The sequence below is a fragment of the Eurosta solidaginis genome, chromosome 2 (genome assembly GCF_040869045.1).
Source record: "Eurosta solidaginis isolate ZX-2024a chromosome 2, ASM4086904v1, whole genome shotgun sequence".
NCBI lineage: Eukaryota > Metazoa > Arthropoda > Insecta > Diptera > Tephritidae > Eurosta > Eurosta solidaginis.
In genome coordinates, this window is record NC_090320.1 from 215,633,968 (window position 1) to 215,764,240 (window position 130,273).

General features: G+C 38.2%; 1 protein-coding gene and 1 long non-coding RNA gene across 3 annotated transcripts; one reads left to right on the top strand and one right to left on the bottom strand.

Annotated features, from left to right (window-relative positions):
- The first annotated feature begins 3,047 nt into the window (after window positions 1-3,047).
- bsf (bicoid stability factor) lies at window positions 3,048-83,086 on the top strand. 2 transcript variants are annotated; one of them, XM_067767063.1, is made up of 6 exons: window positions 3,048-3,232; window positions 3,473-3,998; window positions 4,073-5,426; window positions 77,136-77,659; window positions 79,917-81,045; window positions 82,461-83,086. In XM_067767063.1, exons 1-6 carry the CDS (start codon window positions 3,090-3,092, stop codon window positions 82,988-82,990), a joined length of 4,206 nt encoding a protein of 1,401 aa, XP_067623164.1. In that variant the 5' UTR covers window positions 3,048-3,089; the 3' UTR covers window positions 82,991-83,086. The 2 variants fall into 2 exon arrangements, with proteins under 2 accessions (XP_067623164.1, XP_067623165.1); XM_067767064.1 differs by having other exon boundaries at window positions 3,476-3,998.
- Window positions 83,087-83,177: 91 nt separating this feature from the next.
- LOC137240591 (uncharacterized) lies at window positions 83,178-90,279 on the bottom strand. Its single transcript, XR_010949767.1, has 3 exons — window positions 90,079-90,279; window positions 84,262-84,648; window positions 83,178-84,200 (listed from the first exon to the last, which is right to left on the bottom strand). It is a non-coding gene; the product is annotated as an uncharacterized lncRNA (long non-coding RNA).
- Window positions 90,280-130,273: the final 39,994 nt, after the last annotated feature.

Genomic DNA, 130,273 nt, shown 5'->3' on the forward strand with positions numbered 1-130,273 from the left:
ATGTCACGCAGAACAAAAATTGGAAATCGAGTTAGGTTTTCAAGCAGCAAATTCAATTTGGGTTGCTCTCATACAAGTTGTATGTGCATGAGACATTTTCGACAGAAAATGACTTGCGTGCGTTTATATTATGTTGGCTCGTTAGAGATTACATTCTAGAGGTGGAACTTTTTCTATTCAAAAAAAGACCGCAACGCCAAAATTTGTTCATAATTACCGATTATCGAGGAGAAAAATTTCGTATTTTAAGTTAATATGCCCTTTAAAACTGGAGTCATTGGTGCCGTTTGTCGTATCGCTGTAGTCGTATCCCTAACGTAATCAGCTGTTTATCGTTACGACGGTAAACCAAAACCCAATTAGTTGGCTACGATACGGTTACGACCTTAGCGGCACAAATAATCGATTGCATTGATTCTCATAAGGTTGGTCGAATCAGCTGTTAAAAGGTTACCGATACGGTTACCGATAAAGCACCAATGTCTCCAGCTTAAGGCTTGAGTATGTTGTCAAAAATGTTGCAGCGTAAAAGTAAATATGTGGAAGCTAAAACGGCGGTGAAGTTCACTGTAACGTAATATAGCGGCAGGGCATAAAATATTACGGCCGTCATGACGGTAGAAACACGTTCATCACGGTTTTTGCCACCACTTTTGTCAAAGTGGTGAACATTTTGTCAAATAATTGAAATTCCTACCTACACCACCGCCTTCGAGGAAACCAAGTCTTGAGTGTACCAGTCGCTCTTTTGCGGTCGTAACATAGCAGCATCGCTTTTGAAGCAAACCACTCCTTTAGCGATAAGATGTTAGAAAATGTAAATATTACGTTTTGATAAAGAGGATAGAGATAATAAGAGTCGTCAGTTTGATATTTATTTGTAATTTATTAGATAATTACCTTCTTTACCTTTGAAGAAGTTTTATGTTGTGATTGTTAGAAAGAGGATGAACTGTTTAATTAATACAATCCCTTAAAACAAATGCATATATGTAGAATGATCGGGGAGAAAGCTGCCCTTCAAAAAACGCGAGTACTCTATAAATAATGTAAGGAATACTCCTTTGGGAGTATAGGAGTATTCCAAAACTAATCTGTATTGATACAAAAAATGTGCTCCAATTAACATTGCGATGTCCTAGGAGAGGAGTAGGTGATCCCACTCTCGCTTTGTTTGTGAGTATTCCATAAAGTACATACGTGAGAGTACTTTCCAAAGTACTTTCACTGTAGTACTCCATGGAGCACCCACAGAGGATCATATGCCAAAGTACTAAAGAGGAATTGTGTCGAAAAGAATTATCAGAGTGAATTTAATTTAAAATGAAGGTAAATGAAGAGGGGCAATACAACTTTTATATTTTTTACTAAGAATATTCTTATGTTATTTAGCATTTGCGTGAATAAAGAAACTAATATTTCTCTATACTCTAGTATGTATACATAAAACCAGTGCGCAGTTGCATTTTATCAGAGTTGCCATAGTAAAATTTTATTATCAGTTATTTGTATGCAATATTTTACTTTTGGCAACTCTGTTCGATCATCATCGTGTCGTGATCACGGTCGTTAAAAAACGAGCAATGATCGGCTGATGGTGGTCCGCAAACGCTTTGCAACTCCTTTGCAGAGTACTCCAACCTGAAGAAAATGGAACACGTAGTCCAACAATTTTTGCAGGGTGTTTATTTTAGAAACTAATTCATGAATTTAAGGGCCAGGTCCTGTTGCTATAATCGTGCAGTCGTCTGCATAGGAAATGATTGCAGAACCTTCTGGTGGGGGAGGGCGTTTTGATATGCAGAAATTAAACAGAAACTGGGATAGGACACCACCCTGTGGTACCCCCTGTTTAATTTTCCTATGTTTTGAGATTTCGTTCCTAAATTGAACCGACGCCTGCCGACCATTCAGATAATTTTCGGTCTATCTTTTTTAGACAAGGGGGAAGGTGTGATCCTTCTATGGAGTAACGTGCAGTTGTTGACTGTGTCAAAAGCATTTGACAGGTCAAGTGCCTCGAGCACCGTCCTTTGATGGGGTTTTTCCTGATTTACACTGTAATTAATCTGGGTGTTTGTGGCATTTAGCTTGGTGGTACTGCTGTGAATTTTGTTGGTGCGTGGCTAGGTGAAGAATAACCGTGAAATAAGGGAGCAAAATGGTTTCCAATATCCGCGCTACTGGCGAAAGGAGTGATATCGGTCGATATTACTGTTGTTGTTGTTGTTGTAGAGATAAGGACACTCCCCTAACCGGCGGAGGGTGGTCGATATTACTCGCCTTCGTTAGCTGATTTGCCAGGCTTTAGTAGTGGAATTATCCTTGCCATTGTACATTGTTCACCATAATTTACCAACACCCGCAGAGAGGTTGCAGTTCTTCAGATGTTCCTCCCATTTGGTACGTTTGTGTTAATTTACCAGCGTCACGTTCTCTTTCTAAGTTTGCGGCTTTGCTTTCAGGTATTCTACTGGCCGGAATAAAACGTGCCGAAGCTGAAGCGATATTATTGCCACCACACGCCTGTCTTAAGGGCTAATTAAACTTCCTTAAAGGCGAATTAATGGTGATTTATCCATAACCAGAAGAAACAGCTGATCGAACCAACCTTATGGAAATCAATGTAATCGATTAATGGTGCCATACCATAACGCTAACGCCATAACCATACCATAGCCAACCAATTGGTTTTTGGTTTCTCGAAATATCCATAACCTAAAAATATTTGAGTTGGTGAATTTATTAACTTTTTGTAGATTTTATTCATTGTTTTGGATACGTGTTGACTAATTGGAATATGTTTGCAATTTTTTGCGTTTACTTCATTTTATGAAATTTTTACGATTTTTGGGTTAAGGCACCATTAATAGATCACATTATAGATGGTTATGGATATGGGTATGGTTACGACTATGGCGTTAGGGTTAAAAAAGTTTAAATGGCCCTTTACGTTTGGTTCGCCGTAACCGCAGCACTCACGATAGTGAAATAGAATATTATCGATATAAATTCTTTGTTTTCGATAGTTCTGAAGCATTGCGATTTTTCATTCCTTGTCAAATACATACTTCCAAAAGTCCAAAAAAATGGCATCAATTTTGCGCACAGGAAAGTTTATACGTTATTTTGCTGGATTTACAAGGAATTTCGTTGTAGATTCTGTACGTCATAGTGAAAATGGGAATAACTTGCTGCAAAGTACATCCAGTATTGGTATACAATTCCAGCAGTAAGTATAGGAAGTCTTACCGGTGTGCCTTTTGTCATTACGCAATGCAATAGTGGGACATGAAAGTTTTTACTCTTCACTGCATTATCTCTGTGATTTTACTTTAATCAATTGTTATCACATGTAATTAAGCAAGTTGTTTTATTTTATTTCATAAAAATAATTTGGATGGCTATTGATTTGATATGATTGTGTACATAACCTAAAACAATGTTTTAACTCGATTGTAAACTTTTTCAGTAGGTTTGCCAATAACCCAGCACCGAAATCAGATCTCAACCTAGAAAGACAACTGCGTAGATTGGATCAGGATGTACGTCGTAGTGGACGTATTTCGCGTCGGGATATTGAAGAGGTACTCGAAGAGATACGCACCCAACGTTCAGCTACTAGTTCGCAGTCATTGCTTGTTATACGTTGCTGTGGTAATTTGGTGCCGGAAGAAATGCCTGAAGTTCGTACTGCACTGGTCCAAGAGATTTGGAAGACTCTGAATGCCTTGAATATACCAATGGATATTTCTCATTACAATGCATTGCTGCGTGTTTATTTGGAAAATGAGCATCAGTTCTCACCAACTGATTTTCTTACCGAAATTGAATCTAAAAATATTGAACCAAATCGTGTAACATATCAAAGATTGATTGCACGTTATTGCCAACAAGGGGATATCGATGGAGCTACACGAATTTTAGAATATATGCGATCAAAAAATCTACCAGTTAACGAAAATGTATTTAATTCGCTCATATTGGGCCACTCGCAGGTAAATTCCCAACACTGTACCCTCATACTACATTTGCAAAGTTTAATAAAAAATGTTTATTCATTAAAATATAGGCAAATGACTTGGAATCGGCTAAAGGCATTTTGTCGGTAATGAAGCAAGCCAATTTAGAGCCTAGCGCTGATACATACACAACGCTTATGTGTTGTTATGCACGACATGGTGATATTGATGCAATACTAAGTACTTTGAATGAATGTGAAAAGGGAGAGATATTCTTGTTAGATAAAGATCTTTTGGACATCGTATATGCATTAAGTATCAATGGTCATGCAGATAAAGTAGACCTCATATTGGCGAAGTTACGTATTTCAACTGGTTTCAACCAGGATGCCGTAAATGTTATACTGCGTTTGGTCAATAAAGGGTATGAGGATGTGGGTTTAAAAATATTACGTTTAATGCCACGTGCTACACGACCTGATGGCACACAAATAGATGTCGGTATTTTCTTCATAAAACAATTGGCAAAAGTTCAACGTCCCGTTGAGAAAATCTTAAACATATGTACAATACTGCAAGATGAAGGACTAAACCCCAAAGCACTTTTGGTTGCCACCGAAGCCGCCCTTATTTATGGTGGTGTTTCTATTGCGATGCCGCTTTTGCGCGAACTGAAAAATTCAGGTTTTCCTATTCGTCAACACTATTTTTGGCCTTTGATTTGCTCTGCTAAACCAACTCAAATTACTAACATATTGCGAAATATGCAAGACGAATTTGGCTTGAGCCCAAATTCTGAAACTTTACGTGATTACGTTATTCCAAATTTAAAAGAAAGGAATTGGGATAAAATCATAAATTTCCTCCGAGATGCTGGTATATCGAATGGTAATGCAGCGGCATCTGCAGCATACGTTGCATTGTCAAACAATGATTTGAAAGCTACCTCTGATATTATGAATACATATAGAGCATATTATGCGCCATCATTATTTAGACCTATTTTATTAACTGCGCTTTCAGCTACAAATGACTATGATTCATTCATAGATGTACTCAGACAGCTACACGAAAGTGTACAAAATCGTTCATTTATCATCAGTGGTGGCACGCAACGTGCCGATGATGATGAAAGCGCAGCGGTTGAAACAAGTGAAGAAGCTGTGAGTGAAGTTGATGAACAAAATCAAAGTTTTGATGTTGTTGGTGCTGTTTTGAATGACGTTTGCACATATTTTCGGATAAAACCTCTCGATACATTGAACAAAATTCTTCCCGCACTGGTAAAGGAAGGACTTTCAATTAGCAACAAAAATGCTGCTCGTTTATCAGAACGATTGGCCTCTGAAATGACAACTGAAGTCGCAGAAATTTTGGCTAAACTGAGCTCTGGTGAATTGGTACCAGTACCGCTGAAAAATACGGAACCAAGGAAGCGAAGTTTGGATACATTAACAGTTGAAGGTAAATGTTAATTTAGGAAACTCTTAAGGTTCGCGGAAATTATTTAAAAAAAAGTGTTTATTTGTGTTGCTTAAGTCCCAGTTTCGACGTAGTAATATGTTAGTATTGCAATACATTGTCATATTTTTTCAGTTTGATTTTCCCATTTCATTAAAGACGAACTTTTGTCGTGGTCGTGAACTGATTATTATTGTATTATTAATAAAGAATCGTTACTGCGTTACGTTAATTCTAATAGGTTATGGGTGATTTAAAGAATCACGGTATACCGTAGTTTTCGGGAATCGGTTTCGATGACTAGCAGTTTAGAGTGAAAATGCATTTCGATGCGCGCAGGTTGGCGGAAGTTTTAAAGGGCGACCTTCCAACTGATGATGCAGCAAAGGATGAATTTCTTAAAAAAGATAAAAAGCTTGGTTAGGTTTGTTCACGGCCACCGTGGTGTGATGGTAGCGTGCTCCGCCTACAACACCGAATGCCCTGGGTTCACACCCCGGACAAAGCAACATCAAAATTTTAGAAATAAAGTTTTTCATTTACAAGAAATGATTTCTAAGCGGGATCGCCCTCATCTGCCTCGCAGATGCCGTTCGAGGTGGGCATAAAACATGTAGGTCCCGTCCGGCCATTTTGTAGGGAAAATCAAGAGGAGCACGACGCAAATTGGAAGAGAAGCTCGGCCTTAGATCTCTTCGGAGGTTATCGCGCCTTACATTTATTTTTTGTTTTTTTTATTGTTCACAATTATTGCTTGGCTTATATCAGGGATAAGAACACGGTTAGAGAGATGTTGGAAAATCTTCAGATGGGATTTGCAAGAAAATCGATTGTGAGTCAGCATTTAAATAAATTCGAAAATTTAGTGAGGCAAATAAAGATAGCGTGTGCTACAATGAATGAGGATGATCTATTGGCACAATTATTTTTAACCTTGTCAGAGAAGTTCGATCCTCTTGTGACAGCATTACAAAATATCAGTGATGCGAAGTTAAATATCAATCCAGTGAAAGAAAGATTGTTAGCTGATGAAATTAAGATATGTGATAGTCAACAAATGCATTGTATTCAAAATGCGGCGTTTTCTAGTAAAAAGACTTTCAAGAAATTTTCGAAATTTCCGGGAAAGTGCTTAAAAAGTGGAAAGGTGGGCCATAAGGCTAAAGACTGTCGTAATGTTAACGCTCGAAGCGCAGTTGAGAACAATAAATCTACATGTATATGTATTGTTGCTGACCGTGGAAGTAAACATAAAGAGATACAAAATTCAAAATTGAAATTTAAACTAGACTCAGGAGCTAGTGACCATTTAGCAAATGAGAAATGGTATTTTGTAAAGCTTTTGAAACTAGATAACCCCGTTTTCATTGACGTTGCCAAGGATAGTCAAACTCTTACTGCTAACTATGCAGGACAAATAAGTGGTTTTAGTAATAAAGGAGTGCAGTTTGTATTGAATGACGTTTTGTTTGTATCAGAAGTGCGTGATAATTTGTTATCTGTTCGTAAACTTACTAAAGCTGGTGTGGATGTTATATTTTGTAAAAATAAAGCTAATATCATCAAAAATGGAGAGGTGTTGGCAACAGCATACCTATGTGATGGTTTATATGAAATTGAAATTAATGTTATGCGACCATCAGCATTGATATGTAATCAAGAGAACTTGAAACTATGGCACAAGCGTTTGGGGGATATTGGTCAACAGTCATTCGATGAATTGATCAATAAGGAGCTTGTAACAGGGTTACAAATAAAGAGTGAGAAACTAGAATTTTTTTGATGTGTGTTTGGAGGCAAAGCATTGTCGAGAACCATTCAATGGGCATCGTGACCGTAGGCCACTTCAGCGGATTCATTCCGATGTGTGCGGACCAATTGATCCTGTTGCTTGGAATGGATCAAAATATTTCGTATCTTTCATTGATGATTACATGCATTTTGCATTGGTTTACAATATAAAACATAAGTCGGATGTATTTGAAGTTATGAAAGAGTATGAAGCTGTTGTGACTGCGAAGTTTGGTACTTCAATATCAAAGTTCACGTGTGATCAAGGACGAGAATATGTATATGTTTATTAAGTCTATGATCGATAAGAATCTTGCAGACTAGATACAAATGAATAGAAAGATATAAAAACTATATAGTCAAACTTATACATATATGTAATTACCGTGTAAATAATAAAAAAGAAAAAAGATAACAATGAGATGAATAAATAATAAAAATAAATTACAGCCACAAATCCAGAGAAGACTTGAACGTACTTCTCGACAAAGAGAAATCAAGAAGTAAACTTCCTGAGAGTCTATTAAATTCGGTAAGTGCGCGGAAAATCGGGTCAAACATGCAATAGTTAGCTCTACCGACACGCAAGTAAAAGGGCAAGAAAGTACGAAGACACCTATTAGGTACATTAAAATTAACTTTAGCTAGAAGAGCTGAACAATCCAAAGAGCCCGTGATGAGATCATAAACAAACATTAGTAGATGCGCAGCTCTCCGGATTTCAAGAGACTGGAGATTGATAAGTATGCATCGCGAGTAATAGGATGGGGTTTGATCGTCAAAGTTAATAGAAGTTAATCAAAATCTAATGCATTTTCTTTGAACCCTCTATTCTGGCAGAGTGGCCACTATAGATAGTATTCCAGACAACTGAGGCGTATTCTAATTTTGAGCGAACTAAAGAGATAAAAAGTGCCTTCCTGGTATAGGGATCCTTAAAGTCTTTTGCATATCTGCGAAGGAAGGAAAGGTTTCTGTAAGCTTTCGGAAGGACATAACAGATATGACTAACGAAGGAGAAAGAGGTGTCGAAGACAACACCTAGATCAATAACTTCTTTGACAGAAGCTAGTGGAACACCTGAAATACCAAAGGGCGTGGTATGCAGGGTAGACGACTTAGAAAAAGACATTTGAAAGCATTTTTTGACATTTAAGTAGAGACTATTGGCATTACACCAAGCAACAAGATTATTTAGATCAGTTTGCGCTGCATCTGACGGGCCATTAATTCTATTAAAAATCTTAAGATCGTCTGCATATAAAAGGAAATCAGACGAATTAAAGCAGGAACCAATGTCATTAATAAAGAGCACAAATAAAAGAGGACCAAGAATGGTACCCTGAGGTACCCCGGATGTTGCCAAGAAAGGCTGGGACTTACAGTCTTCAATTTCGACGCACAAGGACCTATTCGACAAATAAGATTTTAACCATGATAGGAAAACAGAGTGAAATCCAATGCATTCCAGTTTAAATAATAAGATTTTATGAGATACTTTATCGAAACCCTTCGTGAAATCGGAGTATACAGTATCTACCTGGCAACCGTCAAAGGCACAAGAAAATTGGTACAGGCAGAAAGCAATTCAAATTGAAGTAACAGTGACTTATTCACCGCAATAAAATGACGTTTCCGAACGCTTTAACAGGACATTGGTGGAAATAGTGAGATGTATGTTAATCGAATCAAATGGGTCAAAAAGAGTGTGCGAAGCTGTATATACTGCTGTTTATGTAGTAAATCGAATTCCAACAAAGTCGTTGGGTAGTTCTAAAACTCCTGCTGAAATGTGGTATGGAGTGAAGCCAGATGTAAGCAAACTTAGAGTATTTGGTTGCATAGCGTATGCATGCAGATAATAAGGAAATACGAATAAGGCGAAGCCACGAGCAAGAAGGGGAAAATGAAAATGACGTACTTGTGCCAGAAGAGGTGTGCAATAGTAGCATTAAAAACGAATTTCCCGATGAAGAAGAAGCTATTGAAGAAAATGATGAAGCTAAAGATATCTTTGAAGATGCGGTAAACGAAGCTGATGATTTGTTAAACGATACTGAAGAGACAGCGGATAGTTCTACAGAAAATATTAGTTCTGAAGTTGTTATTCGGGGCAGTGAACGGGAGCGCCGACCTTCAAGTAAGTTACTCGATTTCTTTACTGGATATAGAGCCACTCCTGCCGCTTATAATCACTCAGATTATCCTGAAACTTATTCAAAAATTGCTGGGAGAAGTGATGCACATAATTGGCTGAATGCAATTGAAGACAAACTTAAATCTATGAATAAAAACAACGTTTGGGATATTGTATCTCCTCCAAAAGGTACAACGTTGATAAAATCCAAATGGTTTTTTCGGATTAAGGAAGATGAAAATGGACTTCCAACACGCTACAAAGCTCGCCTTGGTGCAAAAAGATTTTTACACAAAGAGGGCGTAGATTATAATGAAACGTATGCTCCAGTTGTAAAATTAACCACAATTAGAGTTGTTCTTGCTGTTGGAGTTCATGAGCGTCTATTATTCCTCCAGCTTGATGTAAAAATGGCATTTTTACATAGTGAACTGCAGGATCATTGTACATGGCCGTACCTGAAGGTGTTGAAATAGAAGAAGGTAAAGCTTGCAAGCTACGAAAATCGCTGTTCGGCTTAAAACAATCACCGAATCAAAAGTTTATTCAATATCTGCTGGAAATTGGATTAAGTAGATCAAATCCTGACTACTGTTTGTATACGAAATTTAATCATGAAGATTTTGTAATTGTTATTATGTATGTCGACGACTTACTAATTGCTGGAAAACACATTTCGTCCATTAATTGGTTGAAAACAACTTTTAGTAAAAAATTTTAAATGTCCGACTGTGGTATATTGAAGTATTTTCTTCGTATAAAGATTGAAACTTTTGGAGATTATATATCATTGTCGCAAGAATCAAGTATTGATAAAGTGCTAAGTAAATTCGGTATGGAAGAGTGTAATTACGTACGCAGTCCCATGGAGAAAGGACTGCAACTGCTACAAAATAAGAAACCAATTATACTTAATAAGCCTTACAAAGAATTGTTGAAAGTTTAATGTACATAATGCTCTGTGTAAGACCTGATATTTGTTATTCGATTGGTTACATGTGAAGATATTGTAACGAATTTACTGCAATTCCGCTTATTTGAAATCTTCTATTAAGGTTCGAATCACTAAACTGTTGAATAAATAACTCCAATATTTAATAATGCAAAATGGCCTTTATTAAAGTACTTCACAATAAATAGCTCTACTATTGCTCGACAGATAACGTGCTTAATTAAAACTGACTTTTGCGCCGCCACTGTTGTCGCCATTTATACTGTCTGGTTTCCTCGTTGCATACTTCTAGGCTTTTCCATTCCAGAACTTACTAGTTAGTGATCAGCTACAAAATCACCAGCCACAACTACGTTTATAGCTTCTCATATGCGCGTGAGTAATACTTGCACAAATTATTGCCCTCTATTGTGAGCACCTCAGATAAGATATATGCATGTGTTTGTGCGTTGCTTCTCCGCTGCGTGTACGTACATATGTGCAGACATACAGATCAATTCTAAATATTCTCGCGGAATTTTGTTCTCGCGGATTTTTTTATTCCCGCGGAAAAATTCCTCCAATTCTGTTCTCCTAGGGAGAACAATAATTGGGGAATAGGAATTTCGAATTTTCGAAGTCAGCTGTTTTGTCAATTGAAATTTCGTTGCACATTTCTTATTTTGTTTAAAAAATTGAGAAGTTTAATTATTGTTGCAAATTTGTTGGAAATTAGGAAATAAAATATAAACATTGCACAGTATTTATTGCATTTCATGTGGTATTCACTGAAATGAGTAATGAATTGGTGCCACAGCAACATCAACAGCGGAACATAAGAAGAAGACGGCCGCATAACACAAATCTGCCGGAGTTGCCTGCTTTCATTCAGCAAAGCAATTTTCTGGCGGCCAAGTTGAGTTGAATTCGTCCTTCATCATATGCCAAAATCTATTTAAGCCTTATTAAAAAATCCTTGCGCAATTTCTGGATGGCTGCATCAAATTTGTATACCAAGAGCTCTACCGTTGCTTATGATATACTTTTAAACTTAAAATAAAGAATATTGTGGTTGTAGTTGTTGTTGTATTAGAAGTGAGAATATTGTGGTAGAATATAAATACATCTTTTAGCACAAATTTGTACAAATAAGTGTTCTTTCTTAAAATAACCAATTTCTTTTAACTATTTTGATGCATTCCCTTTAATTTAATCAGCCCAATTCTAAACGAAAATTCCGTGCGAGTTTTCTCCCTTCTCCCATTCCTCATATTCTAAATAAAAATTCCTTGTGAGTTTTTTCACTTCTCCCTTTCCTCCTATTCTGAACAATGTTCGAAAAAGCGGAAACCGGTTATGGGAGAAAAGTAGGTATTATGAATGTGAGGGAGAGGGAGATTTCTCTGCCATTTCATAGGAGTTTTTTCACTTGTTAAATTAAAGGGAATGCATCAAAATAGTTAAAGGAAATTGGTTATTTTAAGAAAGAACACTTATTTGTACAAATTTGTGCTAAAAGATGTATTTATATTCTACCACAATATTCGCACTGTTAATACAACAACAACTACAACCACAATATTCTTTATTTTAAGCCGAAAAATATATCATCAGCAACGGAAGAGCTCTTTATATAAGTTACTTTCGCTCTTCAATTTAAATGAAAACGAAAGAGGGTTTTTTATGTTTACTTTATTTTTGATCACCGAATACAATCTCGATTAGAGCCTGGCAAAAGACTAAACGTAAATAACAGAATCAAACTATTTTATCCAAAGCGGTGGCGAAGGCAGCAGCGGTCGCAGTTGATATTCATTTCAAAGCATTGTTGTTGTTTACTACTTTACTTCAATATTGTCACGCGCACCTTCACAGACATAGCGTCAGCGTTTTTGGTGTGAACGGATGTACACATTAAATGCATTAGTAGGTTTCATATCCGGCAATTCATATGGGAAGATATTGTTTCCCATAAATTTGCTTAGCAGGTGTTAACTACCTTCACAGACATAGCGTCAGCGTTTTTGGTGTGAACGGATGTTCACATTAAATGCATTAGTAGGTTTTCATATTCGGCAATTCATATGGGAAGATATTGTTTCCCATAAATCTGCTTAGCAGGTGTTAACTACTCCCCCCGTAAAAACGGAGCTGTCCTCAGCTTCTTTTATAACTCTTTTTACTGCTGCTGCACTTTTGCGTTGCTGATAAGATTTCCAAATTGTAACTATTGCGATAAAAGTTACAGCGATGATTATTAGGAGGAATAATGACATTGAAAATTGTTTTGAGTGTGTGTATGTAATTTCCCGCAGGGATGCAATCTGGTCTAGATTTTCCAAGTTTCCACGATGAAGGTAAGGTAAGGATAACAGGGGAACAAGCTCGGTCATATTCAGTATTTCAGCTGGTGCAGCTCTCGGATAGGAGCGAACAGTTCTCTTCCAATTTGTGTAGCTGACGTTGTTAATGCTGGCGTTATTTTTGAAGGATACAAGGAAGGTACCTTTAATTTTTACTTGAGGGAAACTGTCTTCGCGTACTTCAACCGTTTGATCGTTGATGACCACCAATCCATCGTCAATTTCTTCCAGAGGAGCCATATGGTCAGCTGGTATCGACTTGCATGCAGCTGGTTGACGGCTCAACATATTCAGTAAGCAAGTGTTCCTTGTGTTTGTAATTCAACAGATAGTTTTTGATGTTGTTTCTTTACAGTTATTAAGTTGATGATACTCGCTACTACACTCCGCCACTATGCTTGCTTCTAACATTATTGCTTTCCTATTATGAATAACTGGCCTGATTACAAGTTTGGTGCATATTTGACTTATAATAGGATACCTGATTATAAAATACATATTTTCTTCATTTTGCAAAATTTTGAGGGCTGAAGCCGTTAACAGATCGCTTACAGTAATGTTATTAGAATGCTCTTTGGCAATAAGCTTATTAGTTTCTTTATTATTTAACAAAATAGGATTTATCATTTGTAGTTTACCTAAAGCCACTGAATAAATAATTGTCTCAAGCTCATCTATGATGTGTCTATTTCTGGATGACGCGACTTCAAAAAGGTGTTCAGTATTAATATCGTGTTTCTTTGTAGCATTAAGTAACCTGTTAACGGTGTCGGTCAATTGATTTATCCTTAGCTGTGTTTCGGTATTAATGAAGATCTGTCTGTTATTCGATTCGATTAAGGCTTCCTCCCGAGTAGATACCTGGTTGAAATCGTCAAAGTCCGGGGTACCTGCAATATATTTCAATGCAGTTCCCAGGAAGTTGATGCTTCTGGCATGGCGATGATGAATTCTTAGTGAATCCAGCAATCGCATAATTTGGTCTGCGGCGTCTAGTTGTAATAATTTCTTTATGTGTGACTGTGGAAAGTAATTTAGTAAGTTTTGTGTGTCTTTTGAAACAGCTTCGTAATAAGTCAAATTTTGATGATGAATGAGGTAATCATACTTAGAAAATATTGCAACTTCTCCAGTCACAACCTCAATGTACGCAGCGCTCGTGTAGTTTAATATTTTACCTTCTGTACCAATGACCGCCACAATCAGACAGATCACCAACGGGCGCTGAAAAAAAAGGAGAAAAAGGTCATCTAAGATTTGCTTTGTGAACCCTTCTGCCGTCGACCAGAACTGTTGTGCCTAAATCTTTAGTAACTGTTACTTCCAAGTACAGCTTAGTAAACTTATTGCCTATCCTCTTGTTGGTTTTCACAAACACTTTGTCACCTGGATGGTAAGACTTAGTAAGGCAATTCTGGTTCCTATTCTTTAGATCGTTATGCTGTTTCTTAACTAACCTATCTCTTATATCGGCAAGAAATGCCTGCACATTGTGATGAATGATGTCAATTGGTCTTTGTTTTGTTACTGAATGAATAGTTCTATTGTACTTGTAAGCGGAGAGGAGAATAAGGTCATTTGTGTCGTTTAAGCCCTGGGTCAACTTAATGCAGCTGCCTATTTCTGTAAGCGTGCTGTGAAATCTTTCCACCTGGCCATTTGTAGTACTGTGGTGAGGTGGAATTGTGTAAATGGAAACATTGAAGTGGTCTTGCAGTAGGGCTCTTATCGTACTTGAGTTCAAAGATTTTTCGTTGTCACAGATAAGATATTTTGTGTCCTTGAAGAAGTTCATAATTTTGATTATGGGTTCCTTTAAATCTACTATCGATCTTGTCGGAATTGACTGGACCACAGCGAATTTAGAAAATTTATCAATGCAAGTTAAAAAAAATTTTTTGTCGGTTGAATAAATATCCATGTGCAAAATTTCGCCGGGCCTACCTGCAATGGGAGTTTCGCCTATTCCAGGGTTAGGTGGGTGGCGTTGATATTTAGCTTCTTTGCATGTTTTGCATGAAGAAATGATATCCCTCAAGGTTTTTGAAATATTGGGAAAGTAGTAGTCTCTAAGAACCTGATTAATGTTTTCCTTCAGTGAGCGGTGAGCTCTGTTATGCTCAGACTGCAAAATCTCTAGCTGGTCGTCCTTGTTAAATATGTCGGTTACTTGAAGATTCGTGTAGACGAACTTGACCGCTGGAAAGCGCAAAAGTATTTGGTTCTGAATTTTCCCCAGCACAGGAAGTTCACACAGCAATGCGTTGACTCTATTAGGGTTTAGGCAATTCTTTATTAGGGTGGGTATTCTTTCGAGCTTATTGAAAATAATGCGATGCCTGATTTGAGTTTTGAACAGAATTTTCGTAGTTACGGATTCATTGTCCCCATTTTCAAGAATTATTTGGTTCCCGAAACAATTGATAGGATTCTTAGCTGTTTTAATCGTCATTGTTGAGGATTCCTCACTATGAACAGTTTCATCAGATCGGTCAGTGCTAAGAGCATTAATATGCTGTCTTGACAACGCGTCAGCGACAACATTTTCCTTTCCGGGTTTATAGTGAAACTTAGGGGAGAACTCCTCCACAAAAGATCTCCATCGCTTTAGTTTTGAGTTCGGATTCTTAACCGAAATTGAGAAGGTCAAAGGTTGGTGATCTGTAAATATGTTAAGGTTTTTGACACCATAAAGGTAATTTCTGAGCTTTTGTAATGCCCAAACAATGGCGAGTAATTCTCGCTCGTTAGTAGCATAATTCTCCTCAGTTTTGGTCAGTGTACGTGAAATCATAGTAATAGGCCGACCTCCTTGAGAAAGAACTGCTCCCAAAGCATGAGAGGATGCGTCCGTAGTTAAGTCGAAGGGTTTTTGAAAATCGGGGTAAAGGAGAAGCACATCCTCGGATGATAGCATATCTTTAATTTTCCTAAAGGCATTGTGGGCTTCTTCGTCGAATTCAACATTAGTTTTCTTTGAAGCGGTGCTGCTTACTGTTCCGTTTTCGCCACGTAAGTACTTGGTGAGGGGTTTAGCTATTGACGCATAGTCTTTTATGAAACGTCGATAGTAACCTGATAGCCCGAGGAAAGAGCGCAATGCTCGAAGTGTTCTCGGGACTTCATAATTAACAATATCCTGAACTTTGTCCTTTGACGTTTTGATACCACTTTGTGAGACCACAAATCCGAGAAATTCGACCTCTGTTTGGAAAAATTGGGTCTTTTCTAAAGAAACTCTCATATTAGCCAAATATAACTTCCGAAGGACACGGCTGACATCGCTGAAGTGACTCTCGTAATCCTTGGAAAACACGATTATATCATCGATGTAGACGTGGCATATTTTTCCTATCTCCTCCCTCAGCACGTCGTCGATGGCACGTTGGAAAATACTCGGGGCATTTTTCAGCCCAAACGGCAGTCTACAGAACTCGTATTTTCCATTGTTTACGGAAAATGCGGTTTTCTCTCTATCCCGCTCAGCCAGTATTATCTGGTGGAAACCCGATTTAAGGTCTATCGTTGTGAAAATTGAGGATTTACCTAGATTCGCTAGTATTATGGAGGTGTCAGGTATAGGGTATCTATCATTGATGGTCCTTTCATTGAGCTTCTTGAAGTCCACCACCATTCGCATTTTCTTTTCACCAGATTCGGTCAATCCTTTCTTAGGAACTACCCATATAGGACTATTATAAGGGGACCTGGAAGGTCTGATTATTCCATCGCGTAAGAGGTTGTGGATTTCGCTATTTACAAATTCTGATGCCGCCATTGGATAAGGATATGATTTTGAATAAACTGCCTCGTTGTCTGTGGTTCTAATTGTTGCCACAATATTCGTATTGTAAGGAAGGAACTCCCCTGGGTTAGAAAAGGCCGCAGAATGCTTAACTTTAAGTTCTTCAATTAATGGGGTCAGTACAATATTGTTAACGTCTTTACAGTGGAGATGTTGCAAATTTTCTGAACCAGTTTTGTATGAAAGAATTAATTTATTGAGGTCAAGCTTAGCATTGATTTTACGCAAAAGGTCGTAACCTATTATACCGTCGAATGTTTCAAGAGTTGGTAAAAGAAAAAATTCAGAATTCGTGTCAAAAATGTTGATAGTGCATTTTTGCGTAACGCGATTGGTACCATGAATGGATTTCACCAGGAATGTTGACTCTACTGCTTTTACACCTTGCCATCCACAGTCCTTTACATAGTTTTTAGAAGCGCCGGTGTCGATCAGAAATTTTACTGGTTTACCTTTGAACTTCCTGCTAACAAACGGTAGCAGGGACGCTACTCTAAAAAATTTATTTCGTCGCTTGGTACTTCTGCTATTGCCTTGCCATTATTATCAATTTCCCCATCTTTCTCATCGTAGGCGTCGGAATCTGCGTAGGCTTCCTCGTCATATTGGTTAAGGGCATTGATTCGTTGCATTTTATTATAATTAAATTGGTCACTACCATGTGGTCTTTTTGCATTCGCGGCAGTGCAACCGGTTGAAACTGGATTTCCAAATGGAGTCCTGCCTGAAGGGTAATTTGGGCGATTACGAGAAGAGGAAGGCGTCTGTTGAGAAGGATACCTCAATTTAGAAAGACTGGGATCAACCTCCATTGGGGTGACATTTTGTTGAACTTGATTACTTGATACTCTTTTGAAATGAGGGCTATTGGCAATGGGAAAGGACCTAACATTAGTTGGTTTTGCCAAACGATTTTCTGAGGTTCTGCCATCGGCAAACCTTGAGGCGAAGAATGATCTAGCTTGGTTAGATTCCAATTCCTGCGCAAGAGCAAGAGCCGATGGCATGTCTTTCGGTCTAGATGAAAACAAGATGTCACATAATGGCCTATTAAGTCCGGATATGAAAACCCTAAGAGCGTCTTGGCGATATTTGGTCATAAGTGATTCAATAACCTGTCGCTCGCTTCCGTAGGTCATAAGAGTTTTATTAGTTATGGCCGTCAGTTTCCTTTCGACCTTGTCATAAAAGTCATTAATTGTCAGGCCTCCCTGGCGGAGGGTGGACATTTCCTGTTCTACAACATGGATAGGTTTCTTATCAGCATAGGAAAAATCAAGTCTTGCTATAATTGCTTTAGAATTAAGGACGGTGTTGAACGAGGAGAGCACAGAATCTGCGCGTCCTGTAACCTTGTTACGAATAATCGCCACGGCTTGGTAGTGTTTACAACTACCAGCAAATGATTCGAAAATTTTGTAGGCGGCATGAGCCGCCTGCCGCCATGACACATAACGTGTCTGGTCACCAGAAAACTCTGGCAAAGATTTCACCACGTCCAGTGATAAGTTACACTCAATATCATGGCTAAATGTTATTTCCTGATATTCTTCTACTGTAGTGGGTGTTTCCATCCTAGCGAGTCTTTGAGTCATTTCGTCTATAGTTTTCTGAAAGTCACGTTTTGTTTGGTCAGTAGCTACTCTTATAGCGGCTCTAATGACTGAACGAAGTTGCATTTCATCCATTTTCTTTTATATTAATTTAAAATTTAATTCACAAACTTTTTAGATTCGCTGGCTTACAGCTTTTTGCTATCTTGATTTTCAACACGTAATTATCTTGAGCCTACTAAGCTTATTATTTTTTTATTAAATTCACTGGCTTACAGCTCACTTTTTTATAAATTTCCAAAACACAATTTAATCAATCAACTTATTATGCTTTAACGTAATTTTTCTTTTTTTTTGTTTTTTTTTTATTTAATTCACTTTCTTAAATCTACTTCCTTACTATCATTTTTGTTGTAGCTGGACTCCTCTTGCTGCTGCTTTGGATCTTCTCTGGTTCAATTCTTCCTTGGTGAGTCCGAAATCACGACCACGCTGTTCGTCCAATAAATAGGATTTAGTTAAAACACGCGCGGCCCCACACTTGGGCGCCAGTTACTTTCGCTCTTCAATTTAAATGAAAACGAAAGAGGGTTTTTTATGTTTACTTTATTTTTGATCACCGAATACAATCTCGATTAGAGCCTGGCAAAAGACTAAACGTAAATAACAGAATCAAACTATTTTATCCAAAGCGGTGGCGAAGGCAGCAGCGGTCGCAGTTGATATTCATTTCAAAGCATTGTTGTTGTTTACTACTTTACTTCAATATTGTCACGCGCACCTTCACAGACATAGCGTCAGCGTTTTTGGTGTGAACGGATGTTCACATTAAATGCATTAGTAGGTTTCATATTCGGCAATTCATATGGGAAGATATTGTTTCCCATAAATTTGCTTAGCAGGTGTTAACTACCTTCACAGACATAGCGTCAGCGTTTTTGGTGTGAACGGATGTTCACATTAAATGCATTAGTAGGTTTTCATATTCGGCAATTCATATGGGAAGATATTGTTTCCCATAAATCTGCTTAGCAGGTTTTAACTTATATTGATGTAGCCATCCAGAAATTGCGCAAGGATTTTTTAAGAAGGCTTAAATAGATTTTGGCATATGGCGAAAGGCGAACTCAACTCGACTTGGCCGCCAGAAAATTGCTTTGCAGAATGAATGCAGGCAACTCCGGCGGATTTGTGTTATCCCGCCGGTCTTCTTATGTTCCGCTGTTGATGTTGCTGTGGCACCAATTCATTACTCATTTCAGTGAATACCACATGAAATGCAATAAATACTGTGCAATGTTTATATTTTATTTCTTAATTTCCAACAAATTTGCAACAATAATTAAACTTTTAAATTTTTTAAACAAAATAAGAAATGTGCAACGAAATTTCAATTAACAAAACAGCTGACTTCGAAAATTCGAAATTCCTATTCCCCAATTATTGTTCTCCCTAGGAGAACAGAATTGGAGGAATTTTTCCGCGGGAATAAAAAAATCCGCGAGAACATAATTCCGCGAGAATATTTAGAATTGGTCTGAATAAGTGAAAAAACTCCTATGAAATGGCAGAGAAATCTCCCTCTCCCTCACATTCATAATACCTACTTTTCTCCCATAACCGGTTTCCGTTTTTTCGAACATTGTTCAGAATAGGAGGAAAGGGAGAAGTGAAAAAACTCACAAGGAATTTTTATTTAGAATACGAGGAATGGGAGAAGGGAGAAAACTCGCACGGAATTTTCGTTTAGAATTGGGCTGATAATGATTGATTCGTTTATGTAGATACATAATGATTGATTTATGGATGTGCATACAAGTCACTTTTAGCATCGCTTAGAGATGACAGTACCCCTTAGTGTTGCTAATATTCGTAACACTGCCCTCCACTTACGTCGGATCGTCCCGATCGGACAAATTTCCTGATCTAAATGCCGCTAGCATCTCCAAATGTACCACTCTTCTACTTCGTGGTTTCCCAAAGGTTTGTATGCGGTAGATGGTGTCACTGATCTTATTCACCCATATTTGGATGGAACACCTTTCCGCCGGTGAGGGTTGTACAACAGTACCAAATCTCCCGCCAAGAAACCTTTCGAATTATTGTTCTCATCGTACCTGTGTTTCATCGTACTACTCATTAACCTGGTTCGTTCCTTCGCACTCTGTTGTTTGGCCAATGAACTACTTCGTAGAGCTTGCGCTGGACGGATTTGCTTTGCATAATCAGTATCGTTCCGACGCTTCACAACAGTACTGTGCCCTGGCTTGAAACCACCCTGCATTCTTTCTGCGAAATTATTTCCTTCGTTTTAGTGCGTCCGTTAGGGCTTTTCAATGCCAGTGTTTCTCTCACAGGTACCTTCGGTTTTGATTTGTTTGGCCCATTTGTTCCATCAACCTGTGCTCGATCTACTTTCCTTGACTTTCGTGGTCTCTGTCGAATCTCCTCCACCAGCACTCGCTTACTGCTGAACCCTTTTTCCAAACTGAAGTTAAGTGGCACATCCTGGTTCTCATAACGCATCGCCCTTCTCTGCATATCGATCTTGATGTCATGGTCAACCAAGAAGTTCACTCCCAATATGACTTCATCAACGATCTCCGCCACAACGAATTTGTGTAGAACCATGACCTTCCCAATTAAGACTTCACAGATCACTTCTCCCAGGACTTGGTTATACTCGCCAGTGACCGCACGCAACCTTGCTCCAGGTAGTGGCTTTGCTCTCCTGTTGACCAAATCAGATCGAATCAAGGAATGAGATGCGCCCGTATCTACAGTCAGTACACGCTCCTTGCCATCGACATTCCCTCTGACGGTAAGACTGCTTGATTTCCTTCCAATTTGCGAACAGATATCACAGGACATTCAATAGCTGGAGATAGCTCTCGATCTCTACATCTTACTCGCTCTTGCTCATCCCCTCCAGCTTTGTTATTAAAACCACTTATGCTGTTGCAACCACTAGGATCAAGATCGCAATGACGTGCAATGTGACCGGGCTTCCCACATTTGAAGCATTTGATAACTCTCTCACTCCGCTTTCGCGATCCTTTCAGCGACTCCAATATTGCGTCTACCCACTGTGGCCTTCCTACTTCCACACGGCGTGCTTTGAAAACTGGCTTACACAGAAGCGACGCTGTTTCCTGAATCAGAGCTTATAAAACCGTTTCTGCGAATGTTGGCTTTGGGTTTGCGTATGTAGCGCGCTTTGTTTCGACGTCCCGTATGTCATTTATAAAGTTCTGAATCTTTACCCTTTCAGTGTATTCCACGGGTGCATCCGCATTCGCTAAATGTGCCAGCCTTTCAACATACTACCCATACTCTTGCAATGTTTCACAAGGCCTCTGGAAGGGGTTCAGTAACTACATTTGGTATATCTGTTTTCTATGCTCGCTTCCATAACGTCTCTCGACAGCGGCCATCAATGCTTCATAGTTGTTCCGCTCTCCTTCGGGAATCGTCTGTAGGATTTCGGCTGCTAACCCCTTCAATGCTACGAATAGAGCTGCAACTTTATCTTCAGCGTTCCATTTGTTCACTGTTGCGATCTTCTCAAACTGTAGCTTAAAGACCTGGAAAGGAACAGAACCGTCAAAGGATGGTGTTTTTACCTTTGGATTATTCGTTGAAACTGCTGGGCGATTTAGTTGCATCTGCTCGATACCGCCTCTCAAAGCATCCACCTCGGCCTCGATTTTTTCCTCAAACTGTAAAATGTTTGTATCCTGGGCCTCCAGCTTCGATGTTACCCTTATCTCCTGTGCTTCCAGCTGCGAGGATATGCGGGCCTCTTGTGCTTTCAACTGCTCAGCCAACTGAGATATCATATGTGTCTTTTGCTCTTCCAGTTGGGATGCCATATATGTTTTCTGTCCTTCCAGTTGAGTTTCCATCTTGGATGTAATCTGTGTCGACATTTCTAACATACGCGTTTCTTGTGTTTCAATCTTCGATGTCGTCATTTCTGACATACGCATTTCTTGTGCTTCAATCTTCGATGTTATTTCTGACGACATTTCTGACATTTGCGACAACATTGATGTTACTGTCGATGTTTGTGCAGATATTGCAGCCAAAATCATGTTCAAGTCTGTGCTCGTAACTGTGCGATGTTTTGTGTTTCTCTTCAATTTTTGTTGTTGTCTCGTCCCCATCAGGATAAAAGACATACTCGTCCACATCAATTTCTTGCGACTCCATTACCTCTCGTAGCCGTGCTTGAAGTTCGATCTTATTGCCCGTTGTATTCAATCCACGGTTCTCCAACTCATTTTTCAGTTGCTGGATCTTCAATTCACTCAACTTTGCCATGTCCAAGTTGTATTCCCAATCTTCGGAATTTATTCAACAATTCCTCTTCTGACACCAATTGTAACGAATTTACTGCAATTCCGCTTATTTCAAATCTTCTACTAAGGTTCGAGTCACTAAAATGTTGAATAAATAACTCCAATATTTAATAATGCAAAATGGCCTTTATTAAAGTACTTCACAATAAATAACTCTACTATTGCTCGACAGATAGCGTGCTTAATCAAAACTGATTTTTGCGCCTCTACTGTTGTCACCTTTTATACTGTCTGGTTTCCTCGTTGCATACTTCTAGGCTTTTCCATTCTTACTAGTTATCAGCTACAAAATCACCAGCCACAACTACGTTTATAGCTTCTCATATGCGCGTGAGTAATACTTGCACAAATTATTGCCCTCTCTTGTGAGCACTTCAGATAAGATATATGCATGTGTTTGTGCGTTGCTTCTCCGCTGCATGTACGTACATATGTGTAGACATAACGATTGATTCGTTTATGTAGATACATAATGATTGATTTATGGATGTGCATACAAGTCACTATTAGCATCGCTTAGAGAAGACATTACCCCTTAGTGTTGCTAATATTCGTAACAATATCAACAAAATCCTGGTAATAATCATTGACAATGTTCAAAAAGGATATTAAGATATCTGAAGGGTTCTAAGCAAAAGAAGTTGGTGTTTAAAGAAACATCAAACAAAGCTCTTGTTGGATTTGCTGATGCAGATTGGGCAGTTGTCATATTTTTTCAGTTTGATTTTCCTATTCCATTAAATACGTATTGCACTTTTGTCGTGGTCGTGAACTGATTATTATTCTATTATTAATAAAGAATCGTTACTGCGTTACGTTCTAATAGTTAGTAATTAACTTAAGTTTAAAACTAACTATTGCAAATCTCTTGAAGCAATAACTAATCAAATCGCAATTGGAAAAGCTCATTTTTTTATAATTTCGTAGTTTTTTGTATACCTTTCATGAACATGAAATGGTATATTAACTTTGATCTGATGTTTGTAACGTAGATAGACTCACCATTAACTATACGGAATTGATCAGGGCGACGAACTGAGTTGATATAGCCATGTCCATCTGTCCGTCCGTCTGTCTGTTTGAACGCAAACTAGTCCCTCAAATTTTGAGATATCTCAATGAAATTTGGCACAAGGATGTATTTTTGTATTATATTAGACATTTGTCGGATCCGGTAGGATCGGACCACTATAACATATATCTCCCATACAACCGATGAAAGTTGCGACTTCGATGTGCAAACATTAAATCTCTGTTTATTCAATAAATTCTTTGTCTTATATAGTAATTTACTTAACCTATACATTCATAAATATCTTAATACTGATAACTAAAAATATGTACATTGAAAATGGGGTATGAGTACATGTATGTTTGTATACAGTCTTTGTATACATGTAGTTTAGTATGTTTGACTCTATACATGTAGTTTTGTATATGTTATTTAGCAACGTAGACAGATCAATGTGAGTACTTTGGTTAAGGCTATACACGTAAGTTTGTAAGTTTGTACGCCTGTTGGCATATCGATGCGAGTACTTTTTAGTTGGTTCCCATAATGGTTTGTATGTACTAAGCAATTTATTGGCTGTTAACGGATAAGGGTTTCATATTCGGCATTCCACTGAAGTTAGTTAACCGTCTGGGTTAGTTCAATAATTTATGTTGGAAAATATTGTAATATGATTATTACTAAAATATATTTGGAGTTCATGATGCGTATTATTGCAAGTGTGTTACAGTGGGTATGAAGCATAATGCTACATTACAGTGGGTATGCCGTATAATGCTACACCATCCGCCTTAGAAAAAAGAGTGTTATATAATTGTTTTGTGAACAATTGTATAAGACTCTTTGTCATATTTTTAATGATTTTGATATTTTATTGTTATTGTAGTGAAAGAGGTTGTTTGCTTTGCTTTTGATCTGCTGACTTTGATGTTTTTATTGTTTATATTTTAATGCATATCCCCTTTTTTTCAGAAATGTTTACATTTTATTTATATTTTTCTTTTGTTTTTGTATACGTTCTTTTTCAAGATTTTAAATTTTTATACTCAGTTGAGCAGAGCTCACAGAGTATATTAAGTTTGATTGGATAACGGTTGGTTGTACATATATAAAGGAATCGAGATAGATATAGACTTCCATATATCAAAATAATCAGGATCGAAAAAAATTTGATTGAGCCATGTCCGTCCGTCCGTCCGTCCGTTAACACGATAACTTGAGTAAATTTTGAGGTATCTTGATGAAATTTGGTATGTAGGTTCCTGAGCACTCATCTCAGATCGCTATTTAAAATGAACGATATCGGACTATAACCACGCCCACTTTTTCGATATCGAAAATTTCGAAAAACCGAAAAAGTGCGATAATTCATTACAAAAGACCGATAAAGCGACGAAACTTGGTAGATGAGTTGAACTTATGACGCAAAATAGAAAATTAGTAAAATCTTGGACAATGGGCGTGGCACCGCCCACTTTTAAAAGAAGGTAATTTAAAACTTTTGCAAGCTGTAATTTGGCAGTCGTTGAAGATATCATGATGAAATTTGGCAGGAACGTTACTCTTATTACTATATGTACGCTTAATAAAAATTAGCAAAATCGGAGAAGGACCACGCCCACTTTTAAAAAAAAATTTTTTTTAAAGTAAAATTTTAACAAAAAATTTAATATCTTTACAGTATATAAGTAAATTATGTCAAGATTCAACTCCAGTAATGATATGGTGCAACAAAATACAAAAATAAAAGAAAATTTAAAAATGGGCGTGGCTCCGCCCTTTTTCATTTAATTTGTCTAGGATACTTTTAACGCCATAAGTCGAACAAAAATTAACCAATCCTTTTGAAATTTGGTAGAGGCATAGATTTTATGGCGTTTACTGTTTTCTGTGAAAATGGGCGAAATCGGTTGATGTCACGCCCAGTTTTTATACACAGTCGTCCGTCTGTCCTTCCGCATGGCCGTTAACACGATAACTTGAGCAAAAATCGATATATCTTTACTAAACTCAGTTCACGTACTTATCTGAACTCACTTTATCTTGGCATGGAAAATGAACGAAATCCGACTATGACCACGCCCACTTTTTCGATATCGAAAATTACGAAAAATGAGAAAATGCCATAATTCTATACCAAATACGAAAAAAGGGATGAAATATGATAAGGTAATTGGATTGCTTTATTGACGCGAAATATAACTTTAGAAAAAACTTTATAAAATGGTTGTGACACCTACCATATTAAGTAGAAGAAAATGAAAAAGTTCTGCAGTGCGAAATAAAAACCCTTAAAATCTTGGCAGGTATTACATATATAAATAAATTAGCGGTATGCAACAGATGATGTTCTGGGTCACCCTGGTCTGGAAAACGCCTTCACATATACAACTACCACCACTCCCTTTTAAAACTCTCATTAATACCTTTAATTGTATACCCATATCGTACAAACAAAGTCTAGAGTCACCCCTGGTCCAGAAAGGCCCACTCCCTCTTAAAATACTCATTAACTCCTTTCGTTTGATACCCATATTGCACAAATGAATTCTAGAGTCACCCCTGGCCCACCTTTATGGCGATATCTCGAAACGGCGTCCACCTATGGAACTAAGGATTACTCCCTTTTAAAATACTTATTAACACCTTTCATTTGATACCCATATCGTACAAACGCATTCTAGAGTCACACCTGGTCCATCTTTATGGCGATACCTCGAAAAGGCGTCCACCTATAGAACTAAGGCCCACTCCCTCTTAAAATACTCATTAACTCCTTTCGTTTGATACCCATATTGCACAAACGAATTCTAGTGTCACCCCTGGTCCACCTTTATGGCGATATCTCGAAAAGGGGTCCACCTATAGAACTAAGCCCCACGCCCTTTTAAAATAATCATTAACACCTTTCATTTGATACCCATATCATACAAACAAATTCTAAAGTCACCCCTGGTCCACCTTTATGGCGATATCTCGAAAAGGCGAACACCTATAAAACGAAGGCCCACTCCCTTTTAAAAATACTCATTAACACCTTTCATTTGATACCCATATCGTACAAACAAAGTCTAGAGTCACCCCTGGTCCATCTTTACGGCGATATCTCGAAAAGGCCTCCATCTATAGAACTTAGGTCCACGCCATTTTAAAAAACTCATTAATACCTTTCATTTGATACCCATATCGTACAAACGCATTCTAGAGTCAACCCTGATCCACCTTTATGGCTATATCCCTAAATGGCGTCCACCTATAGAACTATGGCCCACTCCTTCATAAAATACTCTTTAATGCCTTTCATTTGATACACATTCCAGGGTTTCCCTCGGTTCATTTTCCTACATGGTTATTTCGCCACCGTGGTGTGATGGTAGCGTGCTCCGCCTATCACTCCGTATGCCCTGGGTTCAACTCCCGGGCAAAGCAACATCAAAATTTTAGAAATAAGATTTTTCAATTAGAATAAAATTTTTCTAAGCGGGGTCGCCCCTCGGCAGTGTGGCAAGCGCTCCGATTGTATTTCTGCCATGAAAAGCTCTCAGTGAAAACTCATCTGCCTTGCAGATGCCGTTCGGAGTCGGCATAAAACATGTAGGTCCCGTCCGGCCAATTTGTAGGGGATCTCTTCGGAGGTTATCGCGCCTTACATTTATTTGTTTTTTTTTTTTCCCTTATGTTGTCACCATAGCTCTCAACTGAGTATGTAATGTTCGGTTACACCCGAACTTAACCTTCCTTACTTGTTAGATATAGAAAAAATTTATATATATTTTTTTTTTTAATTTAACTTTTTTTATTTATCTTGTTTATTTTATTATTTTATTGCCGGATTTTAAATGTGTCGACCCATCTAAAATCCGCTTGTTTTCAGGAATTATTTTTAATTAATCGGGTAAATTGGAATGATTATTTGTTAAATTACCAAAAGATATTTTAAATGGGTTTAAGTCTATTTTTATGGATTATTAATTCCTTATCCCTATTGTTCTTATTACTAGACTCCTCTCTATGTGGTATTAAAGTAAAATTGTTATTTTCGTCAATTTTCTTTACTTTATACCGTCCTTTATATCTATAGTCTAGCTTAATGCTATCTTCTTCTCTTACTAAAACTAAATCTCCTAATTTTATTTCCTTACTGGTGCTACTTTTATCATAATTAACTTTTTGTTTTTCCTTAGCTTCTTTTACCAATTTTCTAGCTCTTTGTTGTGCTATTTGAAGTCTATATTTAATTTCCTTATCATATGCCTCGTGATTATATACTGGGCTTATTTTATTTTCATTTAAGAATTCGTACATCGGGGGATTTTTCGCAAATATAAGCTCATAAGGGCAATAGTTGTGTACGGTCGATGGGGTCGTGTTGTAGCAGTACGCGAAATATTTTAGGTATTCATCCCAATCATCTTTGTCACTGGATATGTATGAACGTACATATTCATTAAACGTTCTATGACTACGCTCTACAGTGCCCAAAGTTTGATGATGGTATGGTGTTGAGTTTTTGTGCTCAACTTTTAATAATTTGCACAGCTCTTCGAATAAATTATTTTTGTATTCGGATCCCATATCTGTTAGGATTGTTTTCATGGGACCATAAATCAAAATGAATTGCTCGAATATTGCTTTAGCAACTATTAGCGCATGTTTGCTCGGGACTGGGATTGCTAGCAAGTATTTTTTGAGATCGCATATAATGGTAACTGCGTATTCGTTTCCATTTATTGACCTTGGCAATGGTCCGACCGTATCGATCTGTACTATATCGAATGCTCTCGGAGGTGTCTCCGTTATTGTCATTGGCTCTTTTATATGCTTATTTGTTTTATTCTTCTTGCAGTGGATGCAGTTATTTACGTATTTCTTTATGTCACCTCGCATATTTTTCCAGCAATAGCTTTGTTTGATTTTCTTTATCATGCGATTTATTCCTGGGTGGCCACCACTAATAGGATCGTCATGATATTTCTGCAGAATTTCTCTAATTTTCCCGGGACTAGTCACGTACACAACCTCTGGGGTTAGTGCAATTGTTAATTTTTTGAGAACCCTATTTCCTAATTCAATAAATTTGCCTACTCGAGTATAATTACTTTTAAACAGTTTGTTCCCTTAGGACAACTTTATCTTTTCAAGTCCTAAATTGGCGGCTTCTTTTTCGAGCCTGATAAAGAATTGTCCTAAGTCAATTTTATCATCTACAATTAGATTGCTTGTATTTATAGTGCTACAAATTGTCTTTCCCTTTTTGAAATATAATTTCGGGGGATTGAAAACGAGCTTGACATGTCTTTTTACTTCTTTTTACTTTATTTAGCGCTTCATATATCTTGGGGTTCTCAGTGTGACTTTCTTGAATTTTAGCATTATTTGGTATATTTTTAGCTGTTGATCTAGTTGTGACTTTCATTATTTTGCATGCTTCCACTGACATTTCTTTTAAATTTGTTATGTTAATGCGAGACAATGCGTCTGCGATGTGATTTTCTTTCAGGTGAAAGGTTTGAAGTTGATTGATTATTATAAATATTCCAACTTTAACATATTCTTTATAAAAATTTAAGATAATTTTTTGAATTTAAGAAATTTTAATTTTTCTGCTACTTCTTTTCCATAAAGAAATTTACTTTAAATTTTAGTGGGGTAGATTATATATTTTTTTTTTAATTTTTTTTTTTTAATTTGTTCAACGTTTAATACAACTGTGTTTCTAAAAAACTAATTTTCTTTCATATCCTACTTAAAGAGTACAAAAAAATCCTAAGCAAAAACTTTCGTTTTTGCTCATTGTTTAGCGTCCATAAAGGCCGCCCAATTTATTTCTACAATTTTATATACTTAACATACGTAAAAATCGTTGCCAATCTTGTTGCTAATCGTACTGCTCATCTGGTCCTGCTGGTTTGCTATAGTTGATCTCCGGTCGTCAGTCAGATATTATATTTATGCCACCCTTTTTTTATGCCTGGTAATTGCGGTTTGCTGTTTGCCATGAAGTATGCCTTTTTGTTCTAGATTATTGTCTTCTTTTGCCTTTGTTCGTTTTTTAAAATTCAAATCGGTTGCCTGACGTGGAGCCTTGGTCTTACATATCGCTCTGTTATGCTTTCAAAATTGTTTGGTGACTCAAATTTTGTGGTAGGATCTTTGAGATTTTCTTCGATATATTTTGCTTCAGACTGTTGGGATTTATGCTAATGAAATCCTTTTGGCATTGCTTGATCAGCAACTTTTGCCTTAAATGTTGAACTGGCAGGATTTTACAGCCGAATCCTGCTCTATTTATTTATTATCGCGACTTAAACTTGAAAACTAACAGGCTCTTCTGGCCAGCTAGATCTTTTAGCAGTTGTGCTAGTTATTGACCTAGACTGGCAGGATCGCCATGAAAAGTTTGGAAATTAAAAGAAGTTGCGACTTCGATGTGCAAACATTAAATCTCTGTTTATTCAATAAATTCTTTGTCTTATATAGTAATTTGCTTAACCTATACATTCATAAATATCTTAATACTAATAACTAAAAATATGTACATTGAAAATGGGGTATGAGTACATAAATTGCAGTCTTTGTATACATGTAGTTTAGTATGTTTGACTCTATACATGTAGTTTTGTATATGTTATTTATCCACGTCGGCAGATCAATGTGAGTACTTTGGTTAAGGTTATGCATACACGTAAGTTTGTAAGTTTGTACGCCTGTTGGCATATCGATGCGAGTACTTTTTAGTTGGTTCCCATAATGGTTTGTATGTACTAAGAATTTATTGGCTGTTAACGGATAAGGGTTTCATATTCTGCATTCCACTGAAGTTAGTTAACCGTCTGGGTTAGTTCAATAATTTATGTTGGAAAATATTGTAATATGATTATTACTAAAATATATTTGGAGTTCATGATGCGTATTATTGCAAGTGTGTTACAGTGGGTATGAAGCATAATGCTACATTACAGTGGGTATGCCGTATAATGCTACACCATCCGCCTTAGAAAAAAGAGGGTTATATAATTGTTTTGTGAACAATTGTATAAGACTCTTTGTCATATTTTTAATGATTTTGATATTTTATTGTTATTGTAGTGAAAGAGGTTGTTTGCTTTGCTTTTGATCTGCTGACTTTGATGTTTTTATTGTTTATATTTTAATGCATATCCCCTTTTTTTCAGAAATGTTTACATTTTATTTATATTTTTCTTTTGTTTTTGTTTACGTTCTTTTTCAAGATTTTAAATTTTTATACTCAGTTGAGCAGAGCTCACAGAGTATATTAAGTTTGATTGGATAACGGTTGGTTGTACATATATAAAGGAATCGAGATAGATATAGACTTCCATATATCAAAATAATCAGGATCGAAAAAAAATTTGATTGAGCCATGTCCGTCCGTCCGTCCGTCCGTTAACACGATAACTTGAGTAAATTTTTAGGTATCTTGATGAAATTTGGTATGTAGGTTCCTGAGCACTCATCTCAGATCGCTATTTAAAATGAACGATATCGGACTATAACCACGCCCACTTTTTCGATATCGAAAATTTCGAAAAACCGAAAAAGTGCGATAATTCATTACAAAAGACCGATAAAGCGACGAAACTTGGTAGATGAGTTGAACTTATGACGCAAAATAGAAAATTAGTAAAATCTTGGACAATGGGCGTGGCACCGCCCACTTTTAAAAGAAGGTAATTTAAAACTTTTGCAAGCTGTAATTTGGCAGTCGTTGAAGATATCATGATGAAATTTGGCAGGAACGTTACTCTTATTACTATATGTACACTTAATAAAAATTAGCAAAATCGGAGAAGGACCACGCCCACTTTTAAAAAAAAATTTTTTTTAAAGTAAAATTTTAACAAAAAATTTAATATCTTTACAGTATATAAGTAAATTATGTCAAGATTCAACTCCAGTAATGATATGGTGCAACAAAATACAAAAATAAAAGAAAATTTAAAAATGGGCGTGGCTCCGCCCTTTTTCATTTAATTTGTCTAGGATACTTTTAACGCCATAAGTCGAACAAAAATTAACCAATCCTTTTGAAATTTGGTAGAGGCATAGATTTTATGGCGTTAACTGTTTTCTGTGAAAATGGGCGAAATCGGTTGATGTCACGCCCAGTTTTTATACACAGTCGTCCGTCTGTCCTTCCGCATGGCCGTTAACACGATAACTTGAGCAAAAATCGATATATCTTTACTAAACTCAGTTCACGTACTTATCTGAACTCACTTTATCTTGGCATGGAAAATGAACGAAATCCGACTATGACCACGCCCACTTTTTCGATATCGAAAATTACGAAAAATGAAAATAATGCCATAATTCTATACCAAATACGAAAAAAGGGATGAAATATGGTAAGGTAATTGGATTGCTTTATTGACGCGAAATATAACTTTAGAAAAAACTTTATAAAATGGTTGTGACACCTACCATATTAAGTAGAAGAAAATGAAAAAGTTCTGCAGGGCGAAATAAAAACCCTTAAAATCTTGGCAGGTATTACATATATAAATAAATTAGCGGTATGCAACAGATGATGTTCTGGGTCACCCTGGTCCACATTTTGGTCGATATCTGGAAAACGCCTTCACATATACAACTACCACCACTCCCTTTTAAAACTCTCATTAATACCTTTAATTTGATACCCATATCGTACAAACTCATTCTAGAGTCACCCCTGGTCCACCTTTATGGCGATATTTGGAAAAGTCGAACACCTATAGAACGAAGGCCCACTCCCTTTTAAAAATACTCATTAACACCTTTCATTTGATACCCATATCGTACAAACAAAGTCTAGAGTCACCCCTGGTCCAGAATGGCCACTCCCTCTTAAAATACTCATTAACTCCTTTCGTTTGATACCCATATTGCACAAATGAATTCTAGAGTCACCCCTGGTCCACCTTTATTGCGATACCTCGAAAATGCGTCCACCTATAGAACTAAGGCCCACTCCCTCTTAAAATACTCATTAACTCCTTTCGTTTGATACCCATATTGCACAAACGAATTCTAGTCACCCCTGGTCCACCTTTATGGCGATATCTCGAAAAGGGGTGCACCTATAGAACTAAGCCCCACGCCCTTTTAAAATAATCATTAACACCTTTCATTTGATACCCATATCATACAAACAAATTCTAAAGTCACCCCTGGTCCACCTTTATGGCGATATCTCGAAAAGGCGAACACCTATAAAACGAAGGCCCACTCCCTTTTAAAATGCTCATTAACACCTTTCATTTTATACCCATATCGTACAAACGCATTCTAGAGTCACCCCTGGTCCATCTTTACGGCGATATCTCGAAAAGGCGTCCATCTATAGAACTTAAGTCCACGCCATTTTAAAATACTCATTAATACCTTTCATTTGATACCCATATCGTACAAACGCATTCTAGAGTCAACCCTGATCCACCTTTATGGCTATATCCCTAAATGGCGTCCACCTATAGAACTATGGCCACTCCTTCATAAAATACTCTTTAATGCCTTTCATTTGATACACATTCCAGGGTTTCCCTCGGTTCATTTTCCTACATGGTTATTTCGCCACCGTGGTGTGATGGTAGCGTGCTCCGCCTATCACACCGTATGCCCTGGGTTCAACTCCCGGGCAAAGCAACATCAAAATTTTAGAAATAAGATTTTTCAATTAGAAGAAAATTTTTCTAAGCGGGGTCGCCCCTCGGCAGTGTGGCAAGCGCTCCGATTGTATTTCTGCCATGAAAAGCTCTCAGTGAAAACTCATCTGCCTTGCAGATGCCGTTCGGAGTCGGCATAAAACATGTAGGTCCCGTCCGGCCAATTTGTTGGGAAAAATCAAGAGGAGCACGACGCAAATTGGAAGAGAAGCTCGGCCTTAGATCTCTTCGGAGGTTATCGCGCCTTACATTTATTATTTTTTTTTTTTTTTCCCTTATGTTGTCACCATAGCTCTCAACTGAGTATGTAATGTTCGGTTACACCCGAACTTAACCTTCCTTACTTGTTAGATATAGAAAAAATTTATATATATTTTTTTTTTTTTTAATTTTACTTATTTTATTTATCTTGTTTATTTTATTATTTTATTGCCGGATTTTAAATGTGTCGACCCATCTAAAATCCGCTTGTTTTCAGGAATTATTTTTAATTAATCGGGTAAATTGGAATGATTATTTGTTAAATTACCAAAAGATATTTTAAATGGGTTTAAGTCTATTTTTATGGATTATTAATTCCTTATCCCTATTGTTCTTATTACTAGACTCCTCTCTATGTGGTATTAAAGTAAAATTGTTATTTTCGTCAATTTTCTTTACTTTATACCGTCCTTTATATCTATAGTCTAGCTTAATGCTATCTTCTTCTCTTACTAAAACTAAATCTCCTAATTTTATTTCCTTACTGGTGCTACTTTTATCATAATTAACTTTTTGTTTTTCCTTAGCTTCTTTTACCAATTTTCTAGCTCTTTGTTGTGCTATTTGAAGTCTATATTTAATTTCCTTATCATATGCCTCGTGATTATATACTGGGCTTATTTTATTTTCATTTAAGAATTCGTACATCGGGGGATTTTTCGCAAATATAAGCTCATAAGGGCAATAGTTGTGTACGGTCGATGGGGTCGTGTTGTAGCAGTACGCGAAATATTTTAGGTATTCATCCCAATCATCTTTGTCACTGGATATGTATGAACGTACATATTCATTAAACGTTCTATGACTACGCTCTACAGTGCCCAAAGTTTGATGATGGTATGGTGTTGAGTTTTTGTGCTCAACTTTTAGTAATTTGTACAGCTCTTCGAATAAATTATTTTTGTATTCGGATCCCATATCTGTTAGGATTGTTTTCATGGGACCATAAATCAAAATGAATTGCTCGAATATTGCTTTAGCAACTATTAGCGCATGTTTGCTCGGGACTGGGATTGCTAGCAAGTATTTTTTGAGATCGCATATAATGGTAACTGCGTATTCGTTTCCATTTATTGACCTTGGCAATGGTCCGACCGTATCGATCTGTACTATATCGAATGCTCTCGGAGGTGTCTCCGTTATTGTCATTGGCTCTTTTATATGCTTATTTGTTTTATTATTCTTGCAGTGGATGCAGTTATTTACGTATTTCTTTATGTCACCTCGCATATTTTTCCAGCAATAGCTTTGTTTGATTTTCTTTATCATGCGATTTATTCCTGGGTGGCCACCACTAATAGGATCGTCATGATATTTCTGCAGAATTTCTCTAATTTTCCCGGGACTAGTCACGTACACAACCTCTGGGGTTAGTGCAATTGTTAATTTTTTGAGAACCCTATTTCCTAATTCAATAAATTTGCCTACTCGAGTATAATTACTTTTAAACAGTTTGTTCCCTAAGGACAACTGTATCTTTTCAAGTCCTAAATTGGCGGCTTCTTTTTCGAGCCTGATAAAGAATTGTCCTAAGTCAATTTTATCATCTACAATTAGGTTCTAGTATTTATAGTGCTACAAATTGTCTTTCCCTTTTTGAAATATAATTTCGGGGGATTGAAAACGAGCTTGACATGTCTTTTTACTTCTTTTTACTTTATTTAGCGCTTCATATATCTTGGGGTTCTCAGTGTGACTTTCTTGAATTTTAGAATTATTTGGTATATTTTTAGCTGTTGATCTAGTTGTGACTTTCATTATTTTGCATGCTTCCACTGACATTTCTTTTAAATTTGTTATGTTAATGCGAGACAATGCGTCTGCGATGTGATTTTCTTTCAGGTGAAAGGTGAAAGGTTTGAAGTTGATTGATTATTATAAATATTCCAACTTTAACATATTCTTTATAAAAATTTAAGATAATTTTTTGAATTTAAGAAATTTTAATTTTTCTGCTACTTCTTTTCCATAAAGAAATTTACTTTAAATTTTAGTGGGGTAGATTATATATTTTTTTTTTAATTTTTTTTTTTTTAATTTGTTCAACGTTTAATACAACTGTGTTTCTAAAAAACTAATTTTCTTTCATATCCTACTTAAAGAGTACAAAAAAATCCTAAGCAAAAACTTTCGTTTTTGCTCATTGTTTAGCGTCCATAAAGGCCGCCGAATTTATTTCTACAATTTTATATACTTAACATACGTAAAAATCGTTGCCAATCTTGTTGCCAATCGTACTGCTCATCTGGTCCTGCTGGTTTGCTATAGCTGATCTCCGGTCGTCAGTCAGATATTATATTTATGCCACCCTTTTTTTATTTTTTAATTGCGGTTTGCTGTTTGCCATGAAGTATGCCTTTTTGTTCTAGATTATTGTCTTCTTTTGCCTTTGTTCGTTTTTTAAAATTCAAATTGGTTGCCTGACGTGGAGCCTTGGTCTTACATATCGCTCTGTTATGCTTTCAAAATTGTTTGGTGACTCAAATTTTGTGGTAGGATCTTTGAGATTTTCTTCGATATATTTTGTTTCAGACTGTTGGGATTTATGCTAATGAAATCCTTTTGGCATTGCTTGATCAGCAACTTTTGCCTTAAATATTGAACTGGCAGGATTTTACAGGCGAATCCTGCTTTATTTATTTATTATCGCGACTTAAACTTGAAAACTAACAGGCTCTTCTGGCCAGCTAGATCTTTTAGCAGTTGTGCTAGTTATTGACCTAGACTGGCAGGATCGCCATGAAAAGTTTGGAAATTAAAAGAAGTTGCGACTTCGATGTGCAAACATTAAATCTCTGTTTATTCAATAAATTCTTTGTCTTATATAGTAATTTGCTTAACCTATACATTCATAAATATCTTAATACTAATAACTAAAAATATGTACATTGAAAATGGGGTATGAGTACATAAATTGCAGTCTTTGTATACATGTAGTTTAGTATGTTTGACTCTATACATGTAGTTTTGTATATGTTATTTAGCCACGTCGGCAGATCAATGTGAGTACTTTGGTTAAGGCTATGCATACACGTAAGTTTGTAAGTTTGTACGCCTGTTGGCATATCGATGCGAGTACTTTTTAGTTGGTTCCCATAATGGTTTGTATGTACTAAGCAATTTATTGGCTGTTAACGGATAAGGGTTTCATATTCCGCATTCCATTGAAGTTAGTTAACCGTCTGGGTTAGTTCAATAATTTATGTTGGAAAATATTGTAATATGATTATTACTAAAATATATTTGGAGTTCATGATGCGTATTATTGCAAGTGTGTTACAGTGGGTATGAAGCATAATGCTACATTACAGTGGGTATGCCGTATAATGCTACACCGATCGTTCAGATAAAACGATTTTGGTCATTCCTGCCGCAATTTAGAAAGTATATACGTGAAACGCGGTGATATATATTCTAATATATCATAGAAGATATCCCCAAAAAATCACTTTGATCGGAGCTATATATAGTATATATCCCATACAACCGATCGTTCAGATAGAAAGATTTTTTGGCAATTTCTCCCTTAATTTCCAATATGAAAATGTTAAGCTTGGTGACATTTATTCTATCATAGAAGATTTCCTGAAAAAATCACTTTGATCGGAGCTATATGTATATATCTTTATCTATCCCATACAAACCGATCGTTCAGATAGAAAGATTTTTGGCCATTTCTCCCTTAGTTTCCAATATAAAGACGTGAAACTTGGTGATACATATTCTAATATATCATAGGAGATTTCCTGTGAAAATCATTTTGAACGGAGCTATATATAATATATATCCCATACAACCGATCGTTCAGATAAGGGGGTTTTTTTGCCATTTTTTATATTTATCTTAAAATCGTTGAGGTATGTACATCTGTTCACCTTATATTTCTTATCTTATACAGCGCATTATTTGGAGATTACGAATGGGATAAGATTATTGTTCAGCCCCATTCATGAAAGGTATGAAGTCTTCGGCACAGCCGAAGACAGTCCCGTCCTTACTTGCTTTTTTTTTTTTTTTGATATTGTTATCTTCTATCGCCAAGAATTAACTAATTCGATACGTTTTGTAGTTAATAGCGAAATAAATTTATTTCACAAACAAAAAATACTTTAACGGATTTTTTTCTTCCAAGCATATATTAAAACCAGAGCTGTAAAATGATTGAATCAATACAGTTATAAATCAAGATTGATTTATTTTACAAATATGACTGTTTTATTTCAAATATATAAGCCAAGTTTGAATGCGATTTAATTTTTTTCTTTCAAAACTTCCGTTAGTGATTGCATGACTGTAAAAAAAGCATTCAGCGTGATTGGCAATGCATCGAGAGCACTCCCACTCACGAGTGATTGCAAAATTTGTTGACTGCAATCACTTTTTCATCCACTTACATTGAAATATCCGCTTTCAGGGTTGATACTTTCGTACTTTGGATGGCTAACATACCTGTGATTTGTTTGAAGGTGTCAAAATAGTTATAAATAACCGGGCTGCCATATTGCATTTAAAACATTTTGTTTGATTCAAAAAAGTTTTATTCGGGGAATTTTGCCCCAAATCAATGAAATTAAATTTTAAATGCTTCAGTTCTGATTGAAATAAATAAGAAACACGAATAAATGAGTTGATACATTCATAAAACGTAATTGGAATAAAATATTGTAACGAATTTACTTGCAAATCCTCTTATTTGCAATCCTCTGCTAAGTTCGAATCACTAAACTGTTGAATAAATAACTCCAATATTGAATGATGGAAAAAATGGCCTTTATTAAGTACTTCACAATAACACTCAAACTGTGCAACGAATAGCTTAATAACCAAACTGATATCTTAAAGGAAACTGACTTTCAAAATAATAGTGCTATTGCTCGCTAGATATCGTCTTACTCGTAACTGCTTGACAATTCAAATCAAACTGAATTACTTCGTACTCGCCTGCACCGCTTTTATAGTTTATGCTGCATACTTCTAGGCTCTTCGATTTCCAGAAGTTACTAGTTGTTTCGGCTACAAAATCGCCAGCCACAACTACGTGCACAAATTATTGCCCTCTCTTGTGACCACTGAGATAAGATATATGCATGTGTTTGTGCATTGCCACTCCGCTGCTCGTATACGTACATATGTGTAGACGCAATTATTTATTCGTTTATGTAAACACATACAGATTGAATTATTGATGTGAATGTTTGTAGTTTACAGTCTCTCGCGCGCACATAGCCGTATAAGTAAATGCATCTGTGTGTGACATCTCTCTGGGCTGCCTTATATATGTGTATACTTGATTTGATTATTAACGTAAATACTGCTTGGCATGGCCTTAGCATCGCCTTAGTGATGGGATAACTTAGGGGTGGTAATATCCGTGACACTGCCCTCCACCTAAGTCTGATCGTCCCGATCAGACAAATCTCTCGATCTAAACGTTGCCAGCCTTTCCAAATGGACCACTTTCATTTTGGTTCATGGTTTACCGATGGTTTGTATGCGGTACACTACATCGTTGATCCGTTTTACAACTTTGTATGGGCCTTCCCAATTACTGCAATTTCGGAGACAAACCTTTTTTACGTTGTGGGTTGTATAACAGCACCAAATCTCCTTCCTGAAAACCTTCTGAATTAATTGCTTTATCGTATCTGGCTTTCATCTTGTCACTCATAATCTTTGTTCGTTGCCTTATCAGATCATGTATTTCTCTTAGCTCTTCTTCCAAATCACTAGTGGATTTCCTGACATTTCTCTCCGCATTGGCATCTATCCCAAACTTCAAATCAGCTGGCAGTCTAAGGTCATTGCCAAAAATTACTTTTGCAGGGGTTTGGCCCGTTGTCTCATGCACTGCTGATCGGTAAGCCATCAAGAATAATGGTATGCGGGTATCCCATTCTTTATGGTACTTGTCTACTACTTTCCTTAAGTGCTCCTCCAATGTTCTATTGAATCGTTCTACCATACCATCGGATTGAGGATGCAATGCAGTTGTCCGTGTTTTTCGAATGCCCAATGACTTACACATTTCCTGGAACACAGCTGATTCGAAATTCCTGCCTTGGTCAGAATGCAACTCCATTGGTACACCATACCTTGCAACCCATTCGTTTTTAACCACTTCTGCTACTGTTTCTGCTTCTTGGTTTGGGATTGGGTATACCTCTGGCCATTTACTGAAATAATCCATAACCACCACTACGTATTTGTTTCCGCGGTTACTAGTAGGAAATGGACCTGCAACATCCATTGCGATCCTTTCAAATGGCGCACCTGAGTTATATTGCTTCATCTGGCCATGACTTCGTGTTCTGGGCCCTTTCGCTCTGCTGCAAACCTCGCAGTTCGCAATCCACTCAGTGACCGACTGACGGCAACCAACCCAATAGAATCTCTGTTTAATCTTCTCGAGCGTCTTCGTGATTCCAAGATGACCTCCGCTTGGACCATTATGCAGCTCGCTGAGCACGTCAGGAATCCTCTTTCTGGGAACAACTATCAGTTTATTCTTGTATTTACCATCCTCACTCTCCCATACTCGATGAAGGCAACCGGATATCAATTCTAAACTGTTCCACTGTGCCCAATATGACTTCGCAATGGGACTCTCTGCTGACATCTCTTCTCTGTTTGGTCTTTCATTTCGTTCGAGCCCTTGCATAACACGCGACAGATCTGCATCTTCTAGCTGGCACTTTCTTAGCTGTTCCTTGTCCCATTCATCTGTACATGTTATATTCATTAGCCGGACATCTATAATGTCTTCTTTAGCCTCGGCTTTTGAACAGTGCTTGCATTCCAAACTACATGGTCTTCGCGACATTGCATCAGCATTTCCATGGGTACTACCTTTTCGATGCTCAATGGAAAAGTCGTAGCTTTGTAGTCGCTCGATCCACCGTGCCAATTGTCCTTCCGGATTACGGAACTGCAGAAGCCATTTCAACGCTGCGTGATCTGTCCTGACACGGAATCGCTGGCCGTAGAGGTATTTGTGAAAATGTTTAATGCAGTCTACCAATGCCAACAGCTCTCTCCGCGTAACACAGTAGTTCCTCTCTGGTTTTCCAATCGAACGGCTGTAATATGCAACTACCTTCTCCTGTCCATCGACCAGTTGTGATAAAACGCCTCCTATAGCATATCCACTCGCATCTGTATCCAGAATAAATGTTGCTCCTGGAATCGGATATGCTAACATTGGGGCAGTGCACAAACGCTCCTTCAATGTTTGGAAAGCCACTTCTTGCTCCTTCTTCCATTCAAAAGCTTTGTTTTTTCTTGTAAGCTCATGGAGGCTATGGGCTACGCTGGAAAAATGTGGTACAAATCGGCGGTAATATATGCACAGCCCAAGAAAACTTCTCAATTCATGTAGGTTCTGTGGTCTTGGCCAATCCTTTACAGCCTCTATTTTTTCGTTCGCAGTGCAGATGCCCTCTGTCGTTACCTTGTGACCCAAATAATTGACTTCCTTTTTAAACAGCGCACACTTTTTGGGACTTAACTTCAGACCAGCGCCAGCTATTCTCTGGAAAACTTCCTCCAAGTTCTTAAGATGTTCATCAAAACTCTTGCCCAATACGATGATGTCGTCCAGGTACACCAAGCATGTTTTCCAATGTAGTCCTTTCAGTACCTGGTCCATGAGTCTCAAAAGTAGCTGGTGCATTACAAAGTCCAAAAGGCATCACTGTAAATTGCCAAAGACCATCACCGACACTGAAGGCTGTTTTCTCTTTATCTTCCTCCTTCACCTCAACTTGCCAGTAACCGCTTTTCAAGTCCAGTGTGGAAAACCATTTCGTACCAGATAGCGAGTCCAGAGTGTCGTCAATTCTTGGCAACGGGTAGCTATCCTTTTTCGTAACGTCATTCAACTTCCGGTAGTCCACGCAAAACCTCATTTTTCCATCCTTCTTCTTCACAAGTACTACCGGTGAGCTCCATGGACTAGCTGATGGTTCGATGACGCCGCTGTCACTCATTTCTTGTATGATTTGACTCACAACTTCCCGCTTCGCTAGTGGAACACTACGTGGAGCTTGACGGATCGGCCTCGCATCTCCAGTGTCAATTTGATGTTTCACAACATTGGTGCGGCCTGGTTTGGAACCATCCTGGTCAAATATGTTCGCGTATTTTATGAGCAGTTGTTTTGCCTTACTCTGATAGGCTTCCTCTAGCCCATGCGTCCATGCCGTGATATCATTTGAAAGATCAGTATTACTAGATGAAACGTGTTCCTGGAGCTGTTCACAGTTGATAACTACTTCGGCCTCTTGGCATCTTCCCAAAATAGCTCCTTTGGTCAAATTGAATGGTGACTTGAACTCATTTAGTACTCTTACCGGAATACGTCCATCTTGTATTGTCATAGCCAGGGTTTTTCCTACAAGTATGTTCAGTGCTGATTTATTTGCTGCTTCGACAACCCACAATTTGTTTGTCTCACAATCTCCATCAACCTTTGCCCAGATGACTGCTTCTGATTTTGGTGGTATTTGCTGACTCTCTTCCACCAGCACTCGTTTACTACTGTAGCCTCTCTCGTAGCCGAAATTAAGTGGCACATCCATGTTCTTATATCGCATCGTCTTGCTTTGCATATCGATTTTGATGCCTTGGTTGATTAAGAAGTCTACTCCAATTATGATTTCATCAACAATATCTGCCACTATAAAATTGTGTAGTACCGTGACGTTCCCAATTGCTACTTCAGATTCTACTTCTCCAATTACCTGGGTGTTTCCCCAGTGGCTGTACGCAATATTGCTCCATGCAATGGTCTTATCTTCTTGTTGACTAAATCCGCTCGAATGATGGAATGAGATGCACCCGTATCTACAGTCAGTAAACGTTCCTTTCCATCCACATTTCCTCCGACAGTAAGATTGCTCGACCTTCTTCCAATTTGTGAGATAGAGATTATGGGGCATTCAATTGAGGGAGTCAGCTGTCGCCCCTTGCTGCTGACTCGCTTTAGTTTAACGATTGATTTGTCTTGGAGATTTGCTCATCTCCTTCTGCTCTGCGTTTACGACCACCCACATTGTTGGAACTGTTAGGGTTGGTGTTGCAATAACGCGCAATATGCCCTGGCTTTCCACACTTAAAGCATTTGACTGCATCATTATTCTTCTGCTGCGTACCCTTCAATGCTTCCAAAATTGCGTCTACCCAGTCTGGCTTTTCCACTTCCACGCGATGAGCTTTGTACGCTGGCTTACTCAAAAGTGAGGCTGTTTCCTGAGTCAGTGCATGCGATACCGTTTCAGCAAACGTTAGTTTTGGATTCGCATATGTAGCCCGCTTCGTTTCCACATCTCGTATGCCATTTATGAAACTCTGGATTTTTACCCTTTCAGTGTATTCCACGGGTGCGTCTGCATTTGCAAGATGAGCCAATCTTTCAATATCTGAAGCAAACTCCTGCAATGTCTCATTTGCTTTTTGGTAGCGGTTTTGCAACTCAATTTGGAATATCTGTTTCCTATGCTCGCTTCCGTAACGTCTCTCTAAAGCGCTCATCAATGTTTCGTAGTGGTTCCGCTCGTACTCTGGGATGGTCTGTAAGATTTCCGCGGCAGGCCCTTTCAGTGCCACGAACAGAGCTGCAACTTTATCTTCAGCATTCCATTGGTTCACTGCTGCGGTCTTCTCAAACTGTAGCTTAAAGACCTGAAAAGGAACAGAACCGTCAAAGGATGGTGTCTTTACCTTTGGATTACTCGCTGAAACAGCTGGGCGGTTTAGTTGTAACTGCTCCATACGACCTTTTAACGCTTCTATTTCGGCATCAATTTTGTCCTCGAGTTGTAAAATTTTTGCATCCTGTTCTTCCAGTTTCACAAAGAGCTGCGATGATACCTGTTCCGAAATTTGTGCCGACATTGCAGATATACGTGCCTCTTGCGCTTCCAGTTGAGACGCCAAATGTGTCTTCTGTTCTTCCAATTGTGATGTTATACGGGTTTCCTGCGATTCCAGTTGGGATACCATATACGTCTTCTGTTCGTCAAGTTGTGAAGAAATTTGTGTTTCCTGTGCTTCAATCTTCGATGTTATTCGTGTCTCTTGGGATTCCATCTGTGATGACATATACGTTTTCTGTTCTTCTAGTTGAGATGACATATACGTTTTCTGTTCTTCTAGTTGAGATGACATATACGTTTTCTGTTCTTCCATCTTGGATGTTAAACGTGTCTCCTGCGATTCCAGCTGAGATGCCACTGTCGATGTTTGAGCAGTTATTGCAGCCAATATCATGTTCAAGTCTGTGCTCGTAACTGTCTGCGATGTTTCGTTTTTCTCTTCAATTTTTGTTGTTGTTTCGTCCCCATCAGGGTAAAAGACAAACTCGTCCACATCAATTCCTTGCGATTCCATTACCTCTCGTAGCCGTGCTTGAAGTTCGATCTTATTCCCAGTTGTATTTAATCCCCGGTTTTCCAACTCTTTTTTCAGTTGCTGGATCTTCAATTCACTGAACTTTGCCATGTCCAAGTTGTATTCCCAATCTTCGGAATTTATTCAACAATTCCTCTTCTGACACCAATTGTAACGAATTTACTTGCAAATCCTCTTATTTGCAATCCTCTGCTAAGTTCGAATCACTAAACTGTTGAATAAATAACTCCAATATTGAATGATGGAAAAAATGGCCTTTATTAAGTACTTCACAATAACACTCAAACTGTGCAACGAATAGCTTAATAACCAAACTGATATCTTAAAGGAAACTGACTTTCAAAATAATAGTGCTATTGCTCGCTAGATATCGTCTTACTCGTAACTGCTTGACAATTCAAATCAAACTGAATTACTTCGTACTCGCCTGCACCGCTTTTATAGTTTATGCTGCATACTTCTAGGCTCTTCGATTTCCAGAAGTTACTAGTTGTTTCGGCTACAAAATCGCCAGCCACAACTACGTGCACAAATTATTGCCCTCTCTTGTGACCACTGAGATAAGATATATGCATGTGTTTGTGCATTGCCACTCCGCTGCTCGTATACGTACATATGTGTAGACGCAATTATTTATTCGTTTATGTAAACACATACAGATTGAATTATTGATGTGAATGTTTGTAGTTTACAGTCTCTCGCGCGCACATAGCCGTATAAGTAAATGCATCTGTGTGTGACATCTCTCTGGGCTGCCTTATATATGTGTATACTTGATTTGATTATTAACGTAAATACTGCTTGGCATGGCCTTAGCATCGCCTTAGTGATGGGATAACTTAGGGGTGGTAATATCCGTGACAATATTATTTCCAAAAAAATAATTTCCAATCATAAATCCAAGATGTGGTTCTCGCATTCAATAGCGACGGTAACTCTGACTCACTGTTTTGACATTTTATATTGTAAAACTGTATTTTGGTATTTTGTCATATATGTAATACTTCTATATTGCTACAAAAAGCTAAGTACATTCCCCAACATCAGAGTGCCGATATATTGCTGTTTACATGTTTTTGTTTTTGTATTCAATAATAGAATGTACCAAAATTTAAGTTTTTCCTTGTCACACTTATGCTGCTACAATCACAAACATTTTATAGGCTGTCTTGCTTTGATTTCGCATCCAAAACACATTGCGAGCATTTTCTATTAGCAATATAGGAGTATTACATATATGTATTTTGTACAAAAATAAGCATAGTTTTTTAAAAGTAGAAATCAATTGCCACATAAATAAGGAATATAATGAAGTGCTTCTTGTAGATTATAGTTCAGTGAAGGTGGAGAAAAATGCGTTTAAAAACCTGAAACGGTAGACGTCAAATAGTTGTGTACAGTGTTCCTCTTTATATCAAAAACACATAAAATGTGATTGTATTATTCAAAAGCCCGGCATTTCTTGATCTGGTTAACTATGCTAATCAGTGATTTAATATTTTGTAATTTTGGACCTCTGTCTATTTCACCATGCACAAGTAACTTGAATTCGTTTATTAGAGCATGTTAATGATATCTTTATGAAGTAAAAGTCACATCTGGGGCAGTCTTGAATACTGTTACTAGCAAGCAAATACCTATGTATCGAAATTCAACAACATCTGTAAAGCATGTTTCAATGTATATAAGTATAAGTCAAAAGTAAAAGTCATTATCAAAAAAAAAAAAAAAAAAACAACAAGCTACTCTGAATTTTAAAGAACCATTTTTCCGATTTACAAAGTCTTCGGCATTGTGTGCATAACTTAAAACAAACCAAGATTTCATAGTTTCTTTCCACTAGATCTAGGGGTGTGATGTCTCTGTGCATTGACTAAGCTTCCCGTTGCGTTTGGTACAAATGGCCTAAAGGCATCAGGGCAGCGGTCGTCGCCGCATAAGCGCTTTCGCCAAATTGTTTTTGTAAAACGCTTAGGCAAGCGCATTGCATAGGAATGTATTCTGCTGTGCCCATTAGGAACTCAACTGCGATAATTTCGTGTAAAATGACTTTTGAAGTTATAATTTTGGGTCACCTGTACGAAAACAATGAAGCTTTGCTTGATTTATTTAATTGAAGGCATGTAGAAGTATTTTTAAATGCATTCAAGAAAACAATACGATACGTCCAGTCCGACTGGGTTTGTTTACATGCCAGCGTCATTTCTGCACGCTGATTGGTTGTCGCTATTTTTTTAGAAAACAAAATGAAGAATATATATCCACTGACAAAAATTTATTTCGTCTCACTTGAACTTAAAAATTGAATATGGAATATACATTTTAGTGAAAAGTTTGAAGTAAGAAAATAATTTAAGATTATCACTCATTTATCTAATAGAATATAGTAAATAATAGCCGTTATTTTTAAAGGGGTTTATTTAGCTTAACTCTGTGTAGCGAACAGAATTTTGTAATCGAAATTTAAGCAACTGCCCGATTAGCTACAAGCTTGAAAATTGGAATATGGTTCAGAGCTCGATGAAAATGCAATAATAAGACAAAAATTTCAGATAGGTGGCGCATCGATCGACATACTTAAAAAAATCGTATTTGTACTCCGATTAGGCTCATATTTGGAACACATATTAAATAAAGGAATAGAAATCGCCTTGCGGAAAAAAACTCCCGCTAGGTGGCGCAAGGATCGAAATATTTCAAAAAATCGTACATGTGTTCCGATTAGGCTAATATTTGGAACACATATTACATACATGAATAGAAAGCGACATATGAAAAAAATCGCCGCCAGGTGGCGCAAGGATCGAGATATTAAAAAGCTGTTATTTTATGAATTTTCGAAGTTTTTAGAGCGTACTTTTTACTATCTTCATCGCCATTTTTTTTTTTTATTTTTGGATTTCAAAGTAGGTGTGGTCACGCTTCCATAAGAAGCTTTTGGCGATCCCTGCATCAGGGGGATCAAAACCAAGGAGAAAGAGGGATTTTGTACAGATTATTATTTATAAAAACTTTTTTGTTTTGTTTTCTTGAAGCACCTGCAATAGTTTTGAAAATTTAGAAAGTTTTGGCAGCGAATGGTATCAAAATTTACGACTTTTTTTAATGAAAAATACAACCTCTATCGTTTTCAAGGCTTTTAGAAAGTTTGTTCATATAAAAAGATGAAATTCGCATGACACCAACGTAATTTTTTATTAATAGTTAATATAGTGTAAATATATTGCTATTAATTACGTTAGCTGGCTATACGATTTTTTCTTTATATCTCATGTTTGTTGAAAATGCTACACTGTGTCTGGATGCGATGTTTTTTCTATTGTCATAAGCAAAAAAAAAATATATATATAAAAATAAAAAAATTTCGTTAAATGACATAGTACAATATTGAACTACCTACCCAATTGGAAACTTTATTGCTCATACAATATATATCGCCGTGTCTTTTCCAAGAATATGTTAGCAAGAAAATTTTGGATTTCGCCCAAATAAATAAGTTAATAATAATAATTAGTTTTTCTCTCGCAAAGGAAGATGTAAATTTTTTGTATCCTATGCGTCAAGCAAAGAAAGGTCTATTTTACAATCTGATTTGGACACATTGCTCAATTGGTGCACCATCAACTATATGCCACTTAATCTTAAAAAATGCAAATTTATGTAGATTACTTCAGCCAGCTTCCTACACTCTTAACAATTAAAATCTTAAACAGGTATGTATACAGTTTTATAGACCTTGGGGATGATATTGACAGTAAACTTAACTTCAACCTTCTCATTGTAACGATTTTACTGCAAATCCTCTTATTTGCCCTTCTGCTAAGTTCGAATCACTAAACTGTTGAATAAATAACTCCAATATTGAATAATGGAAAAATGGCCTTTATTAAAGTACTTCACAATAACACATACTTTGCAACTAGCTGGCTTAATAACCAAACTGATTGATAGCTCAAATGAAACTCACTTTCAAAATAATACTGCTATTGCTCGCTAGATAGCCTCTTAATCGAAACTGATTATAGCGCCTCTACCGCTGGTGCTTTTATACTCTGTGATTACCTCGTGGCATCTTCTAGGCGCTTCCAGAATTTGCTTAGTTGCCGTCATATAATTATAACTACAGATGCACGTATATAGCTTCTCATATGCGTGTATTTGTGAGCGACACTTCAACAATTACAATTGCATACTTTTGGGAGCATCTCTTCTCTGCTGCGTGTACGTACATACATATGTGTAGACATAATGTTTTATTCGTTTATGTAGATACATAATGATTGATCTATGGATGTGCATGCAAGGCGCTCCTTAGCATCGGCTTAGAGATGGCAGCACCCCTTAGTTTTGCTAATATTCGTAACACTGCCCTCCACCTAAGTCTGATCGGGACGATCTAAATGCTGTGAGCATCTCCAAATGTACCACTCTTCTACTTCGTGGTTTCCCAATGGTTTGTATGCGGTAGATGGTGTCACTGATCTTCTTCACAACTTTGTACGGGCCTTCCCAACTGCACCGAAATTTGGATGGAACACCTTTCCGCCGGTGAGGGTTGTATAACAGTACCAAATCTCCCGCCAAGAAACCTCTCGAATTATTGTTCTCATGGTACCTGTGTTTCATCGTACTACTCAATACCCTGGTTCGTTCCTTCACACTCTGTTGTTTGGCCAATGAACTTCTTCGCAGAGCTTGCACTTGACAGATTGACTTTGCATCATCATTATCTTCTGGACGTTTCACAACAGTAGTGCGCGCTGGCTTGAAACCACCCTTGCATTCTTTCTGAAAAATTCTTTCAGTCATTTTAGTGCGTCCATTAGGGTTTTTCGATACCGGTCTTTTTCTCGCAGGTACTTTTAATTTCCCTTTATTTGGCCCATTCGATCCATCACCCTTTTCTTTTGACTTTCGTGGTCTCTGTCGAATCTCCTCCACCAGCACTCGCTTACTGCTGAACCCTTTTTCCAAACTGAAGTTAAGTGGTATATCCTGATTCTTATAGTGCATAATCTTTCTCCGCATATCGATCCTGATGTCATGGTCAACTAAGAAGTCTACTCCCAATATGACTTCATCAACAATCTCCGCCACAATGAATTTGTGTAGAACCATGACCTTTCCAATTAATACCTCACATACCACCTCTCCTTGGACTTGGTTATACTCGCCAGTGACCGTACGCAACCTTGCTCCAGGTAACGTTTTTACTCTCCTGTTGACCAAGTCAGATCGGATCAAGGAATGAGATGCGCCCGTATCTACAGTCAGTACACGTTCTTTGCCATCCACATTCCCTCTGACGGTAAGACTGCTCGATTTTCTACCAATTTGCGACACAGATATCACAGGACATTCAATAGCTGGGACAAGTTTTCGTTCTTTACAACTGACACGCTCTTGCTCATCTCCTCCAGCTTTGCGTTTACGGCCACCCACATTATTAGGACCAAATCGCAATGTGACCGGACTCCCCGCATTTGAAGCATTTGATAACTTTTACACTCCGCTTTTGCGACCCTTCCAGCGCCTCCAATATTGCGTCTACCCACTCTGGCCTTTCCACTTCCACGCGATGAGCTTTGTATGCGGGCTTACTCAAAAGTGACGCTGTTTCCTGAGTCAGTGCGTGGAATACCGTTTCAGCAAATGTTAGTTTTGGATTCGCATATGTAGCCCGCTTCGTTTCCACATCTCGTATGCCATTTATAAAACTCTGAATCTTTACCCTTTCAGTGTATTCCACGGGTGCGTCCGCATTCGCTAAATATGCTAGCCTTTCAATATCCGACGCAAACTCTTGCAATGTTTCACCAGGCCTCTGGAAGCGGTTCAGCAACTCCATTTGGTATATCTGTCTCCTATGCTCAGTTCCGTATCGTCTCTCTAGAGCGCCCATGAATGCTTCATAACAGTTCCGTTCGCCCTCTGGAATGGTTTGTAAAATCTGAGCTGCAGGCCCTTTCAACGCCATGAACAGAGCAGCAACTTTATCTTCAGCATTCCAGTTGTTCACTGCTGCTGTCTTTTCAAACTGAATCCTAAACACCTGGAAAGGAACAGAACCGCCAAAGGATGGTGTTTTTACCTTTGGATTACTCGCTGAAACAGATGGGCGCGTCATTTGCAACTCCTGTATACGACCTTTCAAAGCTTCTATCTCGGCATCAATTTTGTCCTCGAGCTGCACAATTTTTGTATCCTCTGCTTCCAGCTTTGATGTTTCCCTTATTACCTGTGCCTCCAACTGCGAGGATATGCGGGCCTCCTGTGCTTTCAACTGCTCAGCCAACTGAGATGTCAAATATGTCTTTTGCTCTTCCAGTTGAGTTTCCATCTTGGATGTAATCTGTGTCGACATTTCTGACATACGCGTTTCTTGCGCTTCAATCTTCGATGTAATCTGTGTCGACATTTCTGACATACGCGTTTCTTGTGCTTCAATCTTCGATGTAATCTGTGTCGACATTTCTGACATATGCGTTTCTTGTGCTTCAATCTTCGATGTAATCTGTGTCAACATTTCTGACATACGCGTTTCTTGTGCTTCAATCTTCGATGTTATTCGTGTCTCTTGGGATTCCATCTGTGATGACATATACGTTTTCTGTTCTTCCAGTTGAGATGATACTGTCGATGTTTGAGCAGATATTGCAGCCAAAATCATGTTCAAGTCTGTGCTCGTAACTGTCTGCGATGTTTCGTTTTTCTCTTCAATTTTTGTTGTTGTCTCGTCCCCATCAGGATAAAAGACATACTCGTCCACATCAATTCCTTCTGCTTCCATTGCCTCTCGTAGTCGTGCCTGAAGTTCGAGTTTAATGCCGGTTGTATTCAATCCACGGTTCTCCAACTCCCTCTTCAGTTGCGGGATCTTCAATTCACTTAACCTTGCCATGTCCAAGTTGTATTCGAAGTCTTCGGAATTTATTCAACAATTCCTCTTCTGACACCAATTGTAACGATTTTACTGCAAATCCTCTTATTTGCCCTTCTGCTAAGTTCGATTCACTAAACTGTTGAATAAATAACTCCAATATTGAATAATGGAAAATGGCCTTTATTAAAGTACTTCACAATAACACTTATACTTTGCAACTAGCTGGCTTTAATAACCAAACTGATTGATAGCTCAAATTAAACTCACTTTCAAAATAATACTGCTAGATAGCCTCTTAATCGAAACTGATTATAGCGCCTCTACCGCTGGTGCTTTTATACTCTGTGATTTCCTCGTGGCATCTTCTAGGCGCGTCCAGAATTTGTTTAGTTGCCGTCATATAATTATAACTACAGATGCACGTATATAGCTTCTCATATGCGTGTATTTGTGAGCGACACTTCAACAATTACAATTGCATACTTTTGGGAGCATCTCTTCTCTGCTGCGTGTACGTACATATGTGTAGACATAATGTTTTATTCGTTTATGTAGATACATAATGATTGATCTATGGATGTGCATGCAAGGCGCTCCTTAGCATCGGCTTAGAGATGGCACCACCCCTTAATTTTGCTAATATTCGTAACAATATTACTACAACTGTTAATAAGGCTAGAGGTAAGTAAGGCGATGGTATAAAGAATTCAGCGACCCGTATGTTACTAAAGCTCTTTTTACAACATTAGTCAGACCGATATTAGAATATGGTGCAATAATTTGGAACCCGAGCTACCAGGTTCATATTGATCGGCTAGAATCAGTCCAAAAACAATTATTACCTTTCTCCTAAAGGGATTTCCTTGCTAGTCGTAGGGAAATACTTGGAATTGTATTTATTATTAAATTACTAAATGGTTCGGTATCTAACTCATTCCTGTTGAGCGAAGTAAACAACTTTAATGTCCCTTGCCGGCCTTCAAGACATCTTAAACCTCTCTACCTAAAATATTGTAGATCAAATTTTGAACTAAATGAGCCCTTCCACTGTTTGTGTCAGAATTGCATCTCCCACTCTAGCACATTTGATGTTTCGCACTCGCTTTTTTGTATTAGAAAATCTGTTCCTTCCTCTCTTAATAGTAACTGACTTTCAATACCATATTGAATTCATTTTCTACTAAGTCTATCCATTATATGTCTGTATATTTATTACTAATACGGCATTTATTTTACTTAGCTGATGAGGGTTCCTCTGTAGCTGAGCAGTTTTAGATTTCGACGGTTACCAAACTATTGCCTTACAACGACTCGGCATGAACAGGATTAGCCTGGTTTCATTTGACGACTTAGGGCAGTGCGGTGTCACAACGTCTATAAAAAAAATGTATAAAAAAAACTCTCCGCTTTGAACACTTTTTTCAAAAGAAAACTTTTCTAAAATGCTCCATTTACTTGATGGGATCATTTAAAAAGAAGTAATAAAAAACTTGATTCCTTTATGTCCTTTAATTGGTGGTGCTAAAACGTACAATAAGAATCATAATTTTCTACTTTGGTTTATATTATGAAAACAACTTCTTAGTACTGAGAATAAGTACGTATATTTTTCTGAAAAAAATGTTGGGGAAACGGTTAAGCAGAATTAATGTCTACGGTGGGGGCCGTCAGTATGCAAAAAAAAATTGTAAAAGTAGTACTGCGGAAGTGCTTAGACTTCAATTGTTCAATTTGAGGGTGAAGTTTATGAAACAAACTTATAAAATCCTACCCCGCTCGTGGCAGTGGACATGTTTGTTTTCTTTTCTGGAATAAATATTGCATGATTTTTGCAGCTCTCCCGAAAGTTTGCGTCCTCATTTAATAAAATATTGTCTGAAAAAGCATCATTTCGTACAAATTTAGTGATCGTTACATTATTAAATAATAAAAATAAGAAAGAAAGGAAATCCCCATTAGGTAGGATTGCAGAAACTTTGCCATACATACGCTCATTTCCTACTGGTGCGCTTGGTATGTAAAATTATTTGAATACATTTTTTATTTTTATTTGACAACTAGCAGACCCGGCAGACGTTGTTCTGCCCTAAATTTGGTCTATCGGCATATATATTAATAAGCGTTTTCCGTCTAACTCTGCCTCCCCCTCTTATATTTTTCTTAATCCTTTTATTCACTCCTCCATCCGTTTTTTTTTCGATTCATCTATCTCTATTTCGTCTCACTCTATCTCTTTCTCAGTCTCCTTCTCCTTCCCTCTTTTCTCTTCTCTCAAGTTCTTCTCATTCTTCTTCATCCCTTATTGCCAGTCCCAGAAGGTGGTATGTATTTTGTTCCAGTCCTATTCCGAGTCCCGGTCCCACTCCGAGTCTCAACCCCAGTCCTAGTCCTAATCCCAGTCCCAGTCCATCTCTGGTCGAGTTCCCGGAAAAAAGGTCGTAAATACTAATACAGGCAAATTAATACACCAAATTTCAGGAAAATCGAATAGAAAGTACATATGTATATAGGTATGTGGGTATTATTAATTCATGTCTTTATTTCGGATGCTTATTTATCAGTTTTGCCAGGTTGATGACTCTAAATCCAATATGACTATGGAAATTACTCTAAAGCTCTCAGCAACAGCTTTCATTTGATATCCATATTACACACACATTGTAGGGTTATCTGGGTCCACGTTTTGGCCTATATCTCAAGACCCTAGTCACTCAGCGATATAAAAATGACTCTGTATTAAAGCACACATCAACAGCTTTCATCTGATATCCATATTACACACACATTGTAGGGGTATCCGGGCCCACGTTTTGGCCTATATCTCAAGACCCTAGTCACCCAGCGATATAAAAATTACTCTGCACTAAATCACACATAAACAGCTTTCATTTGCTATCCATATTACACACACCTTCTAGGGGTATCCGGGTCCACGTTTTGGCCTATATCTCGAGACCCTATTCACCAATAGGTATGAAAACTACCCTGTACTAAAGCACTCATCAACAGGTTTCATTTGATATCCATATTGTATAATCACATTCTAGGGGTGCCCGGGTCCACGTTTTGGCCTATATCTCGAGACCCTAGTCAGCAATAGGTATGAAAATTACCCTGTACTAAAGCACTCATCAACAGCTTTCATTTGATATCCATATTGTATAAACACATCCTAGGGGTACCCGGGTCCACGTTTTGGCCTATATCTCGAGACCCTAGTCACCAATAGGTACGAAAAATTCCAAGTATCAAAGTACTCATAAACAGCTTCCATTTGGTACCCATATTGTACAAACACATCCCAGGAGTACCCAGGTCACCGTTTTGATCTCAAGACCCTAGCCAGAACGGGATAAAAAGTATCCTATGCCCGTTCCCTGGTTCTAAGCTACCTCTCCACCAATTTTCAGCCAAATCGCTTCATCCGTTCTTGAGTTATGCGTAGTGTAACTAACACGACTTTCTTTTATATATATAGATTCGTATGGGAGGTTCCACGCCCCCTTTTTCCCAATTCCAAATTTTCTTGGTGGTGTGAGGCATTGACCTCATATAATTCCTTACTGAATTTCAATGTTCTGGGATTTATACATTCAGAGTTATGCAGTACCAAATATTTCATTTGTATGGGAGGTACCACGCCCCTTTTATATATCCAATTATTTTTAGCCTAAAACCTTCCACCTTCAATTTGGTGATGATTGAAGTGTGGGAAATACGTTTCCATAGGTAATACACACATACACAGAATTTGATTTATATATATATATAGATTGCCTAAACATGCATGCTAACGATGTAAATTCAGAGACTTCACGTTTAATAGAAATTCTAGCATTTTCGGGACTCCAAATTTCTTAAGAAACATTACTTGCCGTCAGAAGACCGCTTTTTAAGGCTTACCTAATTTAATATTAATTTAGCATGCGCACATACATATGGACAAATCCCAAAAAACTTTTACTTTTTTGGATACTCGGGTTTTACACACGGGCAAAAAACTTAAGGCCAGAAAAAAGTACAAGGACATTAAGTTTGACCTTTTGACTATCTGATCTGATGATTTTAAAAATCAAGAAAGTTGATAGTAAGTTTTTGCAGAACTTCGAAACGTAAAAAACATCGCTTTTTACAATTTTTCAAGCGATACCCTTGATTTTTTTTTTTAATTTTTTCGATAAAATTTTGAGGCATCGCTGAAACGCTATGGAATTTAAACTGAAACTTGTTTTTGAGACGGAGATTCTAAAAGTATGAGCAAAATTAATGTGCCTCTCCAGTACTCAAAACTATCATCAATCAAATTAGCGATACTTTTTTTTTGTCATTTTCAATATTGACAGTTTTTTGCTTATAGCATTTTGAGGCAACTGAGTATTGAAATTTGGATTATGCACGATAATAGCCTATCAGGGACTAAAAATACCTTGGGCTTCAAATTCGATGTGCCCCTTTCACTTTTGAAGGTAGAGGCAGAAAAGTGGAAGCACTTGGTTGCCTAAATGTTTTTCAGAAGCATGTTTTTTTGTGGGCACAGCTACAATTTTACTTTTATCACTTCATACCCGTTTGTTAATTTTTTCCCTACACCACAGTGGTATACCATAAATTGCCTCATCTTGGAATATTCGCGCAAGGAAAGTTATTGATGTTTGTACATGGGGCAAATATACGAAATTTCCGACAATCGGCAAAAAGTTTAGAAAAAAAAATTTTTTTTAAACCAGGTTTTATTTAAAAGTAAATGAAAAGAAACACGAATATGGTACGAAAATTAAAAAAAAATAAATAATTTTTTCTACACTTTTTGACGATTGCCAACACATAACTACATACGAAGTATGTGATGTGTAGAAGATAATATATGCGAAAGAAGGTAATTTGGAAAAACTCTACAACAACTAAGGCATGAGTAGCTGAATGCGTTTGTAACCATTTCTACTATCATAGGAGTTTTTTAAACCAGGTTTTATTTAAAAGTAAATGAAAAGAAACACAAATATGGTACAAAAATTAAAAAAAAATAAATAATTTTTTCTACACTTTTTGACGATTGCCAACACATAACTACATACAAAGTATGTGATGTGTAGAAGATAATATATGCGAAAGAAGGTAATTGGGAAAAACTCTACAACAACTAAGGCATGAGTAGCTGAATGCGTTTGTAACCATTTCTACTATCATAGGAGTACGGGTTCGACTCCCACTCCCGGGAGAAAAGGCTTTGAAGAGATTTACAAGGTATAATCGAAACAGCTGTCGCCTTGTCCGTCCTGATGTCACGTTTTTTAAATTTTTCCCAAATTATTAAATAAATTATAAAAATTGCTTGAAATAAATGTTCATACATTTAAAGCAATACGGGTAATCCCCGATTAATTCATATAAACAGACAACATTTGGTTAATTCGTTGTAGTTCTATAAATAGAACAAAAACAGCAATAATACCAAGTTTCTCTGAAACCGCCTTACAAACATGCATAACTTCAACACATAACTACATACGAAGTATGTGATGTGTAGAAGATAATATATGCGAGAGAAGGCAATTGGTAAAAACTTTACAACAACTAAGGCATTACGTAGCTGAATGCGTTTTTAACCATTTCAACTATCGTAGGAGTGCGGGTTCGACTCCCACTCCCGGGAGAAAAGGCTTTGAAGAGATTTACAAGGTATAATCGAAACAGCTGTCGCCTTGTCCATCCTGATGTCACGTTGTTTAAATTTTTCCCAAATTATTAAACAAATTATAAAATTAAAAATTGCTTGAAATAAATGTTCATACATTTAAAGCAATACGGGCAATCCCCGATTTATTCATATAAACAGACAACATTTGGTTAATTCGTTGTAGTTCTATAAATAGAATAAAAACAGAAATAATACCAAGTTTCTCTGAAACCGCCTTACAAACATGCATTTCTTCAACACATAACTACATACGAAGTATGTGATGTGTAGAAGATAATATATGCGAAAGAAGGCAATTGGGAAAAACTTTACAACAACTAAGGCATGGCGTAGCTGAATGCGTTTGTAACCATTTCAACTGTCGTAGGAGTGCGGGTTCGACTCCCACTCCCGCGAGAAAAGGCTTTGAAGAGATTTACAAGGTATATTCGAAACAGCTGTCGCCTTGACCGTCCTGATGTCACGTTGTTTAAATTATTAAATAAATTATAAAATTAAAAATTGCTTGAAATAAATGTTCATACATTTAAAGGCAATCCCCGATTAATTCATATAGATTGCCAATTTTTGTCGGAAATTTCGTATATTTGCCCCATGTACAAACATCAATAACTTTCCTTGCGTGAATATTCCAAGATGAGGCAATTGATGGTATACTACTGTGGTGTAGAGAAAAAATTAACAAACGGGTATAAAATATTTGACGGTTACCCGGTTTCATATTTTTGCCGATATCTCTAAAACCGGGTTTCGGGTATCAACAAAATTTAACCTAAATATATCCCACATAGATATGTACATCCTGATAAAATTTCAACACAATCGGTTAAGAAGTGTTTAAATAAGTAAAAAAATGTAAGGTTTTCCGGGTTTATATTTTTATCAATATCTCCAAAACCGGATCTCGGGTATTAAAACTTTTTTACCTAAACATACTTCGTTCACATATCTATATGTTTTTAAAGTTTCAAAAAATCGGCTGAAAAGTGTTAAAATAAATGTGTTGCAAACTTTGCAGTAAAAAATATTTGGCGGCTATTCGGTTTTATATTTTAACCGATATCTACAAAACCGGGTCTCGTGTATCAAAAAAATTTTACATAGCTAACAGCTGCATATATCTCCATATTATGTTTAAATTTCGATATAATCTGTACAGAAGTGTTGAAATAAATGTATATTTAACATTGCGACCTCAATTTATATATATTTTTCTCGATCTTTTGACTATATCTTTTGAGGCATTATGTAAGACGAGCAACGGCGATGCACTATAGCTCCAATTTACCCCTCAATGTTCCTAACAAAAAGATATTTGCGTGATACCATCTTTCAAAAAAAAATTTTTTTCTCCAAAAAAACCAAACTTTGGCGGTTTTTCCCATATATATACAAATACATACAAACCTATAGTAGTAGTACTTATTTGAATGTAGGAATACTTGTATAAGTTTTTGAATGTTGCTTAGTATTAAAAGCAGAACATACACATAAGTAGGATGTTATAAAATTTCTTTGACTTATCAGATCACAATAGATTAAAGATTCTCAGGAAATTATGGTCTTATTATACAATGTATATTATTTTTTTCAAAATATATGATTATTAGTTTGAATTGAAATTGTTATGCAACGAATTTTGAAACCTTTTTATTTCTGAATTAATTTTAACCCTTATGATTTGATGCATAAAAGGTTATCCTAAATAATATTGTGCACTTTCGTAGGTTAGGTTTTTGAAATCTAAAGAATATCTAATCCCGGTATTAATTACAATACAAGATTCCGAAATTCCCGGGGTTCCGAAATTATAAAATATTGACATTCCTAATATAAGGTGAAGTTTCAGAATTTGTTGGCATATTCATTAACCCTTTTGGAGGCACATGTCGCTATTATTCGGAAACTAAAAAAAAATGTCTAAAACGTAGTTTTCGAGACCTCAGAAACTTGTACGGTGAGTACGTATATATAATTTTTACTAATAACATAAAAAAACGTTAAAAGTGCAAGAAACTTTTTTTTATGAAAAAAAGCCCACAAAAAAATTACGTAAATAAAGAATACCAAGATCAGTAAGATCCATGGTTCTTAGCGAGTAGGTACAGTTTAGAAATTTTGCAGTAAAGTAAATAGTTTACACCCACTTAAAGAGATTGCTCGATATCACGCCGATTTTTAAAGATTTTTATATAAGTGTGCCATATGTTGTTGTATGGTGCGCAAGTGATGTGAACTTTTGGATATATCCATTTTACTTTATTCTACCCAAGATAAAAAGGTTCTTGGTTTCATCTGTCACTCTGCATCGTAATGGCATAAACTAATCGAGATAAAATGTATCAAAATGATCACGGGGAAAAAAGAAATTGATTGAAACCGATGATGCAAACTTTACAGTTGCGTAAAAAACTTACTGTAGACAACTTTTTCTTTTCCAATTTTTACCATGTGAAGGTAAGTAATAATTTTTCTAAATTAAATATGCTTTTGCTTACTAAAAGAGTCTATTGCATTTGTGAAAGCAACATTTTATTCAACCGTTATTTTGCAAAATTAAGGTTCAAATAAAAAATTTATGATTTTTATGTATAGAGCGGCGTGTCTGTGGTTCAGAGCAGTAAAGACAGACAGGAATGTTCAACTTTCCGGAATGATACTTTTTTTCAATATAACTCGATATTTTTAAAATTGTCATGCTTAATGCTCTTGAGCAAGTTGTTTTAACTCTTCTCTCGCTAATTATCTTCATAAAAACTTTTCCAACCAATTTTTAAAACTAAACTATCATAAAATGGAACCTAAAATTTTTTCGTACTATTTTAGGTACTATTTACGCCATATATGTAATACTCCTATATTGCTAATAGAAAATGCTCGGAATGTGTTTTGAATTCGAAATCAAAACAAGACAGCCTATACAATTTTTGTGATTGTAGCAGCATAAGTGTGACAAGAAAAAATTTAAATTTAGGTACATTCGATTATTGAATACAAAAACAAAAACGTTTAAACAGCAATATATCGGCACTCTGATGTTTGGGAATGTACTTAGCTTTTTGTAGCAATATAGGAGTATTACATATATGATTTACGCATTTTTGTAGCAAGTGATTGGTACTGAAGGCATGACTTCACACACCAAAAATATGAAATCACCTGAGTGCACTCATTGATTTCAGTACATTTATTTCTGCAGTCTGATTTAGCATTCTTTTCAATTGCATGCGGTGCTGAATGAAATACTTATTTCTCTGCATGATTGCAGAATTAAAAAAATTAAAGCATAATTCTCGTATGAAGAAAAAATTGTCAAATACTGATTGTAGAAAAGCTCTAATTTCAAAAAGCAAATGAATTCATTCTTCAGCAGCTCTGATTAAAACGATAGATAACTGCAACGTTTTGAATTTTCCTTTATTTCAATCATTTTTGAGAACTCTTCTTTCAATTAAATGTTTTTGATCTCCTAAAACCGTTGTTATGGTGCATGGCCCAAACAAAGATTCTTTTTTGTAAATATTAAAAAAGTAAGCAAATGCATAAGTTGTCTCTACTCTATTATCTTGCAAGAACATGCATCGTAGTCTTGTTTATGAGGCACAAATTCATTAGCATTTTTGAATTACCTGACTTCCCAGTGGCGTTTCCTGTTAACCCAGCTTTGAAAAAATTATTGTCCAACATTTCTTTCTTTACTCAGAAATGCCAACTTTTGTCAAAAGATTTTCTTACATCATTATGATTCTTCTTTGCCAATTTCACTTCAGAAAGGAGTCCTAATTCGGATCCTTTATGCTCATTATGAGATCATTTATGAGTCCGGAATGAGTGTATTTCCCTTCTTACAATGGTCGTCCGTTACGAGTGTCTTTTCATACGAGTACATTATGTGAGCCTAAATAGAGAGTCCGTATAGAGAGTTGGTCATAGGCGCAGATGCAAATGCGCACCACAATGCGTGGGGAAGAGCAGATACGAACGAGAGAGGCGAATCTCTGTTTTGTTACATCCTGCAAACCAATTTGCAGATAGCCAACAGGGGAAATGTCCCTACATACATTGGTCCAACATCCAGCAATGTTCTGGATATTACATTGAGCTCCGAGCGTGATTTATCAAGGTATGATTGGATGGTTCTTGATAGACCATCCTTCTCCGACTATGCGTATATCAGCTTCAACATCCCCCTAAAGAGGGTAGAGAAGGGAGGAACTTTTAGAAACCCTAGGTCAACGAACTGGACTAAATTCCAGAAACATGTAGAAACAAAACTGGGACAACCCAAAGAGGTTGCTAATGTAGAGGAACTGGAGGAGTCGAATGAATTCCTAACAAGGACGCTTATGACTGCGTATAACAAAGCTTGCCCTCTAAGAAGATTCAGAGGAAAAGCAAAGCCGCCATGGTGGAGCAATGAGCTGAGTCTTCTAAGAAGACAGGTAAAAGAAATGTTTAAGCTCGCAAAGACCGCGGAAAGCGAAGCGTGTCGGGACGAGTACAGGGATCTACTGAGGATCTACAAGCGTGAAATTACCAGGGCGAAGAGAAACTCATGGAAAAGTTTCTGTACGGACATATACAGCCCAATTCTAAACGAAAATTCCGTGCGAGTTTTTTCCCTTCTCCCATTCCTCGTATTCTAAATAAAAATTCCTTGTGAATTTTTTCACTTCTCCCTTTCCTCCTATTCTGAACAATGTTCGAAAAAGCGGAAACCGGTTATGGGAGTAAAGTAGGTATTATGAATGTGAGGGAGAGGGAGAATTCTTTGCCATTTCATAGGAGTTTTTCACTAGTTAAATTAAAGGGAATGCATCAAAATAGTTAAAGGAAATTGGTTATTTTAAGAAAGAACACTTATTTGTACAAATTTATGCTAAAATATGTATTTACGTTCTACCACAATATTCTCACTGTTAATACAACAACAACAACAATCACAATTTGGCATATGGCGAAAGGCGAACTCAACTCGACTTGGCCGCCAGAAAATTGCTTTGCAGAATGAATGCAGGCAACTCCGGCGGATTTGTGTTATCCCGCCGGTCTTCTTATGCTCCTCTGTTGATGTTGCTGTGGCACCAATTCATTACTCATTTCAGTGAATACCACATGAAATGCAATAATGTGCATTGTTTATACCTTATTTCTTAATTTCAAACAAATTGGCAACAATAATTAAACTTTTCAATTTTTTAAACAAAATAAGAAATGCACAACGAAATTTCAATTGACAAAACAGCTGACTTCGAAAATTCGAAATTCCTATTCCCCAATTATTCTTCTCCCTAGGAGAAAAGAATTGGAGGAATTTTTCCGCGGGAATAAAAAAATCCGCGAGAACAAAATTCCGCGAGAAAATTTAGAATTGGTCTGATAGTGCTCCAGCGAAACAGCACTGTTGAAAAAAGTCCTAGCAAAGGGAAACATAGTCCAGGGACAAATAAAGAAAGAGAACGGTCACGTAATAGTGAGGAATCCCTTGAGGTGCATCTCGATACACATTTCCCATCGGGAGACGGTTTAGAGGAGCCAGCAGACATCACTCACACTTCGATCACGGAGCTAGTAGTGCCGGGCTTGGTGACCGATACCAAGATCGAGTGGGCAGTGAATACGTTTTCTAAGTATAAATCGCCGGGCCCAGATGGTATATTCCCGGCCATGCTACAAGTCTCAAGTAGGGCGGTCGTGGAGTGGCTTAAAATAATATTCGATGGGTGCATACGACTGAATCATGTACCGCACTCTTGGAGAACTGCTCGTGTAGCTTTTCTACCAAAGGCGGGGAAGATCGGTCACGTGTATCCCAAAGACTGTAGACCCATTAGCTTAACATCATTTCTGCTCAAAACCTTTGAGAGGCTGATATATGTGTACATAAAGTCCAACGTGGATGAAAAGCTGCTCTCCACAAGACAGCATGCGTACACCAAAGGCAAGTCGGTAGACACCGCATTGCATAGGGTGGTAATAAGCATAGAGAAATCCCTGGAATATAAGGAGTATGCTCTAGGAGTCTTCTTGGACATTGCCGGGGCTTTCAATAATGTTGCAAAATGGGCGATTATGGATGGTCTTAATTACATTAAAGTACATCCTGCCTTAATCAGATGGATCGGCTGCATGTTAAATTGCAGAAAGATTACATCACAATGGGGATTGTACGAGGCCACGAAATCAGTGGACAGGGGCACGCCGCAGGGAGGGGTGCTATCACCTCTGCTGTGGACGCTGGTCATCAACCAACTGCTCAGGCAATTCGATGAGGTACCCGTAAAACTTACGGCTTACGCAGATGACGTTGCAATTGTCAAAAGTGGAAAGTGCCTTCCAACGATTAGTTCTTTGATGGATCGGGCGCTTCGCGATATTCATACCTGGGCATCTAATGTCGGATTGAAAGTCAATGCGGAGAAGACGGATATGGTCTTGTTTACAAAGAGGTAGAAGGTCCCAAATTGGACCAGGCCTAAGTTAGGAGGGGTGACCTTACAGGAGAAACCTTGCACAAAATATTTGGGAATCATCCTAGACAGTAAGCTGTCATGGAAGCTCAACGTGGAGGAGAGGGTCAAGAAGGCCTCAACGGCACTCTATGCATGTAAAAGAATGCTGGGGTGTACGTGGGGCCTATCGCCCTCTCTTTCTCATTGGGTTTTTACAGCGATTGTAAGCCCTATTCTATACTATGGAGTTCTTGTTTGGTGGAAAGCCACACAAAAAACAACATACCTCAAAAAATTAGAGGGGGTATGCAGACTATCGATGCTTAGCATTACGGGAGCCCTGAAAACAACCCCGACGGCTGCACTGTATGCCATTTTGCACATCCCACCTGTAGACCTGGTAGCAAAGAACAAAGCGTTAACGACCGCAACCAGGCTCGGTGCTTCGGGGCAGCTTGAGCGCCGACCATATGGCCATAGTAGTATAGCGTCATCAATCACAAGACGAACAGACTACATGATTCCCTATCTGCGCTTCGAGGGAGATCTTAAGGCCACAATAGAGGTGGACGGTTGGCGCAAGGGTGCGCAAATGGCGGACGAGGCGATACATGTGTACACCGATGGTTCCAAAGTAGTGGAAAGAGTAGGGTCTGCGGTATACTGCGCTGATCCGGAAATAAGCAGATCCTACAGGCTGCCGGATTACTGTAGCAGTAGAAACCCTGGAAGAGAATAGCTTAAGCTGCAACCGTGTTAACTTTTATATTGACAGTCAAGCAGCAATTAAACCAATAATCTCGCATAGACCAGCATCTAAATGCGTGTTAGAGTGTAAGCAGTCTCTGGAGAGAATCGGGACAGGGAGAAGCATACATCTATATTGGGTCCCAGGGCATATGGGAATAGATGGGAATGAAAAAGCGGACGAACTAGCTAAAAAGGGCGCATCCCTTGAAGCTTGCTCCGTAGATGTCCCAATTAGATTGGGCGAGATTAAGCGAAGTCGAGAGGTGCACATGATCGACCAAGCGGGAAAGGCGTGGGTTCAAGCTCGGGGCTGTAAAGTGTCGAAGATTATGTGTAGGTCTTACAACCTTAGACTAACACAGTTGCTCCTATCATTAAAAAGAGAGGACTGTAGACTCATGACGGGTATTCTGACTGGACACTGCCTGCTGGCGTCACATGCTTTTAAACTAGGCTTGGTCAGTGATAGCAGATGTAGGAAGTGCGGGTTGGAGGAGGAAACGATCGAGCACGTTATGTGCTCGTGCCCTGCACTTGCCAGGCTAAGACTCCAGCTATTAGGAGTGATACAGCTGTCAGATCTAGAAGCAGCAAGTGGCTTAAGTCATAGGAAGCTTCTAGTATTTGCCAAGAGGACGGAGTTATTTTATAACATAAGTCCTGGTTTTTGATAGGGTTTTTCAGTTTGGTCGTTAAAACAAACTTCTGGTAACACTACGGACTCAATCAGTCTATGTGAGGTCCTCATGGACCGGCCAGTTCAACCTACCTACCTGGGTATAGGACCCACATCCTGCAAAGGTAGCTTTCATTATGTCAGAGTTATTAAGAAACTAGTGAGCATACCAATCATATTAAGTTCGTTATTAGATAGTTGCGGTATTCAACTGCGGTATGCTGAGTGCCAAATAATCCGCATTCTACATTTTCGAATTGTGTTGTTTCCATATTCTAGTGTATTATATATTTTTTTTATTGATTATTTTGTTTTATTAAATATTATATTACGAAAATTCATGAAATAAATGATGTAAAATGGGAATAAGTATAAATTTATCTTCGTTTGGAACTGAAAAAGATGTATAACAAATTTCATCAACCTTCTACCTGCTGGAAAAAGTGCCCTGTAATAACCTTTTTTTCTGCTATTTCTTCCTCTCCCATGCATTTGAAAGCTCCTCTATTTCGAACATACTTAGCAAAACGAATTTTTTTCCTTTTTATGATTCACCTCAAATGATCCCAGTTTCTTACGACTTTTTAAATTGAAAGGAACTTCATTTCTTTCATATATCCTAGCTAATAATTTTTGAAGTATATGATCGGGCTTTTTTATCAATTTTTTGATGTCCTGCATATAGCTCTCAAACTTATATGCCGAAAAGCTGTCAACCATATTGTTAAGCGCAGTCACTTATATGCAACAAGCCATGCATATTAAATGTAGTCGCATGGTCGCCAAATATCTCAGACTCCTTCTTCACAAGTTCATGTAACATTTCATTTGCAATTTTTGCTTTACGCTTATAATGGTTTTCACAAGACAATAATCTTTTACCAGTGTGAAGCAAGAGGAAAGCGTAGTAAATATCCTCGTCTACATAACCTTTAAGAACGAATATACCAAAATAAAGTAAAAATTGCCTGAACTCCGTAGCTTTCCACAATTTAACATATTCTAGAGATCTACATGATCGGCCAAACTCTGAGGGAGTATATTTTGCAACAAGTTTTAATTTTTAGTTTAAAGCACTCTTATTGCCCTTGTTAATCACATCGAGGATGAATCTCTTTACCAAGCCGAGGCCAATAAGATGCATCGGATCAAGTGGAAATTGAGATACCATTCCTATATTAAGTGTTTCAAGTATGTGAGTTTCATTATGAAACTTTGAGCTATGATGCACCTTATCTCTTCTTGCCTGGAATGTCAAGTCAGTCCTCAGCTCACCCACTTCTTGCTGAAAATAAATTTTCCTATATGGATGCGAGTAACCTGCTACTTGTGTACACTTAGGACAGCTGTTTTTCCCAGAATGTGATTGTACTCCAGTAACGAAAGCCCTTGCAGGTGAATCGCATGTAAATAACCGAATGCTGAATTTTTTCAGAGATTTTGATGAACCGACTTCAATCCCAGTTTCCAAAAGACATGAAACTTCTTTGCAAAATTCTCCCAAATACTCTTCAATGTTGCTCGGTTTTTCTTCTCCACAAAAACAACCTATTAAAAAGGACTAATATTTGGAATCCCAACAATTGCTCCTAACTTTTTTTGGGCTTTTAAAAAATCTGAGACCATCTATTCCAATGACAAGGGAAACTTCTTGCGAGGATGATAAAAAATCAAACGACTGAGAACTAAGCCAATTTTGTATGCCTAGATATGCAAGCTCGCCAGATTCAATTTTGCTTATTTTAATTTTGTCCAAATGAGTTTTTGTCTGTAATAATGACCGAGCAGTTATGGGCAAACCATCAACACCTAAGACTTTAAGCACCCCTAACAAGTCGTCGAACTGGCTTTGAGGATTAACTTGTTAACTTGTTGAATTTTGAAGTCAGTTTTTTCTGAACTTTCATTTTCAAAATTTTGAAGTGACACCACTGAGGAATCTTCTATTTCCAGAGGTCTATCTGAACATGTTTCCTCTTCAAAATCTCCTAACTTCACTCTTTTTATTTTCAAATTTAAATCTGCTCTTGGTAAAGCTCTTTTTTTCTAAATTTTGTATTGTCTTATTATTCATTATATTGTATTATTTTATATATTTTAACGTTTATATCCTGCAATATGGAGCTTTATCAAAACTTTTTTTGTTTGATGCATCTTAACCATAGTCAGGCACAGTACTTTAAATGTTTGGTGCATTGAGCATTTCACTACCTCTAATCAAAGTTATTTATTATAACTTTTAACGCTCACAATATATAGCTACCAAAATCTAATGAAAAGCTTCTTCAAAAAACCGCCCACTTTAAAAAATGTTTATGCGGATTGAGTAACTTCCAAGTAGACACACAGTGTCAAATTTTAAGATAAAAGCTGCATTGGGTACTGAAAAAACACTAAAAAATTGAATGGTAACATGTGAAAATATAATATGTGCTCAACTATGTTATTAAATTACTTAGATTATAAAGAACGGTCCGCTCAAAATGCAATTAGATTGATCACGTCTTTTGCTGAAGTAGAGAAATATTTTTTTTAATATTAATTTTATTTCGCGCACTGATTAAATTACTTGAACACTATACATACCTCTTTAATTACTCCATGTTAAACAATCTGTATTATTCTTCAAAAGTGAATGAAAATTTATGAAAGTTTCATATAGCCTACTACTATGTAATATATGTTTCCAAATATTCTTGTAAATTTCAAGTATTTTACTTGTAAAATACTTGAAAAATACCGAGTTTGTAATACGTATTTTTTGTCGTATTTATTATGGAAAGGTACCGAAACTTTACCTAAAACTTCTTATTCACAGCTCACAGTATAAATTGAAGAAAAATCCAGTAAAATACCTGGAAGATTCCTAAAAATTACTGAAAACATACCTCAATTGTAAATTGGTAATTATAATGGATGGCTACTAAAAGTTTACCAAATGCTTATTTACTTTCTTTTCATTGGTGTTAGTGAGTTAGAAATTTTTATACTCAGTTGAGCAGAGCTCACAGAGTATATTAACTTTGATTGGATAACGGTTGGTTATACAGGTATAATGGAATCGAGATAGATATAGACTTCCATATATCAAAATCAGGATCGAAAAAAAATTTGATTGAGCCATCCGTCCGTCCGTTAACACGATCACTTGAGTAAATTTTGAGGTATCTTGATGAAATTTGGTATGTAGGTTCCTGAGCACTCATCTCAGATCGCTATTTAAAATGAACGATATCGGACTATAACCACGCCCACTTTTTCGATATCGAAAAACCGAAAAAGTGCGATAATTCATTACCAAAGAGGGATAAAGCGATGAAACTTGGCAGGTGAGTTGATTTTATGACGCAAAATAGAAAATTAGTAAAATTTTGGACAATGGGCGTTGCACCGCCCACTTTTAAAAGAAGGTAATTTAAAACTTTTGCAAGCTGTAATTTGGCAGTCGTTGAAGATATCATGATGAAATTTGGCAGGAACGTTACTCCTATTACTATATGTATGCTTAATAAAAATTTGCAAAATCGGAGAACGACCACGCCCACTTAAAAAAACATTTTTTTAAGTAAAATTTTAACAAAAAATTTAATATCTTTACAGTATATAAGTAAATTATGTCAACATTCAACTCCAGTAATGATATGGTGCAACAAAATACAAAAATAAAAGAAAATTTCACAACATATACAACTACCACCACTCCCTTTTAAATTACTCATTAACACCTTTCATTTGATACGCATATCGTACAAACACATTCTAGAGTCACCCCTGATCCACCTTTATGGCGATATCTCGAAAAGGCGTCCACCTATAGAACTAAGGCCCACTCCCTTTTAAAATACTCATTAACACCTTTCGTTTGATACCCATATCGTACACACACATTCGAGAGTCACCCCTGATCCACCTTTATGGCGATATCTCGAAAAGGCGTCCACCTATAGAACTAAGCCCACGCCCTTTTAAAATACTCATTAACGCCTTTCATTTGATACCCATATCGTACAAACACATTCTAGAGTCACCCCTGGTCCACCTTTATGGCGATATGTCTAAAAGGCGCCCACCTATGGAACTTTTAAAATACTCATTAACACCTTTCATTTGACACACATATCGTACAAACAAATTCTAGGGTCACCCCTGGTCCACCTTTATGGCGATATCTCGAAACAACATCCACCTATAGAACTAAGGATCACTCCCTTTTAAAATACTCATTAATACCTTTCATTTGACACCCATATCATACAAACAAATTCTAGAGTCACCCCTGGTCCACCTTTATGGCGATATCTCGAAAAGGCGTCCACCTATAGAACTAAGCCCCACGCCCTTTTAAAATACTCATTAACACCTTTCATTTGATACCCATATCGTACAAACACATTCTAGAGTCACCCCTGGTCCACCTTTATGGCGATATCTCGAAACGGCGCCCACCTATGGAACTTTTAAAATACTCATTAACACCTTTCATTTGACGCACATATCGTACAAACAAATTCTAGGGTCACCCCTGGTCCACCTTTATGGCGATATCTCGAAACAGCATCCACCTATAGAACTAAGGATCACTCCCTTTTAAAATACTCATTAACACCTTTCATTTGACACCCATATCGTACAAACAAATTCTAGGGTCACCCCTGGTCTACCTTTATGGCGATATCTCGAAACAGCATCCACCTATAGAACTAAGGATCACTCCCTTTTAAAATACTCATTAACACCTTTCATTTGATACCCATATCGTACAAACACATTCTAGAGTCACCCCTGGTCCACCTTTATGGCGATATGTCTAAAAGGCGCCCACCTATGGAACTTTTAAAATACTCATTAACACCTTTCATTTGACACACATATCGTACAAACAAATTCTAGGGTCACCCCTGGTCCACCTTTATGGCGATATCTCGAAACAACATCCACCTATAGAACTAAGGATCACTCCCTTTTAAAATACTCATTAATACCTTTCATTTGACACCCATATCATACAAACAAATTCTAGAGTCACCCCTGGTCCACCTTTATGGCGATATCTCGAAAAGGCGTCCACCTATAGAACTAAGCCCCACGCCCTTTTAAAATACTCATTAACACCTTTCATTTGATACCCATATCGTACAAACACATTCTAGAGTCACCCCTGGTCCACCTTTATGGCGATATCTCGAAAAGGCGCCCACCTATGGAACTTTTAAAATACTCATTAACACCTTTCATTTGACGCACATATCGTACAAACAAATTCTAGGGTCACCCCTGGTCCACCTTTATGGCGATATCTCGAAACAGCATCCACCTATAGAACTAAGGATCACTCCCTTTTAAAATACTAATTAACACCTTTCATTTGACACCCATATCGTACAAACAAATTCTAGGGTCACCCCTGGTCTACCTTTATGGCGATATCTCGAAACAGCATCCACCTATAGAACTAAGCCCCACGCCCTTTTAAAATACTCATTAACACCTTTCATTTGATACCCATATCGTACAAACACATTCTAGAGTCACCCCTGGTCCACCTTTATGGCGATATCTCGAAAAGGCGCCCACCTATGGAACTTTTAAAATACTCATTAACACCTTTCATTTGACGCGCATATCGTACAAACAAATTCTAGGGTCACCCCTGGTCCACCTTTATGGCGAAATCTCGAAACAGCATCCACCTATAGAACTAAGGCCCACTCCCTTTTAAAATACTCATTAACACCTTTCGTTTGATACCCATATCGTACAAACACATTCGAGAGTCACCCCTGATCCACCTTTATGGCGATATCTCGAAAAGGCGTCCACCTATAGAACTAAGCCCCACGCCCTTTTAAAATACTCATTAACACCTTTCATTTGATACCCATATCGTACAAACACATTCTAGAGTCACCCCTGGTCCACCTTTATGGCGATATCTCGAAAAGGCGCCCACCTATGGAACTTTTAAAATACTCATTAACACCTTTCATTTGACGCACATATCGTACAAACAAATTCTAGGGTCACCCCTGGTCCACCTTTATGGCGATATCTCGAAACAGCATCCACCTATAGAACTAAGGATCACTCCCTTTTAAAATACTCATTAACACCTTTCATTTGACGCACATATCGTACAAACAAATTCTAGGGTCACCTCTGGTCCACCTTTATGGCGAAATCTCGAAACAGCATCCACCTATAGAACTAACGCCAACTCCCTTTTAAAATACTCATTAACACCTTTCGTTTGATACCCATATCGTACAAACACATTCGAGAGTCACCCCTGATCCACCTTTATGGCGATATCTCGAAAAGGCGTCCACCTATAGAACTAAGCCCACGCCCTTTTAAAATACTCATTAACACCTTTCATTTGATACCCTTATCGTGCAAACACATTCTAGAGTCACCCCTGGTCCACCTTTATGGCGATATCCCTAAATGGCGTCCACCTATTGAACTATGGCCCACTCCCTTTTAAAATACTCATTAACACCTTTCGTTTGATACCCATATCGTACAAACACATTCGAGAGTCACCCCTGATCCACCTTTATGGCGATATCTCGAAAAGGCGTCCACCTATAGAACTAAGCCCCACGCCCTTTTAAAATACTCATTAACACCTTTCATTTGATACCCATATCGTACAAACACATTCTAGAGTCACCCCTGGTCCACCTTTATGGCGATATCTCGAAAAGGCGCCCACCTATGGAACTTTTAAAATACTCATTAACACCTTTCATTTGACGCCCATATCGTACAAACAAATTCTAGGGTCACCCCTGGTCCACCTTTATGGCGATATCTCGAAACAGCATCCACCTATAGAACTAAGGATCACTCCCTTTTAAAATACTCATTAACACCTTTCATTTGACACCCATATCGTACAAACAAATTCTAGAGTCACCCCTGGTCCACCTTTATGGCGATATCTCGAAAAGGCGTCCACCTATATAACTAAGCCCCACGCCCTTTTAAAATACTCATTAACACCTTTCATTTGATACCCATATCGTACAAATATATTCTAGAGTCGCCCCTGGTCTACCTGGCGATATCTCAAAAAGGCGACCACCTATAGAACGAAGGCCCACTCCCTTTTAAAAAGGTTCATTAACACCTTTCATTTGATAACCATATCGTACAAACAAAGTCTAGAGTCACCACTGGTCCACCTTTATGGCGATATCTCGAAACAGCATCCACCTATAGAACTAAGGATCACTCCCTTTTAAAATACTCATTAACACCTTTCATTTGATACCCATATCGTACAAACAAATTATAGAGTCAACCCTGATCCACCTTTATGGCGATATCCCTAAATGGCGTCCACCTATAGAACTATGGCCCACTCCCTCATAAAATACTCTTTAATGCCTTTCATTTGATACACATATCATACAAACACATTCCAGGGTTACCCTCGGTTCATTTTCCTACATGGTTATTTTCCCTTATGCTGTCACTATAGCTCTCAACTGAGTATGCAATGTTCGGTTACACCCGAACTTAACCTTCCTTACTTGTTATGATTGTATTGGTAGTTTCGGTAGTCGATGTTTGCAGGGAAGAGCGTTTAAATATATACAGCTTGTGCGCATGAGCAGAATCGGTTGGCGGCCACGCCCACTTAACAAAAATCGATATAGAAAAATGAACAAAATACTGGTAAAGTGATGAAATTTCGCAAGTGGATCAGCTTTATAACGCAAAATGTAAATTAAGTAAACTTTAAGAAAATGATTAATAAATGAATGAATGAAAATTTCGAAAAATAGGCGTCGCACTGCTTACATTTAGAATTTTAAAAGCCGTAAATCAGAAGCCTTGAGTGTTTTTCGCAATTTGGCAGAAGTTTGGTTCTGGGTATATTAACCTTGTTGACGGAACGGTAGATTGTAACGGTATAAACTAATCGAGATAAATATAGATATCCATATCGTCGGCTTAGAGTACAAACCTGCTAACCGACATAAACAAAATTTTACATGGCAGGCAAAAACCTATTTGAATTTTTAATTGAAAGCATAGGCATTGAACTCATCATAAAATTGATTTAATTTGTGTTTGGTCAATATTTGATGTAACTGTTATGTCAGGTTGATGCATTAGATTATCCTCTATCAAACTGCATCAAAAACTCATTTTTGAAAAAAATGGTACTTAGCAGGTTTGCACTCTAAGCCGACGATAAATCAAAATCAAACAGTAGTTCGTTACGGCATCACAAAGTTATCATCACAAAACTTAGTTAGCTGATTGACCTTGTCATAAGAAGTGAGTGAAAAAAATGAAAAGGACCGTAGATGAATATATTAGGCAATATCTTTGCGAAAAATACCTTTATTTCAGTGCGATTTTACTATTAAAATATATTCATAACAAGAATAGGAATAAAGAGGAATATTCCAATAAAAGTCCGCAAAATCGATTAATAAACACGCCCACTTTTAATAATACTTAGTGTCAAAACTATGGAGATTAATGAACTATATGTAACGAATCTTAGGAAATTATTGATTATTCTGCACCTGCTGTTAGCGTTCGAAGTGCCTCACAATTAAATTACTCGCGTAATACACTTACAACTAATTGTTTTCCTTAGCCATCACTAATTTTATACTCTCAGTTGCCTCGTTCGCCTATTTCTCCAGGGTCTAGATTTTTCGTGAACACTCTTCTCGAATAGTTGCTTATTTATTTCTCATTTCTGTATCTCGATTCTAGATATACGCGTGTATATGTGTGAGTATTAACTTATGCGCTTTTAGCTGCTGTTTACATGTATGTGTAATAAAGTCTGAGCTCTTATGCGCTCTCGCTATTGCCTTCTATGCATATGTGTGTATATGGCTGAGTAATATACGCTGTTTATTTCTGTGTGGCTGTTTTCTCATTCAGCGGCAAAGTGCCGTATCGAAGCTGCTAATATTCGTCACAATACAATAGATGCTCTCATCTGTGTATTTAATGTACCGAACATACACCCTTTACGTACTAAGAAAAATGTCTTAAAGATTTAATTATAACATAATAAAAAAATTGTATACCAAAGTCTAACAAAAACCGATCAATTTTCACCAAATTTGGGAAGAACATTGTTTTTATGACAGTAACTGCTTAATGGCATATGTATAGGTAGTATATTTCAGCTTTCGTATAATTAAATGTTGGTGAAATTTCTCTTTAAATGTATCCCTTATAAATATGTGAGAGCACACAGCTGGACCCCAGCGGGTTAGGGGGTTAGAATATACCCGCGGTATGTATGCCTGTCTTAAGAGGCGACTAAAATACCAGATTCAAGGGGTTGTGTAGCGCAACCCTTTCAGGTTGCCAGCGCAATATATAGCTTCTCCAAACCCAATTGTCAACCTCATCTATCCGTGGCGAATCCTGTTTCATTAACAGCCGAGGCTCTGGCGACCCCGAACTTCTCATGGATGTATGTGGTGGGAGGGCGGGATGGCCTAGAAGGTCGCATGTGGTCATAGCAAATCGTTCCCGAGATGGTCGGGCTTGGTACCGGAACGTGCCGGATCTGCATCTGGCAAACGACCATCAACATCGATAACACTCCCCAAGGCCTTCGGGTAGTGTCCTTATCGCTGCAACAACAAAAACAACAGCACACAGCTGGGAATCAACCCCGACATACTAAATGTATGCCCTGCTTGCAATGTGTCCACACATGACACCAACCATCTGTTTAATTGTAATGTGGAACCAACGCCTCTAACACCCCTCACATTATGGTCCACCCCTGTTGAAACAGCAAGTTTCCTTGGACTCCCGTTAGAGGATATTGATAGCAACATGTGATCGGTCGCACCTATTGGATGGGGCGAAGCACTGCTACAACAACAACAACAGCTGAGAATTTCGGGTTCGCCCGAACTTAGACTTTCTTACTTTTTATGAACATTTTAAATCCTTCGTTGCGATACAAATATTTGACGGTTAGACACAAAGACCGCTTTGTATTTTTTTTCTTCTGCCAATCGGTTTGCAGTCCTTCCTAGATGTTTACGCTGATCACCTTATCGGCGGCGGCGCACAGTGGTGTGGATTTGGCTTTCAGTGGACTTGGGAAATAAAAAAATATTAGTTAATAACACAAAAACTTTGATGGGGAGCCGTTTTTATATATGAGTATTTTTTCATAAAATATTTTTTCTGTTTTTTTTTACCGTTAGTATTGCGAATCACTTTTTAATTCTGGGTAATATTTAAAAACAAAAATATTTGATAATTCATATTATACATTTAATTTTTTTATATTGAATTTACATATAACAATCCCAAAAAGGTTCAAATCAAAGATTTAGATATTCCAGCTTGTGCGTTAATTTTTTTTTTTATATGATGCTTATTATTCCAGCTTGTTCGTTAGTACCAAAAGAGTAATAAAAATGAAATCTCCAAGTATACATATAGGTATATGGCCAAAAAAAACAAAAAAAAAAAACAATTTTTATTATTTTAAGTAAATGTTGCGTTTCATATGTAGTATGTATATTCGTACCCAATTCAAATTGAGAAACTAAAATATTTAGTTATTGATATTAGAGAAAAATTGTAAGTTTACAAACGGCGATGGTTACTAGGACATGTTTCTGAATTTCACTTCTTCATCAGCTAGCTTTTCGGAAGCTGAGCATTGACCTCGAATCTCCAACATTCATATCAGTGCAAAGGCAGATGCCTTTAGCTGCTGAGCCATATGAATGTCCCGTTGTTCGCTGTACAATTGGTCTCTAAAAGTTGCCTTTTTGTTTCTATTCCTTTTTTTTTAGAGACCAATTGTACAGTGAACAACGGGACATTCATATGGCTCAGGCTAAAGGTATCTGCCTTTGCACTGATATGAATGTTGGAGATTCGAGTTCAATGCTCAGCTCCCGAAAAGCTAGCTGATGAAGAAGTGAAATTCAGAAACATGTCCTAGTAACCATCGCCGTTTGTAAACTTACAATTTTTCTCTAATATCAATAACTAAAATATTTAGTTTTCTGTATCATAGTCGAGGTTTTGCGGTAGGATTAGTAGAGATTTCACTTCTTCGGATATTTCCTCATGCTTACTAGGTAATTTCGATCTCCTCGATGAAATAAATGGGTCAGAAGTAACTGGATTCATCGGTAGCTTTTTTTTTTATATAATCTGGCCACGCTACTTGCTTCTGTAACCATTCACTGTTTGTATCTTTAAACACAGGATCTTTGGATCCTGATTTTTTCCACCTTCTATGCAGATTGAAGCAGTATTTTGACCAAAAGGCTTTTAAACTGTTAAATTTTTTACCATTAAGATGTATCAAAATTTTGGATTTAATAAAATTGTATAAAAATATATATAGTCTTTAATATTGCCACATTCCTTCAATTTTTCAAATAAATCAGAATTTGTCACTAAATCACAATACATTTCGAAAACAGCAAGTCGTAGATAGTAAGTTATTGCAATTTAAGTTAGTTTGACGCGCACTGCTTACTTTTGCTTCCACTTCCAAAAACTTAAGCCCAAAAACTTCAATAATTTTCTCAACTTTTATTTCATGGCCTTCTATCAACTCTTTGTAACCTTTTTTATAGCAAGTAAATCTAAGCGTCACTTTGATTTCATGGCCAACTATTAACACTTTATAACCTCTATGATTCGCCGAGATTTTTAAAATAAAATTGAAAGCTTCTGGGATAGACCTTGATAGATATTTTTATTGAGAAATATTAAAAATTATTTTAGTGAAGCCAAAATTGCTGGAAATTAGAAAAAATACCTAGATGTACACATATGCTCGTTACGGTATGTCGATATGAAACCCGGTTACTAAAAGTGTCATAACTTTTTTAAATTAGGTTTTACGAAAAAATGTTATATGACAATAAATTATGGAAAAAGGTCACAGAGTACGAAAATGTACATTTAAAGTCCTAAGTCCCAACTTTTCAATTTCGGTCCACTGTGCGCCGGCGTACTTACTTTAACAAACTTGATTTTTCTTTTTAAAAAAAATAATATTTAGGAAAGGTTTTGTTTATACTTATGTATTTAAGGAAATCGACCTTGGCCATTTCGGAAAGATCCAGGGTTTTTGCCTCAAAATCTCGCGGATCGTTCAAAAAATTTCAAGAGTAGGGAAAAACGACGAAAATCGCGGGCGTATATCTCTAGTCCTTACGCAGCTATCATTAGACTAGAAAGCGATTTTTTATGTCCACGTGCTGCATTTAATTTAAAAATATTGTATATCAAGCTTTCTATTAAAAGCATTGGAATTAGTACTTCGAATAACTACATATAAAAGTGTACCACTGAAATATCAAATGCAGTAAAAGTACCGCTGATGTGTAGCGTTAACAAGTAATTTTCCTTATTGAAGAATTGCCTTTCTTTTTATAAAAAATTTGCTATTTTACACAAACGTAATTACACTAATACTTACAAACTAAAAAGTATCTACATTCCTAATGCATACATTCTGTGTCAGCATATTATTGACCTAATTTTAGATATTTGCTATTGTGTAAATATTTTGTCAGGCACATTGACAAACTGTCATTTACGCTATTAACGAATTGGTCAATGCGCCAGTTAAACGTAACAGGATATGGGTCTTGCTGTCGGCATTGGTATGTGATGTTGAACTCCCGCTGTGTTGGGGTTAACATTATTTATGTAGGTCGATATTGTAATATGAATGCAATATGAATGTGTGGGGTCGATATTTATATATGCATAAAAACGCATTGGCATAGAAGAGCATAATGCATAATGCTACAAATGCATTGGCATAGAAGGGCATAATGCATAATGCTACACCACACTTAGGTGTCAGTTAAGGACAAGTTAAAGTCGCGACGAATCTAGTTTACAAAAATATGTTGCTGAACGTTCCAATTATGCATTTCAATTTTCATACGTATCTTATTTTATTTTGTTCTTTTAGAACTTAAACGTTTCATTGCTAATGTCGGAACAAAAGGTGATAAAGCTAACAATTTAAAGCGTCAACTACTTAGTGCCTGTTTCCGTACTGGAAATTTGGGGATGACCTTGGAAGTTATCGAGAAATTAGAAGCTGAAGGTTTTAATATTCCGAACGGCGTATGGGCACAACTAATAGATCTGTACGCTACAGAAAATAAATCAGCAGAAGCCCTAGAGCAATATGAAAAATTAAAGGCAAAAGATTCTGAATTTGTGTTGGACAATTTGAAAACGGTACATGTAGCCAAATTACTTATCGAGGAAGAAAGATTCGATGAGGCAATTAAATTTTTAGAGCGAAATAAAAAAGAGGAGCTATTGCCTGACGGGGAAGGCTCTTTTAATTACACATCGACCGTATGGCGCCTATTAAATTCACTAGCCGAAGCTGGCAATGCAGATAAATTACAAAAACTATTTGATACTTTAGTTGGTGGAAACTATATTTGTCCAACAAATATACTTTTGGGACCGCTGATTAAGGTATGTATATATGACGGATTAAGGCCCGGTTTTTCAATACAAGTTCATAAGCGGCCGATCTGCCAGGGTTAAACTCTAGTTAACCTATCAGTTATTTGCGTTCGTACGAAATGACGTCGAATATACCCAACAAGCATTTCAGCTTGAGTACCAGTAGGGCTCATGTTGATAACTAGTAGGGCTGTGAACTGCATCCGGATTTTTCAACTATCCGGATAAACCGGATATTCGAATAACCGGATAGCTAAGCAAAACATCCGGCTATCCGGTTATCCGGATTCACAAATGGGAAATCCGGATATCCGTATGTCCGGATACTGGAATATAAAAGTTGAATATCTGCATATCAGAATTGAACCAAGCAAACATCGAAAAATTATTCACAAAACATGTTTGTAGATTATTAAATTAACGTCAAAAATTAAAAAGCTACAATTTTACAAACAAGTGAAAATAAGAACAGTGTCATTTGTTTATTTGTGAAAAACGCTGTTAATTGATTTAAATGCCCCACGAATTTATTGTTATTAATGTTAAATAAACATATATGGTACATCAATTTGCTGCTTTCACAAGATATCCAAAAATACGGTTATTAACCGGATCTTCTTCTATCCGTATGGATATCCGGATATTCGAATATGCGGATAGTCCCAGCCCTAATAACTAGGCATACTTCTAAAATCTCAAGAGTTGTTTCGAAACAATGGCTCAACTCGAGAATCATAGCATACTCAGCAAAAGAGGGAACTTTTTATAAAGCAAAATATGCTATTACTTGAGTTGAACAAATCTAATTAAGAACTTGTGGTTCTCTAACTGGACTCAAATGTAAGATTCAATGATGTTGATGTAGGATCTTCGGTGTGGTATGCGGAGCACGCTACCATCACACCACGGCGGCCGCCAATATAATTTATTCTTGATTAATTACGCTTCATTACTGGTATCAACCAGGTGTTTATTTCTCACAATAAACAGCTGTTGGTTTTGGTGGCACCACCTTGGATATTTTTTTCAACTCCACCTCAACTCGATATCCAAAGTAGGATATCAATTGGAGAAATGTGTTGAATATTCATTTGAAAACTTAATATTTCTCAAAATCTCTCGAAATTAGGATAATAATTGCAAAATATTAATGACGTTGGAGATCAACTGGAAAACTTTTAATTTTACAAAATTTGTCAAAGGTTGGATAGTGACTGGAGAATGAAGTTGGATATCAACTCGAGAACTATATTTTGCCGGAGAATTTGTTTCCATGTTTGTTGGGTAAGCAAAATCCAGCTGTTGCCGTATCTACAAATTAAGAGCCAATTAATGGTGACTTATAAACATAAAACCATAACCAGATAAAACAGCTGATCGCACCTACCTTATGGAAATCAATGTAATCGATTAAGGTGCTGTACCATAACGCTAACGCCATAGCTAACCAATTGGTTTTTGGTTTCTCGCCATATCCATAATCTAAAAATATTGGAGTTGGTGAATTTAATAACTTTTTGTAGATTTTATTCATTGTTTTGGATACGTTATGACTAAGAGACTTGTTTTTGTGGAATATGTTTGTAATTTAAGCGTTTTCTTCATTTTTATGAAATTTTCACGATTTAATCGATAATATGGGAGATGGTTATGGATATGGGTATGGTTACGACTATGGCGCTAGGGTTAAAGGGCCAATTAATAGTGACTTATAACCATAAAACCATAACCAGATAAAGTATAGCTGATCGAACCTACCTTATGGAAATCAATGTAATCGATTAATGGCGCCATACCATAACGCTAACGCCATAGCCAACCAATTGATTTTTGGTTCTCGCCATATGCATAACCTAAAAATATTGGAGTTGGTGAATTTAATAACTTTTTGTAGATTTTATTCATTGTTTTGGATACGTTATGACTAAGAGACTTATTTTTTGTGGAATATGTTTGTAATTTTTTGCGTTTTCTTCATTTTTATGAAATTTTCACGATTTTTAGGTTAAGGCACCATTAATCGATCACATTGGAGATCGTTATGGATATGGGTATGGTTACGACTATGGCGTTGGGGTTAAGGAAGCTTAATTTGGCTTTTAAACTGTGACTGAAAAACTGCTCAGTAGTTTAACTGGAGTTTCAATTTGACTAGAGTTTAAGCAAACTTAGTTTAAGCTTAGCTTAACCAACCACTGATAAACCGGGCCTAAATTGTTGTAATTGTACAAGTCAATTCTTTTGTGTGCATTTTTCCTTCGTTTAGGTTCATCTTACAAATGCAAATATTGAAAAGGCTATAGAGACGTTTGAGCAAATCTGTGAAAAATACAAGTGCACCCCAATGAAAAATGAGCTTGCTTGTCGTTTAATACAAATGGAAGATGCTGCTAATTTACAAAAATTAACGGATTTAAGCACAAACATTCACGGTGAAGTGAATAGTTTATATGATTTGGTTTTCTCATTTGTTGAATGTGGACGCATACGTCAAGCACGAAAAATTTTAGAAACTCCTGGTCTACGTACACGTCCACAACGCATCAACAACGCATGCGAACGTTACAAAAACGAAGGCATGGTTGAATCTTTAGAAGGTTTAATGGAAGCTACAAAGGATCTCAATCATATAGATAGAAATAAAATCTATTATAATTTGTTGCTAAGCTATTGCAAAAGAGATGAAGCTGAAAAAGGGTTGGGACTATGGACTAAAATGCAAGAAGACGACATAACACCAAGTGATGCATTTCTTATAAAACTAGCTGAGCTATTGAAGAAGAACAACATAAAAGTGCCATTCGCTTTACCAGCCAAAATATCATCAACAGCAGCTGCAGTAGAATCGTGGCCATTAGATGACACTCAAAAGGTTAAGAAAAGAATTGCTGCGCAAGGACCACCAACAACTTTGGCGCTTTTCCGCAAAGCCATTAAAGACGGTGACATTGATACAGCAGTTACTCTCAAAACTAAACTAAAGCCAAATGTAACTTTGAGTCACACTGATCTTTCTTCACTAATTGAGCTTTTGGTACGCGCCCAACGTTTAACGGATGCAACAAAATATGTTAACGAACTTTTAGATGCTAAACGTTTTCCAATACCAAAAATATTTAAATTTTATTTGAATAAGATTGCTCTCTCTGGCGATGTATGCACTCTACAGCAAATCGGAAAGCATTTGTCTAATGAAGAGAAGAAAATGGTTTCTTTTGATAATCGGCTTTGTCATGCTCATATTGTAGCTGGCAAATCGGAAAGTTATTTGCAATCACTATATGATGAGATTTCCGCAGCTAAGACTACAGAAGAAGCTGCCATAATGGGAGAAAAGTTTCCGCGTGGTGGCGCTATTGGAATTTTAAATGAAAACCCCGAATTGTTGCCATTGTGTATGTACATTTATAGTTTTTATATGCGGTCCCTACGAAGAGTAGCACACTATTCGCGTACAAAATTTTTATACTCGGCGTGCTTTGCACACGGAGTATATTAACTTTGATTGGATAACGGTTGGTTGTACAAGTATAAAGGAATCGAGATAGATATAGACTTCCATATATCAAAATCATCAGTGTCGAAAAAAAATTGATTGAGCCATGTCCGTCCGTCCGTTAACACCATAACTTGAGCAAATATTGAGATATCTTCACCAAATTTAGTACACGAGCTTATCTGGACCCAGAATAGATTGGTATTGAAAATGAGCGAAATCGGATGATAACCACGCCAACTCTTTATATATATAACAATTTGGAAAACACAAAAAACCTGATTATTTAATAAATAATACACCTAGAATGTTGAAATTTGACATGTGGACTGATATTGAGACTCTTGATAAAAATTTGGAAAAATTTGTTTAAATGGGCGTGGCACCGCCCACTTGTGATAAAATCAATTTTACAAATATTATTAATCATAAATCAAAAACCGGTAAACCTTTCGTAACAAAATTCGGCAGAGAGGTTGCCTATACTATAAGGAATGCTTTGAAGAAAAATTAACGAAATGGGTTAAGGACCACACCCACTTTTATGTAAAAGATTTTTAAAAGGGTCGTGGACGAGTAAAAAAAGCTATATCTTTGCAAAAAAGGGCTTTATATCAATGGTATTTCATTTCCCAAGTGGATTTATAACAATAAATAGGAAAAACTTCAAATTTTAAAAAATGGACGTGGTAACGCCCCTTTTATGACTAAGCAACTTTCAATGTTTCGGGAGCCATAACTCGAAGAAAAATTAACGGATCGTAATAAAATTTGGTACACAAATTTTCCATATAGCAGGAAATATTTCTAGAAAAATGGACGAGATCGGTTAAAGACCATGTCCACTTTTTTATAAAAGAATTTTAAAAGGGTCGTAGACTAGAATAATAAGCTATAATTTAGCTAAAAATTGTTTTGAATCAATGATATTTCAATTATCGAGTTTTATTGTAAGAGGAAATGGGAAGATATTTTTTTTAAACGGGCGGTGCTACGTGTTATGTAGAAAAGTAATTTATCTGAAATGAAATGTGCAATTGAAGCTCACGCTGAGTACATAATGTTCGGTTACACCCGTACTTAGCCTTCCTTACATGTTTATTTTGAAATTTTTGCAATATATTTTGTAACTGAGATTTGTTCTCACCTCACGCCTACAATATAAAATATGCTAGTTTGCTACGCTAGTGTTCCAAGATGATTTGAGACGTGCTACTCTTGGTTGGCAACGGCGCTATTTTTAAGCTTCTATTTAGCGCATTAAAAAAAATATTTTTTGACAAATGTTTCTTTTTTCTAATTTTATTCATTTAGTTGAAAAAGTTGCTGAAAAATATGCTGAACTTAAACAGTTGGGACCGATAAACGTGCTTTGGATGTACTATCTATCAAGAGGTGATGAGGCTGCATCGAAATCTATCTGGGATAAATATCTTTCGAATGCTCCTCGCTTGATGTTCCAGCGTGTTTTGCAGACGGCACGTGATCAAAAGGATATTAAAACAGCCGAATCACTTGTTAATCAATTGCGTGATTCGAAGATATCAGAGGGCGCCATTGGCATTGCATACTCTGGTCTTATTGACATACACATCACTGACAATAATTTGGATAAAGCATTAGAAACGCTCAAAACTGCTATCAAGGATGTTTGTTTGGAAAATATAAATCGCACTGCTCTCATCCGGCTAAAAACTGCACTCCAGAAGCAAAACAAAGAATTTCCCTATCAAATTCCAGAGAAGAAGTCGCAAAATAATAGTAGTAGTAGCTCACAATCATCCGATGACGATGTTACACCCAAACGACCTGAAACCAGACCAATTACACGACCCACTAAATAAATAATCATAAAATCACAAATACGTTATTTAGTACCTTTGTTACCCCATTATATGTTGCATCTTTTATTATTTAAAATAAACACTAAGTTATCCATATATTTTGATAATGCTTTATTTCAGGCGGAAATCTTTCAAATAAGACGAGAGTTGGACAAAGTGTTCAATAATCTTTGCTTTAATCGTCTGTTCATTTATAACATTCGTAAATTTAATGAGTTTGAGACGTATTCATAATAATTTCTTTTATTAAATTATTGCATTTTTGTTATGATGGAAAAACTTAAGGGAAATAAACATACTGGCTGATATTATGACTATTTCGACCCTGCTATATATAAGACTGCGTTACAAAAACGAGCTTTAGTTCTGTCCTATGAACCAAATATACTTTTGCAGAAAGAGGATAAAAAATAAAAATACACGTGTATCGGCGATTTTCATGTAAATGTCAATATTTTTTTTTTGTATGTATAAAGTATAAAGCTCGTATTGTCCGTCTGTCCGCCTGTGTGAAAGACTTTGGATCGATTTTTAACCCTTTTTCGTGATCCAATCGAGCTGACTTTTTGCATGCAGACTCTTGGAAATGTCTGTATCACGTCAAATTAAAAAAAAAAATAGATTTTTATCAATTCTAAGATTTTCCTGATTTGTTTTTTTTTTTTTTAAATGGTTATCGGTTTTTTGTAACGGTTTCAGCTCATTAAAAACCGAATTTTTTTTATTTTTTTATTTTTTATTATGTTAAAATTAAAAATTGTTACATTAAAAATTGCAATACTTTTAAAGAAACTTAGGCCTTTTATTTTTGCGTTTGTAAGTATTTGCGTCAGTATCGCGACAAATAGACCAACAGTATTCACCAAGCATATTCGTAATGTCTTGTCCTTTAAAGCGCTTTTCAATAGCCGTAATGTCCTGATGGAACCTTTCGCCATGCTCATCGCTACAAGCTCGTAAATCGTCAGGGAAAAAAATCTAAATGATTGTGAAGGAAATGGATCTTTAGCGACATTAATATGCCCATTTCGCCATATACCGAAATCATTTCTGCAACAATATTTTTATAATTGGCAGTTCGTTTGTTGCCAAGAAACTGCTCAATAACGGCAACTGTGCCTTTCCATGCAAGTTGTTCGATAGCATTCAATTTTGATGAAAATTCATAACTTGCAACTATTTTTTTTTATCTGCTGACCATTGGAAACACCTTAAATCATACACATCATTAAAAAAATAAAGTTACTGAATGTCTTCTTAAAAAAAAATACCTGCATGAATCTTTGCGCCGCTCAATTTCGGAAAAATTTTGCGCAAACTTGCAATCGCCTCGCCCTCACGATCTAGTTTTTTAACAAAATTTGATACGACACCGAGCTTAATGTGTAGTGGTGGCAAAATGATTTGAGATGGCTGCACCAATGGTAGATTTTTTATACTTTCTACGCCTAATTTTAACAAATTCGTGGCTTCCACTTATTTTCAGTGTAATGCTGATCTCTTTTGCGACCTTTCCATGTACACAAAAAGCACTGGTGGGTTGGAAATCCACGCTTAACACCCATGAGTAATCCGACCACTTTCAGATCGCAGCATATTTTCCAATTATGCTCTTGGTACTTTATCAGTTGTAATAAAATTATTGATTATTTTAAAACCTGTAAATATGTAATAAGAGCAAAAATTAAACAAAGCGACTGAAATTCAATAACATTATTGATAGTGATTTTTGCCTAACAGTTTGTTGTTGTAGTTGGTTTTATTAACAGGTCACAACAAACCGGCCCAAAAGATACATACGTATATGTCTTATACAACTTAAAGTATCCTTGATCCTTACACTAAAAAATTAAAGGGCCAACTTACCCTGGATACTAAATAAGGAAAGAAACTTTTTCACAATTAAGATTTAACAACTTTATTTAATATTCAATAATTAAGTATGATAGTGGTTAGTATGTAAGCCCCGACGCAACTGCCCTCTACGTGGACTGCTGCTTCCTTTTATAACATTTCGTACAGCTACATTCTGTAGCCAGACATATGCGACGTCTGGGTGTGAGTGTGGCCTTGCCGTCCCGCAGGTGTCTTACTTGGCTGGCATGTGCAATGCAAAAGTCTCACAACATTGTAAAATGGAAATATGCTGACTCCGCTGCAATGTGCATAGGTACTGACTTGGTTCCCATAGGTTAAATAACGTTGCGCAATATTGTCATTACGCGATATGATGAAATGCACTTGGCCTTGAAGCGGGTGTTAGATTGCAGTTATGCTGCTTACAATAATTATGCTAACGCAGCTGCAGGTGGCCCATGGGACTGTGGGAAGAATAATTATGCTGACACAGCTGCAGGTGGCCCATGGGACTGTGGGAATAATGATTATGCTGACACAGCGGCAGGTGGCTATGGGATTGTGGGAAGAATGATTATGCTGACACAGCGGCACGTGTAAACTTCAGCTTGTGGGAATCCAACATGTTGGGTGGCGCCAGTGTGTTAACTCCTCCCCCTTTAAAGATCTGCGTCCCGCGGATTAGTTGGTAAAGAATGATTTTCGCCTCTTCGACTTAGCCGATTTACAATGTTTATTTCAGGTAAGAGTATCCTGCTGTGATCTTCCTCCAAATCCACCAAATGAATAACATGAGTAGCAATAACCCTGATCCTTCAGAAAGTGCGAACCAATTGGTCTTGTCCCTTAGGTATTTCAGAAGTTTAATGTTTTCCATTGTTATTCCGTGTACCAGGTTAAGGTTTAGTGCCATGCTGTGGTTTGTAATGCTGGTCAAAACTGGTGGAAGAACCTGTGCTCCAGAACTACTAGTGCTTGAGTATGTTCCGTTGTTAATGACAATGGTCTCGTTATCCATCTGGAGAATATAAGAACCGTTTAAATAAATTAAACTTTTACCTGATCCTACTGTGCCCATAAAGTTATCAAGGAATATCGTGTCCTCTTTGATAACTTCTACTGTGGATTCGTTGTATATAGAGTAGGTACAACTTGTGTGTCCGCCTTTGAGAAGGCGTGCCAGACAACCAGTTGTCGGTAATAAGTCAAGAGATTTCCGGTCGCAGACCATAGCAGAAGATAATTGTAAGCATTTTCTCTTATCCCATAAGTCTCGAATATGTTGGTCAGGATTGACCTGTATCGCAAATCTATACGGTGACCTCCTTGGATGTTTGCCCTTGTGATTAAGTGATTAAATCTGGCATCAGTGACCTTAGGCAAGTACAGCACATATAGAAGGAGCGTGCTGTTGGTGTAGATCGATGGGTTGCCATACTCAATGGCTTCGATAGCGTTGCTGTATGGGAGGACGTCTTTCACTAACAAGTTGGTTGACTTCTTTGCTCAAAAGGTTGCTGTTAATAATGCCAGCTTTAGCCATCTGGCAGGCGCGGATTAGCTCGTTAACATCCTCCTTTAAAATGGTTATTCTGTGCTGGATTTCTTGCTCTAATTTTTCCAGGTGCCTTCGATCAGGGACTTTGTTCGTGATGGTCACGATTCCATTTAGCTTCTGCAATAATTCATTAGTCTTTTCGAAAATGGCATTGCTCCTTGTATTGCTGTTCAGTATTTTCCAGTCGGTGGCATCAGGTGAGCCAGCGATCCACTTCCAGGCAGACCCAATCCAGTTAATTGATCGTCTTGCACTTTCGGATTTATGTCCTCTTAGTTCGCTCAGATGTGTGCGGATTCTGTTTAATTGGGATGATAGTACCTCTGTCGATGATGCTGTTTCATTAAGCATTTCTAGTGTTTGCCCTAGTCTGGTTGTTGCCAAGTCATATCGCTGCAGGTCAATGGTATGAATAAGTTTGAAGTGTCCATCAATGATCCATGCGTATCCATCTCGTATGGTAGCTAGTGGTGAATCTATCTCGAATATATCATACGAGTGTACAGTTGCGCAGAGGTAGATGCTATTAATAAAATAAAGACATTAATCTAATTTCATTGAGTTAATTTCCCATACCTTTACCCCATACGTATAAATAAAAATAAATGTAAGGCGCGATAACCTCCGAAGAGATCTAAGGCCGAGCTGCTCTTCCAATTTAAGTCGTACTCCTCTTGATTTTCCCTACAAATTGGCCAGACGGGACTTACATGTTTTATGCCGACTCCGAACGGCATCTGCAAGGCAGATGAGTTTTCACTGAGAGCTTTTCATGGCAGAAATACACCCGGAGCGCTGCCGAGGGGCGACTCCGCTTAGAAAAATTTTCTTCTAATTGAAAAATGTTATTTCTAAAATTTTGATGTTGCTTTGCCCGGGGTTTGAACACAGGGCATACGGTGTGGTAGGCGGAGCACGCTACCATCACACCACGGTGGTCGCCCCCATACGTATATTTTAATTCTAATATTAATTTTCTAATCTAGGATTTTACACATTCATTTATACAGTGAATCAATTAAAGCTATATAAAATTATAACTATCATTATTCTAGGATTTTTATACTAGTTGAGTTGCGTGGAGTATTAGTAATTCGAAAGAACAATTAGATTTTGATTTTATTTTTTAAGTTTTTTTTTTTTTGGGGCCCTGAAGCAGTGTAACGAAATGACTTCGCTCTTTGTTTGGTGTTAGTTGTTTAGTGCTAGGTTAGTTGTTTCTCTTTTCTTTTTTTCTTTTTTCTTTAGTGAGGATGCCATTCCCCCTTTTTTTTAATTTATTCTTTTATTTTAATGAACGCTTTTATTTACCAGCCCAATGACTGTAAGATTTTTTTTTATTCATCTTTTTTTTTGAGCAGTGCGTGCATTGTATTAAAAAAATTTTTATTTTGCATCGGAATATAGGCGATTTCTCAGCTGACGAAAGGGTCGTGGTGATCCCTTTTAACCATAAGCGTTGATGATTGCAAATGGCCTACTCGGGGCGCGAGTAGCTTCACGTCAATTAAAGCAAAGACCTTATGGTGGAGTTGAACCTCACCGATCATCATCATTCGAACTAACGAGTTATTTGGAATTGAACCAACCTCTGACTGGATCGGCTACAAAATAATTTGCACACAAAGCCCTGGGACTAAGCATGAGATTTGCCTTGTAACCAATGTTATCTCAGACGTTTTTTACGTCGGTCTTGTGGAATTTTTTTCCACTTTCAGTAACAATAGTCACGTTTCTGTTTTCAGGAACAGTTTCTTTTTTGTGCAGTGGCTTTTGTTTAGCCTTTATCTGTTTATTTGCAATAAATAATTTGTCTTCTGCACTGAAGGTGCGTGGCGTAGAATGTTTATTTTTCAACCTAGCGTTCCTGACCTCCTGCGCCCCCTCTAATAATGCTTTAACGTCTTCATACGTTTTCTCTCTGAAGTCCACCAATCCCTGGTAATTGACTCTAGGAGTCCTGTTAACCCTACAAGAAACGCTGATAGTTTTACTAATACACTCATACTTGTAATTGACAATGCTGATCCTGCGATGACGTAAACATTGATACTCAAATTTATGTATGTTCCTTTGATCGGTGACGCATGTCCGCATGTTCCCAACGACAGCCTATAATCATGAAAAAGGACTCAAAATGGGAAAGCTTCGGACACCTGGTACAGAACAAAAGAACATACAGCAGATACCATTATGCATGTGAGACAGATACATAATTCTCAACGGAATTTTATGTATGCGAGAACAGTTTATCCGATTTAAACATGTTGTCACCCTGCAAAAATCGCGATTACTCCATGCATGCATGTATGGAGTACTCGCTATGGACCACGCGAGTGCTCCAAAATTAACCACAATTTATACAAAAAATATGGTCCAATTAACATTGCGATGTCCTAGGACCGGACCATATACTCCAGCTCCGCATTACATCAGAGTAATCCATGGAGTACCCACAGTCCAATAAACATTGTGTAGTGATTACAATCGTTAAAAACGAGGAATGATCGGCTTACAACATGTTCGTGTAGAAACATGAGTTGGTCCATCGCTGCATTACAGTGGAGTAGAATGGTAAGTACTCCAGTGGACCACATGGTCCAACGATTTTTGCAGGGCACTACTGACTGTCATATGACAATCAAATGATTATCACGGTTGTTTTGTTATTTTTTAAATTCCGCCATTTTTAACCGACGAAAACCATATAAGAAATAAAAACGTAATGAAATAAAGTATTAAAAAGCAAAAAGCATTGTTTCATTTTTGGCGGAATATAACAATGGTCATTTATGATAGTATAACAGTCAAACCTGATATCTACAGTAAACTATCATTTATGACACTTTGATAGTTAGAGTGTCAGCACTGATCCAGGAAAAGGAATGAGAGTGAGCAGTACGGCTATATACTTAATCAGTAGGCAATGTTGGTGTATAAGAAGGAACAAAAAATTACACGTACACAGTTGTTTACATCACATTTGCGCAAGTCCCCTTAAGTTTGTATGAGGCGCTGATCGTTAGGTTGACATTGCTGACAATCAGATGATAGTCATATGATAGTCAGTATTCTTGTAGGGAAGGAATACGTCTGCTGGCTTTCGCTTAATAACAGAGTGAACGGTATTGTTGTACCGGTCCACTGTTATCGAGACGCGTTTCTTCGGAGTTAATCTATTAAATTCAACAGAAATGCAGCGATATATTTCAATCAAGGTTGAGTGCAAGCGCTACACTTACCCGTTGCTTTCACTTCATTGTGTGGGGGTTTGGTAGACTTCTATACCTAGTGAGCGGACATAGTTTAAGACAACAGGAGTTAGAAAACCTCTTTCGTTGTCCATGACCAATATTTTTGGTACTGAGCAGTAGTGCAGGAGATCAGTAAGCTTTTTTCGAATGTGTATTGAAGACTTGTGCTTTATCGAAAATAGCTTAGACGGCCCATACATGACACAAAAGCCATGCGCAAATATAAAACGACGGAATTTGTGCAAATAAAAATTTTGACATACACGGCTCAAAAACACTGCGCAATATTAATTTTTAATGTAGCGCAACAAATGAAACATGTGTTTTAATTGTATAAAAAAGGCACTAATTGTATAAAAAAAACACTATTTATTTTCCACAGTGCTGGTAATTCACAGTATAAGTCGAAAAACTCGCACCAGAAGCGTTTATTTTCCATTGTATTTATAATATATATATTTTAGTTGCAAGACCAGCTCAACTCATTGCAGCACTGCGCAATATTCATTTTTCAACTAGCGCAACAAATGAAACATTGTTATAATTGTATAAAAAATTATTATGTATTATTGAATTTGTGTGAATTCCTGTTACAAGCTAGAGATGGTCCTAGCGCCTTCGATATTAACATTTTTAAGCAACAATTACTGATGTTATATTATCAGAAACCACAGGTAAACTGTGTCACATTCACCACACACGAAGAAAAAAGCATGTGCAATATTTGCAGACATGCGTAAATATTGGTACGAATATTAGCAAAACTGAGGAGTGCTGCCATATCCAGGACGATGCTAAGCAGTGACGTGAATTCACATCAATAATTCAATCATTATGTATCTACATAAACGAATCAATAATTGCGTCTACACATATGTACACATTCCGACGAGCAACATTTACATACAAGGCAGCGAGAGATGAGATGTCAGACACAGATGAATTTACTTATACGCTTATGTGTGTGCGGGAGACTGTAAACTACAAACTCACATAAAAAGTAGACAATTGTAAACAAGTAGAAACTATATGAGAACTATACACACACGAATATAGTTGGTAAGTTCTGGAAATGGAAGAGCCTAGAAGTATACAGCGTAAACTATAAAAGCGGGGCAGGCGAGTAAGAAGTAATTCAGTTTGATTTGAGTTGTCAAGCAGTTGCGATTAAGACGATATCTAGCGAGAAATAGCAGTATTATTTTGAATAGTAGAGTTTCATTGAGCTATCAGTCAGCGTGGTTATTAAGCAAGCTATTCGTTGCACAGTTTGAGTGTATTGTGAAGTACTTTAATAAAGGTCATTTTGCATTATTACAAATTGGAGTTATTTATTCAACAGTTTAGTGATTCGAACTTAGCAGAGGATTGCAAATAAGAGGATTTGCAAGTAAATTCGTTACAATTGGTGTCAGAAGTGGGATTGTTGAATAAATTCCAAAGGACAACAAGGACATGGGAAAGTTCAGTGAATTGAAGATCCAGCAACTAAAGAAGGAGTTGGAGACCCGTGGATTGAATACAAGCGGCGTTAAACTTGAACTTCAGGCACGGCTACGAGAGGCAATGGAAGCAGAAGGAATTGATGTGGAAGAGTATGTCTTTCATCTTGATGGCGAGGAGACAACAAAAATTGAAGAGAAAAACGAAACATCGCAAACGGTTACCAGCACAGACTTGAACATGATTTTGGCTGCAATATCTGCTCAAACATCGACAATGTCATCTCAACTAGAAGAACAGAAAACGTATATGTCATCACAGATGGAATCCCAAGAGACACGAATAACATCGAAGATGGAAGAACAGAAAACACACATGGCGTCACAAATTGCAGAACAATTAAAAGAACAAGAGGCACGTATAACATTACAGCTCGAAGCACAAGAAGAGCGTATCTCAACAAAGCTGGAGGCATAGGAAACAAAATTCTCATCGCAGCTGGAGGCTGTTAGTGAACGACAAAATAAAGTGGAGGCCGAGATGGATGCTTTGAAAGATCGGATTCAGGAGTTACAATTGAACCGTCCAATCACTTCAACGTCTACTCTGAAGGTAAAATCCCCAACGTTTGATGGTTCTGTTCCATTCCAGGTATTTAAGCTCCAATTTGAGAAGACGTCGGCAGCGAATAACTGGAATGCTGAAGATAAAGTTGCAGCTCTGTTCGTGGCATTGAAAGGGCCAGCAGCCGAAATCCTACAGACGATTCCCGAAGGAGAGCGGAACAACTATGAAGCATTGATGGCCGCTGTCGAGAGACGTTATGGAAGCGAGCATAGAAAACAGATATTCCAAATTGAGTTGCAAAACCGCTACCAAAAAGCAAATGAGACATTGCAAGAGTTTGCTTCAGATGTTGAAAGGTTGGCTCATCTCGCAAATGCGGACGCACCCGTGGAATACACTGAAAGGGTAAAAATCCAGAGTTTCATAAATGGCATACGAGATGTGGAAACGAAGCGGGCTACATACGCAAACCCAAAGCCAACATTCGCAGAAACGGTGTCACAAGCTCTGATTCAGGAAACAGCGTCGCTTCTGTGTAAGCCAGTTTTCAAAGCACGCCGTGTGGAAGTAGAAAGGCCAGAGTGGGTAGACGCAATTTTGGAAGTTCTGAAGGGATCACAACAGAAAAATGCAGGAGTTATGAAATGCTTCAAATGCGGGAAGTCCGGTCACATTGCACGTCATTGCGATCTTGGCCTTAATAGTTCCAACAATGTGGGTGGGCGTAAACGCAAAGCTGGAGGAGATGAGCAAGAGCGAGTAAGAGGTAGAGAGCTAGATCCAGCTATTGAATGCCCTGTGATATCTGTGTCGCAAATTGGTGGACAATCGAGCAGTCTTACCGTCAGAGGGAATGTGGATGGCAACGAACGAATACTGACTGTAGATACGGGCGCATCTCATTCCTTGATCCGATCTCACTTGGTCAACAGGAGAGTAAAACCGTTACCTGGAGCAAAGTTGCGTACGGTCACTGGCGAGTATAACCAAGTTCAGGGAGAAGTGATATGTGAAGTATTGATTGGGAAGGTCGTGGTTTTACACAAATTTGTTGTGGCGGAGATTGTTGATGAAGTTATATTGGGAGTCGATTTCTTGGTTGACCATGACATCAAGATCGATATGCAGAGAAGGGTGATGCATTATGAGAACCAAGATGTGCCACTTAACTTCAGTTTAGAAAAAGGGTTCAGCAGTAAGCGAGTGCTGGTGGAGGAGATTCGACAGAGACCACGAAAGTCAAGGAAAGTAGATCGAGCAAAGGTTGATGGATCGAATGTGCCAAATAAAGCGAAATTAAAAGTACCTGCGAGGAAAAGACCGGCACCAACAAACCCTAATGGACGCACTAAAATGACTGAAAGAATTTTTCAGAAAGAATGCAAGGATGGTTTCAAGCCAGCGCGCACTTTTGTTGGGAACCGTCGGAACGATACTGAGTATGTGAAGCCAATCCGTCAAGAACAAGCTCTACAAAGTAGTTCTTCATTGGCCAAGCAACAGAATGCGAGAGAACGATCCAGAATAATGAGTAGTAAGATGGAACACAGGTACGACAGGGAAAATAATTCGGAAGGTTTCCGGAATGGAGATTTGGTACTGTTAAACAACCCTCACCGGCGGAAAGGTGTTCCAGCCCAATTTCGGTGCAGTTGGGAAGGCCCGTACAAAGTTGTGAAGAAGATCAGTGATACCATCTACCGCATACAAACCACTGGGAAACCACGGATCAGAAGGATGGTACATTTGGAGATGCTAGCGGCGTTTAGATTGGGAGATTTGTCTGATCGGGACGATCAGACTTAGGTGGAGGGCAGTGTTACGAATATTAGCAAAACTGAGGAGTGCTGCCATCTCCAGGACGATGCTAAGCAGTGACGTGAATTCACATCAATAATTCAATCATTATGTATCTACATAAACGAATCAATAATTGCGTCTACACATATGTACACATTCCGACGAGCAACATTTACATACAAGGCAGCGAGAGATGAGATGTCACACACAGATGAATTTATTTATACGCTTATGTGTGTGCGGGAGACTGTAAACTACAAACTCACATATGTACATCTGAGAAGCGCTAAAAAGTAGACAATTGTAAACAAGTAAAACTATATGAGAACTTTACACACACCAATATAGTTGGTAAGTTCTGGAAATGGAAGAGCCTAGAAGTATGCAGCGTAAACTATAAAAGCGGGGCAGGCGAGTAAGAAGTAATTCAGTTTGATTTGAGTTGTTAAGCAGTTGCGATTAAGACGATATCTAGCGAGCAATAGCAGTATTATTTTGAATAGTAAAGTTTCATTGAGCTATCAATCAGCGTGGAAGCAAGCTATTCGTTGCACAGTTTGAGTGTATTGTGAAGTACTTTAATAAAGGTCATTTTGCATTATTACAAATTGGAGTTATTTATTCAACAGTTAATGATTCGAACTTAGCAGAGGATTGCAAATAAGAGGATTTGCAAGTAAAATCTTTACAATATCAAAATCCTTTTGAATTTAGCACAGTTCTCTGCGCAAATAGCGCAACCAGTGCACACACCGGGCAAATCCTTGCGCAAATTGGTAATTTGGGATACTTGAGCCGTGTAATTGGCGTATTAGCGAATTTTGAAAATTTATCTATTGCGCTAAGGTATTTTTGTTTTTCAATCTCGAAGATGTCTATATGCAGAATCTCCCAGGGATAGCTCGGAATCGGTGTGGGCTGAAGGAAGGGTTTCGACGGATGTCTATCGTATTTATTTAGTTTGCAGGTGTCGCATTGTTTGGAATATTCCCTGATTTGTCTGGCCATTGCCGGGAAGTAATATTGTTCGAGAATCTGCACCCTATTTTCGCGCGGGTTTCTATGTCCTGATCAGCGGAATGCATTGTTGCTGAGTCAACTTCAGGTCCTACATTATCTTCTGCATTTGCATGAGTATCTTGTCCTAAGACAGAAGGAGGCTGAGCAATAACAGAATCAGTCAATGTGTTACACTCAGTTTTGAGTGGAGAAAGGGCGTCAGCGACTAAATTTGATTTACCCGATTTGTATACGATTTCGCAATTATATTCCTCAGTGCGAGCTTTCCAGGGCTTCAGCTTGGCGTTGTAGTTTCGACAACTCAAGGAAACGGTTAAAGGCTGGCGGTCAGTGTATATTCTGATTTTTTTCGTGCCATACAAATATGTTCTTAGATTATCGAGAGCCCACACGATCGCAAGCATCTCTTTTTCATTTGTCGCGTAATTCTCCTCCGTCTTGTTTAACGAGCGAGAAATAAATGCTATTGGCTTGTCTTTGCCTATATCCCCCTGGGACAGGACAGCGCCAATTGCATAATTCTAAGCATCAGTTGTAAGATTAAAAGGCTTCTGAAAGTCTGGGAAAGCGAAGACATAAACAGAAGTAAGCATCCTCTTCAAATCCTTGAAGGCTTGCAAAGCTGAAGAGTTGAGTGTTATTGGTATCTTTTTCGATGCATTAGTCCTAATCTGTGCATTTTCTCCACGGGTTAAATTCGTCAGTGGCTTGGCTATTTTCGCATAGTCGCGAATGAATTTCCGATTGTAGGATGTCATTCCTAGGAAACTTTTTAAATCTTTCAAATTACATGGGAGCAAAATTAAGCTCATGGCCTCAACCTTTTTTGGGTCAGGGTGAACACCTTCGGATGTAATAATATATCCGAGGAACTCGACTTCAGTTTCGAGGAAACACGTCTACTCCAAGTTAACCTCGCGCAATCTTTAATATAATTTTCTATGTTTTGTAGATGGTTTTCCATGTCTTTTCTAAACACAGTGATGTCGTCGATGTACACGTAGCAAATTTTACCAATATATTGCTTGAGCACATCGCCGATCATTCGTTGGAAGATTGCCGGGGCGTTTTTCAACCCAAAGGGAAGCCGCAAAAATTCGTATTTCCCGTTCATCGTCGAGAACGCAGTTTTGGGAATGTCTGGTTCTTTCATAGGTATCTGGTGGAAACCAGATATCAAATCAATAGTGGTATAGTATTTGGATTTGCCTAAACTGCACAAGGTCGCGTTTATATCAGGAATTGGGTAGGTATCTGAGACCGTGACGGCATTCAATCTTTTGTAATCGATGACCATGCGGTATTGTTTCTCGCCATCAGGTTTAGGTTTTTAGGAACCACCCATATTGGGGAACTGTAGGGCCTTTTATTGACCTTTCTCAAGTAATTCGCTCACTGCCTATCGACCTCTTATCTCATACATGCGGGATAAGGATAAATTTTGCTGTAAATTGGGTCGGGTGTCGATGTCCTTATTTCCGCACGCACACTAATGTCTACCAATTCGTTTCCATTAATCGGTTAAAATAATTCGTGATAACTTTTAATTATTTTGCCTACCCTTCTTTTCGCTTCTAAGGGAAGGTCCTTGGACATTGTATAATTTACTTCACTGGATATTCGTGCCTTAAGGGGTATTTTATATTCCTCAATTTTTAAAACATTATTCTTCCTGTCTACCACTGCTCCGATATCCTTAAGGGTGTCGTCGCCAATAATTCCATCGAATGTTTGAAGACCGGGAAGGATAAAGAAGGTTATCTCGGAATTAATGCCTATGTCTGTAAAAAATTTCGAAGTTATCTTTTCGTTTATATCTACACAGCCCTCCGCTGATCGAACGCTAAATGATTTCTGCACAGGAAAACCCTGTTTGGCCACAGTTGGTCTAATAAGATTTTTTTTTGCACCCGTATCGACCAGCAAGTATAGCGTGCGGCCGTCGGAAAGTTTGTATTCTATATATGGTACGCTCGATGGCCGTTCGGTAGAAAATCCTCTTCCTGGACTGGTTTAGGTTCTTCCTCCACATCGTCTGTAGTCACTTGATAAAGCCGTTGTTGCATACGCGGAAAGTTTTCCGATCTAGCCCCAAGTTTGAACGGGTTTGACCGGTTCATGTAGTTTACGCGCCTACTCTAGATGAACTGGTCTACGTTCATCTTTTCTACGGGTGGTTGCGAAGAAGTTGGTTGGCCTGGCTTTGCGGATTTCTGTCGATTTGAGTTTCGCTTTTCGAAAGGGAATTTTCGCTCCTGGGGACGCCACGTTGTCCTTGGAGGTATTGGTGGTGCCCTGGTAGCACCTAAACCATGCATGTGATCTAGTATCGCGTTCATTGGCGCAACAACGCGATTAAATGCGGCACTGCAGTCCCAAGTTCACTGGGTGTTGGTACAAAGTCCGATACTTCTGGATTCTTGCATTCGATGCAAGAAATGTTGATAGCATTGTTGGTACTGCTGTTGGTTCTCCATCGCTTAATTCGGGAACATCATCAAAAATCTCCATTGAAGCCGCTATACGTTCTTCTGGTGAGTACAGAACCGCTGAAATAACCGATTCAACATAAGCGTAGCGAATTTTGTTGCGGCGAAAGTATTGGTACACTTTAGTTTGAGTAAAAGTTACGCAAAAGTAGCACAATTCATTGCAGTGCTCCATACGTGGTAGCCAAATTGTTGGTACAGCGTACTTTATTGTTGACCTTCCATCAGTAAACTTGCATACATTTCTATAACAATAGTCGCACACGACTTCCGGAGTATACCACAAGGTAGAGGTTTACACCGATCACTTTAACGGCGGCGGCGGCGTAGGCTCTATTATATACCGGCGGCGGCGTATATCTCTACCACAAGGAAGGAACATAAGCAGTCTTGAATATTTTCTGAAACGAATTAACCCCTGTTTCGTAATATTTTTAAAATTTTTACTTGGTGCGAATAAGCCACAAACGTAACAAAAGTTATTTCGAGTCGGGCACTGCATTTTAAATATATGCACGAAATTGCTTTATTGCAAAATATATTGCCAAAGGTTCTAATTCTATTATTGCTTTATTTTGTTCCGATTTGCTAAAGGATTTTGAAGCAAAACAAATTTGCAAGTCGTTACCATTATGATTTTGATTCAGTATCGCACCACAACCCAACTTTGAAGTATCTACCGTAATTAAAAATTCTTTGGTGAAATCTGGATATTGTAATAGTTTTGGAGAAATCAGACTTTTTCTTAGTTTTTCGAAAGCTAACTCACATGCCGTATCCCAATTAAATTCATCCTTTTTTCTACTCAAACGATTCAATGGAGCTGCTAAAGAAGCGAAATTTGGAATGAATCTCGTATAGTAATTTGCAAATGCCACGAATCTTCGGACAGCGTCTTTATCGCGTGGCTTAGGATACCTTTTAATTGCTTCAATTTTCGAATCGTCTGGTAGCAACCCATTTGTTGAGCATTTATGCCCTAAGAAAGTTACTTCAGATCGAAGAAAATTACATTTTTTTGGGTTAAGTCGCAAGTTGAACTTCCTACAGGTCTCGAAAACTTTTTTTAGATTATTGAGATGATGTGCTTCGCTACATCCAATTACTATTATATCGTCTACATACATAAAGGCTTGGTTGGGTGAAATACCAGAAAATGCAATTGACATCATTCTTGAAAATGAATTTGGAGCCACGTTTAAACCAAATGGTAACACCTTCCATCGAAAAGCTCCGCGGTCAGTACTAAAAGATGTTATGTCTCTTGAATCTTTGTGAAGTGGAATTTGGTGAAAACCCGAAAAAAGATCTAAAGTAGAAAAGAATTTCGCACGGCCAAAGTTATCCAAAATATTATCTACACGTGCCAAAGGAAATTTATCGGCAATTAACTTTTTATGTACAGCCCTAAAGTCAACACACATTCTATACGATTTTTGGCCATTTAGGTCTTTTTTCGCTACCAAAATCAAGGGACTGTTGTAATTCGAACAACTATTTTCGATCAGATCGTTTTCCAATAATTTATTAACCTGTTTATTTATTTCTTCGCGTTGGGAATACGGTAGGCGGTAATTTTTAATGTATACTGGCGTCGTATCGTTTAGTCTTAGTTTTTGTTCATACAAATTGTTTATTGTCATTTTATCATTGTCTAGCGGAAAAATATTGGAATATTGTAAACTTAAGCTAATAAGCTTATTTTCAGCATAATTAGGTATTTGTTTTTCTAAAATGCTTTTAAGTTCTTTGATACGACTATCTTCTTTTACTGGGTTATTGATTTTATAAACGTGATAATTAGAAAGTTTTTTTGTTTGAATGTTGCAGTTATTTACGTATTTTACGCTTTGTGGTGTTTATTACTTTAATGATCGGATTAGTATCAACTATACATTTCGCTGTGGAAATACCGTCAGAAATCTCTTGAGAATACACGAAAAGTGGTTCTGAGTCTTTTCCCAAGGCGAAAATTCTATAAACTTCGCAACGAGGTGGTATAACAAATGTATCGCTTTCCATTCCGTGAAGGATGGGAAGTGCGATCTTTTCATTGCCTATCCAGAAGGAGATGCAATTTGGTGCATAGCTGATATCGCATTTATTTGTTTTTAGGAAATCCTTACCAAGTATTCCATCTGATGGAATGTTGAAATCATTGTCTACCACGTGCAACGTATGTTTGATATAAAAATTTGAAAAGTGTAAGTTATTTGTAAAAGTACCTAATGTAGAAACTGTATCTGTAGTTACTCCAGTAATATTAATTGTATAATTGTTATTAATTGACAAAATTTTATTAAGAGAAGAAATTTTAATTAACGAAATGTCGGCTTGTGTATCGACTAGAAATGTACAAAATTTATTAGAGCCAGTAATATTTATTTGTATAAAATCGAAATAATTTAAGACAATAAACGTTTTAGAAGAAAAACTGTGAGCTGAATCAGTTAGTAATTTGTCTCTTCCTCCCTCAGTGTTCGCTCCTGATGGGCTTCCCTGTTTAAAGTCCGGACACTTGCATTTCTACCTCTATTATTTGAAGTGTTAGAACCGTTATTATTGCTAGTACGACTATTGTTGCTATTATTATTATTATTAGACTGATGCCGATTTCCGCCGCCGGAACGGAAATTTTGCCTTTGATTGCCGCGATTAAAGTTGTTGCCATAGTTACTGTTACTAAAAGATGGTCTATTTTGTCTATAATTGTTAAAGTTACGACTTTGATTTTGGAAGTTTCGACCTCGGTTATTACTTTGAAAATTTCGGAAATTGTTATTGTTCCGAGTTCTAAATGCTAAAACTTGGCATTTTTTTATTTCATTTGATTGCTCTACAATCAGTTTAGCTATTACGTTCTTGGAATCAGAAGAATTGGTTGAAGCGAGGATTGATTGGACTAAACTGGTTTTTGCGTTCAATCGGCAAACGTTAACTGTTTGCTCGATGGCCATTTCATGGGCTTTGGCCTGAGTAATCCGTTCGATAATGAGCGAACGCTCTAAAGAATCAGACAATTCTTCGACGCGTTTTTCAAAATCGGTGTAATTATTATTATTAACTTGCAAAGCCGCAATTTTTCCGGCCACAACTTTGGAGTTGTCGGGTTTTATACGGTTACGTAGTGCTGTTTTTATATCATTAACTGAAAGTATTTGAGTTGGTATCGCTTCTCGAGCTTTACCATCGAGTTTGGATTTAATATATGAAGTACAAGCGCCAGTTAAATTTTCGTCGACAAATTCTTCGATTAACTCAATTTTATTAATGAAAGATTCAAGACCCAGGGGCTCGCCGCTATAATTTTCACGCATAATATCAGCACACATGCTGATAAACGATCTTTTTTCCTTAGAAGTTGTCATATTTGTTTCGGGCAATTCCTCAAATTCGTGAAATTCTCCGGACAGAGAAAGTCTAACAACAAGGTTTTTGATTGTACTGGGCGAATATGTGGTTGAGCCCTCGGAAACTGGGATTTTAAAATCAAGATTTTCGGAATCGGAACTTTCGGAATTAAAATTTTTGGAATTGGAATCTGAATTTTCGGAATCTGAGTCGTGCTCTGAAATTCTGGGAATTACTTTCCTGTTTCTAAGAAACATATGTAGTAGGAAGCAAAGAAGAAATATTTAAACTGATTAAAGTCGAATTTATAGAAATTGCTTACGAAAATTTAATTGAAATTGAATTGAATGTCGATGTTGAAAGAATTATCCGGCAATTTAATGAAATACTGAATATTTAATGATGAATTGAATGTGTATTGAAGTAATTTAATTTGATTTCAAAGGAAAAATTGTATATTGATAAAAAGGACTTGGCTGTTGATAACGGACGCACCGTTTTTATTAAGATTGTATGGTTTTATTTTTATAGATACGTGGGCACCGCATCTTTTCAAACTTGCAATATGAATGTCCTCGGACGCACCGGGATTAAAAACAGATTTCATTGGTTGTTCACGGGACCACCGTTTACGCAAAAAATCTCTTTGGTTAATTACGGAACCACCGCTTTAAATAAAAATTGTAATCATTTTTTTTTTTATTTTTTTTTTTTTAACGTGCAACGCACCGATTAGGAAAAGTAAAAAAATTTATTGTTTTTTGTTTGTATTGTTTTTGATGGAGCCCACTGTAGGGCAGAGTGAGATTAAAACCGAAAAATTGATAAACATTATTTAATTTGTTTTTGAAGATGGCAACTGCTTTTTAATTTTTTTCAGAAAATTTATCAGTCGAACTGGTTAAAGAAAACTCAAAAAAAAATATTTTCGGTGTTTTTCCAACTCTGTCCCACCGTACCTGCCTGTATATTTATGCATATATCTATATGTATATGGAAAATTATAATTTTTGTAGTGCTTCATGTAATTAATTAAGTATAGTGTAATTTTGGCGTAGTTATGAAAAATTATCGTTGCAAATGGGGAAGATTAACATAAGTAAAATATTTTTAAAAATTTTTTATTTTTTTTTATTTTCCAATTGTGAATACAATTCAAAATAGATCATCTGCCGCCTACTGTACCGCTAGCTGTTCTGCTGCTGCGCCTCCAGTTCTGCCGCTGCTGGTCTGCTGATTCGCTTGCTGTTCCGCTATCTTTGGTCGTACGGTGGTTTGCCGTTAATGATGTGGCGTGGCTAGTGCAGTTTTTTTTTTCTTCACCAATTTTTGGTACAGTTTTTTCAAAAGTATACTTGAGTTTTTGTGTTATTTAATGTATTATCTGTGTTTTCCGTTAGTTTCTTTATTATTAGCTCAAAAATTTCTTATTATTTCCGCCTTTTAATTATTTTCCGTATTATACGCATATATATTATTTACTAGTCTTTCAACTAATAATTTTCCCACTAGCCACTGCCATAAACCACCAACACCGCTACACTGCCATATATTTTAAATGTTTTAATTTTTGTAGTTGATTTAAATGTTTGTATTTATTTATAATTTTTGATTTTGTACTTTTTTTGTAGAGATTTTTTTTTTTAAATATTTTGTAATTTTTTTGTAATGGTTTTTCAAATTTTTGTATTTTTTTTGTAATTTTTAGTTTTCAAAAGAACATTTTCTTGTGTAGTTTTTAGAATTTAAAGATTTTTTTGTTGTAAAATTTTAGCATTTTTATATCTTTTTTTTTTGTAATGGTTTTTACATTTTGTAATTTTTTTGTAGATTTTTAAATGGTATAAAAAATTTTTTTGTAGGGTTTTTGTAAGTTTCGTATTTTTTTTTTGGATTTTTATGTTTTTTTTTTTTGTAGATTTTTAATTTTTTTTGTAAATTAAATTTTAATTCGGGAAAAATTTTTGTGTGTTTAATTCATTTTTAATTAATAAAATTGATTTTAAATTTTTATGATTTTAGATTCGTCTTTTACCCTTTTCAGGTTTTAAGAGGCCTGCCTCTTCGCCACTATGGCCACCATTGCTAGGCCTGCTGAGTACAATTGCCACTGCTGTTCAGCAACAGCTGACAGTGATGCCAGTTGCACTCATAGGTGTGTTCAATTTTTGAAGGCTGGGTAACGCAGTGCAGTTATAAAAGTGAAGCAACGGCGTGAACCGTTAAGAAACTATTTTATTTTGACCATGACTTCGTCAAAGCCATGGTTCAATTATATGGTTGGCTCATCTCATCAGCTGATTTTATTTATTTCATTGCATGGCCGATGGGATTGTCAAAAGAAGATGGCAAACTCAAAATGAAACAACACATTGGGAACATTTTCTTACACATAGCTAAGTTTTATGTTTCCATTCCATACCATTCGCACCAACAATAATACACAGATTTTAACAATTTGAACAGACATATTTTGTTGCTTTACAGATGAGCCAAACATATAGTTGAACCATGGCCAAAGCTGAGCTTAACTATGCTACTGCGTACACTTTCATAAAATTTTCCTTCTCACCATTTAAGCGGTTCAAGGGACAGCGTTAAAGGACCAATTAATGGTGACTTATCCATAACCAGATAAAACAGCTGATCGAACCAACCTTATTGAAATCAATGTTGTTGTTGTTGTTGTATTAACGACAAAGGCACTCCCCGAAAGTTTAGGGAAGTGTTATCGATGTTAATGCTACAAAAAGTTATTAAATTCACCAACTCAAATATTTTTAGGTTATGGATATGGCGAGAAACCACAAACCAATGGTATGGTTATGACGTTAGCGTTATGGTATGGCACCATTAATCAATGTAATCGGATTTCCATAAGGTAGGTTCGAACAACTGTTTTATTTGGTTATGGTTTTATGGTTATAAGTCGCCATTAATTGACCGTTTAAGCAATAACCATATCATAGCCAACCAATTGGTTTCTGGTTTTTCGCCATATCCATAACTTAAAATTGTTGAGTTAGATAATTTATTAACTTTTTGTAGATTTTATTTATTGTTTTGAATACGTTTTGACTAAGAGACTTATTTTTTGTGGTATGTGTTTGCAACTTTTTGCGTTTTCTTCATTTTTATGAAATTTTCACGATTTTTAGTTTAAGGCATCAATAACTGATTCCAATTTTATATGGATAAAGGGCCTATTAATGATGACTTATAACCATAAAACCATAAACGGATAAAACAGCTGATCGAACCTACCTTATGGAAATCCACAAATCACCTACCCAGACCGCGCATTCACGAGTTCAAAATTGGTTCGTTCTGCGCATCTACGTTGTTGTTGTAGCAGTGCTTCGCCCCACCTAATAGCTGCGACCGATCACAAATTGTCATCAATATCCTCTAACGGGAGTCCAAGGAAACTTGCTGTTTTAGCAGGGGTGGACCATAATGAAAGGGTTTAGAGGCGTTGGTTCCACTTTACAATTAAAGAGATGGTTGGTGTCATGTGGGGACACATTGCAAGCGGGGCATACATTTTGTATGTCGGGGTTGATTCTGGATAAGTAAGAGTTTAACCTGTTACAGTATCCAAATCGAAGTTGAGCTAGAGGGACTCGCGTTTCCCTGGGGAGTGTGCGTTCCTCTTCCGCAAGAGGCCCTAGGCGGTGTTGGCTCATCAATCAGATGTCTGTTGGGATGCCCAGACTTCTGGGTATTCAACAGGAACTGTTTGGTTAGCATCTCATTTCTCTCCCTGATGGGGAGTATTCTCGCCTCATTATGTAGATGGTGTTCTGGGGACATAAGAAGAGAGCCGTGGCGGTTCTGAGAGCAGTGTTTTGGCAGGCATGTAGCTTCTTTCAATGGGTAGTTTTTATGCTTGGCGACCATATAGGGGACGCGTAGCAAGCAATCGGCTGGCCAATTGCTTTGTATGTGGTAATGAGCGTTTCTTTGTCTTTTCCCCAAGTACTGCCAGCAAGGGATTTGTGGATTTTATTACGGCTCTGGATTTTCGGTACCATTGCGGCTGCATGCTAACCAAAATGTAGATCCTGATCAAACGTCACACCCAAGATTTTGGGGTGTAGGACAGTCGGTAGCGTAGTACCATCGACGTGGATGTTCAAAATGGTCATCATTTGGGACGCCAATATTGTAAATACTCGGTGATAATGTCAGGTTTCGCGAAGCGAAAAAACTGGAGAGATCAGGGAGCTAGCTGTTTATTCTGTTGCAAAGCTCATCGATCTGTGGGCCTGGGCCTGTGGCCATTATTGTGCAGTCATCGGCGTAGGAAACGATAGTAACACCTTCTGGTGGCAAAGGTAGCTTAGATATGTAGAAATTAAACAAAAGTGGGGATAGGACACCACCCTATGGCACCCCTTGTTTAATTCTTCTTGGTTTTGATGTTTCGTTTCTAAATTGCACCGATGCCTGCCAACCACCCAGATAATTTGCGGTCCACCTTTTAAGATATGGGAAGGGTAGACCCTTCCAGGTCTTGCAGTAACGTGCAATGGGTGACCGTATCAAAATCTTTTGATAGGTCTAGCGCAACGAGTACTGTTCTATGGTGGGGGTTTTGATTTTTTTATATATGAGTGTTTATTTAATTAATGAAATAAGTTAATTGTTACATTTTAAAGTTAATGCGTCAAAGTACATCAATTGAAAGATAAAAAAGTAATAAAGAAGATAAAGAATGTTCTGAAAACACAGTTGCCAGATGTATATATAAAAAATTTATTGTCGTGGCGCTGCCATCTCGTTTCATACATAACATTTTTCCCTCCTCTGCAAGGGCTAAGGTGAGTATCCGAAAGGTGCCTTCTCTGTCTGGTTGATCGCCGTGGAATTTGAGGTGTCCTACTTGTTTCGGGTGTTGTATCCTGTGTTGATGTAGGATTTTGCCCTATTGTACTATTGGCCGAAGCAAAGCCTTCAAAATCTTCCGATCCCCACGATTCGTTTTGCGCCGTTTCAGTAACCACCGGTTGCGTTATTGCTTCAGTGCTATCTACTTCAGCTGATGCCTCGGTTTCATTAGTGTTGTCTTCGGTTGACAGCCTCGTCTTGTAATAATCAACTTCCCGAGCTGTTTTATCAGGTCCAACCGGGGCTTTGCGTATTTGGTCCACATGCCGTTTTACACTTTTCCCATTGAAGAGTATTTCATAGTGCAGATCACCTAGACGTGCGTTTTTGGTTCCCCTGAGCCACTTACAAATTCGTAGATCTCCAGACAAAAAGTAAACATTTTGATTTGGTTCAAACTCTCTAATAGTTTTCTTGGACTTTACGTATTGCTTCTCTTCTACCTTCTTTGAAATTTCCTCTGGTCGAATCAGATTCAACCTGTCGCCCCATAAATAGTAGTGCTGGTAATGACCCTGTGGTTGCATGCGATGCGTTTTTGTATTGCCTCAAAAATTCATTCAAATTTGTCTTTAATGAACTACTCGTAGTACCCATCGTTTTAAATGCTTTCTTGATATTTGTGATATTTAACACCAACTGCTGTCAGAAAGTTGTTAAATTCTGCAGAAGTGAAATTTGTTCCATTGTCAGAAACGACAGTTAGCGGCACGCCGTAAGCCGCAAACACTTCGCCCAACAACGCAATTGCCGCCGTTGCTGTTACAGATATAGTAACTCTCACTTTTAACCACTTACTGTATGCGTCCGAGATTACCAGCAACATCGCTCCCTCGAAAGGTCCCGCATAGTCGATATGAATACGTTCCCATGGTCCCTTGGGGTATTCCCAATGATGATCCTCACTTTTTTCCGGTTTGTTTGCTTGTCTTGCACATGCATCACATTGGTTCTCAATATTCTCGATATCATTGTCTATGCCCGGCCAGTATATGAATGAGCGAGCAATCCCTTTCATCTTAACAATTCCTAAATGCCCCGTGTGTAAATTGTCAAGCAGTTTGTTTCGATATTTTGGTGGAATAAAAGCACGATGTTCGAACGTCAAACATCCGGAGGACAACTTATAATTGACTTCTGGGGATTTGTACCCTGCCCTTTTCAAGCACTGGCCACTTTCCAGTAGTTTAATTATTTTACCCATTCGTTCATCTTTTCTGGACTCTCTTGCTATGTGTTCTGAACTTAGTGGTAATTGGTTGATTTGGCGAATCATGAAGTGGTCGAACTCATCATATTCGTCTAGATTCGTCATGGCTGTCTGCTGCAACTGCTTAATTTGTAATGATTTCGGTGGCCGAAAGTGGGCGCGTGAAAGATAGTCGGCATTCGCGTTCGCCTTTGAGCTCTTGTACACTACCTCGAAATCAAATCTGCTTAAAAAGTCTGCGTAGTTCGCCATTCTACTTATGCATAATACTGGAAGCGATTTGTCAGGTTGTAATATTTGTGACAATGGCTTATGATCGGTGATTAGTGTCCAATGACGCGCGTACAAATATTTGAAAAATTTCTGAACCGCACACACAATTGCCAATGCCTCTTTGTCAATCTGTGGATAGCGTTGTTCTGTAGCATTCCATGTTCGACTTGCGTATGCAATTGGTCGTTCGGTCCCGTTCTCTAAACGGTGTGAAAGCACGGCTCCTAGTCCTGTTGGACTCGCGTCTGTTGCCAGTAGTACAGGTAGTGTTGGGTCCTACGGCATCAACACTTGAGGTGAAACCAAATGTCTCTTTCAATAGGGCAAACGCTGCTTTTGCGTCCTAAGTCCAGTAAAATTTCTCTCTTTTCAGCATATCCCGCAATGGCCGTGCACTTGTGGCCAAATCTGGAATAAATGCGCTATAATACGTGGTTTTTCCTAAAAACAGCTGTAACTCTTCGAAAGTCGTTGGCTTGGGTAGTACCGCTTCAATGTGTTTTTCGGATTTATGTATGCCCTGTTCGTCGATGCGGTGGCCAAGGAACTCCACCGATGGTGTCGCAAATACACACTTTGACTTGTTCAAATTCAAACCATGTGATTTAATGCGATTTAGTGTCATTTCCAAAACTATCAGTAGCTGCTCGAAGTTTTCAGCAAACACCAAGATATCACCAAAAAAATTTAAAAAATTTGGGACTCCCTGTAACACAGTCTCCATTTTTCTTTGCCAGATAGCTGGAATATTTGCTGCTCCATATACTGCACGAGTAGGTCGTATTAACCCATGCGTCACTGTATTTAATGTCAATACATGCGCAAACTCATCGTCAATTGTTAAATGCGTATATGCATCTGTTATATCTAAGTGACAAAATATTGTAGCGTTTTTCATTTTATTAAACAAATCTTCTGCCTTTGGAATCGAGTGTTCGTCGATGTTCATTTTTGGATTGACAGTGGGCTTATAATTACCGGTAATGCGAATACCCCCATTCTTCTTTGCTACTACGTGTGTTGTTGAGGTCCATTATGAATGCTCCACTCTCTTGTAAAAACCTGACTGAATTTTACGATCTATTTCCTGGGCATACTCCTTTCTCAGCGCCATCGGTACATCGCGCGCTCGCGCGAAAAGTGGGGTTGCTCCAGCTTAGTGCTTTACATTTGCAGGTGGCCCACTCAACTTCCCAGCTGTCATACTGAAGATGTCCTCAAAACGTGTAATGAGATGTTACAGTCGCGTTTGTTGGTTTATTGATAGTTTTGGTGCTGTTGAATTTATAGTTTTGATTCGGTTAGACGATGAAAACAGTTCAGTGAAGTTTATTTCTCGTGCGAATTGCGATATCCATTCTCGGCCGCAAAGTGTATCACAATCTCCTTAAACGACATACAAATTAAGTCGTCGTGAAGTTTTCCCCATTGTCGCAGTTACTACGACCCGTCCCATGCAGTTCACCTTGTGGCCCGTATAGCTTGTAAATCGTCGATCTGTCTTTAACAACCTAAAATTTGGTTTAATCGAACGCAACGTTTTGCAATTCATTACTGCACATGGTCCCGTATCTAATTCCATCTGAATTTGTTTCCCATCTATATATATAGGAATAATTTTTCTATCTACTTAATTGCATGCATTAACACTGTTTAGTTTTTGAACTGATTCACATTCATCCTCTGAAATCTGATCTAATTTGGTCTTGCACACTATGGTGATGTGGCCAACTCTTCCACATGCATAGCGTTTGGAATTATTAAATTTGCAATCTTTTCTAAGGTGCTGCCCCCCACACCGTAACAATTGGACCCTTTCTCTTGTTCCCTCTGCATCGGTTTTTCGCCACTCGGGTTTTTCGAATTTGTATTTCTTTTTGTTTTAACTGGTGCGTATCCCAGTTTATACGTTGGCTCGATTGTTTGTATCGCCTCTGTGCACTTTAGGTCTGTTACGGCGTCTTGTGTTAATTCTATTGTATGCGCAATTTCGTATGCTTCAGCAAAATTTTTTGGTTTCTTTGCAATAACTTCATTACAAATAACTCGTGATTCTACGCCATACAACAATTGCTCTAGTAGCATTCTATCTAAGAATTCTCCATACTCACACTGTACAGCCGCTTCTCTTAACCGAAGTGCGAACTTGCAAATCGGCTCTCCCTTTTCTTGTTTGTTTTGCCGGAACTTGATACTTTCTGTATACTTATTCCTACAGCCATCAGAATGGGAATCAAGATATTTTTTATTTCGCTGTAGTTGAGCGAGTCTGGTGTTTTTGGGCTAACAAGAATTTTTAGCGCTGTATTAAGCTCTGCCCCCATGTGTACACGTACGAACTTGTGCTGTTCCGCTTCTGGAACCTTGCTCAACTGTAATGCCCAATCTACATGTGTGAAATAATCCTGTACTGAGGATTTAAGGGCGAATTAATGGTGACTTATAACCATAAAGCCATAACCAAATAAATCAGCTGATCGAACCTACCTTATGGAAAGGAATGTAATCCATTAATGGTGTCATACCATAACGCTAACGTCATAGCCAATCAATTGGATTTTGGTTCCTAGCCATATCCATAACCTAAAAATATTTGAGTTGGTGAATTTTATAACTTTTTGAAGATTTTCTTAATGGTTTTGGATACGTTATGACTAAGAGACTTATTTTTTGTCGAATATGTTTGTAATTTTTTGCGTTTTCTTCATTTTTATGAAATTTTCACGATTTTTAGGTTAAGGCACCATTAATCAATCACATTGAGATGGTTATGGATATGGGTATGGTTACGACTATGGCGATAGGGTTAAGGAAGTTTAATTTGGCTTTTATCTTCTGATGTGTATTCCGTAGTACTAAACGGTGGCGGTTTGGGTGACACCGAACGATTTACGTTTGTATTTGCCGCAGCATTCTGTGCAGCCTCCTCCACAGCTCCTCGGATTGCTCCTGCTAGCGCATCCAACACTGTTTTTAAATCCTCCGGTGTAAGGCTCATTTTTAAAATACACTTCTGACACCACTTTTATATATGAGTGTTTATTTAATTAATGAAATAAGTTAATTGTTACATTTTAAAGTTAATGCGTCAAAGTATATCAATTGAAAGATAAAAAAGTAATATGTTATGGTCCACTTGGGAGAGTCACCATTGGAACGTACCAGTTGGCGGAGGATAGGAAAAGGGCTAGGATTCACCCTCATGGTTGCCTGGGGTGGTTCAACACTTTGCTGGGTAATTCATCTCATCAGCTGGTTCTGTGTTTTTTTTGTATTTTCACTGGTGCAAAGATTGCCACAAAGAGATGGCAAAAGTAAAACATAATCAACACCTTGGTAGTCACTATTCTCTCACGACACAAAAGTTGTTTCCCCTAAATCCCATACGCCTATCATCAACACGACGACTTTAAAATCGGAACATGGTATATGTGACAGGGACATGAGCCAACACGTGGGTTGAACGAACCGATAAAAACATCGAAGTATCGATTGATCGGTGGGATAGATAGGGGAACCATATACGGAAGCGGGCTTGGGTTTTTTCTTTTTCTGCTGGATTCGACTCGAGAGAGGTTGGGGTTTTTTCTTCCCGGTACTACCAAGGCTGAGTCAACAAAATAAATTTTAAAAATTTAAGTAAGGTGCAAGTAAGTGGTCAAGCTAAATTTTTCTTGGGTGTAAGTGGCATTGGAAACAGCAATCTAACACATAGAAAGATTATGCTGAGAATGCTAAAATAATTTCATGAATAAGTGGTGGATTTGACCAAGATATGGATGGTGCGCTTCCATGGTTATGGTGATCAGCACAAACAAGTGATGTGCAACTACAATTTTTCCATTCCATATTGATTCACACATTTTGTTACAAGCGGACAAGGCATCGCATGCACTACAATTTTTCAATTTCATATGTGACTCACTATTCTTGCTAGAAGCTGACGAAACAGCGCAGGCACTACATTTCTTTTTCTATTTCATATTGATTCACACATTTTGCTACGGCTAATAAAACAACGCAGGCACTACCGTTTTCAAATTCTTTCGTGGTTCACTTATTTGGCTACAAGTTGGTAAAGTCATTTTGCAAAAGCTGGGCAAGGGTGACCGTACGTAGAATATATTTTCGATGATCACTTAAATAATTTTAATCGGCAACCTGGACATGCGAACCGATTTTGATAAGAATTCGTCCATTATATTTAGGCATTCGACCTATCAAGCTTCGTCCCCGTCGCGCCATGCCTGAAATCCAGACGCCCTAAACCTATACATCGCCAGAAAACAGTAGATGTCAATTGGGATCTGGGGCGTAGAACCAATCCTCCCGTTGGCTATCAAAATCAACGCGACACAATCATTTTTGATAACGCACATACTTACCACAACCACCAGCAACCACAACCATTTCAACGCGCCAACCACCACCAACAGCGCCTACTATTCCAACGAGCAATCACCAACGTCAGTACAACCACAACCCCTTCGATAGCGCCAACCACGAGCGCAACAACCACCAGACGTACGTAGCAGGGCCGCCGAACATAGGCCTGCCGCACTACTGTCAACAGCAACAACAGACGGCACCACCGACAACAATACCAGCGGCAACAATATCAGCTACGACCATACCAGCTACAACAATACCAACCGTAACAATACCAGCTACAACAACAACCGCAGGGCCGCGAACATAGGCCTGCTGCCATCCCGATTACGACAACAAATATCTGCGGTTAAAGCGGTGAGCTCGTTCCGATACTGACAAAATATACGTATTTGTACTCTCAACCTTTTTCTTTCATTTTTGACTCTGCAATAACATATTGTTATTAATATACAAACATATTCAAACTTAAGGCTACAACACTAGTATAAAATCTTAACACGTAATACATACATACATATACCTAAATTAAGGAGATCAAGCAGCATCCACTTGTTGCAAAGTTAAAAATGTAAAAGTAACGTAAAGTTAAAGAAGTTTAATTAATTTAGAAGCAAGAAGAAAAAAAAAACAAAACAATACCAGCACTGACTGTTAAATGTAAAACAATTCCTTTAATGAGTATGATTTACTATAAATTTAAAAGTTTACGTTTTACCTGAATATGTAAAACGATTTCGTTAATGAGTAGGATTTACTATAAATTTAAAAGTTTACGTTTTACTTGAATATGTAAAACGATTTCCTTAATGAGTATGATGTACTATACATTTTAGGTACCCCTCCCTTTCTTACTGGTTACATCTAGGGCCTTCCGCTAACCTAGCAACCAATAATTTTTTTTTACGTAGTAGGTATTTCGGCCAAGGCCTAGATAAGTGCAAAGGTCGCAAGCACCTACAGTGCGGTGCAGAACAATAGCAACACAGACATACAATGTAATAGTGATAAGTAAATTTGTATAGTAGGTGAGGAGTTTATGAGTAGTCGGCCAATGGATGCAACTTTGATCAATGTTCTAGAAAGTTTTTTTTGCCCCAACCAGTTAGCAACAAATTTCCCAAATCACATTGGCAGTAACCTTTAAACGCTTTTACACCAAGTTCAAAGGAAAAGGGAACCAAAGGAAGAATTGAGTTGATTTTGAAGTTGACCAATGTAGACCAATCGGGCTGCGATCGAAGCGACAGGATCCGGTGCTCCGACTTCAAGTCAACTGTCTTCAGACTATTATTTTAAAAACAAGGTTTCAAACTAGCATGATCACAGTTGTATCAAGATGACCTCAGCTCTCGCTCTATCGACCTGAAATGTGAAATTGATGTATGCAACGTCTGAGTACCTAATTCTTTGAATTTATGTATCTAGGTTTTATGTCAGAACGTTTGCAAGGAATATTATCTTACAAAATCAACATCTAAACAGACTCAGTTTTCTTCTATTATCCTCATTAACAATCAAAACCAAATCCACTTTCGATGATAAGCAAGCCTACGTGTCTTTTGATCGTGATTTTGGAAGATTTAACATTAGTTAGCCGTAATCTCTCGAATTTTGCCTAATATTAATTCAGTTTTCTTTTGGTCATATAATGAATTGTCAATAAAAACCTTGTAGTAATGGGAATGCTGGCGTTCTTTTTCTTTTAGAAGGCACGTAGGGTTTACAGGTAAGGGGCCACCGAAAATTAGGTGCGTCGGTGGCCATGGTTTTTGAGGGTGGGCATAGCACCGGGCGGCGCAACACCACCCGCGGCGCCCCCTCTATATATTCGGCCCTTTTATTTGTATTTTTATTTTTCAGCCGTTTTTTTTTTTTGATTTTTGATTTTAGAGTAGTAACCGGTCATGTCCGGTTCCGTAATTTTTTTGCGGTTATTTTTTTTGAATTTAAATTTTGAATGTTTAACGGTCTGTCCGTGGCATCCGGTTCGACAGGATGTTGTTTTATTTTGAATTTCCAGCGTTTTGAATTAGTTCTGCGCTGTGTGAGTTTTTTTAAGGCATGATATGACTTTTTTCTGATTATGGCGCAGGAACAGTAAGGTTGGCAAGGACCCGCCCCAGCCGACAATGACTAGCCACTGTGCACCAACACATCATGCCGACCGCCTTCCTTGCTGCTTCCCTTAGAAAATGCGTACCATAACAGATGGCGCCCAACGTGCCGCCTGAGGTGCTGGCCGCGAGAGTCAGTCGGGTCAACCTGTGAAGTTGACCATTCCACCAGTTCGAGTGAGCAGCCACAGGAGCTGGCACCTACGTTGAACGGATCAGGTTGTCCGGGCTGGTTATCGGGGGCAGTAGCTGACGGAGCCATGTGACTTAACGTCAGTTATCCGGATTTTTATATTCACCCGATGAGGCAGTGCTGCACGCACTTTATTTTTTTGTAATTGGGATTTTAGTTTGTCGGATGTTGTCCGTAGTCGGCTTTGGAAATGTTTTGTCCGCTAAATTGGGATTTTTTTTTTCTTTTTTCTTTTAATGTTTAAAAAAAATTTTATTTCCTGCCGAATTTGTGTCGTAGATATGAGTGTGTGAGTGAGTGAGTTGTAGGACCCCAGCTCATCCCACGTCTCAGGTGGCAACCCATAGTGCCACCTGGATTGTGACGGGTTGAGCTGGGATTCAAAGTGGCACTCCTTCCTGTCCCACCAGACTGGGGGAGCGGTTCCGAAACCGCTCCACCCATTGCGGCGGAGGCAGGAGGGTGTCCAGTGAGAATGGACGGGAGGCCTCAACACCCCCAACCATTCGCAGGGGCGAGCCCCTGGAGACTGCCCCTGGGTTGCGGCTGGGCGTGTTGAGACCAACCCGTGTGTGCCTGGAGCGGACCCTAGTGGCACCAACCAGTCTCGTAGGGGGGCCTTAAGACCCCCTCGCAATGCGGTTGGGAGCACTAGGGACAATTATGAATGAATTTATGTGATTTATTTTGTTGTACCCCGTGCCTTCTGGAGGAATCGATCCATCAGCATTCCCATTTAGCATGCATATATATATATATAACTGAGCATTTCCTTTTTGCAGTTTGACTTTTTTTTTGGTACAACTATCAATTGTAGTAATTTATTAATTGCGAGTTTTTTTGTATTTCCTCGCGCACCTTTACATACAAAAAAAAATTTTTTTTATCAATCATCGTTCGGTATACTAGTTGAAGGGGGTGGACTTTAACTTTTTTTCTTCCCCTCCAATCCCTAACTGCCTTACGTGGCAAAAGTTTTTTTTGATCTACGACTTGACCATTTTTTTTGAATATGTCGCGCGACCAGTCTTTCGGGCAACCGGGCCGGAATACTCCGTTCGGGAGTGCGGAGAATTTCCGGGGAAACCAGAACTGGAGCGGTAATAATAGGGGGGCTTTCTCCAAGGCCAGGCGTCCCTTGGTGGTGCACACCCCAGTAGGGAGACAATACGGAGATCCTGCGGTAATGAACATGGGCTCGGACCTGAATGACCCTCGCGATAAAATGGACAGACCTGTAAGCACCAGTAATCTTAATGCGCCCCTATTAAACGCGCATGATATCTCGGGGCTAATGACTAATGTGTCGACCTACGCACCGGATGGAGCTGGTGCCTTACCATTACACCAAGGAGTTGGAAACTTTGGAGAAGCTGCAGGTGACCGGGCGAATACCCCAGGAATGCAGAACGAAGCTACTCGTGGAGACTCGTGGGGGGAAGTGCTACACCGACTGTTCCAGGCTTCGCAGGAGGAAATGCGGAGGGAGATGGGGTCAATCAGAAACAATATGGACCAGCTCAACGCCGCTCTCGAATCTGCGCAGCAATCAATTCATCAGAACCGGAACGCAAATAGGATGGACCGTAACCCACTTCCAACAGTAATACCGCCAATATACCCTGTTCCGAGCAGCACAGTAGTGGAACCGCAGGAGTGGAAAATCGCGTTCGACGGCACTGGAAGCGTAGCGGATTTCCTTTTTAAGCTGGACACCTTGTGTGATAGCACACAATGCACGGACTAACAAATAATGGCTAGTTTCCACCTGTTTCTTTCCGGGCGGGCCGAAGAATGGTACTGGCTGTTCACGAAACAAAACCCAAATGCGACTTATGCCTTTTTGTGCTACTCATTGAAAAGAGAGTTTGGCACTTTGAAAACTGACCACGAGATCATGATGAAGATCTTCATGCGGAAGCAAAAAGCAAGTGAGTGCTATGACGTGTTCCACACGGACATAATCTCCTTGAACGCGCGCTTAAGAGAGCCAATGTCGGAGGTTCTACTGATTGACATAATAAAAAGAAACGTCAACAGTAGCCTTAAGTTGATGCTTTTCAACGCAGATGTAAGGACCCTTCATGATCTGCGCGATGTAGCACGCAGAGGGGAACAAGTGCTGAAAGAAAGCAAGCTGTTGGGAGCCACTTACGCCGGACGGCATGTAAACGAAGCACGCGTGACAACCCCGGACATGAGGATGGAAGGCGAGGACGGCGAAATGGATCCGCAGATAGAGGCGCTGGAATATCGACGCAATAGGAGACCGGACTATTCGGGAATCCAATGCTGGAATTGCCAGGCAATGGGCCACTCATACATATACTGCGAGGAACCCATTAGAAATCCTTTTTGTTTCAAATGTGGCCATAGGGGAGTATTAACTCCAAAATGCTTAAGGGACCATCGCAGGCAGGGAAACCAGTACCCGAGCGAGAAGGCGGGGGAACCTCGTTCGGCTTCATAGCTCCCTCACCAGCCAGTGCTCGAGGCGTCGTCCCGTGCACTGAACCAGAGGGTGAATCTCTGCATGGAGGTGGTGAGCTTCCGAGGTGCAGTAGTACCCTGGCAGAAGAGCCCTCAAACGTGATGATAACTTACCCTGACAGTACGGACAATTCGAATAGTTCTGAATCCGAGAGTCAAACGTCCTCATCAGCGATGGGCGAGCCGACCAGAATTCTGCAACGCCAGCATAGGGATGTCGCTTGCCAAACGCAATTTCCACCAAACTTAGAAGAAAGGGAACATCGGTATGAACAAATAAGACATACCATCTTCGAACAATACCCGGTATCGGACAATATTTTGAAGTGTAGGAAGAGATACCACAGGAGAGTACAGGAGCGTAGACTGCTGCAAGCCACCACGTTAACGCTTACAGAGGATGTAAGGCCTCTCGTAAAGGCTAAAATTAAAGATAGTTTTCTTGTAGGGCTGTTGGACTCGGGAGCCATTGTCTCCATCTTAGGCAAAAACGGATTAGAATTCCTAGAGGATAACGGCTTCGAATATCAGCCCTTACATGCGTTCGTATATACCGCGGGCGGCAACAAGCAAAAAGTTTTAGGCTCAGTATCCCTACCAGTCACCTTCAAAAATATCACAAAGGTTATTCGTTTTTACCTTGTTCCCTCATTGCTCCAAGAAACCTACTTCGGGGTAGATTTTTGGAGAGCATTTGCGTTAGCTCCCGAAATATTCCCAAGCGTAGAGTGCATAGAGGCTAGACTTGAGAAGGAAGAGGAACTTAACCTCCATGAATTGTCACCAGACCGGAAATTAAAATTGCAAAAGGTCATCGAGACGTTTCCTTCGTACGAGAAATTAGGCCTAGGGCAAACTAAATTAGTGGAGCATCACATCGACACCGGTGATGCCGTTCCCATAAAAAGCAAACATTTCCCTCTTTCGCCACCGACGCAAGCCGAAGCTTTTAGCGAACTAGACAGGTTACTCGAATTAGGAGTTATAGAAGAATCAAACTTCCCGTGGTGTAGTCCTGTAGTACTGGTCCGGAAACCAGGTAAAGTTAGGCTGTGCATAGATTCCAGGAAGGTCAACGCGGTGACTAAGAAAGACTCCTACCCCCTTCCTCATATCAACGGCTTATTGATCAGACTAAAGGATACGCATTTTATTAGTGGCATTGATCTGAAGGACGTGTTCTTCCAGATCAAATTGACAGAGTCCTCCAAGGAAAAAACAGCATTCGCAGTTCCGGGGAGGCCTCTGTACCACTTCAAAGTAATGCCATTTGGTCTGTGCAATGGACCGCAGACTATGAGTAGGCTGATGGACAAGGCAATCCCTTCGCGTTTGCGAGAGAACGTCTTTGTCTATCTGGACGACCTGATGGTATGCAGCACTAATTTTGAAGAGCACCTGAAATTGCTAGCGGAAGTGGCCCAATGTTGGAGAGACACAGGGCTGACAATAAACGTGAAAAAAAGTAAATTTTGTCAGAAGGAAATACGCTACTTAGGGTACTTGATAGGCAGCGGGTGTCTGAAAGTGGATCCGGGAAAAATAGAAGCAATGCAAAACTTCCCGATCCCTAAATCCCCTCGGCAAGTGCGTAGGTTTGTGGGCATGGCGAATTGGTACAGGGCGTTTATTACCAATTTTGCTGACTTGGCAGGTCCCTTGACCGACTGTCTCCGTAAGTCAGCAGGCCCGTTCAAGCTTACCTCTGAAGCTATAGAGGCCTTCGAAAAGCTAAAAGTAGGTTTGAGTTCCGCCCCTGTCTTGGCCCAACCAGACTTTTCAAGGGAATTCGTAATACAATGCGACGCTTCCAAAATAGGTGTTGGCGGAGTGTTGTTCCAGGTCGATGACGAGGGCGCTGAGCATCCGATCGCGTTTGTGTCGAAAAAAATGAATAATGCTCAACGCAATTACACGGTAACCGAGCTGGAATGTCTCGCTGCCATAATCAGCGTGAAACGTTTCCGACCCTATGTGGAGGGTTTACCGTTTCGTATTATCACGGACCACTCCAGTCTCAAGTGGTTAATGACACAAAAGGACTTGAGCGGAAGGTTGGCGAGGTGGCCGCTCTTACTGCAAAGATACGACTTTAAAATGGAACATCGTAAGGGCACCCTGAATGTGCGCAGTCGCAGTTTGATGCCGATGAGTTGTCTTTCACTACCACACCCGGGGAAATAGATTTAGTCTCTCCCGAATTTAGCAGCAACGAATATTTAGACTAAATTCGGACCGTCACCGAAAATGAGGAATCGCTTCCGGATTTACGAGTGGTGGACGGGGTAATTTTCAAACGAGTTAAATTTCGTAAGGGAGTGGAAGGGGAAGAAGACTTGCTGTGGCGTTTGTGGTTGCCAAAAGGGTTGACTGAGGAAGCAGTGAGATTAGCACATGACGCTAACCGGAGTTACCATGGCGGGTGGCAGAAAACCTTAGAACGTGTTAGGCAGAAGTACTTCTGGCCGCAGCAGGCTAAGGACGTCAGGGACTACGTCCAGCGTTGTGACACCTGCAAAGCTGTAAAACCCACTAATCAGCAGTCGAGACCGCCTATAGAGAATACCTTTGCATCCTAGAGGCCATTTCAGCGATTATATTGCGATTTCCTAGGGCCATATCCGAGATCTAAGCGGCGAAATCAATTTCTCTTCATAGTACTAGACCATTTTTCAAAATACGTTTGGCTAAAGCCCATGCAGAGAGCCACCACTGTTAACGTTATAAATTACTTCGCTTCCGAAATTTTTCCAACTGTAGGGGTCCCTCAATTTGTTCAGAGTGACAATGGCAAGCAGTTTATCTCGAAGGAAATGAACCAATTTTTTGCAAATTACGGTGTGACGCACGTGAGGACGGGGTTATATTCTCCCCAAGCAAATGCATCCGAGCGCGTTAATAGAGAAATTGTTTCGAAGATTAGGATTTTCCTGAAAGATAAACCTGACCATACCGATTGGGATAAGCATATACCCGAGATTTTATCAGTTTTGAGAAGTGATTTTCATACGGCGATTCAGTGTTCTCCATACTTTGCCTTATATGGCCAAAATATGGTCCAACATGCCGCAACGTACAACATTTTAGAGAAACTCGGCAGCCTTCGGGAAGACCAGGTTACGGTAGTAAGCAGAGCTGACAAGTTGACTAATATTCGTGAGCAGATCCGTAGAAATTTAGATCAGGCCAAGGATAGGGGAGTAACCACCTATAACAAGCGCTCTAGGCAAGTCAAATATAAGGAAGGTCAGGAAGTTTTTCGGAAAAACTTTGCCTTAAGTAACTTCAAACAGGGCATTAACGCCAAATTCCTGCCAAAATACCTGAAGTGTCGCGTGCTCCGAAAAATAGGCAATGCACTGTATGATCTCGAGGACCTAAACGGGAAATTGATAGGTCGCTTCCACGCTTCGGATATTCGTCCACAATGAACAACAAGAACATTTTTTTTTTTGCCAAATTACTAAATGATTTTTTTTACCTACCAATCGGACTTTTTTTTCGTCTGGGCGTTTTGGGCGGTCGGGGACATCTCGCCCAGTATTCTCCCCGAGCACTGACCTCATAGGGTGTCCACACGCGTACTCACCGAGGACCGTGAACACCCTGGCAGTCCACGCTGAGGTCGGACTAGCCTTTCGGAATTTGGACGAGTTCTCCATATCAAAATGTCTACACTTTTTTTGTCTTGCCTTTCTGTGGGGGCGATAACCACTAGAAATCATCTTTCGGAGTTTTGACGAGTTCTCCATAACAAATGTCTAATTGCCGCAAAGCCCTTTTAAACTAGGAAACAGAATTAATTCCCGATTTGACTAAACTTTTTTTAGATGGACCTTGTTGCCCGGCTAGCTTCGCGGTAGAACTTTGAGACTCTTATCTTAGGGGTGAGTCGTGCCCCACGTTGCTGGCATCGAAGGTTCCTGGTAGTGGCTCCCCGCAGATGAACCAGTTTCCTGTTCGCTTCATCATCTGGTCTTCAAAGCGCAGCAGGTTTGTTATGGTCCACTTGGGAGAGTCCCATTGGAACGTACCAGTTGGCGGAGGATAGGAAAAGGGCTAGGATTCACCCTCACTCATGGTTGCCTGGGGTGGTTCAACACTTTGCTGGGTAATTCATCTCATCAGCTGGTTCTGTGTTTTTTTTGTATTTTCACTGGTGCAAAGATTGCCACAAAGAGATGGCAAAAGTAAAACATAATCAACACCTTGGTAGTCACTATTCTCTCACGACACAAAAGTTGTTTCCCCTAAATCCCATACGCCTATCATCAACATGACGACTTTAAAATCGGAACATGGTATGTGTGACAGGGACATGAGCACACACGTGGGTTGAACGAACCGATAAAAACATCGAAGTATCGATTGATCGGTGGGATAGATAGCGGAACCATATACGGAAGCGGGCTTGGGTTTTTTCTTTTTCTGCTGGATTCGACTCGAGAGAGGCTGGGGTTTTTTCTTCCCGGTACTACCAAGGCTGAGTCAACAAAATAAATTTAAAAAATTTAAGTAAGGTGCAAGTAAGTGGTCAAGCTAAATTTTTCTTGCGTGTAAGTGGCATTGGAAACAGCAATCTAACACATAGAAAGATTATGCTGAGAATGCTAAAATAATTTCACGAATAAGTGGTGGATTTGACCAAGACATGGATGGTGCGCTTCCATGGTTATGGTGATCAGCACAAACAAGTGATGTGCAACTACAATTTTTCCATTCCATATTGATTCACACATTTTGTTACAAGGCATAGCATGCACTACAATTTTTCAATTTCATATGTGACTCACTATTCTTGCTAGAAGCTGACGAAATAGCGCAGGCACTACATTTCTTTTCATACTCAGTTGAGCAGAGCTCACAGAGTATATTAACTTTGATTGCATAACGGTTGGTTTTACAGGTATAAAGGAATCGAGATAGATATAGACTTCCATATATCAAAATCATCAGTATCGAAAAAAAATTCGATTGAGCCATGTCCGTCCGTCCGTCCGTCTGTCCGTTAACACGATAACTTGAGTAAATTTTGAGGTATTTTGATGAAATTTGGTATGTAGGTTCCTGGGCACTCATCTCAGATCGCTATTTAAAATGAACGATATCGGACAATAACCACGCCCACTTTTTCGATATGGAAAAAGTGCGATAATTCATTACCAAATACGCATTATGCGATGAAACTTGGTAGGTGAGTTGAGCTTATGACGCAGAAAAGAAAACTAGTAAAATTTTGGACAATGGGCGTGGCACCTCCCACCTTTAAATGAAGGTAATTTAGAAGTTTTGCAAGCTGTAATTTGGCAGTCGTTGAAGATATCATGATGAAATTTGGCAGGAACGTTACTCTTATTACTTTATATCTGCTTAATAAAAATTAGCAAAATCGGAGAACGACCACGCCCACTTTTTAAAAAAATTTTTTTTTTAATTCAAATTTTAAAAGAAAAGTTAATATCTTTACAGCATATAAGTAAATTATGCCAACATTCAACTCCAATAATGATATGGTGCAACAAAATACAAAAATAAAAGAAAATTTCAAAATGGGCGTGGCTCCGCCCTTTTTCATTTAATTTGTCTAGGATGCTTTTAATGCCATAAGTCGAACAAAAATTAACCAATCCTTGTGAAATTTGGTAGAGGCTTAGCTCCTAGGACGATAACTGTTTTCTGTGAAAAAGGGCGAAATCGGTTGAAGCCACGCCCAGTTTTTATACACAGTCGACCGTCTGTCCTTCCGCTCGGCCGTTAACACGATAACTAAAGCAAAAATCGATATATCTTTACTAAACTCAGTTCACGTACTTACCTGAGCTCACTTTGTATTGGTGTAGAAAATGGCCGAAATCCGACTATGACCACGCCCACTTTTTCGATATCGAAAATTACGAAAAATGAAAAAAATTTCATAATTATATACCAAATACGAAAAAAGGAATGAAACGTGGTAATTGTATTGGTCTATTCACGCAAAATATAACTTTAGAAAAAAACTTGGTAAAATGGGTGTGACATCTACCATATTAAGTAGAAGAAAATGAAAAAGTTTTGCAGGGCGAAATCAAAAGCCCTTGGAATCTTGGAAGGAATACTGTACGTGGTATTACATATATAAATAAATTAGCGGTACCCGACAGATGATGTTCTGGATCACCCTGGTCCACATTTTGGTGGATATCTCGAAAACGCCTTCACATATACAACTAAGGGCCACTCCCTTTTAAAACCCTCATTAATACCTTTAATTTGATACCCATATCGTACAAACACATTCTAGGGTCACCCCTGGTCCACGTTTATGGCGATATCTCGAAAAGGCGTCCACATATATAACTAAGGCCCCTCCTTTTTAAAATACTCATTAATACCTTTCATTTGATACCCATATCGTACAAACAAATTCTTGAGTCACCCCTGGTCCACCGTCATGTCGATATCTCGAAAAGGCGTCCACCTATAGAACTAAAGCCCACGCCTTTTTAAAATACTTATTAACACCTTTCATTTGATACCCATATCGTACAAAAAAATTCTAGAGTCACCCCTGGCCCACCTTTATGGCGATATCTCGAAAAGGCATCCACCTATAGTACTAAGGCCCACTCCCTTTTAAAACACTCATTAACACCTTTCATTTGATACCCATATCGTATAAACAAATTCTAGAGTCACCCCTGGTCCACCTTTATGTCGATATCTCGAAAAGGCGTCCACCTATAGAACTAAGGCCCACGCCCTTTTAAAATACTCATTAACACCTTTCATTTGATACCCATATCGTACAAACAAATTCTAGAGTGACCCCTGGTCCAACTTTATGGCGATATCTCGAAAAGGCGTCCACCTATAGAACTAAGGCCCACACCCTTTTAAAGTACTCATTAACACCTTTCATTTGATACCCGTATCGTACACAAAAATTCTAGAGTCACCCCTGGCCCACCTTTATGGCGATATCTCGAAAGGGCATCCACCTATAGAACTAAGGCCCACTCCCTTTTAAAATACTCATTAACACCTTTCATTTGATACCCATATCGTACAAACAAATTCTAGAGTCACCCCTGGTCTACCTTTATGGAGATATCTCGAAAAGGCGTCCACCTATAGAACTAAGACCCACGCCCTTTTAAAATACTCATTAACACCTTTCATTTGATACCCATATCGTACAAACAAATTCTAGTGTCACCCCTGGTCCACCTTTATGGCGATATCTCGAAAAGGCGTCCACCTATAGAACTAAGGCCCACACCCTTTTAAAATACTCATTAGCACCTTTCATTTGATACCCATATTGTACAAACGCATTCTAGAGTCAACCCAGGTCCACTTTTATAACGATATTCCGAAATGCGTCCACCTATAGAACTTAGGCCCACTCCCTTTTAAAATACTCATTAACACCTTTCATTTGATACCCATATAGTACAAACAAATTCTAGAGTCACCCCTGGTCCACGTTTATGGCGAAATCTCGAAAAGGCGTCCACATATAGAACTAAGGCCCGCGCCCTCTTAAAATACTCATTAACACCTTTCATTTGATACTCATATCGTACAAACAAATTCTAGAGTCACCCCTGGTCCATCTTTATGGCGATATCTCGAAAAGGCGTACATCTATAGAACTTAGGCCCACTCCCTTTTAAAATTATCATTAACACATTTCATTTGATACCCATATCGTACAAACAAATTCTAGAGTCAGGCCTGGTCCACCTTTATGACGATATCCCTAAATGGCGTCCATCTATAGATCTATGGCCCACTTCCTCTTAAAATACTCCTTAATACCTTCCATTTGATACATATGTCATACACGCACATTCCAGGGTTACCCTAGGTTCCTTTTACAACATGGTGATTTCCCTTACTTTATCGCCACAGCTCTCAACTGAGTATGTAATGTTCGGTTACACCCGAAATTAGCCTTCCTTACTTGTTCTATTTCATATTGATTCACACATTTTGCTACGGCTAATAAAACAACGCAGGCACTACCGTTTTCCAATTCTTGCGTGGTTCGCTTATTTGGCTACAAGTTGGTAAAGGCATTTTGCAAAAGCTGGGCAAGGGTGACAGTACGCAGAAGATATTTTCGAGGATCACTTAAATAATTTTAATCGGCAACCTGGACATATAGAACTAAGGCCCACGCTCTTTTAAAATACTCATTAATACCTTTTATTTGATACCCATATCGTACAAACAAATTCTAGAGTCACCCCTGGTCCACCTTTATGACGATATCCCTAAATGGCGTCCATCTATAGATCTATGGCCCACTTCCTCTTAAAATACTCCTTAATACCTTCCATTTGATACATATGTCATACAAACACATTCCAGGGTTACCCTAGGTTCCTTTTACAACATGGTGATTTCCCTTACTTTGTCGCCACAGCTCTCAACTAAGTATGTAATGTTCGGTTACACCCGAACTTAGCCTTCCTTACTTGTTCTATTTCATATTGATTCACACATTTTGCTACGGCTAATAAAACAACGCAGGCACTACCGTTTTCCAATTCTTGCGTGGTTCGCTTATTTGGCTACAAGTTGGTAAAGGCATTTTGCAAAAGCTGGGCAAGGGTGACAGTACGCAGAAGATATTTTCGAGGATCACTTAAATAATTTTAATCGGCAACCTGGACATGCGAACCGATTTTGATAAGAATTCTTCCATTATATTGAGGCATTCGACCTATCAAGCTTCGTCCCCGTCGCGCCATGCCTGAAATCCAGACGCCCTAAACCTATACATCGCCAGAAAACAGTAGATGTCAATTGGGATCTGTGGCGTAGAACCAATCCTCCCGTTGGCTATCAAAATCGACGCGACACAATCATTTTTGATAACGCACATACTTACCACAACCACCAGCAACCACAACCATTTCAACGCGCCAACCACCACCAACAGTGCCTACTATTACAACGAGCAATCACCATCGTCAGTACAACCACAACCCCTTCGATAGCGCCAACCACGAGCGCAACAACCACCAGATGTACCACCACCACCAGTTGCAACGTACGTAGAAGGGCCGCCGAACATAGGCCTGCCGCACTACTGTCAACAGCAACAACAGGCGGCACCACCGACAACAATACCAGCCGCAACAATATCAGCTACGACCATACCAGCTACAACAATACCAACCGTAACAATACCAGCTACAACAACAACCGCAGGGCCGCGAACATAGGCCTGCTGCCATCCCGATTACGACAACAAGTATCTGCGGTTAAAGCGGTGAGTTCGTTCCGATACTGACAAAATATACGTATTTGTACTCTCAACCTTTTTCTTTCATTTTTGACTCTGCAATAACATATTGTTATTAATATACAAACATATTCAAACTTAAGGCTACAACACTAGTATAAAATCTTAACACGTAATACATACATACATATACCTAAATTAAGGAGATCAAGCAGCATCCACTTGTTGCAAAGTTAAAAATGTAAAAGTAACGTAAAGTTAAAGAAGTTTAATTAATTTAGAAGCAAGAAGAAAAAAAAAAACAAAACAATACCAGCACTGACTGTTAAATGTAAAACAATTCCTTTAATGAGTATGATTTACTATAAATTTAAAAGTTTACGTTTTACCTGAATATGTAAAACGATTTCGTTAATGAGTAGGATTTACTATAAATTTAAAAGTTTACGTTTTACTTGAATATGTAAAACGATTTCCTTAATGAGTATGATTTAATTATTTTCAAACTATACATTATGTGCGTTATAAACGTTAACTTGGTTATTAAGTTATCTAGAAAACCGCATCAGTAGGTCTACGCGACTGACGCACTGCCTACTACCTAGATAAGCATACATAGCTATTAGTCTAAATCACGGATGAATTGGTACTCTAGAGAAGAATGAATTTATAGGTGCATACAGGTTCTTACCGTTGCGAAATTTTGCTAAGTTAACATAAAAGCTTATTTGGATGAAAATATAAATTATTGACAAGGAAATGTTCATAGCTGAGAAAAGGGAAAAAGGAGGGGGAAAATACGTTCAAATGAAAGTAATGGTAAAATCAAACAAAAATTAATATTAAATCAGGATAAAGTTACCTAACCTAAAACAAAGTAATTGAAATAAAATAGACTAAAGGAAATAACCTAACATAAATAAAATAAAGAAAAGAAATAAAACTCAAATAAAACAGAATAAAATAAAATAGACTACCGCAAAACAAACTAAAATAAAATACCACAATTTTTTTTAGGTACCCCTCCCTTTCTTACTGGTTACATCTAGGGCCTTCCGCTAACCTAGCAACCAATAATTTTTTTTTTACGGAGTAGGTATTTAGGCCAGGGCCTAGATAAGTGCAAAGGTCGCAAGCACCTACAGTGCGGTGCAGAACAATAGCAACACAGACATACAATGTAATAGTGATAAGTAAATTTGTATAGTAGGTGAGGAATTTATGAGTAGTCGGACAATGGATGCAACCTTGATCAATGTTCTAGAAAGTTTTTTTTGCCCCAACCAGTTAGCAACAAACTTCCCAAATCACATTGGCAGTAACCTTTAAACGCTTTTACACCAAGTTCAAAGGAAAAGGGAACCAAAGGAAGAATTGAGTTGATTTTGAAGTTGACCAATGTAGACCAATCGGGCTGCGATCGAAGCGACAGGATCCGGTGTTTCGACTTCAAGTCAACTGTCTTCAGACTATTATTTTAAAAACAAGGTTTCAAACTAGCATGATCACAGTTGTATCAAGATGACCTCAGCTCTCGCTCTATCGACCTGAAATGTGAAATTGATGTATGCAACGTCTGAGTACCTAATTCTTTGAATTTATGTATCTAGGTTTTATGTCAGAACGTTTGCAAGGAATATTATCTTACAAAATCAGCATCTAAACAGACTCAGTTTTCTTCTATTATCCTCATTAACAATCAAAACCAAATTCACTTTCGATGATAAGCAAGCCTACGTGTCTTTTGATCGTGATTTTGGAAGATTTAACATTAGTTAGCCGTAATCTCTCGAATTTTGCCTAATATTAATTCAGTTTTCTTTTGGTCATATAATGAATTGTCAATAAAAACCTTGTAGTAATGGGAATGCTGGCGTTCTTTTTCTTTTAGAAGGCACGTAGGGTTTACAGGTAAGGGGCCACCGAAAATTAGGTGCATCGGTGGCCATGGTTTTTGAGGGTGGGTATAGCACCGGGCGTCGCAACACCACCCGCGGCGCCCCTCTTTATATTCGGCCCTTTTATTTGTATTTTTATTTTTCAGCCGTTTTCTTTTTTTTATTTTTGATTTTAGAGTAGTAACCGGTCATGTCCGGTTCCGTAATTTTTTTGCGGTTATTTTTTTTGAATTTAAATTTTGAATGTTTAACGGTCTGTCCGTGGCATCCGGTTCGACCGGATGTTGTTTTGTTTTGAATTTCCAGCGTTTTGAATTAGTTCTGCGCTGTGTGAGTTTTTTTAAGGCATGATATGACTTTTTTTTCTGATTATGGCGCAGGAACAGTAAGGTTGGCAAGGACCCGCCCCAGCCGACAATGACTAGCCACTGTGCACCAACACATCATGCCGACCGCCTTCCTTGCTGCTTCCCTTAGAAAATGCGTACCATAACAAATAAAGAAGATAAAGACCCTTATCGCGAAGTTCACGCAGAAAAGTGTTCGCCTTCACTTCTTTTGTTCGGGTGAACTTTTCCGCCTATCGGCAATTTCGGGCGAACAAAAGTTCACTTCGAAACAGCTGATGCTCTATTGTGAATTGGCAGTGAACAAATAATTTACTTACAATTGTGTAAATTATGTAACCAAGCATATATTTCCTTAAAATACAACAAAAATAGAAATAAAAAATTTATAAAATAATGTTTAGTATTGAAATTAGGTTGGTATTGATTGAGCGCGGGGAGAATATAAATGTGAAACCGATTCGGAGGCAATTGAGGGGCAGTTCTAACCCTTGGGAGCTGAATGATTCACTGTAAGCTAAAAATTACTTTTTTCAGCACTTTTGAATAACAAGTTATTTTTTTCAATTAGCTTTCGCCAATGTTACAGGCTAAACAAGCCGGAATTCTAATATTTGCTAGATATTCTTACCAACTCCTTGCCACCATTGAAGGAAAAATTTGGAGTTCCACCAATTGTAAAGTTGAGTACATGTCTTCGTTTTTTCGCATCGGGAAAATGCGTTGGAAAGGACTATGAAGAGAGTCTTAGCCAATCTTGTTTCAGTGAGGTGCTCAACATTTTGGAACCGTTGCTTTGTCCACTATGGATAACTTGGCCGACTGATACGCTGGCATAAAAAATAGAATTTACATACTTAGCAATACAGGAATTTCACTTTTTTCCACTCAGCTTCCGATTGTGCATTATTTTTTGATCTATTTCTAATAATAAAAGTACCTATAATCATAAGAGTATCAAATTTCAAAACAAAAAATTGTTTACATTTTGTTTTCCTCTCGTTCGCCTGTAAAATATAAGTGAACAAATTTCGTCCGAACAAAGAATTGCCGATAAGGTGAAATCTTTTTCGAACACGAAAAATTGTTTCGCCACCCTCTGCGATAGGGTGAACGAAAACTGTGAATATTTTCGGGTGAAAATAAAACTCGCGATAAGGGTGAAAGAATGTTCTGGCAACACAGTTGCCAGATGTATATATAAAAAATTTATTGTCGTGGCGCTGCCATCTCGTTTCATACATAACTAATTTAAACTGCAATTTATCTGGGTGCTGATGGCATTTAGCGCGGTGGTGGTGCTATGGAGTTTTCAGAAGCCATGCTGATGACAGGCTAGCTGCAAATTTGCTTTGAAGTAGGGGAGCAAAATGGCTTCAAGCGTCTTGGCTACTGGCGATAGGAGAGATTTCGTGCGATATGACTCTCCTATGTTAGCTGCTTTACCAGGCTTTAGTAGCGGGACCACCTTAGCCATTTTCAATTTTTCGGGTATGACAAAGGTGGAAAGAGACAGGTTGAAGACATGTGCTAAATATTTGAAACCCTCTTTCCCTAGGTTTTAAGCATCGGCATGGCTATGCCGTCTGGGCCCACTGCTTTGGATGGTTTAGTATGACTGATGGCATCCTCAACCTCTTTGGCGGTGATGGTAATTTGTGACGCGCTGAATTTATGTTTATGTGCGTGTCTGTTGGCCCTCCGTCTATCTTTATCGACCGTAGAAAGCATTATATATTGTCGGCAGAAAGCCCACGCGCATTTTTTCGCATCCGACAGCACTTTATCGCCAAAGGCGATGGAAACTTTGTCATTGTGCCTAGACGGATTCGATAGGGACTTTACGGTGGACCAAAGTTTACCCACACCGGCAGAGAGGTTACAACCGTTTAGGTGCTCCTTCCATTTCGCCCGCTTGTGTTCATCCACAAGCAATCTGATGCGTTGGTTTATATCCCTTATTTGGGGGTCGCCGGGATCGAGCTGTCTTATAAGGTCACGTTCTCTCGCTAAACTTGCGGCCTCCGCCGGGAAGTGGGCCGAATTTCAGGAATTCTACCGGCGGGAATGAAACGAGCCGAGGCGGATTCAATGACCTTGCGGAAAGCACGCTCCCCTTGGCGGGAATCAGTCGGGATAGGGAGGGCAGCAAAGCGGTTGTCTGTAAAGGATTTGTATTCGTCCCACTTTCCTTTCTTAAAGTTTATGAAAGTGCGTTTTTCTGTGACGATGAAGTCGGCGGTCGAGCGAAATAACTATAGGCAGGTGATCCGATGCCAATGTTACCATCGGCTGCCAGTTGACGCAGTTTACGAGTTCTGCGCTCACGATTGAAATATCCGGCCAACTGTGACAGCACACGTGTGGGGGCGTCGTTTCTTCTATTTGATCCGCCAACATCTCACCCCTACTGTTCGCCCGCAAGTTTGAATGCCATAGATCGTGATGGGCATTGAATTCGCCTAAGATGATGCGCGATTGTTGCTACTGAGTAAGGCGCTGATATTAGGGCGGTATCAACTGGGGCAAGAGGTGGCAGGAGGGATGTAGATGTTGATGATCTCTAGGTTTGCATCGCCTGACCGGACAGATAAGCCCTGACGTTCTAAGACACTGTCCCTGCGGCCTGTCGGGATCAAATATATGACATTGCACAGAGTGGTCTATGATAAACGCGAGGCCGCCTTTATTTCCGCTCTCGCGATCTTTTCTGTGGACATTATACCCAGAACAGGTCTGCAGAGCAGATCTTGCTGTGCGTTTAGTTTCTTGAATCGCAGCAATGCGGATGTTGTGCCGCTTTATGAAATCGACTATCTCCGTGATCTTCCCAGTTAATCCATTACAGTTTAACTGCAGAATTCTGAAGTGCATAGGGGGAGACGTCGTCACTCTGGGA

Excerpts from the sequence above, each read along its gene's own strand:
- bsf (XM_067767063.1), top strand. The coding sequence starts at position 3,090 with ATGGCATCAATTTTGCGCACAGGAAAGTTTATACGTTATTTTGCTGGA. Across the intron at positions 3,999-4,072 it reads TCATATTGGGCCACTCGCAG|GCAAATGACTTGGAATCGGC; the intron begins GTAAATTCCCAA and ends ATTAAAATATAG. Across the intron at positions 77,660-79,916 it reads TTTTGGGACCGCTGATTAAG|GTTCATCTTACAAATGCAAA; the intron begins GTATGTATATAT and ends TCCTTCGTTTAG.